Below are 144,179 nucleotides of genomic sequence, written 5' to 3' on the forward strand. Positions count from 1 at the left end.
AATTTTGGAGCCAAAATTTTTTTTGTTAGGGAGCTATGAGGGTTAAAATTTGACCAGCGATTTCTCATTTTTACAACAAAATTTACAAAACCATTTTTTTTAGGGTCAATGTCACATTTGAAGTCACTTTGAGGGGTCTTTATAACAGAAAATACCCAAAAGTGACACCATTCTAAAAACTGCACCCCTCAAGGTGCTCAAACACACATTCAAGAAGTTTATTAACCCTTCATGTGCTTCACAGCAATTAATCGAACGTGAAAGGAAAAAATGAACATTTAACTTTTTTTCACAAAAATTTTACTTTAGACCCCAATTTTTTATTTTCACAAGGGTAATAGGAGAAATTGGACCCCAAAAGTTGTTGTGAAATTTCTCCTGAGTATGCTGATACTCCATATGTGGGGGAAAGCCATTGTTTGGGCGCACGGCAGGGCTCGGAGGGAAGGAGCACCATTTGATGTTTTCAATGCAAAACTCGCTGGAATTGACAGCGGACCCCATGTCGCATTTGGAGAGCCCCTGATGTGCCTAAACAGTGGAAACCCCCCATAAGTGATCCCATTTTGAAAACTAGACCCCTTAAGGAACTTAATTAGATGTGTGGTGAGCACTTTTAACCCCCAAGTGTTTCGCACAAGTTTATGACGTAGAGCAGTGAAAAAAAAAACATTTTTTTTCCACAAAAACGATCTTATATTTTTTATTTTCCTGAGGGTACCAGGAGAAATTGGACCCCAAAAGTTTTTGTCCAATTTCTCCTGAGTACGCTGATACCCCATATGTGGGGGAAAGCCATTGTTTGGGTGCACGGCAGAGCTCGGAAGTAAAGGAGTGACGCTTTGGAATGCAGACTTTGATGGAATGGTCTGCGGGCGTCATGTCACGTTCTCAGAGCCCCTGACGTGCCTAAACAATGGAAATGCCCAACAAGGACCCCCCCTTTTTGGAAACTAGACCCCCAATGAATTTATCTAGATGTGTGGTGAGCACATTGACCCCCAGGTGCTTCACAGAAAATTATAATGTTGACTTGTGAAAATAAAAAAAAAAACATTTTTTCCACAAAAATGTTAAAAAATAATATTTTCACAAGGGTAGCAGGAGAAACTGGACTTCAAAATCTGTTGTCCAATTCCTCCTGAGTACGCTGTTACCCCATGTGTTGGAGAAAACTACTGTTTTGGCGCATGTCAGGGCTCGGAAGGGAAGATGTAACGCCTTGGAATGCAGACTTTGATGGAATAGTCTGCAAGCGTCATTTCACGTTTTCAGAGCCCCTGATGTGCCTAAACAGTGGAAATGTCCAATAAGTGCCCCCTTTTTGGAAGTGATACCTGATTTTTGAATCATATAATGTAGTGTCATACGTCAGTTGTGTAAGACAATCTGATGAACACTACACAACTGACGTAGGACAACTTGACGAACACTACGTCAGTTGTGTAGTGTTCGTCAGGTTGTCATATGTCAGAAATTAATTTAGTAGTCCATGGAAGTATGGTACCTTTTGTAGCAGTTATTGATGCACAGGCCAGGTTTGTCGGTGCAGGTGTCACATTGATAAATGGTGTCATTGCGTTTTCCCCTTCTATAAAACACTCGGCACTTCTTTTGTGACTTACCTTTTTTTCCGCTGTGAGGGATCTGCCCTGGGAAATGCTGGCCTGGTACAATTCGAGGTCCTTCAGTTCCGGAAGTACTGGGGCCTGCTCCGTCACCGCTGCCAAATATCAGGGCCTTGATCACTACCTCCTGGAACTGAAGGTACGACGCAGAAGTTTGGCCTGCACATCGTGACAGAAGGAAAGCGTTGTGCATTGCCATCTGAACGATGTGCACAGCCAGCTTCTTGTACCACACTCTGGCCTTTCTCAAAGCACTATATGGCTGAAAGACTTGATCAGAGAGATCAACTCCCCCCATGTACTTGTTGTACTCCACTACACAGTCTGGTTTGACGACCTGTGTAGTGGAACCTCGTACAGTGCTGAGGGTGCTGCCATCACAATGTATGGTGGTCAAGAAATGGACATCCCTCTTGTCATTGTACTTGATCACTCAAAGTGATGTGGTCGCTACATTGGGCTCTGCTCTCACTCCATCTGAGCAGCTTCCCAATTAGCGTCTTTGGGAGGCCTCTCTGATTTTTGCGGATAATACCGCAGGCTGCGGTACGTCATGCAGAGAGGGACTTGAAGAGAGGGATACTGGTATAAAAGTTATCCACGTACAGGTGATAACCTTTATCCAGGAGTGGGGGCACCAAGTCCCACACAATTTTCCCACTCACTCCCAGAACAGGGGGGCATTCAGGGGGTTCAATCCGGGAGCCCTTCCCTTCATAAACTCTAAACTTGTGAGTGTACTCTGAGGTACTTTCACAAAGTTTATACAGCTTGATTGCGTACCTGGCCCTCTTACTGGGCAGGTACTGCCGGAATCCAAGCCGCCCCTTAAAAGCGATTAAGGACTCATCCACGCAGATGTCCCTTTGCGGCACGTACTCTTCAGCAAACTTGTTGGTGAAGTGGTCGATGACCGTCCGAACTTTGAAAAGACGATCAAAGTTCGGGTCATCGCATGCAGGACACCTTGCATTATCGTTGTAATGCAAGAACTTGTGGATGGCCTGAAAATGTTTCCGGGTCGTGACTATTCGGAACACTGTAGTCTACACTCCAGTATTGCCAAAGTTCTGGCTTCTCCAGGATCCCCATATGAAAAAAGGTTAGTGGAAAAAAAAGTGGCGAGCACGAGTGCTGATCAGTGATTTGCATCACCGATCAATGCTCTGCGGCTGTTGGATGCACACACGGAGGTGGTGCAAAGTGGGGGGGGGGGAGAATTGACAGGGACAAAATAAAGTCCTGAAAAGCAGCGAGCACGTACGTTGATCAGTGACGTAGTCATTGGTCAGCGCTCGACCGCTGCAGGACGCACAGAAAAAAAAAGTGGGAGGAGGGGGATTGGGGTGGGGACAGGGGTAAAAGGAAGGGGGGGGGGGATTGGGTTGGATGAGGGGAGATCAGAGATGGACTTACCAATGTCTTCTCTTTTCTTCTTTCAGCAGCAGCAGGATCAGCAGCAGGAGCAGGCTTTGGAGCAGGATCAGCAGCAGACCTGAGAAGGAGTCTGGAGACCGGAGCAGGAGCCTGGAGACTGGAGCAGGAGCCTGGAGACCAGAGCAGGAGCCTGGAGACCAGAACCTGGAGCCTGGAGACCGGAGCAGGAGCCTGGAGCCTAGAGACCGGAGCAGAAGACTGGAACCTGGAGACCGGAGCAGGAGACTGGAGCCTGGAGACTGGAGCCTGGAGACCGGAGCCTGGAGACTGGAGCCTGGAGACTGGAGACCAGAGCCTGGAGACTGGAGCCTGGAGACCAGAGGCTGGAGACCCGAGCAGGAGCCTGGAGACCAGAGCCTGGAGACCGGAACCTGGAGACCGGAGCAGGAGCCTGGAGACCGGAGCCTGGAGACCGGAGCAGGAGCTTGGAGACCGGAGCAGGAGCCTGGAGACCGGAGCAGGAGCCTGGAAACCGGAGCCTGGAGACCGGAGCAGGAGCCTGGAGCAGGAAGGAGGAGGTACCTGACCGGGAGGTGACCGGGTGGTGACCGGCCTGTGACCTGCCAGTCACCACCCTATCACCCCTCTGTGACCGCCCTGCAGCTCCTCACACTTAGTGAGGATTTCTATGTAAGAGGGTGACCGGGACAGTCATGCGCCTCTTCCTTCTTAATGCACATAATGTCAGGAGACTTAAAACAGCTGACATCAACCCCAAAACCATTACCCCACTTGCCAACGCACCCAGGAAAGTGGGAAAAGCTAAGGCTAAGCGCCAGAATTGGGGCTGATGTTATTAGTCTGGGAGGGGGCCAATGTCCATGACCCCTTCCCAGCCGATTAATATTAGCCTGAAGCTGTCTGTTCATCTTTTGCTGGATATTAAATATAGGGGGGGCCCCTGATCATTTTTTTGAGGTCCCCCCATTTTAATAACCAGTAAAGCCTACGCAAACAGTTGTGAGCTGATATTAATACCCTGGGAACCTTCATAGATATTGACCCCTTCCCAGAATATTAACACTAGCCCCAGCTGTCGGTTTTCCCTCAGCTGCTTAGTAAAATAAGGGAGACCCCAAACCATTTTTTCTTTTATTTATTTATTAGGTAAATACATGTACAGTAAGCTCTACACACGCTGCACTAATTATCTCACTGACATATTTCTTACTATGCACATACGTCGGCTGGTAAATACTCTCATCAGCGAACACCTGCTCTTGCTGCTATCAGTGAGACCAGGAGTACACTGATGAGAGTATTAGTCATCAGCCGACACCTGACCGGTGGTAACGTTTTCACCGCAGTTCACAGCTGCTGGCTGACATGCTGTCATCTGTGTGACAGCATGGGAATTGCAGCGCTGTGACCGGCGGTAACATCAGCAAGGTTGCCGCCCATCAGAGCCGGTGTTTCCCGCACTGTCACTCAGATGACAGCGTGGGAACCGCCGTATGATCAGGCCCCCCATTCATTTGACTGGGGTCCTGGATTGAGTCCGGGTACTGTTCTTGTAACCAAACATTTTTATAAAGTTCGGCCGAACCCGATGGACTTGAACACCCACGGATCCGCCCACCCCTACTCTCAGTAAGAGAAACAAAATAGTTATCTTACAGATATGTAGATGTATCTATGTCTATGCACTAAATATCCTACTGGGGGTCTCTATGTTGGAGAAACAGGTCAGAAACTGAAAGCAAGGATGAGGTCTCATCGCTGCACAATTTTAGTCAAAAAGACCCATCTACTTATGACTAAACATATTTATAGTTCAGGATACTATGTAAACCATCTTAAAGTTATCATATTAAAATGCAACTTCAAATAAGAAAGAGACAGGAGGGTCTGAGAATACAAATTTATGACAGTCTTTGATATCCTCCACATAGAACTAATTCTGTCGTAATGATTAATGTCTTACCAACATTTGAGGAACCTGGTCCAGAGATAGTGAGGGCATCAAGTCTCTGGTTTCACATCAATTTTGGGACAACTAAACTTTTACCCTACTTATTTAAACTAATTAAAGGGGAGTCTGGGACTTTTACATTGAAGGCCTATCCTTAATGTAAGTCATCAATATCTGATCGGTGGGGAAGTGACATCCGGCACTGCCACCCATCAGCTGTTGCCAGTGCTGGCAGAGACCGGATGTGCAGAGTAGCAGAACTGCACAGATCAGATCCGTCAACTGCATATTGGCCATGGCCGGGTACTGCATGTTGGAAGTCTGAAACAATTCCCCTGTAATGGACTGATCCATGTAAGAGCAGGGGGACATCTGAGTCTAGGCTATTCACAATAATGTTCTTTGGTAGACTGAGACACACTTTCATGCAGGTGGATCAGCCAGGAACAAGGAGAGCGTCTCAGACCTCTGGAGCACAGGGTGCACAACAAAGATTGCTGTCAGAAATTTTTCATACACAAAATAAGAACTGAGAATCAGAGGAACTGCACCTGGGAGAATAAAAAGAATGGTATTAGGTACTTCAACTATACAGTGTGCACTTATTGTGAATCAGTATAATAATGTACGTGTAGAATACAGTTGAATATGTTATCAATGGATGTAAATGAATGTAAAAAAATTCACTGTTCTGCCTAAAGCCTTATTAGATCTCCTTGTTAATTTCCCTTTACAATGTGGAAAGATTGGCAAGTTACGTGAACTGTAAGCCCCAGGATAAATGTAAGTGTAGATATTCTCACTTGCTTTGATATATGCAGCATATGTTCACACTTCACACATTTCTGAACACTAAAAGAAATTCTTGTGTATGAAATGACAAGAAGCGTTGACTGCAATATTCAGCTTAAAGATCAACAGCACCACCTAGTGCTGGGCTTTATTATTTGTCAGAAAGCTCACTGCACACGATCACATTGTTTTCCATTCTCTTCTAACCTAAGAAACAAAATGAATTACACAAGAAGAACCATTATTATAAAGGAGCTATGCAAAAAAGGCACTTACTGGGGTGGCCCAAAACCAAAAGTAAATGTCATACTAATGGTCTATTTTATTTAATAATCTAATCACTTTTCTAATATACTTCAATTAAAATGTCTTACCATTCCCTCTCTGCTATAACTACCTGTCTGCTTTTTTATTTTTAAAATTTTACTTCCAATGATATTTTGTTTGAGAATCCCCAGTGCATCCTGGAATACTCAAATGTGCTGTCATCAGGGGCTGTAGTCTTCAGGATGTTGGAAAATCTTCTGTTCATATAGCATCTGCAGCCTCAGTTTAACATAAACAGGTTAAATAGGTTAAAGTGGTTCTCAAGGCTAGAGCAATTTTTCGTCAGGCATTGTAGCATTCCAAATGTCAACAGTTTGTAATATTCTCGCTGTTAGTATTCAGCTCTGCTTGGGGGCTCAATCAGTTGTCACGTGACTACTCATGTGATTTTCATACTCATGGTCACGTGCCAATCCATTTCTCTTCCTTCTTCTCTCAATGAAGCATGGGGTGTAGCTTTTCACTAAATATTAGGCCCCCTTCAAATGTCCTGATTTTCCCTGTACTGGACACACCACTACCGGTGTTATCAAGTTGCGCGTCCGTGTGTCGTCGGTGTGTACGTGTGTGTCATCCATGTGGCATCTGTGTGCCATCCGTATGTGCATGATACATGTGTCGTCCGTGTGCTGTCTGCGTGCTGTCCATGTAACACGTACTGGAATAAATTTCAGGATAGAAATTACAGATGCTTAGGTGTTAAAGATGTGCAAAGATATAGATAGATAAATAGATATGGGGTAAATAGATGATAGATAGATATCCATGAGATATATAATTAATGCCTTGCGTGTGTAGCTTACTGTACATGGACTAACCTAATAAATAAATAATTGAAAAAAACTATGTCGGGTCCCCCCATTTTTGATAACCAGCAAAGGTAAAGCAGACAGTTGTGGGCGGATATTATCAGTCTGGGAAGTTCCATGGTTATTGGGCCCTTCCCAGCCTAAAATACCAGCCCTCAGCCGCCCCAGAAGTGCCGCATCCCATTACATGTGCCGATTTTAGTGCTTTGATTTTTCTCTTCTGGACTGCCATGGCGCAGTGGCAATCGGGGTAATGGGGCTTGGGGTTGATGTCATCTGTGAATTGTCAAAAAAACACAGCTGGTATTAAAGGGGTTTTCCTACAAACAAAAGTTAATTTTATTCACCAGATCTTGAAATAATAATAATTTCCTCAATTGGATGATTAAAACAAATGTTCCTGTGCTGAGATAATCTTATAAATGTGCCTCTGCTGTGTACTGTGTAATGGCTGTGTCTGACCGTACAGGAACATGGTCTGATCATACCACATCTCCTGGGCAGGGGATGAAGCAAAGGAGTATACAGACAGTGGGACAGCACGGGATCACAGCTGATTCTAAAAACAGGTAGAGAAAATGTTTTACCTCATAAAAAGAATCAGCTGTGATCCCGTGCTGTAATGTCTGTATACTCTTTTACTTTCTACTCCCCTGCCCAGGAGATATGTATCATCAGACCATGTTCCTGTACAGTCAGACACAGCCATTACACAGTACACAGCAGGGGCACATTTATAAGATTATCTTAGCACAGGAACATTTTTTTAAATCACTTCCTATTGTGGACCTTATTTTCATTCCAAGATCTAGTGAATAAAATGAACTTTTGCTTGTGGGAAAACCCCTTTAAGCCCTGGTGTTAGTAATAGAGAGGTGTCTATCAGACATCTTCATTAATAACCCAGTAATAAAAAACACACACACGCACAAAAAAATACTTTATTAAAATAAAGACTCCTCCAAACTTTCCCTGGTTCACCAATTTGTTAAAAAAAAAAAATCCCATGCAGACCTAATGTAGTCCAGGGAATTTGACGTAGTCTACAAATGGAAACCTGAAAAACGTAAAAAGAGATAAAGAAACCAAGACACTGTCCCTCGTTCACCAATTTATTATATAAAAAAGTTCCCACACAGGTCCCCGAATCCGGCTCATGCTGCGCTTATCAAGACCCAGCGACTGAATAGCATTAACATTACTGACAACACTGCTCTTAACAGTTGCCGGGTACTAACATCACCGCTCATCAGAATTACCGGCTCATGCTGTGCTCTGATAGACACCTCTCCATTACTAACAGCAGTGTAAGCTACACACACAAGGCACTAATTATATATCTCACGGATATATATCTATCTATCTACAGTGCGGAAAATACGTATTTGATACATTGCTGATTTTTGCAAGTTTTCCCACATACAAAGAATGATGAGGTCTGTAATTTTTATTGTAGGTACACTTCAACTGTGAGAGACAGAATCTAAAAAGAAAAAACAGAAAATTACATTGTATGATTTTAACACAGTTAATTTGCATTTTATTGCATGAATAAGTATTTGATACAATAGAAATAGAGAACTTAATATTAGGAACAGAAACCTTTGTTCGCAATTACAGAGGTCAGACGTTTCCTGTGTTTCTTGACCAAGTTTGCACACACTGCAGCAGGGATTTTGGCCAACTCCTCCATACAGATATTTTCCAGATCTTTCAGGTTTTGAGGCTGTCGCTGGGCAACATTGAGTTTCAACTCCCTCCAAAGATTTTCTATTGGGTTTAGGTCTGGAGACTGGCTAGGCCACTCCAAGACTTTGAAATACTTCTTATGGAGTCACTCCTTAGTTGCCCTGGCTGTGTGTTTTGGGTCATTGTCTTGCTGGACGACCCAGCCACAACCCATCTTCAATGCTCTTACTAAGGGAAGGAGGTTATTGGCCAAAATCTTGTGATACATGACCCCAACCATCCTCCCTTCAATAAGGTGCAGTCATCCTGTCCCCTTTGCAGGAAAGCATCCCCAAATTATGATGTTTCCCCCACCATGCTTCACGGTTAGGATGGTGTTCTTGGGGTTGTACTCATCCTTCTTCTTCCTCCACGTGGCGAGTCAAGTTGATGCCAAAAAGTTCTATTTTGGTCTCATCTGACCACATGACCTTCTCCCATGCCTTTTCCGGATCATCCAGATGGTCACTGGCGAACTTCAAACGGGCCTGGACATGTGTTGGGCTGTTGGCATGAGCAGGGGGACCTTGCATGCCCTGTAGGATTTTAAACCATGAAGGCGTAATGTGTTACTAATGGTAATGTTTGAGGCTGTGGTCCCAGCTCTCTTCAGGTCATTGACCAGGTTCTCCCATGTAGTTCTGGGCTGATTCCTGACATTTCTCAGAATCATCCTTACCCCACGAGTCGAGATCTTGCATGGAGCCCCATGATTGACAGTCATCTTGCGTTTCTTCCATTTTCTAATAATTGCGCCAACAGTTGTTGCATTCTCAACAAGCTGCTTGCCTATTGTCTCGTAGCCCATCCTAGCCTTGTGTAGGTCTACAATTTTGTCCCTGGTGTTCTTAGACAACTTTTTGGTCTTGGCCATATTGAACAGGTTGGAGTGTGTGGACAGGTGTTTTTATACAGAAACGAGTTCAAACAGGTGCAACTAATACAGGTAATAAGTGCAGAGTAGGAGGGCTTCTTAAAGAAAAACTAACAGGTCTGTGAGAGCCAGAATTCTTGCTGGTTGGTAGGTGATCAAATACTTATTTCATGCAATAAAATGCAAATTTAATTACTTAAAAATCATACAATGTGATTATCTGATTTTTATTTTTTAAGTCTGTCTCTCACAGTTGAAGTGTACCTACGATAAAAATTACAGACCTCTCCATTCTTTGTAGGTAGGAAAACTTGCAAAATCTGCAATGTATCAAATACTTCCTCACTGTAGCTATCTATCTAAACATCTGTAATTTCTATTCTGCATTGTATTCCGGTACGGCTCACATGGATGTCACATGGATTTCACACTCATGTCATCTGTGTGCACGTGTGCAGTACGTGTTGTCATCCATGAGGCCGGAAAAAAATAGTGGACATGTCTACGTGTGGGTCACACAGACTCATGGTCCGTGTGAAAACATCTACATGTGAGCAGTCCCATATATAAAAATGTGTGTGTGTGTGTACATATATCCGGTACATGTGAAAAATGACACCCCACATACCAGAAGCACGGACTTGTGAAAGAGGCCTAAAGAGAATCAGGAAAAGAACCTAATTGTCAATGACTGTAAATATACAAATATATGAGTGGTCACATGACGTCCATTCAAACCAGAAAGCAAAGCCAAATCTTGACAGTATGTATATTGCACACTATAAGACTAATTGCAGATGACCAGATGATTTTCTCACCTGAGAAAATCAAGTCGATTATGCAGTTCACACTCTGGTCAAACTCTGAAATCAAAATAAGCTTTACTTACCCTTCCTGGATCCAGTTGTGTGTCTCTGCTGCTGCCCTGGTCTCTGATGTTTATCTGCAGACAATCACTGAGCTTAGGGGCTGTGAGCGGCTTGTGCTATCTACACGGACAGAGCAACTGAGCTCAATGAAATACTGCAGTAAAACTGAGTAAAGCTCAGTTTTTTTTGTTTGTTTTTTACCGTTAACTCAGCCTGCGGGCAGTTTTCTGAATATGGGTAATCCAGGCTAGATAAATAAAAATTCCATCAGATAGAATACTGATGTGCCACTGATTGGCTGTATCCTATCATTATTCCGTCAGAGCGAATGTCTCTGATGGAATAGTGAAGGCTGCAGTCGATCAGTGGCCACTGATTTGATGCAGCAGTCATGTGACATAATGTCACGTGAACACCTGGAATCACAGCGCTAACATTATTGAATCAGTACTGGTGTGGGAAATAAGTATATGTTTTTTTATTTTATGTGGGGCACCTAAGCAATTAAGAAGAGGAAGTTCGCTAATATAACCCCTTAATAGTGATGAACGAGCACTAAAATGCTCGGGTACTCGTTGTTCGAGTCAAGCAAATTGGAATGCTCGAGTGCTCGGTCTGAGTAACGATCCCAATTTAAGTCTATGGGAAACTCTACCATTTTTCCGGCAGCTCCCCCCGGCGGTCTGCAGAGGGCCTAAAAATTGTCCAAATCGATGGGAACAATGCTCAAATGCAATTGGAACAGCATGGGGAAGACCCCTGGAAGCATCTCTGACTCTCAGGTCACTGCTGTCAACAGTGTTGTCAGAGGTATTATGCCTCTCTTTTACGGACTCACAATAAAACATACAAACACTAAACCAAAACGGATTTTCCAGGAAAATATGTTAAGGAACATCCTTTCCAGGGTAATAACTTGTATCTAAGGCAAAATAAATAACCAAAAACAAAGATGCTCCTCCCACATTGGGCTATGTTCACACGTAGCGTTTTTGATGCGTTTTTGCACTTTTGCATTGCTTTCAACCAAGACAAATGCATTCACCACGAAATGTCATTTTAACATTTTACAACCTTATCTGGCCATGTGGTATTTGACACATCATCAGACACATCCTGTTTAATTTATGATGGAGGGACTCTGAAAGTCACAAAGGCTATTGACGCGCCCCCTGGGCCAGTGTTGTTTGGGGGATTACCCGGAGCCGGATCAGATGGGGGGGGGTTGTAGTCTCCGAGTGGCGGTGACCCGGTCCGTGCCCAGGGTGTCAAGCTCAGTGTGTGGCAGTCCTTATAGATGTTACTAGATGTTCTTTTATGTCGACTACGCCACCCGTTGAATTGCGGTCAATACGGCCGCCGCTGCAGCAGGGTCCGCTGAGGCTGGTGATGTGTGTGCAGCTCAGGTAGTATAACCCCCAACGGGAGGGGTATAGCCTCAGGGGGTCAGGTGTAGAGGATGGTGGTTGTGGAGGTGCAGTGAGGATGGTAATGAGACTCAGAGTCGGGCTGTGCAGTTCAGGGTCTTTACTTACTGCTGGTATGCTGGTCACCCCGGCCTTGAGTGACCACCCGAGCCGTGCTGCGTCCACCAGGTCCTGGACTCGGCCAACCCCCAGGTGATTCTGGAGCGTGGTCCTGAGCTCCCTTTCTGACTTGTCCTTCTCTCTGGCCTTCCCCACCAGGGATCCACCTAAGTCCGGCTCCCTCGGGCCTCTTGTTGGTAAACCCTTGTCTCTGGGTTCCCTGACCCTATTCTTGGTTTGCCTTCCGGGTGGATTTAGTGGGTGGTCATGGCAGATCCTGCCCACGACCTCCGGTCTCTGGCTAAGGATTAGTGCCCTCCACCAGCTTGGGATCCGGTACCCTTGTGCCAACTCTTCACCCTCTGATCTAATCTTGGGTTCTTGGAGTTCTCTCTTCTCCCCCTCTGGGTCCTTCTTTCTCCTCTCTATCTCTGGGCCTTGGAGCTGCTCTTCTCCTCTGCTCTCTTCCTCTGACTCACTCTACAAAAGACTGACAGACTGACTGACTGACCAAACCTCTACAAAAGACCCTGTTCTAAGATGGTTCCCACCTTATATACTCCCTCTATGTGTGAGCTCAGGTGACCAGCACCCAATGAGCTCCTAGCACTACCCAGACTGCTCCCCCTATCTGCCCCTACACTACTGGGATGTTCCACCCCCCTCCCACTCCAGCCAGGGACAGACACTGTCGTACCTGCACATTTCTCTAGTGGGAGTACCATTGATCTGTCCCCCGGAAATGGGATGTATGTAGTGCATGCAGCCTACTGAGCTCAGTTCCACACTCCATCCTTACCCGGGAGTGGAATACCACACCTCTGGCTTGAGGTGTAATACCCCTGTAGCAGCCGAATCCTCAGGGTGCTACACTATTTTTATAGGGCCATCAGGCGGCCTTTACTATTCTTAAAGGGCCAGCAGTCTTCCCTCGCTATTGTTAGAGAGCCATCAACCGGCTATTCTTTGTTGTTCCCATTATTATCGAGTGGGTCTCCTATACTGTTATTGCGTGTGCAGTGGCTGCAAGGGCTGCCAAAAATTTGGAATCAACCCAATGCCCTTTTGAAGAGATATAGAGGAAAGTCTCAGTAAAAAAATGTTCCTATTATAAAGGAGCAGGTCTCCTATAGTGGTAATGCCCATGCTGTGACTGCAAGGGCTGCCAAAATTTGGGAAAAACCCCACTAACAATTTAAAGACACATAGAGTGGGCCACATTAACGTCATGTTCCCATTAGAAAGGAGAGGGTCTGCTATCCAGTTATAACTTATGCAGTGAGTCCAACGGCTGTCAAAATTTAGGAAAAATCCCACTAACAATTTATAGACACATAGAGCTGGGCCACAGTAACGACATGTTCCCATTAGAAAGGAGAGGGTCTGCTATACAGTTATAGGGTATGCAGTGAGTGCAACGGCTGCCAAAAAACCCTACTAACAATTTAAAGACACATAGAGGTGGGCCACAGTAACGACATGTTCCCATTAGAAAGGAGAGGATTTGCTATCCAGTTATAGGGTATGCAGTAACTGCAACGGCTGCCAAAATTGAGGAAAAAGCCCACTAACAATTTAACTATACATAGAGCTGGGCCACAGTAACGAGTACAGTACGACATGTTCCCATTAGAAAGGAGAGGATTTGCTATCCAGTTATAGGGTATGCAGTGAGTCCAACGGCTGCCAAAATTTAGGAAAAACCATATTAACAATTTAAAGACACACCGAGCTGGTCCACAGTAACGAGTACAGTAACGACATGTTCCATTAGAAAGGAGAGGATCTGCTATCTAGAAATAGAGTATACAGTGAGTCCAACATCTGCCAAAATTTAAGCAAAACCCCACTAACAATTCAAAGACACATAGAGGTGGGCCTCAGTAACAACATATTCCCATTACAAAGGAGAGGGTCTCCCATACTGTTTGCCTATGCAGTGACTGCAATGGCTGTCAAAAATTTGGAGGCACTCCAATGCTCCTTGCAAGAGCCGTAGAGGTCAAAGGTCCTCCTGAAAACAATGTTCCCATAATTAGAAAGTGGGTCTCCCATACTGTTTGCCTATGCAGTGAAGCAGTGAAGCAATGGCTGCCAAAAATTTGTAGGAACTCCAATGCCCCTTGCAAGAGACGTAGAGGTCGGAGGGCCTCCTGAAAAAATGCTCCCATTTTTAGGAAGTGGGTCTCCCATACTGTTTGCCTATGCAGTGAAGCAACAGCTGCCAAAAAATTGTAGGAACTCCAATGCCTCCTTAAAATGCTGCTATCATTCGGTGATGTTGAGAAGTCTGGCCCAATCCAGCCCTTGTTCATTTTTATAAATGTCAGCCGGTCAGCATTTTCAGTTGATAGGCGGATGCGCCTATCGATTAATTCCACCAGCGGCACTAAAAATCCGCTCTGACAAAACGCTAGCAGCAGGGCAGGACGGGACCTCCAAGGCGTAGAGAGACAGTTCATGTCACGTGTTCAGCTTGGATACCCAATAATTATAAGGCACAGAGGAATCACGGAGGACGTTGGTATGTCGGCAAGGTACTCCCTCAGCATCTTCTGAAACTTGTCCCTCCAAGTGAGAGTACCCTGCGCATCAGGGCTTGTGCAAAGGGAGGGTCTGAGAAAACTGTCCCAGAACTTTGACAGTGTTCCCTTGCCTCTGCTGGTTTTCATTTGTGTCTCTCTCGCCTGTACTCCTTGGCTGTCCAACGAACTGTGACCTCGGCTGTCAGCATTTTCAGATGGGAATTTTTTTAATATTTCCGCAACAAGGGCATTCTGGTACTGTCACATTTTATTAGGCCTGTCCAGTGTGGGAATAAGAGACAGAAACTTTTCCTTGTAGCGTGTGTCTAGAAGTGCCACCAACCAGTAATGACTGTCATCCAAAATTTGGACAACGCAAGGGTCACAGGAAAGGCAGCGTAACATAAACTCAGCCATGTGTGCCAGACTGCAAAGAGGCAAGACTTCCGTGTCCCCACCAAGAGGACAACTGACCATGCTCTCCTCCTCATTAGTGATGAGCGAGCATGCTCGCCAGAGCATCTCAGTACTCTAGATGCTCGGAGCTCGCCAAGTACTTCCGAGATGCTCGGGCGGATGCTCGGGTCCCCTCCCTGCATGTTTGGCGCTCTTTAGAGCGCCAATCAACATGCAGGGATTGTCTGCCACACTCTGTAATGCTGCAGCCATGTTGGTTGTGGCATTACAGTGATTGGCTGGCCGCACAGTGTCATCAGGTCTATATCAGACCTAACAACAATTTAAGGAGGGCACCATCTGGTGATTGGGATCCACCTGCCACACGCAAAAAGTAACAAACTTAATAGGCAGAAAAAGAACGTTCATTTATGCAGTGATCACCAAAATAATAAGCGAAGGGAGATATATAAATAATAATGAATACCCTGGATATAAAGTACATCAATTAATTTTATTTTTATTGAGATATAATCAGACACAAGTAAAGGACATACCAACAAATTTAAAACACCATTAAAAAAGTGGAATGAACCACTATATAAGGAGCCAGCTACTAAAGAAACCTTCCCATGATATTAAAGAATGCAGTGCAAAAAGTGCACATAATCCAGTCAAACCGCACAGGCTGTATAGAATATCTGTAGTGGTCAATAGTTGCACAAGCCCTATATTGCACACACCTAAGGCAAGGAATGGTACATAGCACAATATGTTTGCATGATCAAAAAAAATGAGTAAAGATTTTAGCTCAATCCCTATATGCCTGGGTGCCAGGCCAATGGCATAATGCACATATATAGTTGGAATAATCAGGGTATAGACAATAATTATTCAATAAGCCAACAATATACACAGGCTGTATAGAATATCTGTAATGGTCAATAATTGTTATGTTCTGCTACCAGAGCTAAGGAAAGAGAGGAGATCTGTCCCTACGATAGAACTCAGCTTAATCCCTACGATGTAACAGGGGACCTGATCCTGCGATCAGACCTGCTAAAGTCCTAAGCTAGTCTGTACGGAGACCTATAGATGTGGGGAAGGAATCCCTACAAGTACTAAGGACTGGGAGGAATATGGGACACCTCCTAACAGAAATAGTAGCAGACAGACGAACAAACAAAATATATAGAACATAGAGGTCAGTAGACCAAGCAAACTAACAAAGCAAGACACAGAGCACAGGCTAGCTAGAAAGTAGATATACAATGAAGTCCAGCAAAGCCAGAAGGGCGGAGCAGGATTAAATAGGCCAACAAGGTCATGTGACCAGCAAAGGAAAAAAAACCTAAGAGCAAGGTTCTAACAGTACCCCCCCTTCTAAGAGGATCCTCCGGATCCCCTAGGACCAGGCGTATCAGGAAATCTCCTGTGAAACGCTCTGATAAGTCTGGACGCGGAAACATCATCCGACCTCACCCAAGAGTTATCCTCGGGACCGAAACCTTTCCAGGCCACAAGATACTGCAAACTACCTCTATACCGTCTAGAGTTAAGGATGCGAGAAATTTCATATTCCCCGTCCTCCACCACCGGAGGAACAGAGGCAGAGGCATCACAATCCGATACAACAGCTTTTTTCAACAGAGAGACATGAAATACCGGATTAATTCTCCAGGAAGTAGGAACCTCCAACCTAACAGCAGATTGGTTGACAACCTGAAGCACCTTAAAGGGCCCTACAAACTTGGGACCCAATTTCTTTGAAGGAATCCTCAACCGCAGATTCCTAGAGGACAACCAAACCATGTCACCAACAGCGAACAAAACCTCCTGTCGTTTCCTATCAAAGTAGTCTTTAGATTTTCTGTTGGCCTCCTGAAGATTACCACGCACATCCGTCCAAACTCTCTCCAAATCACCGGAAAAATTCTCCTCCTCAGGCACGGCAGATCCCAACTTGGAGAACGACCCAAACGACGGATGTCTCCCAGAACAACAAAAAAAAAGGCGAACAACCAGCAGAAGAAGATGTATGATTGTTCAGAGCAAATTCAGCAAGTGGCAGAAACTCAGACCACCCCTCTTGATTGTCTGCCACAAAACAACGCAAGAACTGCTCAACATCCTGGTTTTTCCTTTCTGTCTGGCCATTAGATTCAGGATGATATCCGGACGAGAACGACAAATGAACTCCCAACCTATCACAAAAGGCACGCCAAAAACGAGCCACGAACTGAGGACCCCTATCAGAAACAATGTCAGTAGGAACGCCATGAAGTCTGACAATTTCCTTGACAAAGGCCTTAGCGAGAGTTTTAGCGCAGGGCAGTTTGACAAAAGGAACCAAGTGACACATCTTGCTAAAACGGTCCACGACCACCCAGATGACAGTAAAACCCTCAGAGGGGGGAAGGTCAGTTATAAAGTCCATAGCCAAATGTGTCCAAGGAGCACTGGGAACCTCCAAAGGACAAAGCAACCCCGCAGCAGGAGTATGTGAGGACTTAGATCTAGCACATATAGTACATTGACGCACCCACTTAATGACTTCCTTCTGCCATCCAGGCCACCAAAAACTGCGACCCACCAGTCTCTTGGTCTCAGAGATTCCGGGATGACCTGCCAACCGAGATTCGTGACACTCAACAAACAAATCTCTCCTAAAGGTCCCAGGCACAAACAACCTCCCATGAGGAGTGTTAGAAGGGGCATTCTCCTGTGCTTTAAGAATCTCATTTTCCAAAACGGAGTCCAAAGCAGCTATCACAGCACCTTCTTGTAAAATGTTCTCCTCTTTCTCAGCACCGACTATGGGAGAAAAACTGCGAGACAAGGCATCCGCCTTAACATTCTTAGTACCAGGGATGTAAGTAACGGAGAAATTAAACCGCGAGAAAAACAGTGCCCACCTAGCCTGACGGGCATTCAGGCGCTTGGCAGCATCAAGATATATCAGATTTTTATGATCCGTAAGAACCTGAACGGGAAATTCCGCACCTTCCAAGAAGTGGCGCCAGTGTACAAATGCGAGTTTAATAGCCAATAATTCCCGATTACCAATATCGTAATTCAGTTCAGTCTCCGAAAATTTTTTTGAAAAAAAAGGCACAGGGATGTAATCCATCCCCGTTATCCTGAGACAATACTGCGCCAACCCCCACAGAGGAAGCATCAACCTCAACCAAAAACGGCCTAGTCACATCAGGCTGCATAAGGATGGGAGCAGAGGTGAACCTCTCCTTGAGATACACAAAAGCTTCAATGGCCTCAGAAGACCACTGAACCGCATCAGCACCTTTCCTGGTGAGATCAGTCAGAGGTTTGACAATACTAGAAAAATTTTTTATGAATTTTCTGTAGTAATTGGCGAAACCCAAAAACCTCTGTATCGATTTCAAACCAATAGGCCTAGGCCATTCCTGCACAGCCTGAACCTTAACCGGATCCATCTCAAAACCTTTGCTGGAGATAATGTAGCCCAAAAAACTAATTCTCTGTACAGCGAACTCACATTTCTCCAGCTTAGCAAAAAGCGAATTGTCCATTAATAACTGTAATACCTCACACACGCTCCGCCAATGAGACTCCAGATCCGGCGAATAAATCAAAATGTCATCCAAATACACAACCACATTTTTGCCGATCAAAGGTCTAAGGATGTCATTAATCAGATTCTGAAAAAATGCAGGAGCATTAGTAAGACCAAAAGGCATAACCAGATTCTCAAAATGACCCACAGGAGTGTTAAAAGCAGTCTTCCATTCATCACCCTCCTTCATGCGCAACAGATTGTATGCCCCCTTAAGGTCAATTTTAGAGAACCACTTGGCCCCCATTAACTGGTTAAACAGATCAGAAATCAATGGCAGTGGGTAAGGATTGCGTACAGTAATTTTGTTAATCTCACGAAAATCCAGACAAGGACGTAAACCGCCGTCCTTTTTTTTTTACAAAAAAAAAATCCAACCGCCACAGGAGACTTAGAGGGCCTAATGTGACCGGCGGCCAAACTTGTCTGTATGTATTCCTCCAAAGCCTTCCTCTCAGGAATAGTAAGGTTAAATAAACGACTTTTAGGAAGAGTCGCTCCAGGGACAAATTCAATAGAACAATCATAGTCTCTATGGGGAGGCAAAACCTGCGATTCCTTCTCAGAAAAAACTCTCCAAAAATCCTGAATAGGAACAGGCAATTCTCCCCTATCCAAAGCTGCAATACGCCCGTTACAACACTTGTCATAACATTTATGGCTCCAGGATTTAATTTCACTGGTAGACCAATCCAGTACAGGATTGTGAAATTTTAACCAGGGCAATCCCAATATTACTGGAGAAGGCAAGTTATTCAACACTACCAAATCCAATTTCTCATGGTGAACACCATTAATAGTGAGAGGAAATTCACAGACCTTGAGAGTAATATTCTTCAAAGGGGAACCATCCACCGAAACCACAGCAATGGGGGATGATAAAGGTTCGGGTTTTAAATTGAGTCTTTCCACGAATCCCCCATCAATTACATTCAGAGTAGACCCGCAATCAACAAACACCCGAAATTCCATTAATTTTTTCTGAGCAATCGTGGAAGCAGCTAAAAATATACCCTTGGAATTTAAACAGGCAATACGGGCGTGATTGACCATTTTTTTTTCTTTCTTCATACGAAGCTCACAGCCTTTAATCAAATGACCAGATTTTCCGCAATAGAAACACAAGCCTTCAGAAAATCGACGGTCTTTTTCTTGAGTGAGGTGCCACCGATCCATACTCCATCGGTTCACCACTGTTAGTACACACATTCTCATAACCAGAAACTGACATAGCAGAGGATTTGCTCTCATTAACCCTAGCACGCAGTCTCCTATCCACCCGTATAGCTAATTGCATAGCCTGTTGCAAATCTTCAGGTGTAGGATAAGCAATTAGCAGGTCTTTAACCCTTTCACTGAGCCCAGCAAGAAATAGACTTTTCAGAGCAGAATCGTTCCACCCTGTTTGAGTAGACCAACGACGGAAATGAGTACAATATTTTTCCACATTACCTGATCCCTGTTTTAAACGTCTCAACTCAGTCTCAGCTGATGCGACACGGTCAGGATCATCATATAATAGTCCCAAAGCAGAAAAAAAACTATCCACTGATCTGAAGCATGTATCACTAGGTTGCAAAGAAAAGGCCCACTCCTGAGGCTCTTTGCGCAAAAGTGACATTATGAACCCTACGCGCTGGGATTCATCCCCAGAGGACTTAGGTCTCAAACGAAAATACAATAAGCAAGCGTTTTTGAATGAAAAAAATTCTCGGTGTTCACCAAAAAATAAATCCGGCAAACATACCTTAGGCTCCAAGAAATGTGCTCCAGGACAGTTACTCACGTGCTGACAGAGCTCGGCCACCTCCAGAGAGAGTCCCTGCAGGCGATGAACCAAATCCTGAACCGACACCATGATGGAACAGAAAAATCTTTCCTTAGAGAATTTACTGGCTGGACTTACTGTTATGTTCTGCTACCAGAGCTAAGGAAAGAGAGGAGATCTGTCCCTACGATAGAACTCAGCTTAATCCCTACGATGTAACAGGGGACCTGATCCTGCGATCAGACCTGCTAAAGTCCTAAGCTAGTCTGTACGGAGACCTATAGATGTGGGGAAGGAATCCCTACAAGTACTAAGGACTGGGAGGAATATGGGACACCTCCTAACAGAAATAGTAGCAGACAGACGAGCAAACAAAATATATAGAACATAGAGGTCAGTAGACCAAGCAAACTAACAGAGCAAGACACAGAGCACAGGCTAGCTAGAAAGTAGATATACAATGAAGTCCAGCAAAGCCAGAAGGGCGGAGCAGGATTAAATAGGCCAACAAGGTCATGTGACCAGCAAAGGAAAAAAAACCTAAGAGCAAGGTTCTAACAATAATTGCACAAGCCCTATATTGCACATATCCAAGACAAGGAATGATACATAGCACACTGTGTCTGCATGATCAAAAATGAGTAAAGATTTTAACTCAATCCCCATATGCCTGGGTGCCAGGCCAATGGTATAATACACATATATATAGTTGTAGTAATCAGGATATAAACAATAATTATTCAGTAAGCCAACAATATACCAAAAAATGAATATCTGCAAACAGTTAATAAGTCACCATGACTATAAAGGCAGAAAAAGTAGCTCCCCGCACAATATGACAATCTAGACCCACAACATGACCCTAAATAAATATACTTAAATCAAAGCAGCATGTGCTCTGGAAGGTGAAGCTGGGACCTCAGTGCCCAACGCGTGTCGCCACGCAAGATGGCTTCATCAGGGGCATGTATGATCCCATACCATGTGTCGATATATATAAAGCCTAAGTAATCAATAATTTACCTAGGAAACAGCTGTTATCCCAGGAGACGCCGGAGCCCCGAACATCGTGGAGCGGAAGTATGTGTGTGTGAACCGGAAGTGGTCACACCGGCATAAACAGATCAGATGCAGCCAGTGTAGTATGCGTCCTGAGTTGCTAGGGAACCCACGCCCACAAACCATCCAGTCCCCGTACAATAGCGCATGCGCGGCTTCATGAGGAACGTCCACAATGTTGGCCACAGAGAGAATGCTGGCCCAATCAGATGGGAGGTTAAAAAATAAGGACTCTCCACCTAGACCTAATAAGGTGAGCATGGGTACAGAAATAAAGTCCCAGCTTAGTCAGAATAAGGCTATGTCATGACAATAGCAGCATATCAAAAATAATAATAATAATAATAATGATAATAAAACGCATGGGAGTGCGTACAGTAGTCAGACCCCCATGTGTCCTCTAAAAAATAATAATAATAATAAATAATAAATAAAGATTTTGACTTGTGGCAAGAAGGTTATTAAATTAAATTAAATTAATATTAAATTAAATTAAATTAAATCAGGGTCACTCAAGGTCCAATCATGTCCAGTTGATATTGGTCATTCTGTTGCACCACTTTTTTGCTAAGATCTGTAAATAACCCTTCATTAAGAGTATAATATTGCACAGTCGTCGTGACGCCACCACTGGAGCACTCATGGTACCGTCAAAACGCGAGATATTTGCAACTCAATTCGTAACATACATGAGCGCCATTATATATATTAATTATTCCTTTAAAGCACTCCTTATAAAGTGAGAGGATAATTTCCCAGGTTTTCTACCAGAAAAAGACTTCAGCGGGTAGATGTATTCTATTACCCAATAGGGTCAATCAAAAACCATTCTGTATGCATCAGATATAGTATAACTGTTATTGATCACCACAGATGGAGAAGCCTAATGACGGTAGAGAGGGACAAAAAATAGGCAAGGACAAAATGTGCATAAATAGTCAATATACATAGATGACCAAATTGTCCCAATTTCCCAAGTTTTCTACCAGAGATTGACTTCAGCGGGTAGATATTTCCTACTACCCAACAAGGTCAATCAAAGACTACTTTGTGTGCATCAAATACAGTATAACTGTTATTGACCACCACAGATGGAGAAGCCTAATAACGGTAAAGAGGGACAGATAATAGGCAAGGACAACATGTACATAAATAATATGCATAAATGGCCCAATCATCCTCTTGGGTACATGGTAGCTGCGCCCATATTGTAAGTTCCATAAAGTTACGGTGCCACGGTAATCACAAGTAAATCATATGAGTCCTATCCGTCCCTCCATTTCTTCTGAGGCCACAGGAACGACCAGGGCCCAGACATACCAATTATGCTGGCCGAGTCAGGATTCCAATCCACAATCCAATATTGGTGATAGATGAATAGTAAAGAAAAAGTAAAGAAAAAGATAGAGATTGTTGTGAAGTTTGGTTCCCAGATTTCTCCTCACGCTCCTCCTCATTCCCGCTCTCTCAAAAGCTCTGAGGAGGTGGTGAGTACCTCGAGCAGTGAGTATCCTCCCTTCCACCATCCAGAGGCCCAATAAACATGTATCAAAAATATCTTCAAGGGATCCAAGATGCCTGGGCCATTTTCAGTTGGCTTCAGGGGGAAGAAGTGTCGTGAATAAAGCCAGATTTCAGATACAGTAGAGCCAATGTAGTGAACGTCCTGTATGGGGAAGGATAAGAGAAAACGGGGGGTGAGGATAGAGACATGGCAAACTCACAACTGTTTATAAAAACCGGTAAATAGAAGTTCCCCATTTAAACCTCCAGGCATCAAGCTCTGTAAATCAAAAATCCATTTGGATTCGCACCTCAAAAGGGCATTAGTGCAATCACCTCCCCTAATATTGGTTTTTATCTGCTCCAAGCCCAGTACCTGGAGTCCAGACGGTCGGCCATTGTGGACCTCCAAAAAATGTGCCGCCACAGACGTTATTGTTTTGTCTTTGTCGCGGTCCCTCCTGGCCGTGGAAATGTTGGAGATATGTTGTTGGATTCTCTTCCTAAGTTCTTGCGATGTCTGTCCAACATATATCTTTGGGCAGCCACAAATCAAGGAGTATACCAGGTTTCGTGATCGACAGTTGAAGTAAGTTTTTGATCTGATCTGATAAGGAAAGATGGAAAGTGTTATACCATCTTGTGCAACTGTATATTGGCAGATGTTACATCCCCCACATGGGTAGGTTCCAACAATTCTGCCACCTCTATCCAATCTGGTAGAGGGTCGCGTGTAGTGGCTCTGACACAATTTGTCCTTTAGATTCCTTGCTCTACGGGCTATCAAACTAGGGGTCATCGAGATGTGTGTAATCAGTTTTGGCTCACTCAGAAGAATACCCCAATTCTTTGTGAGCACATTCCGTATATCGGACCACTGATTATTAAAGGTGGTAATTAGGCTCAGAGGTCTGACCGGTCTTGCCCCTCGTGTCTGCAGTAAGTCATTATGGTTCCTACCTCTTGCATCTTGGAATGCGCTCGAGATGACTCGTCGTGGGTAACCTCTCTTAAGAAAGCGTTGTGAGAGGTCCTTGGATTGTTCCTGGAAATCCTCCACAGTGGTGCAGTTCCTGCGGACCCGGAGAAACTGTCCCTTCGGGATCCCATTCCGTAAGTGCAGTGGGTGGAAGCTTGAGTAATGCAGCAGATTGTTTGTAGCTGTGGCTTTTCTGAAGAGAGTAGTACAAATCTGATTACCACTCTTAGTCAACTTCAGATCCAGGTAATCTATCTCTACATAAGAGAGGTTTGACGTTAGTCTGATGTTGAGTGCATTATTATTCAAATCATTGATAAAAGCCTCACATTCCATTCCATTTGAGTGCCTGACCACAACAAAAACATTCCACTTTTTTAATGGTGTTTTAAATTTGTTGGTATGTCCTTTACTTGTGTCTGATTATATCTCAATAAAAATAAAATTAATTGATGTACTTTATATCCAGGGTATTCATTATTATTTATATATCTCCCTTCGCTTATTATTTTGGTGATCACTGCATAAATACACGTTCTTTTTCTGCCTATTAAGTCTATATCAGACCTGGCGCCGCCGTGCTCGTCAGTCTACTCCGCAATCAGGCAGTGTAGGGAGAGGTGCTGTTGAGCTAAGGAGAGATTTGGTTGTTTATTAGTTAGTGTAGATATTCCACAAGATTCTCTACACGTATCCATCTCAACTAACAGTCCTTCTGCGAACTAATCCAGCTGCAGAGATATCAGTACTATACAGGCAGGGTATATAGCAGACTGCAGTGCATATAGCAAGAGGGTCCATTCCAGTTCTGTCTGCTGGTTCTTTTACAGATATTATATTTGTAGAAATAGCCCCAGCTATCACTGGCCAGGAATATATTTTTTTTATCTTAATCTTGATTGTTTGCTTAAAAACCAATCCAAAGAACACAGTTTTTCTGCGCCATTTGCTTGTTAGCACTGCAGAATACAGCCAGGTAATTTCCATATTACAGCGCTAAAAATTCAGCTATTTAAAACTATGTTATGTCCGTCACATGGATCACGTATAATTGCACTTAAAATTCTGCCATTTCTGGCCTCCATTGAAATTTTGTTGCAGTGTGTCAGCGAACTTGTTGACACGAAGTCACTGTTAAAAATAGTTACCTAGAGGCCAGCTATTTAAAACTGTGGTTTGTCCATCACAAGGATCACATATAAGTTCGCTCTAAATTCTGCCATTTATGGACTCCATTAAAATATTGTTTCAGTTTGTCAGCGAACTTAATGACACAAGGTCACTGTTAAAAATAGTTACCTACAGGAAAGCTATTTAAAACTGTGGTTTGTCCGTCACATGGATCACATGTAAGTTCGCTACAAATTCAGCCATTTGTAGCGAGCATGAAAGATATTGTCCTTCATTTAAAATGGGCAAGGCGCGTGGCAAGGGACGGGGAACTGGACGTGATGGTGAGGGTGCAGGCAAGCTGAAATTGTGCCACAACAAACACCCACATCTTCTCGCTCGACCTTCCTGTCCCAATTAATAGGGGACCGCAGATCACCACTATTAAACACAGAGCAGTGTGAAAAGGTTATTGGTTGGATAGCAGATAATATTTCCAGTCACTTAGCCACCACCACCACCACCACCCTTTCTTCCACACAGTCAAGTCTCAGTAGCCGTGAATCTGGACCGCATATTCCTCACCCTGATCCTCCTTCCTCCCACCATGCCGAGTGCCCAGAGACAACTGATTTCATGCTTGGACACTCCGAGGAGCTGTTCACTTTTCCATTTGTAGATTCGGGCCTCTCGCCTGGTCCACTTGAAGCGGGGCAGAAGGACATCGCATGTAGCGATGCCCAAATATTTGAGCAGCCACGGTCATACAAAGGCGATGGTGAGAAAGTGTCACAAGAGGTGGACGATGATGAGACACAATTGCCAGGAGTCAGTCAGGAGGAGAACCAGGGTGCAGAAATGGAAGACGAGGTGGTGGATGAGATAGTAACTGACCCAACCTGGCAGGAGGACATGCAGAGCGAGGACAGCAGCACACAGGGGGAGGGAGACAGAGCACCCCAACAGGCAGGAAGAAGCAGTGTGGTGGCTGCTGTAAGGCGGCAGTGTTCACACCGTGCAGTAACTGAGGCAGCGACCCAAGCAAGTCCAACATAAACAGCTTTTATCCAGCACTCACGGGTAAAACAGAAAGTCCTCCGGTTCGCAGCCAGGTTAGCATCAGTCCATAACAACGGTTGCCGTGTGCAAAAGCCGTGCCGGGCCGCTCAGAGCCTAACGGGTGCAGAGCCTTCCCAGGAGAAGGTTCAGCTACACACAGGCCCACCAAGCTTTCCTGCTATGTTCCTAGCAGGTCCCAAAACTGAACAACTCTAATCCTTAATGCAGTGTTTTTAAAGGACCTGTGGTAAGAGCCACTGGAAAACCCAGGTTGAAGGGAGGAGGCCACCCCACTGTCATTCTGTAGCCTCCTCCAAGAAATGAAGGCTCTGCCGGATTTTACTTATCTGCCTTTTCCAGATAGCCTGACCAGGTCAATGCTCACCTTCATTTCTGCATTGCAGCCAGGTGAGTTTGTGACTGCAATATACTCCAATGGATTTAATAGGTCTCTGTACACATTCTAGGGGATATATAATGTCCCTCGTATACGATCCCGGTCACTGCCTCACACTGCAGACAGAAGGCGGGCAACCGCTCCCTGTAACACCAACACAACGGAAGTTGCTAGTACAACTGTTAGGTGTTCTCGAGTCTGGTTGTTTTTTAAAGACTCTGCCGATAACCCCAAAAATGCCATTTGCACCACTTGCCAGGCCAGCATCAGCAGAATTAGCAAAACTACCAGCCTGACCGCCACCAGCATGATCAGGCACATGGCAGCAAAGCACCCGACTTTGTTGGCCGAACCCCAGGGTCCAGGAACAGTGTCTGCGGGTGGCACCACTGCTTCTTCCACTGTTGTGCATGCAAGCCAATCCCCTGTCCATACTGCATGCGAAGATGCCTCCTGCCCTGCACCTGTTGTTGCACACTCTCAACTAGCACAATCAGCAAGCACGTCCTTGTCCCAGCGCAGCGTTTAGTTATCCATACCCCGGTCCTTGGAACACAAGCGCAAATATGCAGCGAACGCCGCACAGGCCACTCTACTAAATTCCCACATTTCGCGACTGCTTGCGCTTGAAATGTTCCTTTTTAGGTTCATGGAGACGGAAGGTTTCCGCAACCTGATGGCGGTGGCCGTCCCTTGGTAATCGGTCCCCAGCCGCCACTATTTCTCCCGGTGTACCGTCCCCGCATTACACAAGCACTTGTCCCAAAACATTAGCCGTGACCTCAACAATGCAGTTACTGGGAAAGTCCACCTAACCACGGACACGTGGACAAGTGTTTGTGGGTAGGGATGGTACATCTCACTGACGGCACACTGGGTTAACATAGTGGAAGTGGGACCCAGTCGGACCTTAGGACGGAACACATCCTCCCGACGCCGAGGATTGCGGGCCCTAGGTCAATCAGGGTTGCCCCCACAGTCTACAGCTCCTGCACCTCATCCTCCTCAGCCTCCTCCTCCTCTTCAGCCTCCATTTCTGAAATGACCACATCAGTCACAAGCTGGAAGCACTGCAGCACTGCCTCAGCAAAGCGGCAACAGGCTGTGCTGAAGCTAATATGCTTAGGTGACAAACTGCACAATGCTGAAGAGTTGTGGATAGCTCTGAAAGAGCAGGCAGATCTGAGGCTGACACCACTGAACCTACAGCCAGGCATGGTCGTGTGTGACAATGGTCAGAACCTGGTGGCAGTTCTGAGGCGAGGCAAGCTCACACATGTACCATGACTGGCCCATATGCTTAACCTCATGGCTCAGCAGTTTCTCAAAACCACCCCGGAGCTGCCGGATCTGCTTGTCAAAGTACGCCGCCTGTGTGTCCATTTTAGAAAGTCAGATACACCTTCTGCCACCCTTGCCGTGCTTCAGCAGCTTTTGCAGCTTCCAGCTCACCGACTGGTGTGTGATGTCCCCACGCATTGGAACTCTACACTGCAGGTGTTGGGAAGGATTTGTGAGCAGAAGAGGGCAGTTTTTTACTACCAGCATCAACAAGGTCGTTGGTATTCAGTTCATACTCCACACATAAGACCTCAGGAGTGGACATGGATGTCAGACATCTGTACCATCCTCCAAAACTTTGAGGACTCCACCAAGATGGTGAGCGGCGATGACGCCATAATTAGCGTCACCATTCCGCTTCTCTGTCTTTTGAAACGCTGTCTGATCACAATCAAAGAGGATGCATTGCAGGCGGAGCACGATGAGATGGAGCAAGGAACCGTATAGGGTGATTACACACAGTCCAGCCTCATCTCATCCCAACGTGGATTGGGTGACAATGAGGAAGAGAATGAGGAGGAGGAGGAGGAAGAACAGGAGCTAGTTTCATGCGCTATAGACAATACTACCTGCACAACTGACATACCATCTTTTCAGCTTGGATAGCCTGAGGACAGGGAGGAGGAGGAGGAGTAGGGGAGCATGGTCAGTCGTCCTCTTGGTGAGGACATGAAAGTCTTGCCTGCTAGCAGTCTGGCACGCATGGTTGAGTTTATGTTACGCTGCCTTTCCCATGACTCTCGTGTTTTCAAAATTTTGGGTGACAGTCATTACTGATTAGTGACACTTCTAGACCCATGCTACAAGGAGAACTTTATATCTCTTATTCCTGAGGCAGACAGGTCTACAAAAATGGGGCAGTACCAGAAGGCTATTCTTGCGGAACTATTAAAAAATTCCCATCTGAAAACGCTGGCGGCAGAGGTCACAGTTCCTTGGACAACCAAGGAGTACGGGCAAGAGAGACACAACTATAATCCAGCAGAGGTAGGGGAACACTGTCAAAGTTCTGGGACAGTTTTCTCAGACCCTCCCATCTTACAGGCCCTGGGGCGCGAGGTACTCTCACAAGGAGTGCAAAGCTTCACGTCCTTTGTGATTCCTCTGTGCCTTATAATTATTGGGTATCCAATCTGGACACGTGGAATGAACTGGCTCTCTACAACCTGGAGGTCCTGGCCTGCCCTGCCTCTAGCGTTTTATCAGAGCGTGTTTTTAGTGCTGCTGGTGGAATTATAACTGAAAAGCGCATCCGCCTGTCAACTGAAAATGCTGACCGGCTGAATCTTATAAAAATGAACAAGGGCAGGATTGGGCCAGACTTCTCAACACCACCGAATGATAGCAGCGTGACATAAACTCAAATCCAGTGTCTTTTTTTGGGAGGTGTATTCCCATGCACCTTTTCACACCCACACATGGGTATACGCTTCCTGATTTTGACTATTTGCTCTTGTCCTCCTCCTTCTCCTCATCCTCATACTCCACCACCATATCACCAGGGTGACCGTGGTCCACGATGCAACACCCACATAATTTTTTTAAAGGGTGTTTATGATGCCAGTAAAAAAAATTTTTATACACTATGTTCATGTATACCCCCCAGGGGTAAATGTTTGTCAGCCCATACACTAAGTGCATGGGCATTACAAGTATAGGAGACCCTCTCCTTTCTAATGGGAACATTATTTTATGAGGCCCTCCTCCACGTCTTTTCCAAGGTGCAGTGGAGTGCCTCCCAATTTTTGGCAGCCCATGCATTCACTGCTTAGGCCAACACTATGGGAGACCCACTTTCTAATAATGGGAACATTTTTTCATGAGGCCCTCTACATCTCTTCCAAGGTGCATTGGAGTGCCTCCCAATTTTTGGCTGCCCTTGCATTCACTACATAGGCCAACTCTATGGGAGACCCACTTCCTAATAATGGGAACATTTTTTCATGAGGCCCTCTATGTCTCTTCCAAGGGGCATTGGAGTGCCTCCCAATTTTTGGCAGCCTTTGCATTCACTGATTAGTCCAACACTATTGGAGACCCACTTCCTAATAATGGGAACATTTTTTCATGAGGTCCTCTACGTCTCTTGCAAGGGGCATTGGAGTGCCTCAAAATTTTTGGCAACCCTTGCATTCACTGCATAGGCAAACACAATGGGAGGCCCACTTCCTAATAATGGGAACATTGTTTTCAGGAGGCCCTCTGACCTCTACGTCTCTTCCAAGGGGCATTGGAGTGCCTCCAAATTTTTGGCAACCCTTGCATTCACTGCATAGGCAATCACAATGGGAGAACCATTTCATAATAATGGGAACATTTTTTTTCAGGAAGCCCTCCTCTATGTCTCTTCCAAGGGGCATTGGAGTAGGTCCAAATTTTTGGCAGCCCTTGCATTCACTGCATAGGCAAACAGTATGGGAGACCTACTTCCTAATAATGGGGACATTGTTTTCAGGAGGCCTTCCTCTAAGTCTCTTCAAAGTCCATCCAAATTTTCAAAGGGGTATTGGCGTGAGTCCAAATTTTGTACAGACCTGCCACTCACTGCATACGCAATAACAGTATAGGAGACCCACTCTTTAATAATGAGAACAACAAAGCATAGCCGGCTGATGGCTCTCTAAGAATAGCGAGGGCCTACTGCTGGCACTGTAAGAATAGTAAAGGCCGCCTGATGGCCCTATAAAAATAGGCTTTGTGACTTTCAGAGTCCCTCCTTCATGAAACAGGATGTGTCTGATCATGTCTCACACATCACATGGCCAGATAAGGTTGTAAAATGTTAAAATGACATTTCCCAGTGAATGCATTTGTCACGGTTGAAAGCAATGCAAAAGTGCAAAAAGGGTACGTGTGAACATAACCCAAGTTTGGAGGAGTATTTTTGTTTCTGGTTATTTATTTTATAAAAGTCATTACCCTGGAAAGGATGTTCCTTAATATATTTCCCAGGAAAATACATTTTGGTTAAGTTTTTGTATGTCTTATTGTGAGTCCGTAAAAGTGGCGTAATACCTCTGACAACGTTGTTCACAGCAGTGACCTAGAAGTCAGAAATGCTTCCAGGGGTATTCCCCATGCTGTTCCCATGTCATTTCATCACTGTTCCGATCTATTTGGGCAATTTTTAGGCCCTCTGCAGACCGCCGGGGGGGAACCGCCTGAAAAATGCGAGCACCCGAGCATTCCAATTTGCTCAACCCGAGCATCGAGCACCCGAGCATTTTAGTGCTCGCCCATCACTACTCCTCATCCTCTTCCTCTTCCTCCTCCTCCCTGTTTTCAGGCCATTCACACTGAACAGACAGTATGACAGTTGTGCAGGTAGTATCGTCAATAGCGCAGGAAACTAGCTCCTGTTCTTCCTCCTCCTCCTCCTTTTCCTCATTGTCACCCAATCCACGTTGGGATGAGATGAGGCTGGGCTGTGTGGAATCACCCTGTGTGGTTCCTTGCTCCATCTCATTGTGCTCCGCCTGCAATGCATCCTCTTTAATTGTGAGCAGAGAGCATTTCAGAAGACAGAGAAGCGGGATGGTGACGCTAATTATGGCGTCATCACCGCTCACCATCTTGGTGGAGTCCTCAAAATTTTGGAGGATGGTGCATATGTCTGACATCCATGTCCACTCCTGAGGTCTTATGTGTGGAGTCTGAACTGAATACCGACAGCCTTGCTGATGCTGGTAGTAAACAACTGCCCTCTTCTGCTCACAAATCCTTCCCAACACCTGCAACGTAGAGTTCCAACGTGTGGGGGCATCGCAGATCAGTCGGTGAGCTGGAAGCTGCAAATGCTGCTGAAGCAGGAGAAGGGCTGCGGAAGCTCTAGCTGACTTTCTAAAATGGGCACACAGGTGGTGTACTTTGACAAGCAAATCTGGCAGATCAGGGTAGGTTTTGATAAACTGCTGAACCACGAGGTTAAGCACATGGGCCAGGTATGGTACATCTGTGAGTTCACCTCACCTCAGAGCCGCCACCAGGTTCCGGCCATTGTCACACACGACCATGCCTGGCTGTAGGGTCAGCAGTGTCAGCCACAGATCTGCCTGCTCTTTCAGAGCTGTCCACAACTCTTCAGCATTATGCGGTTTGTCACCTAAGCATATTATCTTCAGCACAGCCTGTTGCCGATTGGCCGAGGCAGTGCTGTAGTGCTTCCAGCTTGTGACTGATGTGGTCATTTTGGAGATGGAGGCTGAAGAGATAGAGAAGAAGGTGCAGGAGCTGTAGAATGTGGGGGCAACTCTGATTGACCCAGGGTCCGCAATAGCCGACTTCGGGAGGACGTGTTCCGTCCCAAGGTCCGACTGGGTCCTGGCTTCCACTATATTAACCCAGTGTGCCGTCACCAACATGTAAAGTCCCTGCCCACAAGCACTTATCTACATGTCCGTGGTTAGGTGGACTTTTCCAGTAACTGCATTGTTGAGGGTACGTCTAATGTTGTGGGACACGTGCTCGTGTAATGTGGGGACTGCACACCGGGAGAAATAGAAATAGTGGTGGCTGGGGACTGAGTACCGAGGGACGAAAAGCTTCCATCTCCACAAGCCTAAAAGGCAATATTTCAAGAGCAAGCATTCGCGAAATGTGTACATTTAGTAGTGTGGCCTGTGAGATGTTGGCTGCATATTTCCCCTTATGTTTCAAGGACTGGGGTAGGGACAACTGAACGCTGCACTGGGACAAGGACGTGGACGTGCTTACTGATGGTGCTAGTTGAAAGTGTGCAACGACAGGTGCAGGGCAGGAGGCATCTTGGCTTGCGCCATGGACAGAGGATTGGCATTCATGCACAATAGCAGAACAAGCAGTGGTGTCACCCGCAGACACTGTTGCCAGACCCTGGGATTTGGCCCACTTAGTCAGGTGCTTTGCTGCCATGTGCCTGATCATGCTGGTGGTGGTCAGGTTGCTAGTTTTGCTACCCCTGCTGATGCTGGCCTGGCAGGTTGTGCCTTTTTGGGGTTATCAGCAGAGTCTTTAAAAAATAACCAGACTCGGGAAGACCTAACAGTTGTACTGGCAACTTCCATCGTGTTGGCTTTACGAGGAACGCTATCCCGCCTTGTGTTTGCGGCCTCCATGCTGCTTCTTCCTGCCTGTTGTGGTGTTACGCCTCCCTTCCCCTGTGTGCTGCTGTCCTTGCTCTGTATGTCTCCCTGCCAGGTTGTGTCAGTTACTATATAGTCCCCCACCTCGTCTTCCGCTTCTGCACCCTGGTCCTCCTCCTGGCTTTCTGTCAATTGTGTCTCATCATCATTATCATCATCCACCTCTTGTGACAGTAATTGCACTTTCCCACCATCGCCTTCGTGTGACCGTGGCTGCTCCAATATTTGGGCATCGCTACATGCGTTCTCCTCTTGACTCGTTTGAAGCTGGCCGGGCGAGAGGCCCGAATCTAAAAATGGAAAAGTGAACAGCTCTTCTGAGTGACCAAGTTTGGGAATCAGTTGTCTCTGGACACTCGGCATGGTGGGAGAAAGGAGGATCAGGGTGAGGAATATGCGGTCCAGACTCACGCCTACTGAGACTTAACCTTGTGGAAGACAGGGTGGTATGGTGGCAAAGTGACTGGAAGCATTATCTGCTATCCAAGCAACAAGCTTTTGACACTGCTCTGGGTTCAATAGTGCTGTACTGCGGTCCCCTAGTAATTGAGACAGGAAGGTACAGCCACAAGATGTGGATGTTTATTGTGGCACAATGTCAGCTTGCCCACGACCACGTATTTGGCCTCTGCATGCACCATCACCATCACATCCACTTCCCCATCCCTTGCCACGCACCTTGCCCATTTTTAATGGAGGACAATATTTTCCAAGTTCACGAGAAATGGCTGATTTTGGAACGCAGTTATGTGTGATACGTCTGACAGAGAACCACGATTTTAAATAACAGGCCTGTAATTTACTAATATTATTCTACACAGAGATTTAGTGTGAATAACTTGACCGACACACTGCAACAGAATGGAAATGGAAGAAATGTCTGATTTTGGATAAGTCTTATAGGTGATATATCTGACAGAGAACCACGGTTTTAAATAACAGGCCTGTAATTTACTAATACTATTCTTCACAGACACCTAGTGTTAGTAGCTTGACCGACACACTGCAACGGAATGAAAATGGAAGAAATGTCTGATTTTGGATAAGTCTTATAGGTGATATGTCTGACAGAGATCCACGGTTTTAAATAGCAGGCCTGTAATTTACTAATACTATTCTTCACAGACACCTAGTGTGAATCGATTGACCGACATACTGCAACGAAATGAAAATGGAAGAAATGTCTGATTTAGGAAAAGTCTTATAGGTGATATGTCTGACAGTGAACCACGGTTTTAAATAGCAGGCCTGTAATTTACTAATACTATTCTTCACAGACACCTAGTGTGAATAGCTTGACCGACACACTGCAACAAAATGAAAATGGAAGAAATGTCTGATTTTGGAACAGTCTTATAGGTGATATATCTGACAGAGAACCACGGTTTTAAATAACAGGCCTGTAATTTACTAATACTATTCTTCACAGACAACTAGTGTGAATAGCTTGACCGACACACTGCAACAGTATGGAAATGGAAGAAATGTCTGATTTTTGAACAGTCTTATAGGTGATATATCTGACAGAGAACCACGGTTTTAAATAGCAGGCCTGTAATTTACTAATACTATTCTTCACAGACACCTAGTGTGAATAGCTTGACCGACACACTGCAACTGAATAGAAATGGAAGAAATGTCTGATTTTGTAACTGTCTTATAGGTGATATGTCTGACAGAGAACCATGGTTTTAAATAGCAGGCCTGTAATTTACTAATACTATTCTTCACAGAACCCAGCGTGAATAGCTTGACCGACACACTGCAATAGAATGGAAAAGGAGGCCAATATTTTCCATGTTCAATTCAAATTTCTGGATTTTTATCGCTGAAATATGGAACAGATCTGGCTTTATTCTGCAGTGAGAACAAGCAAATGGGGCAGAAAAATTGTGTACTCTGGATTGCTTTTTAAGCAAATAACCAAGATTGAGATAAAAAAAAATTACCCTGGCCCCTGATATCTGGGGCTATGTCTACAAATATCTGTAATTATTACAGCAGCAGCAGACAGGACGTTCAATGGACCCTCTTGTGCTGTATCATACACTGCAGTCTGCCACATACACTGCCTGCCTAGCACTGATCATATGCAACTGGATTAGTCCTCAGAAGGACTGTTAGCCCTCTTGTGCTGTATCATGCACTGCAGTCTGCCACATACCCTGCCTGCCTCCCTAACTCCTGCTATCACCACTGAATATATGCAGCTGGATTAGTCCTCAGAAGGACTGTTAGTTCAGATGAATATATATATATATATATATATATATATATATATATATATAAATATATGTTGTGGAATACCTATACTAACTATCAACAAGCAAATCTCTCCCTGACTGAGCAGCACCTCTCCCTACTCTGCCCGTTTCCGGGGTAGACTGTTACGAGCATAGCGGCGCCAGTTCTTATATAGACCTGATGATGCTGTGTGGCCAGCCAATCACTGTAATGCCCACAACCAACATGGCTACGGCATTACAGTGCATGGCAGGCAATCCCTGCATGTTCATTGGCTCTCTAAAGAGCGTCAAACATGCAGGGAGGGGACCCGAGTTCCCACCTGAGCAACCCGGAAATATTCGCCAAGCGCCGATCTTGTCGAGCACAGTGATGCTCGGGCGAGTACCGAGCAGTGGCGAGCACGTTCGCTCATCACTACCCGTTAATTGACAAGGATATATGTAATAAATAATGATTTTAAGGCTCGAATCACAGTAAACGTATAAAAAATCATTCCATTTCTCAGTGCTGAGAGTCGCATGAGTGTTCTCTATATGATAATCCGTGTGTAATGCGATTGCAATGCAATGATGCAATATTTTCTCTCCTATGTATTCGTATGACATCCGTATAGCCTTACACATTTCCCACATATTTTTCCGAAGTAACGTCTGATTAAATTAACTGGCTCAATGGTCTGAAACTTATAAAAACCTAATCAACAAGGCCATACATTGGTGTTTTTGTTGTCCTTGTTTGATAAAAATATGTGTGACAGGCTTACCTTTAAACACAACTGAGCAAGTTTTTTTACATTGGGTCTTGTCTCAACGTTTTGGGGAGCTTTACCTAGTTATTGTTGATCTGAGGAGACGTATATGGGTCCATCCGTTTTTGAGGAGACGGCTCACTAAAGGAAATTTCCACCATGATACCATTTTTTTTCTATACATCTTTTGAACTGGTCCTCATCTTGTAGTAATGCCCCATCCTGGTCCTCATCTTGTAGTAATGCCCCATCCAGGTCCCCATCTTGTAGTAATGTGCCCATCCTGGTCCTCATCTTGTAGTAATGTGCCCATCCTGGTCCTCATCTTGAAGTATTGCCCCATCCTGGTCGTCATCTTGTATCAATGCCCCATCCTGGTCCTCATCTTGCAGTAATGTGCTCATCCTGGTCCTCATCTTGAAGTATTGCCCCATCCTGGTCCTCATCTTGTAGTAATGCCCCATCCTGGCCCTCATCTTGTAGTAATGCCCCATCCTGGTCCTCATCTTTTAGTAATGCCCCATCCTGGTCCTCATCTTGTCGTAACGTCCCCCATCCAGGTCCCCATATTGTAGGAATGTCCCTATCCAGGTGCCCATATGTTCCCATCCAGGTACCCATATGTTCCCATCCAGGTACCCATATGCTCCCATCCAGGCGGCCATATGTCCCCATCCAGGTGCCCATATGTCCCCATCCAGGTGCCCATAATGCCCATATGTGCTCACCCAAGTCCCCATATGACCCCATCCAGGTGCCCATAGTGCCCATAGTGCCCATATTTGCTCACCCAGGTGCCTATACGTCCCAATCCAGGTGCCCATAGTGCCCATATGTGCTCACCCAGGTGCCCATTCGTCCCCATCCAGATGAACATAGTGCCCATATGTGCTCACCCAGGAGCCCATATGTCCCCATCCAGGTGCTCATAGTGCACATAACAGAGAAAAAAAAAAGATTCTTCTCACCTGTCCTCCGTTCCCTCGGCGTCCTTCTGCACATGCAGCATGCAGGCACCATAGACCCCTTGACAATCGCAGTCCGGTCCAGGAGCCACCGACATCAGAGCTGTAATGCAGTGTATTGCCGCGCAGAAACCAGCTCTTTGCACAGCAATTCCAATGCCAGCCGCCGGCCTATCAGAGGCCAGCAGCTGACATCTGCGCATGTCAGTGACGTCATACGCCGCTGCGCTGGGACGTAGATGTCTGCTGCTGGCCTTTGATAGGCTGGCGGCTGGCATTGGTATTGCTGTGCAGAGAGACGGTCTCTGCGCGGCAATACACTGCACTACAGCTCTGATGTCGGCGGCTCCTAGACCGGGCCGCGATCAGGTCTATGGTGTCTGCGGGCCACATGAAGCAGCCGGAGGGGCCGCGTGTTTGACACCCCTGGTCTATATGGTGCTCTACGCAGCCATCCTGGCAACTTTTATGGCTACTGTTGGATGAGCATCTCGTCTTTTGATATACTTTTGGAGACAATGCAACCTGGGCTAACATTCAAGGACACAGAGATGCAGAAATGTATTTCGCCAGAGGAGTGTCTTTTACTTACATATTTGTTATATATTAAATGTAATGATAATTTTTAAGCGCTTTCTGCACATACGTTGTTAGAAAATCATGTGTTGATGTTTATGCCATCTTTATTTGATGCCATTCAAACTAGTGTTCTTTAGCATGTAATAGTGATGTCTATTGTTGACCAAGTGGTTATCTTTTTATTTTCCTTAAATTTGATTGATGCAAATTATGAATATTAGCTATGTAAATTTCATCATGTTGTGAATGTGTGTTTATTTCATGGCACATAACTTTCCATTATTTTCATGGTACAGACATATTGTTGATTACTTTTATGATAGACTACACTGTTAATGTTATGCGTGTAGATGCTATTAATCTTGATATTTATATTAGGTTCCTATCCACCGTTGTCTCCTATGCGGCACTTCATCTAGAGTTTCTTATTGGGAAATCTACCATCTCAGGCATTGTATGTTCAACTTGTATAGATATCTGGTCCCGAATTCAGTTATGCCCCAGCCCAAACATGAAGACTGGCTGCGGATAGCCCGTGGCTTTGAGCAAACATGCCAGTTCCCCAACTAAATTGGATCCATGGATGGCAAGCACATCTGCATTCGTAAACCGCCAGACTCAGAGTCCCAATATTACAATTATAAAGTTTTTTTTTCTGTTGTGCTCTTGGCCCTGGTTGACAGCACATACAGGTTTATAAGTGTAAATATTGGGGCCTATGGAAGAACTGGAGACTCCAGAGTCTTCAATCCTTCTATAATGCTGCGAAATAATGATTTGTGTATCCCACCCCGACAGGTTCTACCGGGTTCACGTTTGGAAGCAGTTCCTTATATAATGGTTGGTGATGAGGCATTTCAATTAACCCGCAATGTAATGAGGCCATATTCAGGGAGAGTCTTGGACCACCAGTAGCGAATTTTTAATTATCGTCTATCAAGGCAATTAGTGGAATCCTCTGCGCAAAATGGAGAGTCATGATGTCGGCCATCCAATTAAGTGAAGCTAATGTGAATTGTGTGGTTAAGGCCTGGGTCATCCTTCAAAATTTCACTAGGATCCATGAATGTCCACCAAATGATGATGATGATTGGAGAATAATGGAATAATGGCAGACCTACAACACAATTGACAATCCACGTCTTCAGCCTTCTGGTCTTAAAGTTCGGGACATATTTACAAATTATTTTGTTTAACCAGAGGGATCTACTCCTTGGCAGGACTATGCTATGTTTGTTATAATATCCTGTGTTTCCATTATTTTGAAAATAAACTGTTAATGTAACAAGTGTATGATGCCTGTGTCTCGCCCAGGGGAATATAGGGGACTCGGCCCGTACTCTGGGGTCTCTCTTGAAAAGGGGGTGTTTCGTGTATAGTTTGTTTCGTGACACCACCTGTGGTTTCCGGTAATGGTTATCGGCGCTGCTGCAGACCTCCGGGGGTGATGAACTGGCAGCTGGGATGTTTCTGCTCCCCACAGGCGGAGCGGACCCCCGGGGCAGAGTTGATGAAAGGATGCAGGTGAAAGATGGCCAGATCAGGGGGAATGACGGACACTCACACAGGGGATTCGCTTCAGTACCTTTACTTGTATAATGGCAGGTATGGTCCAGGGTACTTGCTAGGAAGGGTGCACTTCAGGACTTCTCCCCAGTGAGCGGGTATAAGGCCTCCTGATCCGTGTCTCCCTCTCTCTAAGCTTCTAGCCAGCCTGGAACTTGGCCTAGCTTCTGTGTTGTGTTGCTCTCTCACCTGACCGCTTGGTAGCAGGACCTTTCTTTGGTAACCACTATGCCTGGACGCCGGGGCCTTCTTGGTTCCTAGTCTGGTTATTGCTGGTAGCTTCAGGATGACCAGGGGGCTGGAAGCCTCCTGGTAAGCCGGTTGTCCCTACTGGGTATAGAGGACCCTGTAGGCGCTGACCCGGAGTCCGGTTTGTGTCTTGGGGTGAGCCTATGATGCTCCTCTGCCCCCTCAACTCCTCTCTCCCCTCTCCTCTTTGCCTCCGGCCACACTCGGGGCCCTCATATCAGCAGCAGACGTGCTGCGTCTTCACTGCTCTCAGTGGCAGCACACTCTCTGAACTACTCTCTGACTAACTGCCTGGCTCCACCCTCCATATATATATCCCTATCAGGGCTCCCTCTTGTCGTATGAGGTGGAAGGGTGGAGGTGTCTGCATGTAATGAGGGCTTCTTGTGGAGAAGTCCATCCATGCACCCTTTTGGGTCCTGTGGTACCTGTGAACAGCAGGGTGCCACACCTGCTTAAGTTAAAAAGTATACCTTCTATATCTGAAGCATAGAGTATATATTAAACATTAAAACACTCACAAATTTAACAAAGGACTTTACTGCAAACAAGGGTAATTTGAAGCAAAACAGGCATATTGTAATCATATGCCAAATTTGTTTATTCAAAAATTTAAACACGAAAAGAACAAAAAAGAATATTAGTCCTAAATAGACTATTTCTTATAAATTTTGGTACGAAGGTGGTGATGATAGCGGAGGTACAGCATGACTTGTTTGTTGAGTTTGGCTTGGTGGATTATTTGGCCCAAGGGAGTGATTATTTGTGGGACATGGTATTGGCCACTTGGGTAAGGGTAGGAAAACTCAACTTGACTTTGGTTTGGTATTTGGCTAAACCCCCCAGAATGGCCATGTCAACCTTACTCATGTTGAGACCACTCTCCTACCTTGGGTATGTTCAAGTGGCCATATTGGGCAGCTGCAGCTGGATTTTGGAAGTAAGGTTGTGGTGGTTGTGGTTGGAGTTGTTGGTAAGGTCTTTGCTGTTGGTGAGGTGATGGGATCCGTGGTGGAGGTGGATCAGGGAGTACTATGGGCTCTTCATCTCCGCTTCCAGGCATGTGTAGGTGATTGTCTGTGGGCATCTGTCATCTCTCAAGGAAGTTGAAAACGAGCCTTGGATTGTTAGGTGCTGTGCAGGAATCTATTACAATCTGCAATGCACATCTGGCACGCAGCCTCACCTCTTGGGGTATTGGGCGCAAATACCGAGCCAGGCCCTGTGCGTAGGCCTTCTCCTCATCATTAACAGTGCAGGTGGAGGTCCAGAATGGGAGCTAGGAAATTCAAGAGGTCAAAATAAATGTACTTCCGCTTTTTTGTGGCTGCTGCACTACTCCAGGCATGCTGCTGCCACTCACGGCGATATTGATCACGGGAGCTGCGGCACCATCTTGTCACTTCAGCCACTGCGAATAAAAAATCCAAAAAAAGTGAGAACACCTTGCTTACGTTTTGATTGATAGGTTACATTGTGAACGTGCATACAGTTTGGCAAGTGTGGATTAGCAAACATACCGGATATTCTCAATAACATCATGTTGAATAATGAATTTACACATTATGTTAATCTACAGACACAAATGAGTATAGAAATTTTTTGCAGTTACTAATTTCCTGCTGCACCTCTTATGTACACATAATTGGGGTTCATCTGGCTGCATATGCGTCTCCAAGCTGCATCCTTTTTATTGCGGTCCGCATAGTTGGCATCGTGAGGTTCCAGATTTCTGGTCTCTCCTGCACCAGGACAATCAGCATTTCGATATTGATATGTCTGGCCATGTTGCTGGTATCCATTGAGGCATGTTCAGGGTTTTTTATAGGTTATAAAAACAAAGAATGCAAAAACCACACTGGCACTTCACTGAAAAAAGGGAGAGGGGGGAGGGAGGGAAAAGCTGCAGTTAGAACGAAGGCCCTGTGTGTATACTAGCCCACAAAAATAGTAGAATGCAAACTTCAAAATAAACTACAGTTTTTAACCATTGGTACAGCGCAGTAGTTTATTTTAAAGTTTTTTATAGGTTGCCAGGACAATCTGCATGACAAGCTTCCTGTTCTTGGCTGATGCAATTTTCTGGCTTCAGGGAGATGTGTGCGTATTTGTCGCACGCTGTACGGATGGTTCGTGTGGCATCCGATTTTTTATCGCACCCATAGGCTTGCATTGGCGAGTCTCACATGATATACGAGTATAATCGCAGCATGCTGTGATTTTGCACACACGCCAAAAACGCCAGAGAAAAATAACGGTGATCTGGATTGCCTCATTGAATAACAATTGTCCGAGTGCAATGCGATTTTAAATCGGATTGCACTCGTCCGATTCATATGCTAGTGTGACTTTGGCCTAAGGCTCTGTTACCCCGATGAATATTTCATGAGTTTTTGATTTGCAGATTTTCTTCACCTATTAGCTAAATTGGGTTACTTGCATTTTTTTCATTGCATTTTTTAATGCTTTTTTTTGCGCTGCGGTTTTGGACTCTTTGTGGTATGTCATGTTTTAAATAAAACTGCTTTGTTTTTGACATTTCCTTGGGTTTGATAAAACTTTTTTGATGTAGTCATGTCTGGATTACTTGTGTTTTTAATGCACTTCTGCTCTAAATGCACTAAAAACACATAATTTTTTTTTTAACTGTGGATTTTCTGCATCTGATGCAAGTCTATGGGAAAAATCTGCACATAAAACTCAGTATACCGGTAAGAGAAATTAAAATATTGAAGATTTCAAAAGTGCACCACAGGTTAGTTTACACAGCTTAATAAAATAGAACAGTGGGCATGAGATTTCTATAAATCTCATCTACCTTGCTGGAATTGTAAGATGCTGCATTTTTTGCACAACGAAAATACACAGCGTCAAAACACACCAAAAACTCATCATGGGAATTCAATACCCCCCTCTTCACCAAAAGTTGTCAAATTTGTAACTAAATAGTTTACTAGCATCTCGATTTTGGAATAACGTGAAACTTCCTATGGATTTTTACCATGGTGCTGAGTAGCATTTTCCATATATGCCAGGTGTCTACTTTCAGGAAATACAGTATAACAACATAGAGGCAGGGGCCCATTTTCTTTTAAAACACCACTCCAGCATTTTTTTTCAGTACTGGAGTGGTGCTTCTACTATAAAGTCCCCTGCCCCTAGTCTTATACTCACCCTCCAGCGTCTTCCCTTTTTTTCACCACTGCTTCAGTCCCATGGCTTCATCTTGCGACTGCAATTTCTGACTGGCCAGAAGTCAGAAGTTACATCACAAGCTCTCAACGCAAGTCTATGAGAGCCAGAACAAGGCTAGAACAAGGCTCTCATAGACTTATATTGAGTTGATTAGAAGCACCACTCCAGAGGTAAAATAAAAACAAACAAACGCTGTAGTGGTGCTTTAAAGCAGCTTTTTGAGACGAAATTGTTGTTTCCTTTATACCCTTATCCTTATGAATCCACTTCTGACTTGCTCAAAAAACTGAATATTTTGTACACAAACATACACTCTGTCACCAAGGTCTTGCTAACAGTATCTGTGTGGACATAACCCCTCTATACAAAGGGGTATGCAGTAACATGTAGGAGAGAAGGAAGATGGAGCTCAGCTCATTACAAGTCTCATCCCTCTGCCTGACTTCATGCAGATATTAAGAAAGTACAACAGGACTGTTCTGATGGATTTTGCAAGGTTAGGAGGTATGTTAAATTATGAAATTACTGTATTATATTACGGGGTACATTGAGAATTGAGGTTCAGCTCTGACAATCTTGAGGCATTGAGCAGGTGCTCATAAGATGAAGTATACAAAGGATATAAGAAGGTGCTAGAGAGTTGTGATATGACATATGGAGTAACAAACCATTATTGAGTACCGGGCAGTGCCACTTGGGTGTTATAGTTTCAGATACTTTGAGAGAAATTAGATCACATGTCTGAGGGCTCAGGTATCTGAGGAGCAAAATATTTGGGGTTTGTTAAAGGGGTTTGTCCGGTCTTAATCGATAAGTCTGTAGTCACTCTTTGTAACTGCAGACTTATGAATCCCCCCAGTGCATACATTGCGCGCTACAGGGATTCTCTTGTTTCAGACCAAGGAGCGGAGGGTATGTATTCGCTATGCATACACCCGATCAGTGAGTCCGGCCTTGCTTCCATACACTTGTATGGTGTGAGGCTGCGCCCTGTAGTCGGCCACGCCCCTAGATGGGGTGCAGCCTCGCTCCATACAAGTGTATGGCGTGAGGCCACGCCCACTGGCCGGGAGTATGTATAACACATCTATACCCTCCGGTCCCGGGTCTGAAACTAGCAAATTCCCACAGAACACAGTGCGCGTTATCTGTGCTGAGTAGTGTTGAGCATTCCGATACTGTAATATCGGGTATCGGCCGATATTCGCGGTATCGGAGTTCCGATACTGAGTTCCGATATTTTTACAATATCGAATACCGGAATCGGAAGTTCCCATAATGCCTGCGCTCTGCAGTGTCTCTGAAGGATGACAAGCTGGATGGCAGCGCTCAGCTGCGATCCAGCCTGTCATCAGAATGCCATCCCAGAATTCTCCTGATTGTTTAAAAGCCGGCAGGCGGTAAAAAGCCGGCGGGCGGTAAAAAGCCGCCGACTTTTAAACAATCACACAGCCCCATATTGCTTCCCCGCAGCCTCCCACCCCGATCCTCCGCTCCCCTCGCCACCTCCCATCCCGATCGTAAGTTAGGACCGGGCGGGGAGCGCAGCACCAGGGAGCGGGGAGCGAAGGACCCGGGCGGGGAAGCCAGCAGTGAAAAGACTTCACCGCCGGCTTTCCCGTTCTGTGCTGCGCTCTCCCGCCGGTTATTTCAAATGAACAGCTGAGGTATCAGGTGATGCCGATCAGCTGTTCATTTGAAGTAGCCGCGGTGCCCTCAGAGGGTTCATGTGAGTTCATGCTTGACTGCATTGCATGAACTCACATGAACTTTCCCACGGCCGCACAGGTCAGCCTCACCTCCCAGACCATCAGACCCGTCATGATTGGTGTGTGCGTGTGTCTGTGCGTGTGTCTGTGCGTAAAGTGTGCGGGATGTGTGCGTGCAGGCAGACATAGGCCGATGTGACACTACTACTCCCATCGGCCTATATCTGTCCCCCGTCCACTCGAGCCAGCAGGATCAGCTTGATGGGAGCAGTAGCTCCCATAAGCCTGATCCTGCTATTTAAATTGCCCTTTAAACTGGCCCATATGTTATTTTGTCCCCCATAGTTTTCTATTTTTGCCCCTATACATGTTTTCATGTTTTATTTAGGCCCCCATATTTTTATTTTTTTTGGGTTGTTGGTCCCCAATACTCACCTAGACACCTAATTCCCCGAAGCCATCGATCTCCTGTAATAAAATATAAAATAATAAACCACAACCTTATCCTTACCCCTTCGTAGTAGTCCACGAGTGTCCCACGATGATCTCCAGTTTAGAGCAGCCACATAAAATGTGACCGCTCTGAACCGCTGCCGTCGCTACAATGACGGGGTTGTAAAGCAGCCCGTCATTGCATAAGCGGGTTCACCGGAGTTCAGGCATCGCTGCTCCGGTCAGCTCCTTTACGGCCCTGCTGTACCGTGAGAAATTCCCACGGTACAGCAGTGCCGTAAAGGAGGTCTCCGGAGCTGCGCTGCCTGAATGCACTCCGGTGACCTCAGTCAGTGTCTCACGCTGCCGGGAGTGGACGTGTTCCCGGCAGTGTGATCTTACAGCAGCCATGCACAGCTGTCACCATCTCCAGATGTGACAGCTGTGCATGGGAGATCAGCACAGGAACGTGGACAGGCAACTATTTTTTTTAGTAGACTTAGAATTAAATAAAATGGTGTGTTTTATTTCAAATAAATTATTTTTTTCTGGGTGTAGTGTGTGTTTTTTCTTTTTAACACTTTGTAGGTTAGTAATGGGGGTGTCTTATAGACGCCCATCATGACTAACCTGGGCTTCATGGCAGCTGGCGCTGACATGAACCCCACCACTATTACCCCACTGCCACCGCACCAGGGCAGCGTGGAAGAGCGAGGCTAAGTGCCAGAATTGGCGCATCCTATGTATGCGCCATTTCTGGGGCGGCTGAGGGCTGGTGTTTCTAGCCTGGGAGGGGGCCAATATTCATGGCACCCTTCCTGGGCTATTAATATCAGCCCCCAGCTGTCTGCCTAGCCTTTGCTAGCTATTAAAATAGGGGGGACCCCACGTCATTTTTTTGGGGGGGTCTCCCATTTTAATAGCTAGTAAAGGCTAGGTATTTAGCTGGGGGCTGATATTAGTAGCCTGGGAAGCTCCGTGGGTATTACCCCCTTCCCAGGCTTCAAACATCTGCCCCAGCCGTCTGCTTAACCTCCGCTAGAGACTAAAATTACGGGGGACCCCACGCCAATTTTTTTTTTTAATAAATCCTTTATTTTAACACTAAATGACAAGTACAGTAAGCAACACTATCACTGTACTTCTTATATATGTGACTGACATGTTTCTATCTATCTAATCTATGTGTGATGCTCTATTCTTTCTGTTATAAATTGTCGAGTACCGCTGCTGAATTGCCGGACGGCTTTTTTAAAGAGACGGTGCATGAAAACACTATTATTTTTTTAAATAAATCCTTTACACTAAATGACAAGTACAGTAACCAACACTGTCACTGTACTTCTTATATATGTGACTGACATGTTTCTATCTATCTAATCTATGTGTGAAGCTCTATTCTTTCTGTTCTAAATTGTCGGGTACCGGTATATGCCGCTGCTGAATTGCCGGCTTTTCATGTTTCACTGTGAGCACTGTTCCCATCGATTTGGGCAACCACCTCCCCCAATACATTCTACATTATTGTTAGTTGTTTTCCTTCATGTAGAATTAACCTACAAGGAAAGAAAGGGTTTATTTTCATTCCAATATTTGTGTCCCATTGACTTGCATTGGTTTCCGGTATCGGAATCGGCGATATCCGATACTTTTTGGGTATCGGCCCGATCCAATCCGTTCCGATATTTCCTGATATTGGAAGGTATCGCTCAACACTAGTGCTGAGATAATCTTATAAATGTGGCCCCGATATGTACCGTTTAATTCCTCTTTTACATGTCAGTGTGTCCAGTACATGTAGTGATAGTTTTCGCACATACTGGAGACACACATGTAGACCCATTCAAATGTATGGGTCTGTGCACAGGTCAGTGTGTTTCCACGGACTGTATGTCCATGGACAAAACACTCTGACATGCCCGTTTTTTGCATCCTGCACAAGCGGCAAAATTTCTCACACACGTGCACTCTGATGACCAGGGTCGGACTGGGGTGCCTAGGGCCCACCAGGGGAACTGACTCTAGGGGCCCACACTACAGCCCACCATAAACGGTTTTATTACTTGTTATGCTTTTCTATGATGCACTATAGTTACATGATTGGCCAACCTGTGGAGCACCAAGTGGCAGGACTTTGTTCGAACACTCATTCCGTACTGCCAGAGTCCCTTTAATGGTAACTTGTCACCTTGAAAAACGCTATTTATCTGCAGATATAGGGGTAATCTGCAGGTAAATAGGGTTTAAAGCCTGGTTAGACGGCTTATTGGAAAAGCGTTGGCTACACGGAGAAAATTACATTTTATTCTCCCTGTCGCCACTTGCTTCCTGCTATTGGGTCGGTGCAAGGAGGGAGACATTACAGTCACCGGCAACTACAAAGTGAGCGTGCTGCAATAACGTCTGGCACCTTGATTGTGACACTTCCATGGAGCCCAACCTCAGGCTGAGCTTCATTGAATGACTAACATGGCAGCAGCACCTGGCAACTACTGCTGAGCGAGAGTGGTCGGATAAGGTGTGATCCCAGCATGCTCGGGTGTTGTCTGAGTATCTTGTAGTGCTCTGCTAATATGCTCGAGTCCCCGGGGTAGCATGTTTTGCGGCGGTAGACAGATGCAACACATGTAGGAATTGCCTGTTTGTTAGGTAATCCCTGCATGTGTTGCTTCTGTCTACCGCCGCAAAACATGCTACCCCGGGGACTCGAGCATATTAGCAAAGCACTACAAGATACTCAGATAACACCCGAGTATGCTGGGATCACACCTTATCCGACCACGCTCGCTCAGCACTAGTTGCCAGGTGCTGCTGCCTTGTTAGTCATTCAATGAAGCTCAGCCTGAGGTTAGGCTCCATGGAAGTGTCACAATCAAGGTGCCGGATGTTATTGCAGCACGCTCACTTTGTAGTTCGCGGTGACTGTAATGTCTCTTATCCGACCGCGCTCACTCAGCACTACTGGCAACCGAACAGCAACCTGCAACTGCGTCACAGGGGGCTGAAGGGAACAGGTGACTGCATGCATCGGCCATTGTGCTATCAAATGCCGCTGTCATTGATTGACAAGGGCACTTAAATACTCAAAACAGCAGCAATCAAGGCGAGCTCTGATCACTGCTGTTACATGCAGACGCTGGCTATGTAACACAGCCGACATCTGCCCGGTATGGAGCAGGCTCAGCTCCTGAACCCGCTTCATACAAGCAATGGGAACAGTTATGACAAGGTTAGCAAATTTCACTTGTCAGTTCCTAAATGTGGAAAGACAAATGGAATTCCCTAACACATGTGAAAGATACCTAATAGATTTAGTAAAGGTGCCTCAAGCATATGAATGTTATTACACACCACAATGCACAGTTACATACACGCATCTTAAAAAAATACATATTATTCCAGATACGCAGACGCGCACAAACACGCAGACGCGCACAAACACGCAGACGCGCACAAACACGCAGAAGCGCACAAACACGCAGAAGCGCACAAACACTCAGACACGCACAAACACATCAGTACATGAATACATCATCTGAACCACCATCAACTGTAATGTTAGGTCAGACCCATATATCTTTGTATCGCATAAACCTACAACTCCCAGTATGTAATTAACAATAGAGATACTGGGAGTTGTTATCCGTCATCATCAGACTGCGGACCATACAGGAACCACAGTACTGATGAGACACAGGCAGGATCACAAATGAACATTTACATCCAGGTATCTTACCTGAGACGTCTTCTCTGATTAGAGTCGTTCGCTTTCTTTTCGTCTCCATCTTGTCCAGACCCCTTGATGACTTTTCTCATCCACAGCTCGTCTCTGCAGACTTCCATCTTCTCCGGTCTTCTGCAGCACATCCCGACACGATGCCCTTAAAGATAGCAGAGTCATTGTAATGCTCCTGAATTAAAATATCTACACTGAACCCCTGAATAAACCTAACTCTTACAATGCTCCCTGCACAAAAAACATGACATACACTCTACCCCTCTTATGGAACCTGCTCTCCACACTGTCCTCTCCTTACCATACTGGGCCCCCTCTTCACATTGTCCTCTCACACTGTGTCCCCCTATACTGCCCAGTCTCTATACTGTGCCCCTTCATCACACTCCCCCTCCTCAGCATACTGTTCCCTCCTTGCTGTGCCCTCACACTGTTCCCACCATACTGCCGCATCTCTATACCTTCCCCCACACTACCTAGTCTCTGTACTGTGTCACCTCACACTTTTCTCCCTCCATACTGTCTCCTCACACTATTCCCCTACTCTCCATACTGTTTCCTCATACATCCTCATTCTGTTCCCGCACCCATTCCCACCCCTCCCCTAGTTCACCATACTGTTTCTTCACACATCTCCCCATTATGTCTCCTAAAATTTCTCTCCCATCTCTCCCCAAATATAATAAATCTTCGGAAGAGCACACAGACATGCAGAAGCACGCTTACACATAAAAAAACAAGCGCACACAGACACATACTAAGGGCTCTTTCACACGTCAGTACGTGCGGTGACAGTTTCCACACGTACCAGAGACATTGGTAAACGCAGAAGCATTCAAATGAAAGTGCACATGTCAGTGTGTGTCCACTTTCCACAGACAGACCATGTGGTGTCCGTGGGGAAAACACGCTGATATGTCTGTTTTTTACCTGCTGCATCTCCTGCAAAACGTCCCGCACACTGATGACAGTTAGCGCTGTTCCCAAGCACCAGGTGCTGAGCGCTGCCCTCATCATAGATCCCTGCTGGCGCTGCAATCAGCAGCAGCAGGGTCAATGATGAGCGTAGTAGTCTACTCCCGCCGTGTCCAACTGTAAAAATAGGAATAAAATAAAAAATTCCTTATACTCACCTCTCCTAAGTGTCACCCGCTGTAATCCGTGCGAGCGCTCATGCCGAGGAGAATAACTCCTGCAGCGAGTGGACCCCGGAGCTGCGCTCAACAAGCGGTGCCCTGTCAAATCACTGAGCGCAGCTCTGGGGCCCGTTCGCTGCAGGAGTCATTCCCCTCGGCGTGAGCACTCGCACAGATTACAGCGGGTGACACTTAGGAGAGGTGAGTATAAGGATTTTTTTATTTTATTCCTATTTTTACAGTTGGACACGGCGGGAGTAGACTACTACTCTCATCATTGAGATGATCGCAGCAGCGGCAGGGATCTATGATGAGGGCAGCGCTCAGCACCCGGCTCTTGGGAACAGCGCTAACTGTACACTGATTCCCAAGCGCCGGTGTGTGTCACACGGATGACACACAGGTGGACACGGATATCTCCAGTGCCGTAAATATCAGGACATGTGAAAGAGCCCTAATATACACACGCAGATACAGATACTCACAGAAATGGGGACACGTACACATACAGGCAAGCACACACAGAAATGCACACGCAGTCATGCACAGACACACTCAGACAATCACACACAAAAATGCAGACACGCAGGGAAGCACGCACACACGTGTGAAGACACATATACACACGTAGACATGCAGGCACTCAAATACATACACACAAACACATGCAGGCATATACACACTACACACACACACGCATGCACGCAGGCATATGCACGCACACACGCATGCAGGCATAAACACACCACACACACACACGCACACACACACATGCAGGCATAAACACACCACACACACACACACACACACACAAACACACACACACACACACACATATGCAGGCATATACACACACACACAGGCATATACATACACACACAGGCATATATATACACACACAGGCATATACACACACAGGCATATACACACACAGGCATATACACACATACACAGGTATATATACACACACACATATGCAGGCAGCATATACACACAGGAATATACACACACACACAGGCATATATATATACACACACACACACAGGCATATATACACACACAGGCATATATACACACACACACAGGCATATATACACACAAGCATATATACACACACACACATATGCAGGCAGCATATACACACAGGCATATACACACACACAGGCATATATATACACACACACACAGGCATATACACACACAGGCATATATACACACACAGGCATATATACACACACACACAGGCATATACACACACACAGGCATATATACACACACGCACACATGCAGGCAGCATATACACACAAATTCATCAAATTCATACAAACACCCACAAATATTACACTACCTGTACAGTACAGACGCGCTCCTAAGGTGGCAGACTGCAGTGCAGGGCACGATGTGACGTCACTTTTAGCAGACGTGCGGCCCTGTCTGCTGAGTGTGACGCTGCAGTGCGGCTCCTGCTCTGCTCTTCGGCTTTCCTGCTCCCAGGCCCCTCCCGCTACTGTCCTGGGCATCGCGGCGGTGAGAGTGCATGCGCGCGCCCTTAAAGGGCCCGCGACCACCTTTTTTAATTCTCCTCTGTCTTCTCTGCAGGGGGCCCGGGGCCCACCTGGAAATCTCCCAGCACCCCGCCAGGCCAGTCCGAGCCTGCTGATGACACCCAGATGGCATCCGTGTGTCATGAGTGTGACACATACCGGCACATGTGGAACAGCAGTACAGTTTGCGCTGTTCCCCGGTGCCGGGTGCTGGAGGCAAGTCTCATCATTGTCTCATCAAGAAATCCAAACCTACAGGGCCCTGTGTGAAAAAGTGATTGCTCCCACTTTAAAACATAAATTAACTGTGGTTTATCACATCTTTGGGAAGCTGAGTTCAATTTCCTTAGCCATACAGGCCTGATTACTGCCACACCTGTTCTCAATCAAGAAATCACTTAAATAGGACCTGCCTGATAAAGTGTAGTAGACCAAAAGATCCTTAAAAGCTAGACATCATGCTGCGATCAAAAGAAATTCAGGAACAAATGAGAAGCAAAGTAATTGAGATCTATCAGTTTGGAAAAGGTTATAAAGCCGTTTCTAAAGCTTTGAGACTCCAGCGTACCACAGTGAAAGCCATTATCCACAAATGGTGAAAACATGGAACAGTGGTGAACCTTTCTAGGAGTGGCTGGCTGACCAAAATTACCCTAAGAGTGCAGGAATGACTCATCCAAAAGGTCACAAAGGACCCCACAACAACATTCAAAGAACTGCATGCCTCACTTGCTTCAGTTAAGGTCAGTGTTCATGATTCCACCATAAGAATGAGACTGGGCAAAAATAGCAGTGTTCCAAGAAGAAAAACATTGCCAAGCAAAAAGAACATAAAGGCTTGTCTCAGTTTTGCCAGAAAACATCTTGATGATCATCAAGACTTTTGGGATAATACTCTGTGGACTGACGAGAAAAAAATTGAACTTTTTGGAAGCTGTATGTTCCATTACATTTGGCGTAGAAAAAACACAGCATTTCAGAAAAAGAACATCATACCAACAGTAAAATATGGGGGTGGTAGTGTCATGGTCTGGGCTGTTTTGCTGCTTCAGGACCTGGAAGATTTGCTGTGGTAAATGGAACCATGAATTCTGCAGTCTATAAAAAGAACCTGAAGGAGAATGTCTGCCCATCTGTTCGTGACTTCAAGCTGAAGTGCACTTGTGTTATGCAGCAGGACAATGATTCAAAACATACCAGCAAGTCCACCTCTGAATTGCTTAGGAAAAACAAAATTAAGACTTTGTCCTGACCTTAATCCGAATGAGATGCAGTGGCATGACCTTAAAAAGGCGGTTCATGCTCGGAAACCCTTCAATGTGGCTGAATTACAACAATTTTGCAAAGATGAGTGGGCCAAAATTCCAGCATTGTAAAAGACTCATTGCCAATTATCGCAAGCGCTTGATTGCACTTGTTGCTGCTAAGGGTGGCCCAACCAGTTATTAGGTTTAGGAAGCAATCACTTTTTTCACGTAGGGTACTGTAGGTTTGGATTTCATTTCCCCTTAATAATAAAGACCTTCATTTCAGAACTGCATTTTGTGTTTACTTGTGTTATCTTTGTGTAATATTTAAATTTGCTTTATGATCTGAAGCATTTAAATGTGACAAACATGCAAAAGAATAAGAAATCAGGAACGGGGCAAACACTTTTTCACACCACTGTATACATATATGTTATATATTACAATTCCTCCTGCAAAAAGCAAGGCTTGTACAACTACAGCAATGCATCAATAATAGATAAAAAGGCTTGATCATTAGTGGCTTGATGACATAAAATTGTATCCACATTTCAGATGAGAGCAGGACAATTTATTCCATTGCAGCAACCCATGAATTTAAACAAGAATGTTCTCATCTACAGATAAGAAACATATCTCTTGAAAATGATAACACTGCATTTACACATTGTTACCGTGTTGCAATTTTTTGCATTTCTTAAACAGACAAGAAAAATATCACAATTCACAAAAGTAAAAGTAATCTGTAAAGACTCTGAAGCTTCAAAAACTGTCACCGGTATAACTTATAGTATAAATTTAGCTTCTCAATAATGTCCCTGACACCTGAGACAATAGCTGTTATTATCGAAATAATTAACTTTTAATGCATTTCTCGGATTACCAAATTAACCTGATTAGTCCCAATGGACGTTTTTTTCAATGAGAGAGGTCCGGCTATACATGTTGAGGCTTCAGGAACTTGATAGGTTTCTTTCAACTCTTAACACAATAAAAACCATTGAACTTGTATAGTAAGGTGTCAAGTAATATTTTTCTATCTTGCTGCATCATAATATCATTGCCATTTAAAAAAATGCTACATCCGTAAATTAAAAATCCTTTTTAAAGTGGATCTATCACCAGGTTTGACAATACATACAAATACATTATTACATAGATCTCTTAGACCTACTGATGCAGGTAAACTTACTTTGAAAATTAATGACAGAATGACTGTATAATACTGATATTAAGATGAGCTACTACTGTACTCTTAATATTGCATAATCCGTAGGTGGATTAGCAAGCCGGGGAGATTATTGAATGGGGAGATTACTGCCATAAGAACTGTTTTAATATTTCCCTTGCTACTGTCTCTACGGAAATATTACCTGGTTTTCTGTCTGGTTTTGAGGACATTTTTTCTGAGAGGTTTATGACTGTCCTATTAACCTGACGCTAAACTACCGAAGTCCAGACTTCATAACCTTTCTGGCCCTGTGAGACAAGCCATGAAGGATTTCATTGCGGAAAGTCTGGAGAAGGGACATATCAGACCTTCATCTTCACCCGTGGTGGCAGGGTTCTTCTTTGTGAAGAAAAAAGATAGGGGTCTGCGTCCCTGTTTAGATTTCCAGGAGGTAAATCAAATTACCATCTGTGATCCATACCCTCTTTCTCTGATTCCTGATTTGTTCACCCAGGTTGTAGGAGCTAAGGTATTCTCCAAGTTGGATTTAAGGGGAGCCTATAATCTGGTTAGAATCAGAGAGGGGGACAAATGGAAAACAGCGCTCAATATCCCAGAAGGACATTTCGAGAGTCTCGTTATGCCTTTTGGTTTGACTAATGCACTTGCGGTATTCCAGCATTTCATAAATGATATTTTCCAACATTTGGTGGGACGGTTTGTAGTGGTCTATCTGGACGATATTTTGGTTTACTCATCTGATTTTAAGACACATTGGCAGCATGTTAAGCAGGTGCTCCAGATGTTAATGTAAACAAACTTTATGACAAACTGGAAAAATGTGTTTTCGCTGTTCAGGAAGTGCAGTTTTTGGGGTACTTGTTGTCAACTTCACATTTTTGGATGGATCCAGAGAAGATCCGTGCAGTCCTTGATTGGGAATGTCCCGAGAACCTGAAGGCTCTACAACGCTTTCTGAGCTTTACTAATTTTTTACTGGAAATTCGTCCAATATTACTCTGTAATTGTGAAACCCCTTACTGATATGACTAAGAAGGGGTCTGATCTTTCCAAATGGTCAGATGCTTCCCTCCAGGTTTTTTCTTCCTTAAAGAATCATTTTGCCACTGCACATATACTCAGTCAACACGATGTTTCCCAACCCTTTATTGTGGAGGTTGATGCGTCGGATGTCGGGGTTGAGGCTGTGTTGTCTCAGGGTCCGTCCCCTGGTAAATGGTGTCTGTGCACCCTCTTTTCTAAAAAATTGTCTTCGGCTGAGAGAAATGATGACGTGGGTAACAGGGAACTTTTGGCGATCAAATTGGCGTTAGAAGAATGGCGACATTGGTTGGAGGGGGCTGTCCATCCTAATACTGACCATAAGAACCTGTCATACCTCCAGTCAGCTAAAAGTCTCAACCCTAGGCAAGCCAGATGGTCCCTGTTTTTTACTAGGTTTAATTTTGTTGTCACTTTTCGTCCAGGGGTCAAAAATGTCACGGCTGATGCTTTGTTCCGGAGCTTTACTGGTGGTGGTGACCATGAGAACCCTGCCCCGATATTACGGAAAGGGGTAGTCATTTCAGCACTGTTTCCTGAACTTAAGGGTGAGGTGTTGGAGGCTCAGGGGGACGCCCCTGCCTCCTGCCCTTCAGGAAGGTTATTTGTACCATCTAATCTGCGCCGCAAAGTAATTAAGAAACATCGTAACTCTGTGCTTGCTGGGCATCCAGGTGGTAAGGGAACCGCAGACCTCCTCTCTCATCGTTTTTGGTGGCCGAGGTTGCATCGGAATGTGATTGAACACGTAGCTGCTTGTAGTATTTGCGCGTGTTCTAAGGTTTTGCATACCCATCCGTCTGGTACTCTTCTTCTGCTACCTATCCCTAGTAGGCCATGGACACACTTGTCCATGGATTTTATTACTGATCTACCTGTTTCTGCAGGCAAAACGGTGGTTTTGGTGCTAGTAGATAGGTTCAGTAAAATGGTTAATTTCATTGTGACGTGCCCCCAGGGCCATGGGGTACTCGGTGCCGGGCCTATAGATGCTGGGGAAGGGATATGTCACTGTGGCGGCGGCGGCCCGGTCCGTGGCCCAGGGCGGTCAACAAAAAGGGGAAGGAAAATATTTATATGGGATTTGTAGTTCTTAGGAAGTGTTTGTGACACCACCTGTGGTTTCTGGTAATAGGTACCAGCGCTGCTTCAGACCTCTGGGGCGGTTGATAGGGCAGCTGGTTGGAACGGCTCCCCACAGGTGGAGCGGGCCCCAGGGCAGTGTAGTATAGATGATGGTGATGCTGGGGCTTGTGGTGCAGGAGAGATGGCGTAGCGGAAATAACTGACGGAGGCAGTGGAGTGCAGTCATCCGAGTTTACTCACAGTTCTGTTCAAGTTCCTCAGGTACACTGCACGGGTGTCAGCCTCCCGCGTCGCACTGCGTCTACCAGATAAGGGGTCCAGCACTTTCTCAAGTATATCAGGGGCACTTGACGGAACCCCGCTTTCTTTATGTTCCTTACTAGACCGACTTCTCGCGCCGGGTCTTCTCCCTCCTGCCCTGCGCTTCCCCACACACAGTCCCGATCGGGTGCTCTGAAGTCCCTCTGGGCAACCTGGAGTTCCTGGACCTACTTGATGCCCTTCATGGTGACTAGGGTGAGACTGTGGCAACTGCACCATGGAAGTGCAGAAGCCTCCGGTTTTCCAGCCGAGACCTGGAGTAACACGGCTGGTCCAGGGACCGGTTCCCTTCTTGCGGCCTGATCCCTCTGACACTTCGCAGACTCGGGCGTACGGGTGCCGTCCTGCACTCACCGTACCCCCTGGGATCCCTTCTGTAAACGGAGCCTCTCTCCTCTGCTCCCCTCCTGGGCCTCTATTACAAGGCCCCTTTCTGGAGCAGAGCTCCTGAAGAGACTCTGCTCCCCTCCTCTCCTTTCACTGAATCACTCTCACTCTCTGTCCTGCCACCCTAAGATGGCTTCCCTTTATATACCTCCTATTATGGTGCTTCCCTACTCTACATCCTCCACCCTCACCCACTACTGGTTCCCCCTCTCTTTGGTTCCCCCCACTCCAGCCAGGGACAGGGCTCAGCAGAAACACAGAGCATCTTGCCCTTCCAGCCGGCCTGGAGTAGTGTAGTGTTGAATGCGGGTGTTGGGGTTCCGGGCAGCAATCCCTCCTTACCTGAGAGAAGGAGACACCACACCTCAGGGTGAGGTGCAGTACCTCTGTAGCGACTGAACCCTCAGGGGCGCCACAGTTGCATTGCCTACACTTCCAAATGCCAAGACACTTGCTCAAATGTTCATAAATGAGCTCGTGAACACGCAGGGTGTGGGAAAGACTTAGTGCAACACAAAGGGAAGAGTGAAAGGGGAGGAAGAGGAGACATCCTAGGTTGATCTAGCGTCACCCTGTTTCCCCTAACCTTGCTGTATTGGCTCTTCACCAATCACTGCACGCGTACCTCGCCCTGTCTTTCCCTGGTGTTTGGCTCAGGTTAGGGAAGGGAGGAGATGAGCACAAGTCGATCTCCACTAAACACTATAGACAACAAGGAAGGACAAACAGGGGGAAATTGCTTATCTTTAGATGACTCCAGACAAATGCGCAAACATCCTCCAGCTCCAGAGAGGACAAAGTAACTGCTCTTGCTAAAGTCTTCACAAGTAGTAATGAATATCGCTGGCACCTCCCTCTAGTACACACCAGTTATTTATACACCCAGGCAAGGGAGTTAATTAGCCAGAGGAAGGTAGCCTTTGGTTCCTAGAGACAGCCTCTAAGAAGATGTCTGTAATGCCAAAGGTAGAGATCTCCTGCAACCAACTGCAAAATGACTGTCTGCTGTCTATAGTGTTTAGTGGAGATCGACTAGTGCTCATCTCCTTCCTTCCCTAGCCTGAACCAAATGCCAGGGAAAGACAGGGCGAGGTACGCGCGGGGCGATTGGTTAAGAGCCAATATAGGGATGTTAGGGGAGACAGGGTGATGCTAGATCAACCTAGGAGGTCTCCACTTCCCCCCTTTCCCTAGAGTCTAGGCTCCCTTTCCCTCTTCCCTTTGTGTTGCACTTTGTCTTTCCCACACCTTGTGTGACATATCGGCACTGGCTCTCCAGGGGCTCATGTAACATTGTTATGTCACGCGATTCCTGCAGCTAATCTGTCGTGGTTTTACTCTCCCTCCTTCTGACAAATCAAAACAGCCAGAGGAAGTGAGAGCTGTTGCTCTCTCACTGATTAGTGAGAGGGACCCTGATTAGCCACAGGGATTGCATGACATACCAATGTCACATGAGACCCGAGAGAGCCAGTGCTGACACCTCTGTAACCACACCGAAGGTAAGTTTAAGGCCAGGGTCACACTAGCATATAACACTGCCTAGGTACGCGGCCCCAGCATCTTCACCATCTGAAGTTACCTGGGGAGTAAAACATAGCATAAAACTCAGCCAATTGTTATACTATGGGGAAGTGCAAATCAGCGATTATTTTCTCATGGGTGCGTGTGAAACATCAGACTGCTCTCGGATGTCATCCCAGTGCAATCCGATATACACCAAGACAGGCAATGGAGGAGAAGGAGAAATTAATTTCTCAGTCTCCTTCATACCTGTGCTGTGATTGTCTCATGCGAGAGGATCAGAGCACAGAGCTCTGACACTCGGCTCACTCTCACAGCAGAACAGAAGCTGAGTGTCATTAGCATATAGCATCCAATGCTCTCATATCATATGCTACTGTGATTCCAGCCTAAGGCTATGTGCCCACGCAGCATTCTTGTAGTGTTTTTTCAGCGTTTTTACGGCCGCGAAAACGCAGCGAAAATGCTTGTAAAACCGTCTGCCATGCAAAGCAATGTGAATTCGGATGTGCTGTGCACATGATGCGCTAATTAGCGTGCCAAATTCACATTGCGTTGCTGACCATGACCATTTCTACCGTGATTACGCCGCAAAGTCGCGGCCATTGAGGAAGATTGAAACACAGCAAACCCACAGGTATATGTGGATTTGCTGCGTTTCAATTAAATTCAATGGCCGCAAATTCACGGCGTAATCGCGGTGCGTGTGGTACTCAGGATGAAGAGGAGACTACAACTGCTCTTCATCCAGGCTACCACACGGTGAAAAATTAAGAAATAAAAAAGTTTAAAATAAAAAAAATCTGTATACTCACCTCTCAAGTCTCCTTCCGGTGGCGGCGATCCTCTCTCCTCGGCGGCTTGCAGTGTATTGGCAGGACCTGCGGTGACGTCATTTAGTCAGCTGAAGGTCACCCAACCGCTGACGTCAGCGGTCAGGAGATGGTCCCGTGACCATCAGCTGACTAAATGATGTCACTGCTGCAGGTCCTGCCAGTGCACCACGGGACACCGAGGAGAGAGGACGCGGCTGGGAGGAGACCGGGGGCTGTCGGAGGGGTGTGTATACACGTTTTTTTTAGTTTTAACTTTTTAATTCTTTTTTTTTTCACTACAGATGCAGCATTTAAAGCATCTATGTGACCAACTTGTCAAGCACTTTTCCAAGTGATACTCAAAATCGCTTGGAAAAGCGCTTGAAAAAACACATGCGAAAATGCATGTAAAAACGCTGAAAAATCGCTTCTCCCTGGCAGAAAAAAATGCATGTAAATCTGTATGCGTTTTTCCTGCCAGGGAGATGCAAAAACGCTCTGCATCAAATATGCATCGTGGGCACTTACACTAAGGCCACTGCCCCACTATCAGTATTTGGTCAGTATTTTTTCTCAGGAGTGGGAGCCAAAACCAGGTGAGGAACAATCAGAGAAAAGGTATAACAGAAACAAATGCACCAATTCTGAATTTATCACCCACTCCTGGTTTTGGCTCCCACTCCTGAGAAAAAAACGAATACTGACCGAATACTGATAGTGGGGCCGTGGCCTAAGTGTTATGATTTTACTGGGGAAAATCATAGGAATTCAGAAGGGGTTGTCTGAGTGGTAGTTTAAATCTGGAATTGTTTTCAATTTTCATTTAACTTTTTCATTTTTCTGTTTATATAACTTTTTTAAGACTTGCTTTTTTGCATAATGAGCTGCAGTTATTACTGGTCCAATTTTGAAATACATATCAATTTTTGGTCACTTTTTATTTAATTGTTTTTTCAGCCAAGACTTAAAAATGGCAATTACGGCATAGTTTTTCATTTATTTATACAGCATTCACCATATAGAATGAAAATTGATACGGTTTTATACTACTGGCTGTTATTAATGTGACGATACAAAATATGGGATGTTTATTGCTGTTTTACAGCCCAGGGCGTACTAATACGTACTTGCGCCCTGGGCTTTAAGAGACAGGTACGTATTAGTACGCCCTGTTGATTTTGCCTGCACACAGGCTGTGCGGGCGCGATCGACGCCGGGAGTCAGCTGATTGTCACAGCTGACATCCGACGCTATGTGCAGGGAGCGGTCCTGCACTGCTCCCGGTACATTAACCCCCGCAACGCTGTGATCAAAATCGATCGCAGCATTGTGGAGGTAAGCGCTGCATACTCACCTCTTCCCCGCTGTCCAGCGCTGTCTGAGGCCGGGTTCCGTGGTTGTCATGGTGACCCGGATGTCATCATGACAACATCCGGGTCATCAGACAGCAGGAAGATAATTTGATCATGCGCAGTGCATGACCAAAGTATCTTCTGCATCAGCAGCGCTGACAGCCTGTATAGAACAGGGATGGTGCTCCATCCCTATGCTATACAGACGATCAGAGTAAAAAAAGTGAAAGTCCCATAGTGGGACAAAGTATAAAAGTAAAAAAAGTGTTAAAAAATAAAAAAAAAATACAAATTTTTTTTGGTAAAAATATTAAAAAAAAAGTAAAAAAAAAATCCACCAAAAATGAAACTATAATGTACCCATCAATAAATATTATTATGAAAAAAAACAACAAAACAATAAAAGTACACATATTTGGTATCGCCGCGTCCAGAACGACCTGACCTATAAAACTGTCCCACTAGTTTACCCCTTTAGTGAACACGGTAAAAAATAAAAATAAAAAACAAAGCAAAAAACGATGCTTTATCATCATACCGCCAAAAAAAAAGGAATAAAATGCAATCAAAAAGAAGAATATAAATAAAAATGGCACAGCTGAAAACGTCATCTTGTCCCACAAAAAACAAGCTGCCATACAGCTCCATCAGCAGAAAAATAAAAAAGTTATAGCTCTCAGAATAAAGCAATGCAAAAAAATATTTTTTTCTATACAATAGCTTTTATTGTGTAAAAGTGCCAAAACATAGAAAAACTATATAAATGTGGTACCGCTGTAAACGTACTGACCGGAAGAATAAAGCTACCTTATCAATTTTACCACACGTGGAACAGCACAAAAAAAACAAGAAAACAAAAAATTTCTGAATTGTTGGTTCTTGTTTATTCTTCCTCCCAAAGATCGGAATAGAAAGCAATCAAAAAATGTCACGTGCCTGAAAATGATAGCAATAAAAACGTCAACTCATCCCGCAAAAAAACAAGCCATCACATGACTGTCGGACAAAATATGGAAAAATTATAGCTCTCAAAATATGGCGATGCAAAAACTAGATTTTGCAAAAAGATGCATCTATTAGTGTGTGACAGCTGTCAATCATAAAAACCCGATATGATTCTGGTATCGCTGTAATCGCACCGACCCAAAGAATAAAGTCGTCTAATCACTTATACCGCACGAGGAACGGCGTAAAAAATAAACTCTAGGGTTAGGGTTAGGGTTGTGCTAGGGTTAGGGTTGTGCTAGGGTTGGGATTTCTTTCAAAAGTAAAAAAAAAAAAGATAACGATATGATGACTGGTATTGAGTGCAAGTGCTCGCTACTTGAGTTTGCATCGGGTGTTCGGGCATGCAGTGAGTATCGCGGATGCTCGAATGACATGCTCGAGTCTCTTTCCCTTCTGAACTCTGCCGTGCGCCCAAATACTGTATTTTCCCCACATATGGGGTACTGGAGTACTCAGGAAAAATTTCACAAATGTTTTTGGGGTCCATTTTCTCCTCTTACCCTTGTGAAAATAAAAAAAATGGGGCTAAAACATCATTTTTGTGGAAAAAGTTAGATTTTTTATTTTTACGGCTCCATGTTATAAACTTCTATAAAGCACTTGGGGGTTCAGGGTGCTCACCACACATCTAGATAAGTTCCCTGAGGGGTCTAGTTTCCAAAATGGTGTCACTTGTTCGGGGTTTCCACTGCTTAGGCACATCAGGGGCTCCCCAAACGCAACATGGCGTCCGCTGATAATTCAAGCAAATTTTACATTCAAAAAGTCAAATGGCGCTCCTTCCCTTCCGAATGCTGCCATGCACCCAAACAGTGGTTTTCCACCACATATGGGGTATCTGCTTACTCAGGAGAAATTGCACAACAAACTGCATGGTGCAATTTCTCCTGTTACTCTTATTAAAATGCAAAATTTGATGCTGAAAAACATTTTTGTGGGAAAAATGTGAACATTTTATTTTTACGGCTCCATGTTATAAACTTCTATAAAGCATTTGGGGGTTCAGGGTGCTCACCACACATCTAGATAAGTTCCCTGAGGGTTCTAGTTTCCAAAATGGTGTCAGTTGTGGGGGATTTCCACTGTTTAGGCACATCAGGGGCTCCCAAACGTAACATGGCGTCCGCTAATTATTCAAGCTAATTTTACGTTCAAAAAGTCAAATGGCACTCCTTCCCTTCCGAACCCTGTCGTGTGCCCAAAAAGTGTTTTTTCCCCACATCTTGGGTATCTACATGCTCAGGGGAATTTGCACAACACATTTTTGGGTCTATTTTTTCCTGTTAACCCTGAAAAAATAAAAAACTTGGGGTCTAAAGTAACATTTTTGTGAAAAAAGTTAAATGTTAATTTTTTTCTTCCACATTCCAAAAATTCCTGTGAAGCACCTGAAGGGTTAATAAAGTTCTTGAGTGTGGTTTTGAGCACCTTGAGGGGTGCAGTTTTTAGAATGGTGTCACTTTTGGGTATTTTCTGTCATAAAGACCCTTCAAAGTGACTTCAAATGTGATGTGGTCCCTAAAAAAATGGTTTTGTAAATTTTGTTGTAAAAATGAGAAATCGCTGGTCAACTTTTAACCCTTATAGCTCCCTAATAAAAAAAAATTTTGGTTCCCAAATTGTGCTGATGTAAAGTAGACATGTGGGCAATGTTATTTATTAACTTATTTGTGTGACATATCTCTCTGATTTAAGGGCATAAAAAATAAAATTTTGAAAACTGCAAAATTTTCAACATTTTTGCCAAATTTCCATTTTTTTCACAAATAAACACAAGTGATATCGAAGAAATTTTACCACAATCATGAAGTATAATATGTCATGAAAAAACGTTCTCAGAATCAGGGGGATCCGTTGAAGTGTTCCAGAGTAATTACCTCATAAAATGACAGTGGTCAAAATTGTAAAAATTGGCCTGGTCATTAACTTGCAAACCACCTTGGGTTGTAAAGGGGTTAAACTGTGATTTTATGATTTTTCCTGTTACATCTTTTTGTAAGAATTTTGACTGACAGTTAGCCAATCAGAGCTCGGCAGCGGTAGGTTCTGATTAGTTGAATGATATAGGACACAGGGAGGCAATTGCCAGTCTTCCTTGTTGCCATAGAGGCCATCAGCACCCCGCGATTGCATTGCAGGGATGGCAGTGGGCTGACAAAGGTAGCAATCTTTCCTTTCAGTTTCCTCACATGCCACTATCACTAGTGACAGTGGCACATGAGGTTTTAAAGTGCTGAGATCGGCACTATGTCCGGTCCCAGCACTTACAGCAGGAGCTTGGCTGTGTGTAACAGCCGACACCTGCTTGTAGGAGTTGTGCCTGTGCCATTCGTCATATGTAACTGTATGCCTGATTGTGGGAAATCACCTGCATTCTGGACACACAGTAAGGCTGTGTGCCCACGATGCGTTTTTTAAGCGTTTCCGCAGCGGCAAAAATGCTGCAGAAACGGTTAAAAAATGCATGGTAGAAGGCCTGCCATGTTCCCTAATGACAATCCGCATGTGCTGTGCACATGCTGCGGAAATTTCCGCTGCGGATTATCATTGCGGAAAAAAACGCAGCACTACCAATTATTTTGCGGAGGTGCTGCGTTTTTGCCGCCATTGACTTGCATTAGAACGCGCCAATTCCGCAAGACTGCATCTGTACTTGCGTAATTGGCGCATTCTAATGTGCGGATGTTACCCGGGTGTGGACGACAGGAGACTCTCCTCCGGACCCAGGTACCATTAAAAGCTGTAAAAAAAAGAATAAAATAAAAAATAAAGATTATATTCACCTTCCGACGGCCCCCAGACTCCTTCCCTGTGCTTGCCGGCAGATCGCGCAGGACTGAAGGACCTGCGGTGACGTCACAGTCATGTGACGGCAGGTCCTTCAGTACAGCGTACCGCGATCTGCAGGTGTGGCGCCCCTGAGGGTTCGGTCGCCACAGGGGTACTGCATCTCTTTATTGAGGTGTGGTATCTCTCCTTCGAGGTAAGGATGGTGCAGCTGTCAGGACCCCACCTCTGCATTCATCACTACATCTCTCCCACCTGTAGGGGGGCTTATATGCACCAAGGTGCTGCCCTAGCCGGGATAAGTGGAGATGGGGGAACCAAAGATGGGGGAACCTAGTAGTGGGTGAGGGTGGAGGATACACTTAGAGGTTACACATACTAAATTCATATTTAATACTCGGCCATCTTAAGTTCAAGGTCTTTCGATTGTGATCTTCATCGCTGAACGTGGCTTTCTGTGTGAACCTGCAGCAGATGGGGACACGGTCCTCGTACTCCGGCCTTGAGTCGAGGAGCGGGCAAGAGTTATCGGCTGTCTCTACCCGGTCAAGGTCCTTACTTAAGAAGGCCTGGAGGGGAGCGGAGGAGTAAAGCTCCACAGGCAAAAGGATCCCGGAGAATACGGACGGAGCGGCATACGCCACCTGTACTCTTTATTCTAGCCTAGTCAGAGGGACTCCTGCTGCAAAAGGGGTACCGGCCCCCGATACCTGACTTTGTTACTTCACGTCCTAGACAGGAAAGCCCGGAAGGCTCAGTGGATCCCACCGGGTAACGGACGGAGCGGAGTCGCCACCCGTACCCTTGTTCTGTGCATAGACCATACTGAGACCCAGCCTTACCACACGTAGTACACCCGGACAGGAGAGGACTTAGTAAGAAGTCTAGGAACACTCTGGTACGGGGTCCTGACCAAAGCACCTGAACTACACCTGAACTACCCGGAGGTTGTCGGACCCACCTGTCCTGGTGGCCGCAGAGCGCCGTGAGGAGCAGGGAGAAGCCTTGCAGCTGCATGCTCTATCGTGAGTAAAACCTGTAAGACTACCCCTATGGCCTCCGGTCCTTTATTCCCGCGCCGCACTGCACTGCACCAGAATTCACTACTACCCCCTCCATCCGCGTCTCTGCCCTGAGGCCCTGCTCCGCCTGTGGGGAGTAGCACCATCCAAAGCTGCCACTACATCCTTCCTCAGAGGACTGCTGCAGCGCTGGTGGCCATCACCTGACACCACAGGTGGCGTAGTCTTTCACACCACTCGAAGCACTGTCACCGTCCCTCCTAGCCCTTAACTTTTTAGTGTGAGAACCCTGGGCACGGACCGGGCCTAGGCCGCTACTACATCCACCTTGCACGGTGGCCCGGCTCCGAGTACTCCAACTCTCAGGGTGGGCTAGCGAGCGGGGGGGGGGGGGGAGAGGCGTCCCTTAGTCCAACCAACGCGGACGTGTTATTATCATGCCATCTCTCTCCTCCACCCGCGCGTCACACACTGGCAGCCAGCACAGGAGCGCAGCAAGACTGCAGGGGCCATCGGAAGGTAAGTATAGGTTTATTTTTTGACATTCTCTCGGGTCACACTATAGAAATCCATGCCGTTTGCATGGATTTATATAGTGTGACTGAGTTGTCAAGCACTTTCCAAGTGATGCTAAAATCGCTTGGAAAGCGCTTGTCAACCCGCATGCGGAAATGCAAGTGAAGAACGCTTCATTTCCTCATGTCCCTGGCAGGAAAACGCATGCATTTTTTTCTGCCAGGGAGATGCAGAAACGCTCAGGAAAAAATCCTGAGCATTTCTGCATCGTGGGCACATAGCCTTACACCCATTTGTGGGAAGGGATTAATATCAGACAGGGAAACTTTCACAGAGGATTATACAAACATTCTAACCTGAATTGTCAAAGTAAGTGTATCTGCCTCATCAGGTCTCATAGATCTGTTTAAGAATGCATGCAGTTTCTATTTTGAAGTATGGTGACATGTCCACGTGAGGCTTCAAATGAATGCACAACATTCCACAACAAAATATGCAACAAATGCGTAAATATCTGTGATTATACCAAAGGCCCTATTCACACCTACGTTTTTGAATTTAGCTGACAATGAATTTTTTACATAATAGGTGGAGCATGGTGCGCTGTTTATTTAAGTAAAATAACGGATGCTATGTCAATAACAAGTCAAACCTCTTTAAAGTCAATGAGGTCCTTCTGTTGCCTATTACATCTGTTAAGTAATAAATCCACCCCCCACATTAAAGGCGCAGTCAGACAGCCATATTACTCGCGAGAGGATTGCATCGCAATCCTCGGACTGGTCGTCCTCTTTCCTGACCTGAGCGTGACAGCATGTATTTCTATGCAGCTGTCACGCTCAGGTCAGGAGAGCCGACAGCCAGTCCGATGATTGCAATGCGATCCTCGTTCGAATAATACCACCATGTGACTTTGCCCTAAGGTCACAGCCCCACTATGTGTATTTGATCAGTATTCAGACAGTATTATTTTCAGGAGCGGGAGCCAAAATCAGGTGAGAAACGATCAGAGAAAAGGTATAATAGAAACAAGTGCACCAATTCTGTGTTACGGGTCCAGCTAGTGGAACCTCTGTGCTTCGGTGCAAGGAGGGACCAAAGGGGCGTAACTAAGTGCCTACTCGGACCGACCCAGGTCACACGGCGGCTTAGTCGACTCTGCAAACCAGGGAGGGAATGGGCAGGTGAACCAGGTGCCACTCTGGGACCGACCTTGTGTGAGAGCAGGTGACTCCCACGGGTCAGATGACAGGAGCTGACCGGTACAGCGGATGAGCACGGCAGGGAGGCTGGCCGGTGATCCGGGTAGATAAGCAGGCAGGTACGGAAGACAGCCAGACAGGTGCTCCGGGTAGGCAAGCAGGCGGGTACGGTGGATAGCCAGACAGGTGCTCCGGGTAGGCAAGCAGGTGGTCACGACTGGTAACCTGGCAGATGCTCCGGGTAGGCAAGCAGGCGGGTACGGCGGATAGCCAGACAGGTGCTCCGGGTAGGCAAGCAGGCGGGTACGGCGGATAGCCAGACAGATGCTTCGGGTAGGCAAGCAGGTGGCCACAGCTGGTAACCTGGCAGATGCTCAGGGTAGGCAGACTGGTGGGCACAGCTGTAAGACAGGCTGGTGGACACGGCTGATAGACTGGCTGGCGGGCACAGCTGACAGGCAGGCTGACAGGCACAGGGACCTGAGGGCTGAGGAAAGTGTTAGCACACAAAACAACAACCTTGCACAGGCACCTCCATTTTGGAGGAGGTGCCTTATATAGGGGAAGTCCTCCGGCCATTGGCCAGGGACTCTTTAGGATGGCGCGCATGGCCCCATTAAGAGGGAGGGAGCACGCGCGCGCCCTAAGCACAGTGCCCCGGAAGCTGCGCGCGGTACGCGCCACAGCAGCAGCAGTGGAGCAGGAAGATGCCGGACCGGGACAGTGGCGGTGAGGGGAATGGCGTCTCTGCCGGGCAGGAGGCAGAGATGCCGATGCTACAGTACCCCCCCCCTTTACGCCCCATCTTCTTTAGGCCCGCGAGAATTTTTTTAAGAAGATGAGGGGCATGAATGTTCTCCCTGGGTTCCCAAGACCTCTCCTCCAGGCCAAACCCCTTCCAATCCACAAGAAAGAAGGTTTTTCCTCTTACCTTCTCGGTGGCCAAAATGTTTTCTACCTCAAAGACGTCCTCAGCGGAGACTGGAGCTGGGGTGGTACCTGGATCATCAGAGAAAGAATTAAGGACAACTGGTTTGAGGAGAGATACATGAAAGGAGTTGGGAATCCGTAAGGTGGCCGGGAGTTTCAGCTTGTAAGCCACGGGATTAATTTGGCTCAGAACCTCGAACGGACTGATGAACCGCGGACCCAACTTATAAGAAGGTATCTTGAGACGGACATATTTGGAGGAAAGCCAGACCTTGTCTCCTGGACGGAATTGAGGCGGATCCAGACGTCTCTTATCAGCAAGTTTCTTCATCCACTTGGAGGACTAAAGAAGCGCAGATCTAGTGTCTTCCCAAATTGCCGAAAATTCGCTGATGAGAGACTCCGCGGCAGGATTGTCCACTGAAGAGTAGACGGGAAACGGAATCCAGGGGTGTCGACCTTAGACCACAAAAAAACGGGGATTTAGTAGAAGACTCACTCTCATGGTTGTTATAGGAAAACTTGGCCCAGGGCAGGAGCTCAACCCAATAGCTATGGTGAGCATTGACAAAGTGTCGAAGAAAGCTGGTAAGGATCTGATTGATACGTTCCACTTGACCATTGGACTGGGGATGATAAGCAGAAGAGAAATCCAAAGAGACATCCAGCAGCTTGCATGTGGCTCTCCAGAAGCGCAAAGTGAATTGAACTCTGCGATCCGAGACAATGTGGAGGGGTAGGCCGTGAAGACGGAAGATGTGATGGATGAAGTCCTTAGCCAGCACCGATGCAGACGGAAGACCAGGCAGACGGATGAAGTGGGCCATCTTAGAAAAGCGGTCGACGACCACCCAAATGACAGTACACCTGGCAGAAACAGGGAGATCTGTGATGAAGTCCATTGCAATGTGTTGCCACGGAGCGGAAGGCATGGGAAGAGGAAGGAGACAGCCGGCTGGAAGGTGCCTGGGAACCTTGTTACGGGCACAAGACATACAAGCCGTGACAAAGTCCACAATATCCTTGCGCAGGGAAGGCCACCAATAATGTTGGGCAATGAGCAGAAAAGTCTTACTCTGGCCAGCATGACCAGCTAGTCTGGATGAATGGCCCCAGAGTAGAACCTTCTTCCTATCCGGAACCGCTACAGAGGTCTTACCGGGTGGAAGATGAGACAGGTCAAATGGAGCAACAGTCATTACTTTGGAGGGGTCAATGATATGTAGAGGCTCCTCCTCTTGGTCGGTAGACAGGATTGAGTGGGATAGAGCGTCGGATTTAATGTTCTTGTCCACCGGGCGGTAGTGCAAAGTGAAGCAGAAACGGGCAAATAATAGAGACCACCTGGCCTGACGTGGATTTAGTCTTTGGGCGTTCTGCAAATAAGCGAGGTTCTTATGGTCAGTGTAGATGACCACCGGATGCAGAGCCCCCTCAAGCAAATAGCGCCACTCCTCCAGCCAGCAGTTCTCGATCTCCTATAGAGTAGATGCGTTTGGACAAGGAGAAGAGCTTGGAGAAGAATCCGCAGGTCACCATTCGCCCCGACGAGGATTTCTGGGTGAGCACTGCTCCGGCCCCGGAGGAGGAGGCATCAACTTCCAGGAAGAACTGCTTGTTACAATCTGGACGGTGTAGAACAGGAGTGGAGGAGAAGGCTTGTTTAAGGGAGACGAAGGCCTTCTCCGCCTCGGAAGTCCATTCCCCGGGAGTTTGCTCCTTTACGGGTGAGCGCAGAGATGGGAGCGATCCGGGAGGAGAAATGAGGAATGAAGAGGGGGTAATAGTTTGCGAAACCCAGGAATCGTTGAATCGCCTTCAACCCCTTCAGTCGGGGCCACTTTAAGACGGCAGACACCTTCTCGGGATCCATCCGCAGACCAGTCTCGGAGATAATATAACCCAGGAACTGCAGAGAGGTCTGCTCAAAGAGGCATTTTTTGTATTTAGCGTACAGGCGATTCTTCCGGAGCCTCAGCAGAACCTGACGAACATCCCTCTGGTGTGAGGTCAGATCCAGAGAGAAAACCAAGATATCGTCCAGGTACACCACCACGCAAGAATACAGGAGATCTCAGAAGATGTCGTCAACCAGCTCCTGGACAACGGCTGGAGCATTACAGAGACCAAAGGGCATCACGCGGTAGTGACCATCCCGGGTGTTGAATGCCGTCTTCCACTCTTCTCCTTGGCGAATCCGGACCAGATTGTATGCCCCACGAAGATCGAGCTTGGTGAAGATCTTAGCGCCTTTAAGGCGGTCAAACAGCTAAGAGATGAGAGGCAGGGGGTACTTATTTTTTATGGTAATCTGGTTTAGTCCCTTGTAGTCGATACAAGGACGTAGAGAGCCATCTTTCTTCTTGACGAAGAAGAATCCTGCTGCAGCCGGGGAGGTGGATTTCTGGATAAATCCTCTAGCAAGATTCTCCTCTATGTACTCAGACATGGCACGTGTTTCAGCCAGCAACAAGGGGTAGATTCGCCCACGGGGAGGTGAAGCGCCAGGTACCAGGTCGATGGGGCAATCATACGGCCTATGAGGTGGTAGTGTCTCCGCTTCCTTTTTGTCAAAGACGTTTGCATAGGACCAGTAGGGTGTCGGCAGGCCAGGTAGATTAGCTGGAATAGACGGGGATCGAGCAGGACGAACCGGAACCAGACAGGACTCATGGCATTCCTGACGCCAACGGAGCACTTCACCAGATCTCCAATTCAGGACGGGCTCATGTCTTTGTAACCAGGGTAGACCAAGTAAGAGGGAGTGAGAGAGACCGGACAACACATGAAAGGAGATCTTCTCCGAGTGCAGAATTCCCACCTGAAGGGTTACAGGCTCAGTGACAAGCAAGATGGTTTCCGGGAGAAGCTTCCCATCCACAGAGGCAATCGCCAATGGTTCAGCCAGACGTATGGTAGGAATCTGATAACACTCCACAACGGCCTGTTGAATGAGGTTCCCAGCGGCTCCGGAATCCAGATGGGCAGTCTTGAAGAAGCGGGTCTCACCACTGGAAATGGAAACAGACAGAGTCAAGGACGGAGAGGATTTACTCTTGCCTAGGACGACCTCTCCGAGTGGTCCTAGACACTGGAGTTTCCCAGCCTCACTGGGCAGGAATGGATCAGATGCTCTATACTGCCACAGTAGAAGCAACTCCCCTTGGCGCGGCGTGTCTCCAGGCGAGACTTGACCATCTTGGTTTGGTCAATTTGCATAGGCTCTGACAAACATGCCCAGGGGATTGCTGGTTGCGAGACTGGCCTTTGGAAGGTTGGAGCGAGATGCGGAAATCTTCTCTCCCGGGTCGTTTCCTTAGCACGTTCCAGAAAACGGACGTCAATCCGGTAGCTAATGACACTTGGTCGTCCAGGGTGGAAGGTATGTCATGACCGGCTAGCTCGTCTTTGATCCATCCGGAAAGGCCCTCTCAAAATGTGGACAACAGTGCCTCATTATTCCAAGCCAGTTCAGATGCAAGAGTGCGGAAACGCATGGCATAGCGTCCCACAGAGAGAGTCCCTTGACGGAGTCGGAGAAGTGAGGAGGCAGTAGAGGATCTTCGTCCAGGTTCATCGAACACCTTCCGGAAAGCCACGAGGAAGAACGGGAGATCAGATACCAGAGGATCCCCTCTCTCCCACAGAGGGTTAAACCACGCCAACGCCTCTCCGGTGAGGTGAAACATGATGAATGCCACCTTGGCCCAGTCGGGGATGAACTGGTGTGCCAAGAGTTCAAAGTGCAGCGTGCACTGATTTATGAAGCCCCGACATAGGACAGGGTCACCATCGAAACGTGAAGGCGCAGAAAGCCGGGGTGTCGCAGCGCCACTTGGTTGAGGTGTAGCCAGAGCAGGTGCCGCTCGGCTAGAGACGGACACAGTTGGGGTGGACAGCGTGTCCAGGCGGGAGTTAACTGTCCGCAGATAGGACAGGATAACTGATGGGATCTCTGATGAGAGATCTCCTGGTACAGGTCAAAGAGCAAAGGAGCTTGGGAGCCACCGGATTCCATGGCCTGTGCAAACTGTTATGGGTCCGGGTGGTGGAACCTCTGTGCTTCGGTGCAAGGAGGGACCAGAGGGGCGTAACTAAGTGCCTACTCGGACCGACCCAGGTTACACGGCGGCTTAGTCGACTCCGTGAACCAGGGAGGGAATGGGCAGGTGAACCAGATACCACTCTGGGACCGACCTTGTGTGAGAGCAGGTGACTCCCACGGGTCAGATGACAGGAGCTGACCGGTACAGAGGATGAGCATGGCAGGAAGGCTGGCGGGTGATCCGGGTAGATAAGCAGGCAGGTACGGCAGACAGCCAGACAGGTGTTCCGGGTAGGCAAACAGGTGGGTACTGAGGATAGCCAGACAGGTGCTCCGGGTAGGCAAGCAGGCGGGTACGGCAGATAGACAGGTGCTCCGGATAGGCAAGCAGGTGGCCACGGCTGGTAACCTGGCAGATGCTCCGGGTAGGCAAGCAGGCGGGTACAGCGGATAGCCAGACAGGTGCTTCGGGTAGGCAAGCAGGTGGCCACGGCTGGTAACCTGAAAGATGCTCCGGGTAGGCAGACTGGTGGGCACAGCTGTAAGACAGGCTGGCGGGCACGACTGATAGACTGGCTGGTGGGCACGGCTGACAGGCAGGCTCGCGGGCATGGTTGACAGGCAGGCTGGCAGGCACAGGGACCTGAGGGCTGAGGAAAGTGTTAGCACACAAAATAACAACCTTGCACAGGCACCTCCATTTTGGAGGAGGTGCCTTATATAGGGGAAGTCCTCCAGCCATGGGCCGGGGACTCTTTAGGATGGTGCAGGCGGCCCCTTTAAGAGGGAGGGAGCGCGAGCGCGCCCTAAGCACAGTGCCCCGGAAGCTGCGCGCGGTGTGCGCCACAGCAGCAGCAGGGGAACAGGAAGACGCCGGACCGGGACCGCGGCGGTGAGGGGAACGGCGTCTCTGCCCCACCGATGCTACATTCTGCATTTATCACCCACTCCTGGTTGTGGCTCCCACTCCTAAGAAAAAATACTGACCGAATACCGACCAAATACTGATAGTGAGGCCGTGGACTAATTCTGATTATCGGTTCCTAGAACAGAATAAAAAAGCACAACTCAAAACAGCTACCTCATCTTCATAAATGAATGTGAACATAATTACATTAGTAAAGGCATGAATGATTCTGCTATAAGTCAAATTAAACACAACCAACAGCTAAAGTAGTTAACTTATTATTATTATTGCTTATTTATATAGCGCCATTGATTCCATGGTGCTGTACATAAGAAAGGGTTACATACCAAATACAGATATCACTTACAGTAAACAAAACTAACAATGATAGACTGGTACAAAGGGAAGAGGACCCTGCCTTTGTGGGCTTACATTCTACAGGAACGGGGAAGGAGAAAGTAGGTTGGGGGAGGATGCAGTAGCTCCGGTGTTGTTGAGGGGGCAGCAAGCAAGCTCATGGCAGGCTGGAAGCTTGTTTGAAGAGATGGATTTTCAGGTTCCGTCTGAAGGATCCAAATGTGGTAATCGGACGTGTTGAGGCACAGAATTCTAGGCGATTGGGTGAGGAACGAATAAGTGTAGAGGAGAGAAGGAGGTCTTGGGAGGACCGGAGATTACGTAAGGGAATATATCAGGAGATTAGTTCAGAGATGTACGGAGGAGAAAGGTTATGGATGGCTTTGTAGGTCAGTGTTAGTAGTTTGAACTGGATACGCTGGGCAATTGGGAGCAAGTGAAGGGATTTGAAAAGGGGGGTAGCAGAGAAGTAGCGAGGCGAGAGATGAACTAGTCGCGCAGCAGAGTTGAGGATGGACTGTAGGGGTGAGAGAGTGTTAGCAGGTAGGCCACAGAGGAGGATGTTGCAGTAGTCGAGGCGGGAGATGATGAGGGTATGCACAAGAAGTTTAGTAGATTGAGGGTTGAGGAAAGGACGGATTCTGGAAATATTTTTGAGCTGGAGGCGACAGGAGGTGGCGAGAGCTTGGATGTGGGGTTTGAAGGACAGGACAGTCAAGGGGTACTCCGAGGCAGTGGACTGGTGGTACAGGGGAAAGTGTGATGCAATTTATTGTGATAGAAAGATCAGGTGGGGAAGATATGCGAGATGTGGGAAAGATGATGAGTTCAGTTTTGTCCACATTGAGCTTGAGAAAGCGAGAGGAGAAGAAGGAGGATATGGCTGGTAGACATGCTGGGATTCTGGACAGCAGAGAGATGGGATGGGGTTGAGTGCACAAGTGGTGAGGTGTGATTTGGAGAGGAGATGAGTGAGGTCTCCTTCCATGATGTTGGAAAGGGAGGTTATGGGGCAAGGGCAATGGTCTGGGAAATAAAGGGATTGTGGTGGTCAAACAGTAAAGACTTGCCATGTTTGGTCAATCTTGTTTTTGAAGTGTGTGGCAAACTCCTCAGCAGAGATAATGGAGGTTGGAGGGGGCAGTGGAGGGTGGATGAGTGAGTTAAAAGTGTTGAATAACTGTTTGGGGTTGTAGGATAAGGAAGATATGAGGGTAGTGAAGTAGGCCTGTTTAACAGAGGTGAGGGCTGATTTGAATGTGAGTGTTGCTGGTTTGAATGCAGTGAAGTCATCTTGCGAATGTGTTTTCTTCCAACACCACTCCACAACCCTGGATGCTTGCCGAAGCTGTTTAGTGAAGCTGTTGTGCCATGGTTGCTTGTTGTCTCGTCGCGCTTTGCCATGCACAAGAGGGGCGACCGAGTCAATAGCTGATGCGAGAGTGGCATTGTAGAAAGCAGTGGCGCTGTCTGTGTCATGGAGTGAGGATATGGATGTCAGTGGTAGAATAGAGTCAGAGAGTGTGTGAATGTCTAGATGTGCAAGAATTCTGCTGGTGTGTGCTAGTTGCTGGACAAGGGTGACAGGTGAGGAAGACAGAGATGAGAACGTGAGTATATTGTGATCAGATAGGGGTAGGGGGGAGGTTGTGAGGTTAGATAGGGAGCAGAGTCGGGTGAAGATGAGGCCTAGTGTGTGTCCGTCTATGTGGGTGGCTGAGGAGGACCACTGAGTAAGTCCAAAGGGTAAAGCAACAGGAATTTGGATGCTGCTGACTGGCGAGTGTCAGTGGGGATGCTGAAATCGCCCATGATGATTGTGGGAATGTCAGCAGAGAGAAAGTAGAGAAGCGAGGGGGAGAATTGGACAATAAAGGCAGTGACTAGGCCCAGAGGTCGGTCTATGACAGCTGGTTGAAGGTTGGAGGGAGAGTAGATACGGACAGAGCGGACTTCAAAAGAAGGGAGAATGAGGGAGGGTAGAGGTGGGATAGGGCTAAAGGTGCAGTTGGTAGAAAATAGAAAACACACTCCTCCACCATGTCTGTTACCAGGGCGAGGAGTGTGGGTGAAGTGGAGGCCACGTAACACAGTGCAGCATGGGAGGCAGTTTCGGAGGGTGTCAGCCATGTCTCTGTGATGCCCAGGAAGGAAAGATGACGAGAGGTAAAGAGGTCGTGGACAAAACGGAGCTTGTTGCAGACAGAGCGGGTGTTCCAGAGTGCTCCAGAGAGAGGGAGCAGAGGGGTGGGAGTCCTGGGCACGGGTTTTATGTAGTAGAGGTTGCGGTACTTTGCAGTTGGTTGGAAGCAATAGGAGGGGGAATTGGAGGGAGGTGCAAGTTGTGGGGGTCCAGGATTGGGAGATATGTCGCCAGCAGTGAGGAGAAATAGAGAGAGGGAGAGCAGGTGGGAGAAGGAGAGTTTCCGGCTTGTTTTATGTTTTGGTAGGATAGAGAGCAGGTCTGCAGATGAGGTCAGGTGGGGAGGTAAGAGGGAAGGATAGATGATTATTTGGTTAGAGGTTGCTGGGGTTTGGGGATAGCGAAGGAGAGTGAGGATTAGTGGTGCAAAGACAGTAAGGGTATATGTAAGCATAGTGAAGGTTTAAGTGTGAATAAGAAAGAGAAACAAAGAACAGTTAGTTGATATAGTACTTATAGCAAAAGTACAACAAATAAATACATAAATAACCTAATATAATAGCATAACATTGTTTTCAGGTAATGACATGCTACCATTGTCATTATTCATACAGAGGCATTCAGACTTCATAACAAATGAATACAGCGCCATTCTTTTCACGTGTGCTAAGCAACAGATGGTGGGTAACACAAAATGTACAGGTCCCCAGGGAAATCTGGAAATGTCACTTATTCATGAGGTTGGCTCTCCATGCATGTGGCAGAAACCCTGCAAGTAAAACTAGCCACACATTTGAATGTAAAACTCAAATATTCCCTTCAAATTGTTGCCACTTTTAGCCACTAAACATGGACAGGCCAGCTGTCACAGTGGTGAATCCCAGCCTAAGAATAGCTGGGGCTATACTTTAATGTACACTTTCTGGCTACGTCCCTCGAGGGGAGGATAACTGCTGGTTCTCAGTGATGGTTTCTTTGCATTTTAGCATTAGTTTGGTTGCTATTTTAAACAACAAAATTGAAACCTAGCAATATAAATGGACAATTGTTGTAATGCTTTTATTGCCACAAGATGGTAGCATTTAACTTTTTGCTAACAGAATAAATTACAGAAATGTATTTTACACAAATAGCAAAGACTGTTAGGACAATATTAGAGTTTTTCATTGAGATTTTATTAACACATATATTTACATTCCTTTTTTACAATGTCACTAGACATGGGGATCCTCAATCACCCTGAAATCAGTGTTTGTTTGGATGTTTTTTTGAGTGGTGGTGGGGGAATACAGTCGGTATAGCTCTATATTGTGTCACTATTCATTTTTGTTTCATCATTACAAACAGGGCCGCCTTCAGGGCATTACTGCCCTTACTGGCGTATGGGGCCCAGACTAAGCCCCCACATTCTGCTCACCGGGCCCCAGAGACAAAATTCTGCGGGTTCAGTTGAAATCCATTGCCGTGCGGGAAGCTTCCCGCATGGCAATAGTTAACAGCTGCCAGTCAATCACAGGCTGGCAGTTGACAGCAGCGCGCATGTCGCCGGAGTATGACGTCACTGTCATGTGCTGGCGACCGTGTCTCAAATGATTGGAGAGCCAGGAGCTGCTGGCCCGCGGCAAGGTAAGGAGAAACTTTTTTTTTTCTTTTTTACTTTTTTTGTAAAGGTGCACTATGGGGGCAGGATGGAGACATTGGGGGCAGAATGGAGACATGGGGGCAGAATGGAGACAATGGGGGCAGAATGGAGACAATGGGGGCAGAATGGAGACAATGGGGCAGAATGGAGACAATGGGGCAGAATGGAGACATGGGGGCAGAATGGAGACATGGGGGCAGGATTGGAGGACATATGGGGGCAGGATAGGGGGACACATGGGGCCAGGATGGAGACAATGGAGGCAAAATTGAGACATTGGGGCAGAATGGAAACAAATGGGGCAAAATTGAGACATGGGGGCAGGATGGAGACATTGGGGGAAGGATGGAGACAGTGGGGGCAGGATGAAGACACTGGGGGTAGGGTGGAGATATGGGGCAAAATCGAGAAATTTGGGGCAGAATAGAATCACATGGGTGCAGAATGGAGACAAATTGGGGCAGAATGGAGACATTTGGGGCAGAATGGAGACATGGGGCAGAATGGAGACATGGGGCAGAATGGAGACATTGGGGGCAGGATGGAGACATTGGGGGCATAATAGAGACATTGGGGGCAGAATGAAGACATGGGAGCATGATGGAGACATTGGGGGCAGAATGGAGACATGGGGACAGGATGGAGACATGGGAGCAGCATGAAGACATTGGGGGCAGGATGGAGACATGGGAGCATGATGGAAACATTAGGAGCAGAAGAGAGACATGGGGCAGAATGGAAACAAATGGGGCAGAATTGAGACATGGGGCAGGATGGAGACACAGGGGGAAGGATGGAGACAGTGGGGGCAGGATGAAGACACTGGGGTCAGGGTGGAGATATGGGGCAAAATTGAGAAATTTGGGGCAGAATAGAATCAAATGAGTGCAGAATGGAGACAAATTGGGGCAGAATGGAGACATTTGGGGCAGGATGGAGACATGGGGCAGAATGGAGACATTGGGGGCAGGATGGAGACATTGGGGGCATAATAGAGACATTGGGGGCATAATAGAGACATGGGAGCATGATGGAGACATTGGGGGCAGAATGGAGACATTGGGGGCAGAATGGAGACATGGGAGCAGCATGGAGACATTGGGGGCAGGATGGAGACATGGGAGCAGCATGGAAACATTGGGAGCAGAATAGAGACATGGGGCAGAATGGAGAAATTGGGGGCAGGGTGGAGACAATGGGGCAGAATGCAGAGGCATGGGGGCAGAATGGAGAGACAAATGAGGCAGAATGGAGACAATGGCAGCAGAATGAAGAGATATGGGGGCAGAATGAATAGATATGGGGGCAGAATGGAGACATTGGTGATAGAATGGAGACATGGGGGGCAGGATGGAGACATGAGGGCAGGATGGAGACATGGGGCAGAATGGAGACATGAGGTAGAATGGAGACATGAGGTAGAATGGAGACATGAGGCAGAATGGAGACATTTGGGGCAGGATGGAGACACGGGGCAGAATGGAGACACGGGGCAGAATGGAGACATTGGGGCAGAATGGAGACAATGGGGGCAGAATGGAGACACTGGGGGCAGAATGGAGACACTGGGGGCAGAATGGAGACACTGGGGGCAGAATGGAGACATTGGGAGCATAATGGAGACATTGGGAGCATAATGAAGACATTGGGAGCATAATGAAGACATTGGGGGCAGAATGGAGATATTGGGGGCAGAATGGAGACATTGGGGGCAGAATGGAGATATGGGGATAGGATGGAGACATGGGGGCAGAAGAAACATGGGAGCAGGATGTAGACATGGGGGCTGAATGGAGACAATGGGGGCTGAATGGAAACATTGGGGGCAGAATGGAGACATGGGGTAGAATGGAGACGTGGCAAAATGGAGACAAATGGGGACAGGATGGAGACATGGGGCAGAATGGAGACATGGGTGTGGGATATTATTACTGTAGGGGCTAATTATGGATATTATTACTCCTGTGATGTATTTTATTTTTGAGGATACTATTTTCAGTGAGGGGGGGTCCTATTACTGTGAAGGGTGGCATTATGTTTTTCTTCATCTAGTGTAGTGTAGAAGTTGGGGAAAAATTGGGGAACGTGCTCTGGAAGTAGTGCTCTAGATGTTATTTTCTAGATATGTTATCTGCTATTTTCTGCAGAGATGAGTCCTGGCTGGAAGAAGTGATGGCAGTCTGTGCTGGATAAAAAAGAAAAGCGAAGATGAAGGACTTCAACTAGAGACTAGAGATGGGCAAACCCAAACAGTAAAGTTCAGGGTCCGTACCGAACACCTACTGTTCTGGCATGGACCTCGAACACGGACTTCCTCAGGAAGTCCATGATACTGTTCGGGCTCGAGTTTAGGTGTTTCCCGCTCTGTCACTTGCGTGACAGCAAAGGAAACACAGGTTCTGATTGGTGGTAATAGCAGTCACCACGGTAAAACGCTTACTGGGGGTCATAGGCGCTGGCTGATGGTACTACTACCACCATCAGTCGGTGCCTCCTACCATAGGAAACAGCGAGCCCAGGCACCTCTGGATGGGAGCAGTAGTCTCCCATCCGTCGGCGCCTGTGCTCTGCTGAAAGTAAAAAAAAAAGTTAAAATTAATAAAAGAATGTTCAAATAAAAATAAAACACATTATACTCACCTACACCTTGTCCCCGATGTTCGCCACTCCTGCAAAAAATAAAAAATAAAAGATCACCATATACTCACCTTATACCTAGTCCCCGAAGCCCATGATCACCTGTAATAAAAGTAAAATAATAAAGCAACATCATCCTCACCTGTCCGCCGCAGTCCAAATAGCAAGGGTCCCACGAAGATCCCTTTAACAGAGCGGGCACATTGTAAAATGTACCCGCTCTGTTCAGCAGCCAACAATACACTGACTCAGTTCAACTCATTGGCAAGCATGGGAAAATATTCACTGCGCATGCACTGACCTCATTTGCCAGCAATACACTGAGCATCATTTTACAATGTGCCCGCTTTGCTCATGGGATCTTCGTGGTACCCTTGCTATTTGGACTGCGGCGGAAAGGTAAGGGTGAGGTTGGTTTATTATTTTATTTTTATTACAGGGGACATTGGCTTCAGCTGGAATGGGCGTGACGGTAAGTATGGTTTATTTTAAAATATTAAAGGGTATCTGTTTTATTTCTAATAAAATATTTTATTCTAGGTGTGGGTGTTTTTATTTTACATTTGTCTTACACTATGGGGTTAGTAATGGGGGTGTCTTATAGACGCCTCTCCATTACTAACCTGGGCTTGATGTCAGCTGGCATTATAAGCTGACATCAACCCCAACCCTATAACCCCACCGCCACCGCTACAGGACAGTGGACAGAGTGAGGCTAAGTGCCAGAATTGGCGCATCCTATGGGGTAGCTGAGGGCTCCTGTTTCTAGCATCGAAGGGGGCCAATATTCATGGCCCCTTCCTAGACTATTAATATCAGCCCCCATCTGTCTGCATAGCCTTTGCTAGCTGTTAAAATAGGGGGACTCCACGTCATTTTTTTGGGGGGTCCCCTATTTTAATAGCCAGTAAAGGCTATGTATACAGCTGGGGGTTGATATTAGTAGCCTGGGAAGCTCCATGGGTATTACCCTCTTTCCAGGCTACAAACTTCCGCTTCAGCTGTCTGCTTTCCTTCTGCTGGTTAATAAAATTACGGGGGACCCCATGCCATTTTTTCCCAGAAATGTACTCATTTATTAATAAATGACATGAACAGTAAGGTACACACGCAAAGCATGGATTATATCTATCACATATTTATATCTATCTGTATATCTATCTATTATCTGTATGTCTAGCTATCCATATATTTATCTTTCTATCAATTATCTATTTATCTAACTACCTATATATATATATATATATATATATATATATATATATATATATATTATCTATCCATATACAGTATCTATCTAAGATAGATAGATAGATAGATAGATATAGCACTAGTAACCATAAAAAATATATAAAGCGGGTCCTTTTTTTTTTTTTGAAAGTCCAGTGATTTATTTGCTCATAAGAGCTAAGTCGACTTTCCGGCTCTGTGTTTGAACCTTTCTCAAACAATGTGACTGTGACAGGGCAAGGCATTTAACAATACATAGGTAGAAATACAATTATACATAGAAAGTGCTTTTAGTGTTGTGCAAAACTTTTAAATCAGACACCTAATATATGATTAAGTAAAACAACCTCTAAGGTTAATAATATTAATAATCAGGTAGATAAACAAAAAAAAAAAAAGCAGCCTCACCGTGTCCTCTTGTATAGCTCAATCCGTTTTGCAATGCTGTGGGTCTCCAACCAATAGCCGTGACTAAAGGCTACACATAAGAAAAATTAATTTGGTGAGTCCCAAAAATTATTAAAATCCTCAATTTATTAGAAAATAATTAAAAGATCATACAGGTTGGGGATACATCTCAACGCGTTTCAGGCAAAAGCCCTTATTCACTGAGATACAGATTCCTTATGATACATGGTATAAAAACAAATGGTGACCAACCATTGATCAATAAACACATATGTTAGCAATCAATCACATTTGAGAATAATCAGCATAATCACAAGGCTAAATCCAAGAAAGCCAGAGAAAAAGAGAGAGAGAGAAAAAAAAAAATGACATTAAATACTCTGAGATCTAATATAGATAAAGGGTATCATTCCTATAGTTTATGCCATTGGGGTATTTTGTATCCAGTTTGATAATCCAAAATAACTCTCTTAGGAGGAGTTTTTTCCTCCAATCCCCTCCTCTAATAGGAATATCCACTTTTTCTAACCCATAGAAAGAAAAATTATTTAATTCCCCTTTATGTCTCTACAAAATGTTTGCAAGCTACTGAATAGGATGCATTTTTATTTTTGATGTTGGTGACATGTTCTGCCATCCTTTTCTTTAATTTGCGTATTGTGCAGCCAATGTATTTAATTTTACATTCTTTGCAAAATATGCAATACACAACATAGTTAGTATTGCAATTAATAAATCTTTTTATATCATTGGCTGCATCAATTTTTTGAGTTTGCAATGAATACTGGCACATCGTACATTTGGAACACGCACATTTAAAAAAACCTTTACAACTAAGCCAGATTTTTTCAGCACTTTTTTGTGGCATGTATAGACTTGGGGAAAGAGTAGCACCTAATGATCACCCTGGCTTAGTTGTAAAGGTTTTTTTAAATGTGCATGTTCCAAATGTACGATGTGCCAGTATTCATTGCAAACTCAAAAAATTGATGCAGCCAATGATATAAAAAGATTTATTAATTGCAATACTAACTATGTTGTGTATTGCATATTTTGCAAAGAATGTAAAATTAAATACATTGGCTGCACAATACGCAAATTAAAGAAAAGGATGGCAGAACATGTCACCAACATCAAAAATAAAAATGCATCCTATTCAGGAGCTTGCAAACATTTTGTAGAGAGACATAAAGGGGAATTAAATAATTTTTCTTTCTATGGGTTAGAAAAAGTGGATATTCCTATTAGAGGAGGGGATTGGAGGAAAAAACTACTCCTAAGAGAGTTATTTTGGATTATCAAACTGGATACAAAATACCCCAATGGCATAAACTATAGGAATGATACCCTTTATCTATATTAGATCTCAGAGTATTTAATGTGTTTTTTTTTTCCTCTCTCTTTTTCTCTGGCTTTCTTGGATTTAGCCTTGTGATTATGCTGATTATTCTCAAATGTGATTGATTGCTAACATATGTGTTTATTGATCAATGGTTGGTCACCATTTGTTTTTATACCATGTATCATAAGGAATCTGTATCTCAGTGAATAAGGGCTTTTGCCAGAAACGCGTTGAGATGTATCCCCAACCTGTATCATCTTTTAATTATTTTCTAATAAATTGAGGATTTTAATTATTTTTGGGACTCACCAAATTTATTTTTCTTATGTGTAGCCTTTAGTCACGGCTATTGGTTGGAGACCCACAGCATTGCAAAACGGATTGAGCTATACAAAGAGGACACGGTGAGGCTGCTTTTTTTTTTTTTGTTTATCTACCTTATGGTTTGACCGATTTTGCCCCGTGTACCTGGCATAGATTATGCAATGGATTGAAGAATTCCGTTTGGATTTATTATATTTCACAAGCAAATCCACTATTTTTCTCATTCTACCATTCTAAACTGCTGAGAAGGATTATCATCTCCTCCTCTATGGAGTCACGGCAGGATAAACTACAAGAAGTATTTGGTGATTCAGAAAGGAACACCGACCCGAGCTTGAAACAGTTATGCATAAGCTGGAAAGAATCTCTCATCAAGAGTTGAGAACATGGTGGGATCGCAATACCTTGAGCACGTATGTGGAGAAATTGATGATACCAAGAGGACTCAGAATCAAAAAGGTACCCACTTATATTTTCTCTGATATGCTTCTTACACAATGGAATGACATTTTATCACAATGCTCAAATGACCTCATGAAGTTGATTATCTCAGAGGAAGAGAAAAAATTACAACAAATTAATTCGGACATTGCACAGATAAAATCCTCACTTATGAGTTTTAATAAAACTCAGGAGTATGAATTGTTACATCATAAAATGAAGGAAAATTTGGACAAAATTGAAAATAACATCATGACAATAAAAAAGAAAAAGGTCCAAAGAGACTGTTTGGATTACAAACATGATAAAGTTTATGATTGGAAAAGGAACATAAGGTCTATTTCCCAATATCCAAAAAAACTGAGGGATAAAACTGACATAAAATCTATCCTGAAGAATAATCCAGATGACAAAACTCCATCCAGAAATGTAACTTTTTCATCTGAGGAATGTTTTTCAGATGTATATGCAGAGAGCTCAGAAGATGGAACAGGAGGAGACTGTAGTAATCCTGCTTCAAAAAACGACAGGAGAAGCGACCGAGGAGGAGGAGGAGGAGGAAATCCAGATCCCCCAAGTTTCAATACGAGGGGCAAGAAAAAGTTGACAGCCTATGGTCTAGTGTCATTGTGCTTACCCCTACAATTCTCTCTGAACATGAGATCAGAATCTTAAGTAAAGGGACAAATTTTGTTCCGAATCAGGATTTTGATTTATTTCAAACGATTCTAGATATAAAAAAACTAGCCAGATTATTGACAGTAAAAAAGCATTTTTTTAATGATCTCAAAGTCCCCGGGGAATTGTATAAGGAGGAGGATAATTGGGAAACCCTTGCACAATTGACGTTTGATGAACAATATGCACGGCTTGCTTTGGAGGATTTAAAAGGTGAATCAGGTGATGTTGATCTTATACATGTTGATACTAAGGATTTTCGTATTTTGAATCCATCTTTCTATCCTAAAGATTCTAAGGCTGAATGCATTTCAACTTTTCAGTCTTTAATTGAAAGAGACTTGATAGAACTTTCTCAAAAAATTAAACAGAGTGTATCAAATAAAAAAAAATAATTTAACCATAGATGAGAAAAAAGCAATCACCAGCTTATCAAAGAGAGATGACCTGGTGATTAAAAAATACGACAAAGCAGGCTGTATTGTTGTTATGGATAAGAAACTCTATGAAAAATGTATTTATGATATCCTGGATGATAATGAGACGTATAAAAGGATACAATTTAATCCTACAGAATCATGCAGGAAAATCTTGAGTAAATTGGTTGAAGATGAAGATAAAATGGGGGTGTTTACTGAAAAAATGAGTTATAATATAATACCTGATAATCCGATGACACCAATTTTTCATGGGCTCCCTAAACCCACAAACTAGAATTTCCTACACCTTTACGCCCCATCATATCGAGTATTTCTTCTTTGAACGAAAATTTAAGTCGGTGGGTAGAATTTTATCTACAGCCATTAATTCCCAGAACACCGGGTTATTTAAAAGACACGTCATCAGTGATTGATTATATGAAAAATGTAAAATGGTCTGAAAAATCTGAATTTCTATCTTGTGATGTGGTAAATCTGTTTTCATCTATTCCACATAATCTGGCATTAACTGCTATGTTCCACCATCTACAAAAATATAGTGGCTATACGGATGAAACAAAAGAAATGATTATCCGGAGTATTGAATATCTTCTGGAGCATAATTTTTTTATGTTCAATGAAGAATATTATTTCCAAACTAAAGGTTGCCCAATGGGCTCATGTTTCTCCCCATCCTTAGCCATACTTTTTGTATCATGGTGGGAAGAAAGTACTATTTTTACAGACACAAATCCTTTCAAAAATGACATTGAACTATATGTTAGATATTTGGACGATGTTTTGTTAATATGGGTAGGAGAAGTGGAAAAAATTCCATACTTTTTATCTTATATCAATGCTAATGATGTAAACCTAAAGTTTACTTATACTGAACCGCAGGATAAAATTAGCTTTTTGGATTTGTATCTCATGGGTGATGTAAAACAACAAAGGGTTAAATATCGCAACTATAGAAAACCTGTCAGTAGGAACACTACACTTAGAGCAGACAGCTGCCACCCCGCCCATACTGTGAATTCAATCCCCTATGGGGAATTAAATAGAATTTATAGAAATAGCTCTGATATCACACTATTTAATGAACAAGCAAAGGTAGCAACATCTAGATTAATGGAAAGGGGGTATAAGAAAAAACATATTGATTCAGCATTAAAAAAAGTTCTTGCAAGAAACACTTATTTAAATAACAGAGGTGATGGTAATAACAAAAAAACCAAACAATATGGACAAAATAACCATCTTCAGTACCCCATATAGCTGCCAATTTCAGGAAATAAAAAATATTGTAAACAGATATGTCCCTATATTATTTCAGGATCGAGATTTAAACAAAATCCTGGAAAATGGATTAGTATGTGTGCCGAGAAAAGGGAGATCATTAGGTGCTACTCTTTCCCCAAGTCTATACATGCCACAAAAAAAGTGATAAAAAAATCTGGCTTAGTTGTAAAGGTTTTTTTAAATGTGCATGTTCCAAATGTACGATGTGCCAGTATACATTGCAAACTCAAAAAATTGATGCAGCCAATGATATAAAAAGATTTATTAATTGCAATACTAACTATGTTGTGTATTGCATATTTTGCAAAGAATGTAAAATTAAATACATTGGGTGCACAATACGCAAATTAAAGAAAAGGATGGCAGAACATGTCACCAACATCAAAAATAAAAATGCATCCTATTCAGGAGCTTGCAAACATTTTGTAGAGAGACATAAAGGGGAATTAAATAATTTTTCTTTCTATGGGTTAGAAAAAGTGGATATTCCTATTAGAGGAGGGGATTGGAGGAAAAAACTCCTCCTAAGAGAGTTATTTTGGATTATCAAACTGGATACAAAATACCCCAATGGCATAAACTATAGGAATGATACCCTTTATCTATATTAGATCTCAGAGTATTTAATGTGTTTTTTTTTTCCTCTCTCTTTTTCTCTGGCTTTCTTGGATTTAGCCTTGTGATTATGCTGATTATTCTAATAAATTGAGGATTTTAATTATTTTTGGGACTCCCCAAATTTATTTTTCTAATATTAATCATCACCATTCATCAAAAACATAAAGCATGATTATACAATAGTGTCAAATAAGTTAATTAATTCATAAATCACAGGTGTCTATAGTTATACAAATGAAACTCACCAAACTCCATCATCAGATAAAAAAAATGCCGAATATCATGGTTGTCTATAGTACATTGCGCATGTCAGTAAGTCCAGTCACAGGAAGCTAGTTCCAGAAACCGGAAATGGCAACAACGCCATCTTGAAAAAGATACAGAGTAAATGTCACTATTGTTCATGCGCGATTGACATCACCAGCGCCATCTTAGTTCCGATATCAAGCGCTTCTCCAGTGCATACAGTACAGACCAAAAGTTTGGACACACCTTCTCATTTAAAGATTTTTCTGTATTTTCATGACTATGAAAATTGTACATTCACACTGAAGGCATCAAAACTATGAATTAACACATGTGGAATTATATACTTAACAAAAAAGTGTGAAACAACTGAAAATATGTCTTATATTCTAGGTTCTTCAAAGTAGCCATCTTTTGCTTTGATGACTGCTTTGCACACTCTTGGCATTCTCTTGATGAGCTTCAAGAGGTAGTCACTGGAAATGGTTTTCACTTCACAGGTGTGCCATGTCAGGTTTAATAAGTGAGATTTCTTACCTTATAAATGGGGTTGGGACCATCAGTTGTGTTGTGCAGAAGTCTGGTGGATACACAGAAAATACAGAAAAATCTTTAAATGAGAAGGTGTGTCCAAACTTTTGGTGTGTACTGTACATCTGAATGATGTCATGTATAGTGACACCATGTTACTTGAGGTATAAGCCCTTATCAGAAATAATGAGTACAGTATTTATATAGCGTTTCAATTAAACAATATATAATGAAATATAGAAACATAAGGTAAGTATCCGAAGCCTCTTACATGGGAAAAATAATTTACAGAGAGAAAATGCAATAAACATAATAAGACATTGCATATGTATAGGTAATAATATGGTACCAGTTGGGTAACACCTACCGGATAGGAGGATAAGGGAAGACATTACTCTCATCAAGGGCAGCGCTCAACCCTAGTTCCTCACAATACTAAAATCCCTTAATGTCAATGTCAGTGGTGCCCAGACCACAATTTTCCCAATATATGGGACTCTCGCTATTTAGACTGCAGCGGACAGGCAGGATGAGGTTGCTTTATTGTTTTACTTTTGTTACAGGTGATCATGGGCTTCGGGGATTAGGTATAAGGTGAGTATATGTTTTTTTTTATGTTTTATTTTTTGCAGGGGTGGCGAACATCGGGGACAAGGTGTAGGTGAGTATAATGTGTTTTATTTTTATTTGAACATTTTTTTTAACTTTTTTTTTTTACTTTCAGCAGAGCACAGGCGCCGGCGAATGGGAGACTACTGCTCCCACCCAGAGGTGCCTGCGCTCGCTATTTCCCAGGAGGCACCGGCTGATGGTGGTAGTAGTACCATCAGTCGGCGCCTATGACCCGCGGTAAGCTTTTTACCGCGGGTCATTGTCACACCTGTCAACATGATGCCACAGAGCTCTGACCGCGGTAATGCTATTACTGCCGATCAGAGCTTGTGTTACCGCAAGTGGCAGCACGGGAAATCAGGGAAATTTGGATCTCCCATTCAGATGAATGGGGTCTTTGTTCGGGGTTCGCGTACTGTTCTGGTACCCGAACCCGAACTTTTAAAAAACTGTTCGGTGTTCGGCTCAATTAGCCGAACCCGAACAGTCACTGGTTCGCCCATCATTACAAGAGACGTCATGCTATTTTTGATCAAAAACAGTATTACTAAGAACCCTATGTTATTTAAATGTACTTTTGCTTTTTTACTTATCTAGTTACAGCAGGGTTTATGCTTATTTTGTAGGTTTTGTCTGTTCTATGGCCAATGTGAACATGCATTTATATGTTGCATGTATACCAACTTAAACTCCAGCTTAATGTGTGTGTTTTCACATAATTATAATGTAGAGATCACAATTCAGCCTCCCAGATTATATACTTATTATATACTTATAATATATTAGCTTAATTAAGGGAATATAAAGGGAAATATTTCCTTGAGTGTCCTGACAGGCAGGTGAAATGGTATTGGCACTATCTGGATATGTGATGCTGCTCTGATTCTTCATGTGATTGATAGCACAGCATAGAGGAAAAAAATGCCGCTTGAGGGCTATGAATTGAAATGAAGGCTGAAAAGATGAGAACAGAAAGCAGAACTGCATATATGTGCAGCAGAGGCGAGAGAGCCTTTAAGAGAACTCTTATATGATGCTTCAAAGATGGAGAGAGACTGCCATCTTCTGGCCAGACACAGTCAAGCGGAACCAAGATATACAAGAGAAGTTGAAGAGAGAGTAGATTTGGATGCTGGACCCGATCAGGTGACTTCCAGGAAGGAGTTCCTGGAGATAAGAGCACGCCAAGCCTGAGGAGTTTTTGGCGCCAAGCAGCAGAGAGGAGGAGACGCGTTCTCTGCATGCTGAGAAGCCCCGTGTGGCAGGCCTAAGCCAGAGGTCTGTGAGGTGCCACAGCCGGGCACTGGTGGAAGAGCTCCAGATCCCTCACAGATGTGACCCGAGTGCTGTGCCTGCTGAGGAGACTCGGAGCCTGCTTGCGGTGCTGAGTGAGTTCGCGGAACCCGACGTCGCCCACTGACAGACGAGGTCTGGACCCCCCTACCCAAGGCTTGAGAGATTGCCTCCAACAGCAAAGAAGAGAGGAGTTGAGAGACTGCTGAGCCAGGAAAATCACGCCAGTGAAAGCAGAGGAGCTGCATACGTGAACAGGGTCGTCACTTTTACTGTTCACTCACGGTACCGGGGCCAATTGGGTTTAGGTACTCAGGTTGGGAGGGGAATGGTTGGGGTTAAAGGAGCTCAACGTGATCTAATTGAATTTGTCCGGAAAAGACTTTCGGCCTAGCGGGAATAACCGGTGACCCCCGCTAGGGCCATATGCAGAGTTAAAGAACTCACGTGGTGTCTCCCATGACTGAGGGCACCGCATTACTTTGAGAGACTTCGTATATATATAAACTGTTTATATTCATCTCTGACTGTTCTCGCCTTGTGTCTCTGTGCGTTGCATTCCAGCACCGGCATTACATTTGGCATAGTCGGCAGAATGCAACATTCAGACGCAGAGATGGCGGAGCAGCCTGTGACTGGGTCCGGCCGGAGCCATATACCCCTGGGGGCTATGCTCAGTCATCTTCCCAAGTTCACGGGGGATGGCATGTCACTGTGGGACTGGGTAGAAAGACTGAGAAGTTTGCTATGTATGTATCCCCTCGATCCCCTAGCCCAGGCAGAACTGGCCCTCCTAACCCTTGATGGAGAGGCCCGGCAGACTGTGATGTACCGCCCACCTGGGGACCGTGACACCGTGGACAAAGTGATAAAAATTCTAGAGGACATGCACGGTGACAACACAGATCTGGGACACTTGTGCCTATGGTTGTTTCAGCGGGTCCAAGGGGAAAATGAGACCATAAATCAGTATGTTAATGCATTGCAGGAAGTGACGGCCCATATCACTAAGAAGGCTCGAGACGGGAACCGAGGACTGGGACCATTATATGAAGTGTTGCGTGACCAACTGATTGCTGGCTTGAAAGACCCTTCCCTGAGGCAGATCTTGAAGGAGCAGCTGCGTTTGAGCCCTGAACTGGGCTTCCTGGAGGTAGGGGCTGAAGCTAGAGTCCTGGAGAAAGAAGTTCCTGTTCTCAAAGCCACAGTTAGAAGTCATGAGGCAATTGCCCCTGGATTCACCAACAAAGAGCCTGATTGGGTACGGGAAATACGTCAGGAAATTCGAGAAATTCGGAGTGAGTTGAACGCTATCAGAAAGACGGAGACCAGAGCGAGAAAGACGTTCCTACTAGGCCCCAGCACGGCATGTACCCGACCTATTGGTAGAACGAGGACCAGAGTGTTGGACCTGCGGCGGTAGGGGGCATATCTCCAAAGACTGTCCAAACCGAGAAAGGAGGAGGAGGGGACAGCCGTTAAACTAAAATGCCCCACGGTTGTGGAGCATACCGTGGGGTCTCGAGCTTCAGAGAGTGGAAGAGGGAGCTATGAAGACATTGTCTCCGAGAGGCCCATTATCTGGGCTGAATTTAATGGGCAGCTGTCTAATGGACACCGGGTCTCAAGTGACCACTATGCCTGAGACGTATTTCCAAAGTCACTTTCCTGAAGTTGCTCATTCCTGGCGGGAACCCACTGTCAAACTGGTGGTGGCTAATCAACTACCTATCCCAGTAGCGGGAGTAGTATGGATGTCTGTACGGGCATGTGGAAAGCACCTCGGTCGGAAAGGGATCGTACTGACCACTGGGCCCGGAGGCGATGGGCCCATTGTAACCCTGGGCATGAATGTGCTGAAGGAGGTCGGACAGTTCCTGGCTGAGGGCTGTGACAAAAACAACTGGACCCACGCCACTCGAGACCCAGCTAACAAGAGAGTATTCCAGCATCTCGTGCGGGTCAGTCAAATTCAAAAATTGCCCACTACCTCTCAGTACCTTGGTAAGGTATCGATACCACCCGAAGCCACAATGACACTGCCGGTGGGACAGACTGCACTCACGTTACCGGTGCTGGCACATGTGTCCTTAGAAGGCATGGACATTCAAATTGAACCAATGGAGGGAGAGAAAGCGCCCTCTGGACTCCTGGTTGCTCAGACCCTGGCCACCGTGCGGCAGGGTCGAGAGCCCATGCGTTGCATCAATCTAAGTGGCACGAGTTTACAGTTGTTGCCCCGACAAGAGGTGGCGTGAGTCTGTATAATGCCAGAGGCCCTTACCAGAGCTGACGCCATAGGGCTGGCACCTGTGGAAGGGGAGCCATGGACCCTGAAGGTGTCCCTCAACAGCCAGGAGAATGGAAGAGAACCCTTGGCTGGGTGCCACCTCTTGGAGAAAATGGAGGTTAATCTTACTGAGTTTTCTGCTGGACAAGTAAGGCAGATCGAACAACTTCTACAGCGATATCAGGGAGTGTTTGCACAACATGAAGACGATTTCGGGTGCACTCGGGACATTCAGCACGAAATACCCACCGGAAATACTGCTCCCATCCGAGAGAGATATTGGCAGATCCCGCCTCAAATGTACCAGGAGGTGAAAGAGCTGTTGGCCCACATGTTGCGGAACGGCATGATCCGAGAAAGTCAGAGTCCTTGGGCGGCTCCTATCGTGCTGGTCCGGAAGAAGGATGGTACCCTGAGATTCTTTGTAGACTATCGGAAGCTGATTGCCTGTACAATACGGGACTCCTATCCACTCCCCAGAATTGAAGAGTCTCTATCTGCGCTAGGAAGCGCCAAGTTCTTCTCTTCTGTTGACCTGGCCAGTGGCTATTGGCAAGTCCAAGTAGCTGAGAAGGATCGTCCGAAGACAGCTTTTGTTCTCCCTATGGGCCTGTTTGAGTTCAATCGGATGCCATTCGGGCTAACAAATTCGCCGGGAACCTTCCAAAGACTGATGGAGAGATGCTTGGGGGACCTCAACTTTGAAGCCACTTTAATATATCTGGACGATATAATTATCTATTCCGCTACGTTTGAAGATCATCTCCGCCGACTGGAACAAGTGTTAGAGCGGCTTCAAAGGCACGGCCTGAAAATTAAGCCTCGTAAGTGTCGTCTCTTCAAGCGACAAATTGAATATCTGGGGCACACTGTGTCCAGTGCAGGAGTGCACCCTACTGCGGAGAAAGTAGCTGCCGTGCAGAAGTTGCCCACACCCGCCAATCTAAAAGAACTGAGGGCATTTCTGGGGCTCGCTGGATACTACCGCAGATTCATTAAAGACTTCGCTAAGATTGCGATCCCGCTCAATGAATTGCTGAGAGGAACGGCTGGGGGAGCCAAGCGGCAGCCCATTCAGTGGGGCCCATGACAAGAAGAGGCATTCCGAGCAATGAAAATGGCGCTAACGGATGCCCCAATTCTGGCCTACGCTGACTTTTCGCAGCCTTTTATGTTGTACACTGATGGAAGCTTGCATGGACTGGGAGCAGTGCTGGCTCAAGTGCAAGCAGGAAAAGAGCGGGTGATCGCGTATGCCAGCAGGTCGCTCCGAGATACGGAGAAGAATCCGGACAACTACAGTTCGTTTAAGCTGGAGCTACTGGCACTGGTGTGGGCCATGACCGAGAAATTTGCTGAGTACTTGTCAGGGTCAGAAGTGCAAGTGCGGACAGATAACAACCCTTTGGCCCACTTGGAGAACGCCAAACTGGGCGCGTTAGAGCAGCGGTGGGTCGCAAGGATGTCCAAATACCAGTATAAAATCGCCTATCGGTCCAAGGCCCTGAACACTCATGCAGATGCCCTGTCCCAGGTCACTCAGATGGGGCCGAAGAGGGACAGAGATGAGGAGCTCGAAGGCGACGAGATTCCGGATTTCAGCCAGTTCGCCGCTGCCGTGGTTGACGCCCAGGAACCAGAGAGGAGCCGAGGCCCACTCAAATTCTGGGCCGCTCAAGAGATGAGTGGATACATCTGCAACAATCCGACCCAGAGCTGGCAAAGCTGAGAGAATGGGTCGCCCTTGGTCAAAGACCCGACCAGGAAGCCAGAGCCGCTTCACTTCCAACTACCCTACAAATCCTAGGCCAGTGGGAGAGACTCTTCCTAAAGGATGGCTTGCTATGCCGAAGAATTCTGCTACCTCAAGAGTTTGATGTTACCTGGCAAGCAGCAGTTCCAGGAGCGCTGGTAACGCAGCTAGCCCAGGAAGCTCATAGAAGAGATGCTCACTTCGGCGTAGAGAAGACCTTTCGGTTGTTGCAACGGCTGGTGTATTGGCCTCAACTGCGGCAAGAAGTCGAGGGGGCCAGTGCGAGTTGAACAAGCCCCCGGAACAAAGAGCTCCCATTCAGACCATCCGAACTTCTGCCCCCTTGGAAGTCCTGATGATTGACTACTTGATGATAGGAACTTCATACAATGGTTATGGACACTGTTTAGTCATGACTGATCACTTCACCAAGTTCGCAGCAGTGACGCCTACCAAAGACCAGACAGCAGAAGCCGCAGCTAAGGCCATCTGTCAGGATTTCATCCGGATTTATGGGTGCCCGAAGCGGATACATTCTGACCAGGGGGCCTGCTTCCAAGGACGAGTGATGGATGAACTATACCGCATCTATGGGATCGACCGATCCCAAACAATGCCCTATCACCCTCAAGGGAATGGCGCATGCGAGCGCTTCAACCGAACCCTGTTGCAAATGTTGCGAACGCTGGAAGCGGACAAAAGGATGAAGTGGCCCGAATTTGTGTCCGAGCTGGTGTGGGTGTATAATAATCGAATTCATGCGACTACTGGCTACACCCCTTACATGTTGCTGTTTGGAAGAAGTGGGCGAGAAATTACTGAACTGGAGCTAGACTCAGAAGACTCCGGCCCCGGCAGTAGAACAAGTACCTGGATTCGAGAACACCAACGCCGGCTCCATACAGTGAGAAGATTGGTTTCTCAGAAGTTTCTGGAAGTCGAGCATGCAGATCGGCCCCCGACCTCAGGTGGATCACTCCAGCCAGGAGACCGTGTACTGGTAAGGGTCAAATGATTTGGGAGTAAACTGGACCATCGTTGGGAGGCGATACCATATCGGGTGGTGAAGAAGGTTCACCCAGACAACCCAGTCTACAAGGTTAGGCCCGAAGGGGATGACGCCGCGACACCCAGGGTGTTGCACCGCAATATGCTGCGACCTTGCTCATCTGAAGCAGAAGCCTGTAACAAGGTTGGGCCCTCAAACGAATTGGCTGGAGTGCCACATACAGGAACCTTGGAGGATGAAGAAGGATGGGCAACAATGCAGTTGGGCCCGTCAGAACCGTCGATGCCAACCCCGAGTGGAACCCAGAATGAGTCGAGAAGTGACTTGCAATCCCCAGTGGTTGATTCATCGGATATCCCGGAGTCACCTCCGCAGGAGGAGCCCCGCAGAACTGAGTGGGCTAATGCCGGAATTCCTCCTAACCGGTATGCTCAAGAAGAGTTTATCTGGTCTCAGATCCAACAGAAAATGCAGGAGTGTGCTCAACTCCTGTCTGAACTTGCACTGCCTGGAAAGAGACATCAATTCTGCAAGAAATCTACTCGCCCGAGGACTGGCGAACAAAAAGGAGGGAGGAATGCAGCAGAGGCGAGAGAGCCTTTAAGAGAACTCTTATATGATGCTTTAAAGATGGAGAGAGACTGCCATCTGTTGGCCAGACACAGTCAAGCGGAACAAAGATATACAAGAGAAGTTGAAGAGAGAGCAGAGTTAGATGCTGGACCCGATCAGGTGACTTCCAGGAAGGAGTTCCTGGAGATAAGAGCACGCCAATCCTGAGGAGTTTTTGGCGCCAAGCAGCAGAGAGGAGGAGACGCGTTCTCTGCATGCTGAGAAGCCCCGTGTGGCAGGCCTAAGCCAGAGGTCTGTGAGGTGCCATAGCCGGGCGCTGGTGGAAGAGCTCCAGATCCCTCACAGATGTGACCCGAGTGCTGTGCCTGCTGAGGAGACTCGGAGCCTGCTTGTGGTGCTGAGTGAGTTCGCGGAACCCGACGTTGCCCGCCGACAGACGAGGTCTGGACCCCTCTACCCAAGGCTTGAGAGATTGCCTCCAACAGCAAAGAAGAGAGGAGTTGAGAGACTGCTGAGCCAGGAAAGTCACGCCAGTGAAAGCAGAGGATCTGCATACGTGAACAGGGCCGTCACTTCTACTGTTCACTCACGGTACCGGGGCCAATTGGGTTTAGGTACTCAGGTTGGGAGGGGAATGGTTGGGGTTAAAGGAGCTCAACGTGATCTAATTGAATTTGTCCGGAAAAGACTTTCGGCCTAGCGGGAATAACCGGTGACCCCCGCTAGGGCCATATGCAGAGTTAAAGAACTCACGTGGTGTCTCCCATGACTGAGGGCACCACATTACTTTGAGAGACTTCGTATCTTGCTAATATTTCAAATTACTGTTCATTACCTCTGTTGCCAATCCCTTGTTCAGAATACCTGTTATATATATATATATATATACAGTGCTGTCCAAAAGTATTGGCACCCCTGCAATTCTGTCAGATAATACTCAGTTTCTTCCTGAAAATGATTGCAATCACAAATTCTTTGGTCTTATTATCTTCATTTAATTTGCTTGCAAGGAAAAAACACAAAAGAGAATGAAGCAAAAATCAAATCATTGATCATTTCACACAAAACTCCAAACATGGGCCAGACAAAAGTATTGGCACCCTCAGCCTAATACTTGGTTGCACAACCTTTAGCCAAAATAACTGCGAATAACCGCTTCCGGTAACCATCAATGAGTTTCTTACAATGCTCTGCTGGAATTGTAGACCATTCTTCTTTGGCAAACGGCTCCAGGTCCCTGATATTTGAAGGGTGCCTTCTCCAAACTGCCATTTTGAGATCTCTCCACAGGTGTTCTATAGGATTCAGGTCTGGACTCATTGCTGGCCACCTTAGAAGTCTCCGGTGCTTTCTCTCAAACCATTTTATAGTGCTTTTGGAAGTGTGTTTTGGGTCATTGTCCTGCTGGAAGACCCATGACCTCTGAGGGAAACCCAGCTTTCTCACACTGGGCCCTACATTATGCTGCAAAATTTGTTGGTAGTCTTCAGACTTCATAATGCCATGCACACGGTCAAGCAGTCCAGTGCCAGAGGCAGCAAAGCAACCCCAAAACATCAGGGAACCTACGCCATGTTTGACTGTAGGGACCGTGTTCTTTTCTTTGAATGCCTCTTTTTTTTCCTGTACACTCTATGTTGATGCTTTTTCCCAAAAAGCTCTACTTTTGTCTCATCTGACCAGAGAACATTCTTCCAAAACGTTTTAGGCTTTCTCAGGTAAGTTTTGGCAAACTCCAGGCTGGCTTTTTTATGTCTCGGGGTAAGAAGTGGGGTCTTCCTGGGTATCCTACCATACAGTCACTTTTCATTCAGACGCCGACGGATAGTACGGGTTGATACTGTTGTACCCTCGGACTGCAGGGCAGCTTGAACTTGTTTGGATGTTAGTCGAGGTTCTTTATCCACCATCCGCACAATCTTGCGTTGAAATCTCTCGTCAATTTTTCTTTTCCGTCCACATCTAGGGAGGTTAGCCACAGTGCCATGGGCTTTACACTTCTTGATGACACTGCGCACGGAAGACACAGGAACATTCAGGTCTTTGGAGATGGACTTGTAGCCTTGAGATTGCTCATGCTTCCTCACAATTTGGTTTCTCAAGTCCTCAGACAGTTCTTTGGTCTTCTTTCTTTTCTCCATGCTCAATGTGGTACACACAAGGACACAGGACAGAGGTTGAGTCAACTTTAATCCATGTTAACTGGCTGCAAGTGTGATTTAGTTATTGACAACACCTGTTAGGTGCCACAGGTAAGTTACAGGTGCTGTTAATTACACGAATTAGAGAAGCATCACATGATTTTTCAAAGGGTGCCAATACTTTTGTCCACCCCCTTTTTTAGGTTTGGTGTGGAATTGTATCCAATTTGGCTTTAGGACAATTCTTTTGTGTTTTTTTCATTGAAGACAAATTAAATGAAAAGAATAAGACCAAAGAATTTGTGATTGCAATCATTTTCAGGAAGAAACTGAGTATTATCTGACAGAATTGCAGGGGTGCCAATACTTTTGGCCAGCACTGTATATATAAACTGTTTATATTCATCTCTGACTGTTCTTGCCTTGTGTCTCTGTGCGTTGCATTCCGGCACCTACATTACATATGCAAATACACTATATACTGTATATGAGATACAGTTCTCTTATTGCCTGACCTGCACAAGGAGTGCTTCCCCTTTCTCTTCTTTTTTCCCATTTACACAGCCTATATACAGAGAGAGAGAGTGGACAGCAGATTATTACACTGCCTGTTTTACCCTTCAAAAACAAACAAAAAAAAGTGTTGGCTATCTCCTCCTACGACTCTTCCACCTACACCCCCACCTCCACCTCTTCCACCTTCTCCACTCCTCCTCCACTTGGACCTCCACCTCCTGGTTCAAGATTAGCATTTTATTTTATTTTTTTTATCCTATGTTCTTTTAAGTCATTTTTATAACCACATTTGCATGCAGGGCAATTGTCCTGATTTTACCCCCATTTAGCTTCCTTCTGCAGCCCCCTAGCCCTTACTATCACCATTTTACAGCCAATTTAAAACACTGAAGTTCGGATTCCCATTGACTCCTGATGGGTTCGTGTTAGGGGTCATGTTCAAATGCCGAACTGAACTTTGAACCACAGTTCGGCCGAACCCGACGAGCCCCAACATCCACGGGTTTGCTCATCCTTACTTACTGGATTTCTCCTATTATTTCAAGCTACTACTCCTGAAGACATTATCTTCTATTTTCTGTGTCCCACCTGTGGTCTTCTGGCTATTCCAGCAGTGCTTCAACAATATCATTATAGCATACTCAAGATTTATCCCTGAATTCCGACAAGGGAACAAATTTGAAGTTTCTTGCAAACAATAGGAAATTAGATTAACAACAAATATGGATCAGCATATAATGGCTGTGCAAACACAAAACTATAATAACCTACAATTAGATTGCACATCGCCAGATAATAGCAAAATTAGAACAACTTTATTTGATAAAATTTAGACATACAAGATCAACAATACAGAATCCAACAGGTGGTATACAGAAGGTGGGGTACTAGAATAATAATAGAATTTCATCATGGGCACATATAAATATTAATATATGATTGGCCATATTATATAGTGTAAAAATGGAGTAGCCATAGACACAAATTTTAGCAATCACAAGGTAGGTAAGAAATAAGACACATAATGTATGTTCATCCATATTGAAAAGGGTGGTGTTAAGGGCTCAGAAGCAATAAATAACAAAATACAACTGATTTAGGAAAGGCACCTCTAAATATATAGTCCACAAAATGGTGGAGTAGTATAACACGGACGAAAGTTATTTCACATGGTAGTGAAGAATTATAATAAAGTGACCATGCATGAAAGTTGCAAGTATGCAAGAATTAATAAATAGGAAATAAGAAATTCATAGGATTTGAGCAGCCACTGTCAAAATTGAGACAAATTCTCACCACATAATAGAGGAAGAGCTGATGTAGATAGATGAACATACTTACCACCGGAGCAGTGGTACCACACACCACGTTTCCCGACGCACGTTTCGCCACTGCGGGCTTTAACGAGGGATAGTGGGGGCATAGGTATGGGGTCAATATATATAGTCCATTGGCCAATGGAGATAGATTAATCAGAGAAAGCACCCGCAGCTGGTAGCTGCGCGGGGCCATCTATGAACGCCGGCGTCACTTCCGTATCACATGACGCGACCAATGAGGTCGCGGCATGGGAGTGGAAGTGACGTCGGGATGCGCTCCACCGTGGAACGCACAAAGGAATATAACATACCGGAAGTTCTAGGGAATTATTATAATTCTTCACTACCATGTGAAATAACTTTCATCCGTGTTATACTACTCCACCATTTTGTGGACTATATATTTAGAGGTGCCTTTCCTAAATCAGTTGTATTTTGTTATTTATTGCTTCTGAGCCCTTAACACCACCCTTTTCAATACGGATGAACATACATTACGTTTCTTATTTCTTACCTACCTTGTGATTACTAAAATTTGTGTCTATGGGTACTCCATTTTTACACTATATAATATGGCCAATCATGTATTAATATTTATATGTACTCATGATGAAATTCTATTATTATTCTAGTACCCTACCTCTTGTATACTGCCTGCTGGATTCTGTATTGTTGATCTTGTATGCCTAAATTTTATCAAATAAAGTTGTTCTAATTTTGCTATTATCTGGCGTTGTGCAATCTAATTGTAGGTTATTAAACAATAGGAAATGTTTGCTTACTAACATCTATTCAGTCATGCAAAATTTGAAGACAAAATATATGCCGTTTGAAACCAAGACATCCATAATGTTCAAATTTTTGTACAAGCTGCACAGGAGTTACAGAAAATTGTAGCTGCAACAAATAATGTGTCTCAGCAATCAAAGGAGATGTTGGAATTACAAAATTGAGGTACAGATTCAATCTACGCGCATTCGATCCCACCCTGCATGTTGAGTGGAGACCATGACAATTACTATGGTATCATCAAAGTTACATATCATTGCACACAGGGCCAGCTCCAGGTTTTCGTGGGACCCAGGTGGAAGAGTCTCAGTGGACCCATTTAACACATAACACAATTCATGATGCACAGATGTTAAAGAGAAATTTAGGTATAGTACAATGTCAAACATTTCACTTATTTCTTACATTACATGAGTAATATCTGTTGTCAATTCTACAATAGCTCAGAAACCGGCGAATCCTCGCAGCGCACATTGCGTGTTCTGGGGGGGTTCAAAAGTTTTCATTTTAGACCGGACAGTATAGTTCTCCATACAGTATGCTCAATATAGAATGATGGGCCTCATATAATGCTCCATACAGAATAATAGGTCCCATATAATGCTCCATACAAAATAATGAGCCTCATATAATGCTCCATACAGAATAATGGATCCAATATAATTCTCCATACAGAATAATGGACCCCATATAAGGCTCCATACAGTATAAGGGGCCCCATATAATGCTCCATACAGAATGGGCCCCATATAATGCTCTATACAGAATAATGGGCCCCATATAATGCTCCATACAGAATAATGGACCCTATATTATGCTCCATGCAGAATAATGGACCGCATATAATGCTCTCTACAGAATAATGGACCCCATATAAGGCTCCATATAGTATAATGGGCCCCATATAATGCTCCATACAGAATGGGCCCCATATAATGATCCATACAGAATAATGGGCCCCATATTATTATTATTATTATTATTAATTTATATAGGGCCATTGATTCCATGGCGCTATACATAAGGGTTTACATACCAAATACAGATATCACTTACAGTAAACAAACTAATAATGATAGAAAGGTACAGAGGGAAGAGGGCCCTGCCCTTGCAGGCTTACATTCTACAGGAATGAGGGAGGAGACAGTAGGTTGAGGGGTTGCAGTAGTTCCGGTGTTGGGGGTGGCAGAAAGCAAGGTCATGGCAGGCTGTAAGCTTGTTTGAAGAGATGGGCTTTCAGGTTCCGTCTGAAGGATCCAGGTGTGGTGGATAATCGGACGTGTTGAGGCACAGAATTCCATAGGACGGGGGATATTCGGGAGAAATCTTGGAGGCGATTGCGTGAGGAACGAATAAGTGTGGAGGAGAGAAGGAGGTCTTGGGATGACAGGAGGTTACGTGAGGGAATGTATCGGGAGATTAGTTCAGAGATGTACGGAGGAGAGAGGCTATGGATGGCTTTATAGGTCAGTGTTAGTAGTTTGAACTGGATATGCTGGGGAAATGGTAGCCAGTGAAGGGATTTGCAAATGGGGGGTAGCAGAGGAGTAGCGAAGCGAGAGATGAACAAGTCGTGCAGCAGAATTGAGGATGGACTGGAGGGGTGCGAGAGTGTTAGCAGGTAGGCCACAGAGGAGGATGTTGCAGTAGTCGAGGCAGGAGATGATGAAGGCATGCACAAGCAGTTTAGTAGATTGAGGGTTGAGGAAAGGACAGATTCTGGAAATATTTTTGAGCTGAAGGCGACAAGAGGTGGCGATAGCTTGGATGTGCGGTTTGAAAGACAGTGCAGAGTCAAAGGTTACTCCAATGCAGTGGATTATCGGTACAGCAGAAAGAGTGATGTCATTTATTGTGATAGAAAGATCAGGTGGGAAAGATATGCGAGATGGGAGAAAGATAATGAGTTCAGTTTTGTCCACATTGAGCTTGAGGTAGCGGGAGAAGAAGGAGGATATGGCTGCTAGACATGCTGGGATTCTGGACAGCAGAGAGGTGACATCTGGGCCAGAGAGGTAGATCTGGGTGTCATCAGCGTACAGATGGTACTGGAAGCCATGGGATTTTATGAACTGTCCCAGGCCAAGGGTATAGATTGAGAAGAGTAGGGGTCCTAGGATAGAGCCTTGAGGGACTCCAACAGAGAGGGGGTGGGGTGAGGAGGTAGTGTGGGAGTGGGAGACGCTAAATGTACGGTTAGAAAGGTATGAGGAGATCCAAGATAGGGCAAGGTCTTTGACGCCAAAGTAAGAGAGGATCTGTAGTAGCAGGCAGTGTTCAACTGTATCGAAAGCAGAGGACAGGTCAAGAAGAAGGAGTACAGAGAATTGTCTGTTAGCTTTGGCTGTAAGTAAGTCATTGGTGATTATGGTAAGGGCAGTTTCGGTGGAATGGTGGGGGCGGAAGCCGGATTGTCGGTTGTCGAAGAGAGAGTTAGATGAAAAGTGGGAGGAAAGTTCAGCGTGAACGTGTTGCTCAAGGAGTTTGGAGGTAAATGGGAGCAGCGATATGGGGCGATAGCTGGACAAGGCGGTTGAGTCGAGGGATGGCTTTTTGAGGATGGGCGTGATTGTGGCATGTTTCAAGGCAGCGGGAAAAGTACCAGAAAATAGTGATAGGTTGAAGAGATGGGTTAGGGATGGGATGAGTATGTGGGTGAGGTTGGGGAGGAGGTGGGATGGGATGGGGTCGAGTGCACATGTGGTGAGGTGTGATTTGGAGAGGAGACGAGTAAGGTCTCTTTCCGTGATGTTGGGAAGGGAGGTTATGGGGGTAGGGAAATGGTGTGGAAAACAAAGGGGTTGTGGTGGTCGGACAGTAAAAACTTTCCGTGTTTGGTCAATCTTGTTTTTGAAGTGTGTGGCAAACTCCTCAGCAGAGATGACGGAGGTCGGAGGGGGCAGTGGAGGGCGGAGGAGAGAGTTAAAAGTGTTGAATAGCTGTTTGGGGTTGTAGGATAGGGAGGATATGAGGGTTGTGAAGTAGGCCTGTTTAAGGCCATGTAAGGTCTCATACAGAATAATGGGCCCCATATATAGCTCCATACAGTATGGGTCCCATATAATGCTTCGTACAGTATGGGCCCCATATATTGCTCCATACAGTATGGGCCCCATATAATGCTCCATACAGAATGGGCCCCATATAATGCTGCATACAGAATGGGCCCCATATAATGCTCCATACAGAATGGGCTCCATATATTGCTCCATACATAAAAAAAACATCAAACTACTCACCTCTCCTCGCTGTTCACAGTTCCTGTATCTTCACGATCTTCCTCCTCTTTGCACTATAACTGATCAGCACAGAGGGCATGCTGTAGTGATGTCATCGTGCCCTCTGCCCTGTGCCTTGAGACGTCACAGAATCAGAAGACACGGAAGACACTGGAGCTGTGGAGGAACAGGGAGAGGTAAGTATTGAGAGTGCTGTAGTCCTAAGCAAGTGGGGGGGCCCACTCACAGGCGCTGGCACTGGGATCCTTGACTCACGAGCCCCATAGCGTGCTGGTGTTCTCGACGACGAGTGGGCCCCCCACTTACTCAGGGCCCCAGCACTTACCCCGGCGCACCAGGTGGTGATGCTGCCTCTGATTGCACACCATGCTCTCTTCTCCACTGACAGATCGAGAGTTCTGTGCATCATTGTGCTACTGAAACATAAAGCTGTAGCCTGGGCTAGCCTTTTCATTGAAACTCGGCATGTTGATTCAGGCTTCCTAGCAATTATGAGCCAAGTTTTTGATGATCCTTCCTAATCATTGTACAGCAGAAGAGGCTATAAAATGCTACTGCAACATTTTAGCTTTTTATTAATCACATTTTCAAAGACTTTGGTTAGTTATATGGATGACATATTAATATTTTTTAATTCTACAGCGGAACAGCAGTATCATGTGAAAACTTATCCAATTTACAAGGAAACAGATACAGTTTGTTTTGTCTCCTCAGAAACAAGATGCTTCTTCTTGCCTAAAGACAAAGTTCACAACAGCCCCTACACTTATTCATCTTAATCATCAATACGCAATTTTTTTTGTAGAAATAGATACTTCAGACAGGGAAATCAAAAGACACTATACTTCTTTATTGACATTCACAATAGTGTACACCATTAAATTAAACACTTACTATGTTATGGAGGAGAGGAAAAAGAAGTGGGGAAAGAAAGGATGAGAGTGTTCCTCCCACTCTCAGGTATGGATTAGGTAGCGTTCAGACAGGCAATGTGGTGTGGTCCAAACATGTTCAGTTTTATTGCTTTCATAAAACTCTGTGGGATTCAAAACCAAAAACAAACTCTTCTGGACACAAAGGTATAAGAGCAAATAATAGTTCATTCAGCAGGCACATACTGTATGTCAGTTCTGTATCACCCAAACAGATTACAGTCCTTTCTACTGGAGCAAACTTCATGCACAGAAGAGTTACGTTCTTACCAGTCTCGCTAACGCCTTCAGCCTGAGCTCCAGCAGCTTCCAGCATCAAACAAAAGTGTTCAACTCCATGCACAGTACACACTGTTCAAGCTGCAGTTCCACATGTTACTCTGCAGCTCCAAGACACATACTGCTTAGCTATCCTCGCTGACCTGTGCAGTCTCCATTCAGAGAGAGACCCTGGCTTGTCTCTCCCCCACCTACAGCTCACATATTGGCTGGTCACTCACCAGCTTTAACACACTCCACTCTGTTCAACATTCAGCAGAATGACACAAGGTGAACCCATTTCCTGGTTATTAGTTAAAGCTAGCCAGGTGCATATAATTAAGACCTGCAGGGCTAGGATTTAACCCAGTCCTACTTAGCTTTGCTATAGGATAACAGGATAAAAATGAGATATAGCGTTTATTATTATTAAAATGATAATAAATAGTTGTTATGCACACAGGTGGCACACTTGGTTCGTGGACCCACTGTGCCATGGGGCCGGGCTTGCTTAGGAAGGGCATAGCTAAACAGCTTCCTGGTGTTCACTGGAGCTCCTGATGGTGGAGTCAGGCTTGGCTGCAGGTAGCAGTCAGGTACTACTCCTAGGCAGTCCGTGGTACCGCAGCTACTGACCCCAATAGTCAGGTATGCAGACACGTATAGGATTTTGGCTCTGTTTTGACCTTTAGGCTCAGGATCCACTGCAGAATCATTACTGACATGGAGTCTCAAACAGGACTGATTCGGAGACTGATTGTAGCAATCCAGATATACAGGATACTCGAATAGGCACCTGTTCAGATGGGACTTTGGGTTCAGTACTGGCTGCACAAGGACCAGGAACTAAGGGTTCAGGACTGGCCGCACAAGTATCAGGGACTTCGGATTTAGGACTGGCTGCACAAGGACCAGGGACTTCAGGTTTAGGACACTGGCCACACCGGCACCTGGGCACCTCACAACTCATTAGCAGACTACCACACTACCTAATGATTTACTGTGTTACTTGGCACCTCTCTTTTGGGGGCAGAAAAAGAAAGGAAAAAATCAGCTCACCCACCTAGAAAATCAACAGCGCGGAGTCAGGAGTGCTACCAGACGAACAATGAGGAACCAGGAAGATCCAGCTGAACAAATCTTCTAAAATCCATATTTTATTGGGTCATGCAAAAAATATTTAAAAGTGCACCCTGGTTCCTCTCTTTTGTGGGGGTGTCTTTTAAAGAAGATGCCTCCCAGCTATTGGCTGGGAGCCATCTTCCAGGTTTACTCCTATACTAAATGCCTCCCTGCTATTGGCTGGGGGCTTTTTACTATGTGCGTGCACTGCCCTTTTAAGAGCAGGAGAGCGCGAGCACTAGACGTGCCACTGGGACTCAGAACCAGCCAGGAAGCAGGAAGCATGCCGGGAACCACGCCACATGGCTGAAGTGATGAGTATGCTGGCGTCCCTACATGGAAAGGGAGGCGAACCATACAGGGGTAGAGGCAAAAGCGTTACAATAGTAAAAATTACCATTCCTGACTATTAGCATTATATAATTAGAGGGTAGGGAAGACCCCTAGACTTGGGTCCCCAATATATTATATTACCCAATCAATGGTCTAAGACAGGCTCATATAACTTTTGCCTCAATGAGATGTGCAATGAGAGAATGGGGGTCCTATTGGGCAAAATTAATGTTACATAAAGAGTGACAGTAAGATGTAGCTGTAGCTGCACCAATATTTATTTATCCATTGATGGTGAATTAGTTTTAGAAATATATTTAATTTTTTTTAAATTAACTGATATAATTAAGAGGATAAATAAAAATGTGTTATAGAACTGGAAATTACACTGATAATATGTGCAATTAGAAAACTGTGGGCCTGATTTATCAAAGCTTTCACGCCATAATTCTGACATAAAAGCTTTGAAAATTCATAAAATTAATGCACAACTCAGAGATTATTCAAAATTTTGCAACTTTTGGCATTTGATGCCAGTTTCTCCCAGCTTTGTCAAATGAGTGGAGTTAAGGCAGGATGGGGGCATGGCAGGAGTGGGATACCATAGCTTGCATAATTCTTGATGATCTGTGGCATTCCCTGTTCCAGAAATCTCACTCCACTACCTCACTGGAGTTAGATTTGTGGTGTGGTCAGATGCTCTAGATTCATATAACGGCGTGTATCTCATGAATCAGGAGCGTATGACTCCTGCCTGTCAGCCTGCCATGAACAACATCAGTTTTCATGAATTAGGCCCTGTATCTTTCTGGGAAGGAAAAGAGATTCTTATAAACAATTAGCTAAAAGCATATTGCATTGGTCCTATATTAGGGCGTTTCTTACATACATAAATGTGCAATTTAAGCAAAACTGTCCTTGTTTCGGGTACTATTCAGTGTTTGACTTTTATAATAGAAGTCAGTTTCCAGCACAATGTATTTGCCCTGTGAATATTGTACATACAGCGCTCAGTATAAATAAGTGCACCTCAAGAGATTTCTAAGACTATCTTTAGTTTCTTTTCAAAATCAACATTTTCTATGGGACACCATGGTACAAAATACTCAAACAAATGTTGGCCATTGATTGCAAACAAAATTTGTTATTTTGCACACGCAAAAAAGTATTTTTCCTAACAAATTCACCGAAGACTATGTTGCAAAAATGAGTATACCCCAATAAAAAAAAACAATTAAAGCCTTTGGGGAGCAAAGCAAAAATTTAGACTACAAAATTCTAATTAACAAGAATTCAGCAACAGGTAATTCTAATTATTAATTAAACAGGTGTCCAGCAGACAGTTGACTACAAAAAGATATTAGAAAACCCCTTCTAATGTCATGCTGTCAGTGTGTCATTCACAAAGAAAGTCTCTCCTAAAGCCCATGCACAAAAAAACCTGCCTACAATTTGCCTATGGGGAATTCTGAATAGACAAGCTGAGCATCACTCTTTGGCTGGAGTCACACTAGCATATACAAAATTGGTCCAATGATGATCCAGAAAAGTAGGACGAGTGTCATGCGAGTACAATGCGATTTTTCTCACCTAGAATCCTTATGACATCCGTATGACATGCGTATGCAATCCGTATGCAATGTGTTTTTAACATTATCTTACATACTGTAATTCTCTATTTAATTTAAAGCTAGTTTACTAACTAATAAAGCAACATTATAGATATAGATATAGATATAATACAGATATAGATATAATAGATGGCTAGATACATAGAATACTGTATATAGATATCCTGTAGACATATAATTTCACAAGCCCCTACATATTATAAGCTTTCACCCTTTAGTGTCATTCATGTGGCACCAAAGAGCCAAAGATTGTTTAACCTTATTTAACTTATTAAATAAATATTAATAAAAAAAAGTACGTCGGGTCTCCCTTATTGTTCATAACCAGGCAATGTAAAGCAGACAGCTGCAGGCTTATATTATCAGGCTGGGAAGGTCCCTGGCTATTGGGCCCTTCCCAGCCTAAAAATTCAAACTGACAGCTGCCCCAGAATTGGCGCATCACATGAGATGCACCAATTCTGGTACTTCGCCCGGCTCTTCCCGATTGCTTTAGTGTGATGCAGACTCGATAACTCTGATGAGTAGTATAGTTACTGAAGTCACCCTACTCTGAGCTGCCGGATCTGGAGGGAACCAGCAACTTTGAATCTCTACTGCAACCTATGTAGCGTTGTTTTGAGAATGACTCTTTATAGGTTACTCCCAGTCATGTCTCATGAGCAATGACGCTACTGAGTTACTGATGTTATCGGCTGTGAGACATAATAATAATAATAATTTTTATTTATATAGCGCCAACATATTCCGCAGCACTTTACAATTAAGCGGGGACATGTACAAACAATAAATTCAATACAAGGTGAGACAGTTTAACAGTTACATCAGGAGTGAGGTCCCTGCTCGCAAGCTTACAATCTACATGGAAATGGGGGGACACAATAGGTGGAAAGTGCTTGTTATTTCAGGTCTGGCAATTATAATAAGTCGGGATTATCATATAAAGCTGTATGATCCGGTCATCAGCCTGTATGTTAAAGTGCAATACTCAATTACCGAGTGCAGTTATCGAGTGCATGGAGGGTGTAGAAACAGATGAACAGTAGGGTGCAGATTCTGAATAGTATTTAGGAGGGAACAGGGGAAAGTTAGTTTACTGAGTAGTTGAGGTGGTAGGCTTGTATAAAGAGATGGGTTTTTAAAGCGCGCTTGAAGACATCGGGGCTAGGCATCAATCGGATCGTCTGGGGTAGAGCATTCCAGAGAACTGGTGCAGCACGAGAGAAGTCTTGGAGACGGAGGTGTGAGGTTCGGATTATGGGGGATGTTAGCCTTAGGTCATTTGTGGAACGGAGGGCACGTATAGGACGATAGACTGAGATGAGAGAGGAGATATAAGGTGGTGCAGAACTGTAGAGAGCTTTGTGGGTGAGAGCAATGAGTTTATATTGGACCCTGTAGTGAATGGGTAACCAGTGTAATGACTGGCACAAGGTGGAGGCATCGGTGAAGCGGCTGGACATAAATACGACCCTGGCTGCCGCATTCAGGACAGATTGGAGAGGGGAAATTTTGGTAAGAGGGAGACCGATCAGAAGAGAGTTGCAGTAGTCCAGACTAGAGTGATTAAGAGCGACAGTAAGAGTTTTAGCAGTTTCCAAAGTGAGAAAAGGTCGGATTCTGGAGATGTTTTTAAGATGCAGGTGACAAGAGCGAGTGAGTGATCGGATATAGGGAGTAAAGGAAAGGTTAGTGTTGAATATGACCCCAAGGCAGCGGGCGTGCTGCTTGGGAGTTATGGTTGACCCCTCCAAGGTAATTTCGATATTAGGTAGAGTTAGGTTACTAGAGGGGGGAAACACAAGAAATTCAGTTTTGGAGAGATTCAATTTGAGATAGAGGGAGGACATGATGCTAGACACAGCAGATAAACAATCCTTGGTGTTTTGTATTAGGGTAGGGGTGATGTCAGGGGAAGAAGTGTATAGTTGGGTGTCGTCAGCATAGAGATGATACTGGAACCCAAATCTGCTGATTGTTTGTCCAATAGGGGCAGTGTATAGAGAGAAGAGGAGGGGGCCTAGGACTGAGCCCTGAGGAACCCCGATAGTAAGGGGATGAGGAGGGGAAGAGGAGCCGGCAAAAGATACAGTGAAGGAGCGGTCAGAGAGGTAGGAGGAGAACCAGGAGAGAACGGTTTCCTTGAGGCCTATAGAGCGGAGCATAGTGAGGAGGAGCTGGTGATCCACAGTGTCAAATGCTGCAGAGAGATCCAGGAGAATCAGCAGGGAGCAGTGACCTTTGGATTTGGCTGTTAGTAGATCGTTAGAGACTTTAGTGAGGGCAGTTTCAGTGGAGTGTAAGGAGCGGAAACCAGATTGTAGAGGGTCGAGGAGAGAGTTATCTGAGAGATAGCGGATTAGACGGGAGTGGACCAAGCGTTCCAGGAGTTTAGAGATGAAGGGAAGATTAGAGACAGGTCTATAGTTAGCAGTGCAGTTCTGGTCCAGGGATGGCTTTTTAAGTAAAGGGGTTATGATGGCATGTTTAAATGATGAGGGAAAGATACCTGACGAAAGAGAGAGGTTAAATATTTTAGTCAGGTGAGTGGTGACCACCGGTGAGAGGGACTGCAGGAGATGTGAAGGAATGGGGTCACTGTTGCAGGTTGTAGGCCGAGAAGAAGCGAGGAGCTGGGTAACCTCTTCTTCTGTGACAGGCTCAAAGATGGCTAGTGAGCTTGAAGTGCGGTAGGGAAGGGGATCCAGGCACTGAGGAGATTGGGCTGAGATGTCCTGATGGATGTGGTTGATTTTTTCCAAGAAATAAGTGGCCAGATCCTCACTGCTGAGGTTGGTGGTGGGGGCCTGTGCTTTAGGTTTCAGGAGGGAGTTTAAGGTTTCGAAAAGTCGTTTTGGGTTGTTGGACATTGAAGTGATGAGGGTGGTGAAGTAGGATTGTTTGGCCAGATGAAGGGCAGAGTTATAGGTTTTGAGCATGAATTTATAGTGGATGAAGTCCTCTGCTAAAAGAGATTTTCTCCACTGACGCTCAGCACACCTCGAGCAACGTTGAAGAAAGCGTGTTTGCATCGTGTGCCAGGGCTGCCGTTGTCTGTGTTGGATCTTTCTGCGAGTAGAAGGAGCTGCTTCATCTAGGATGCTCTTCAGTGTATTGTTGTAGTGTGACAATGCCAAGTCTGGACAGGAGAAGGAGGAGATGGGGGCTAAAGATGTGTGGAGATTGTCCATAAGCTGCTGGGTATTAATGGTACGTGTATTCCTATAAGTGTGGTAAGTGGGGGTGTCCCGGGTGAGGAGACAATTCTTAACAGAGAAGGAGAGAAGGTTGTGGTCAGAGAGCGGGAGAGGGAAGTTGGTAAAGTCATCCAGCAAGCAGAGACTGGAAAAAACCAGGTCCAGAGTGTTCCCGTCTTCATGGGTAGGAGAATTCGTAAACTGTGAGAGACGGAATGAAGAAGTTAGAGAAAGTAGATGAGAGGCAGATTGGGAGAGGGGGTCATCGATGGGGATGTTAAAGTCGCCCATGATGAGGGTGGGGATGTCACAGGATAGAAAGTGAGGAAGCCAGGTGGCAAAGTGATCCAAGAACTGGCGGGCGGAGCCTGGAGGGCGATACACGACTGCCACTCGCAGGGAGAAGGGTTTAAAGAGTCTGATGGTGTGGACTTCAAAGGAAGGAAACATAAGTGAGGGAACCGGGGGGATGACCTGGAAAGCACATTGTGAGGAAAGGAGCAGACCAACACCTCCACCCTGTCTGTTGCCATGTCTGGCGGTATGTGAAAATTTCAGCCCACCAAACGAGAGAGCAGCAGCAGCGGTGGTGTCTAGCTGCTGAATCCAGGTTTCTGTGATAGCCAGAAGGTTAATAGAATTAGAGAGGAAAAAATCATGGATGTAAGTTAGTTTGTTACACACAGACCGTGCGTTCCAGAGAGCGCAATGGAAATCAATAGGAGAGGGCATGCACTGAACGTTAATAAGATTAGCAGGGTTTCTATATGCAGCTGGAGGAGAGTGGTGTACGCTAGTGGAGGGGGGCCCAGGGTTGGGGGAGATGTCGCCTGCGACTAGTAAAAGGAGAAAGAAGAGAAAGATCAGGTGGTCTAATGATTTGTATGAACGTTTTGAATGCTGTATGGAGGTAGAGGATGGTTTGCAGTGGGTGAGGAATGTCAGTAGAGCCTCAGAGTTATACATGGGAGAGGGGAGAAGGGAGGGGCTGATATAGAGAGAGTGCACAGAATGTTTTGAAGGGCGGGTGAGTTGAGAGAAAGCAGAAGTGAAAACAAATAAAAAGCAGATTGATAAGACTAATGCATAATGCACTATGACTGACCAAGAAGCATGTTTGTATGAAAATTTTATGCACCTTACCTGTCTCCTGCCCTGTCCAACTGCCATGGTCTAACTGCACTTGTAATTATTGCACTTAAAATCTATTGCACGCGTGACCCAGCACGCGTGCTATTCCCAGCCAGAGCTGAATATATATTGACTGGGAGTGACCTATGAAGCGTCATTTTCAAGAATAGGTAGCTTTACAGAATTGTTGGACGTCGTAGGAACGCCATGGATTACGTCAGACCTGCAGGGGTTTTATTGTAATAATAAATTGGTGAATGAGGGACTGTGTCTTGTCTTTATTTAATTCTCTCTTTTTATGTCTTTCAGGTTTCCATTTGTGGACTACTTTGGATTCCCAGGACTACATCAGATCTTCATTTTAAAAAAATAAATAAATTGGTGAAATAGGGCTAGAGTTGGGGGGGGTTTAAATAAAATATTTGAGTGTGTTTTTTTTTTTCTTTTAACTTAGTGGGTTAATAATGTGGGGGTCTAATAGATGCCTCTCTATTAGTAAACCCAGGGGTTGATGCCAGCGGACACTACGCAGCTGATAGCAACCCCATAAACCATTACCCTCCACCTGACACTGCACCAAGACAATCGGGTAGAGCCGGGCAAAACGACAGAATTGGAATATTTAATTTTATGCGCCAATTATGGGGCGGATGTGGGCATGTATTTTTAGGCTGGAAAGGGCAAAATAACCATATAACTTCCCAGCCTGAAAATATTAGCCCCCATTTTTATGCTGTACCGTGGCTGGTTATCAAAAATAATTTGTTTAATAGGTAAAATAAGCTTAAAAACACATCCATTAGTGCCACATGAAAGGCACTAAAGGGCGCTAGTTTATTATATGTAGGGGACTTGTGACATTAAAAGTCTACAGGACATCTATCCTATCTATTCTACATATCTATTCTATATATCTATTCTATCAATTCTATTCTGACAGTTCGGGCTGTGAATTTTACTGTACTTAGCTGATGAAATGTCGGGTTTCCTTTTGAGATGCGCGTGTAAAAATCGGACGACATGCGCATAGTCTGTGTGCTGTCCTTTTTTTTTTTTCTCGCACCCATTGACTTGAATTGGCGAGTGCAATCCGATTTTCGCATCCACCCGCAGCATGCTGTAATTTTTTCCTCAGTTTTTCCTCACTCCAATTAGAGCTGAGGAAATATGTGCAGATGATCTTTGACTCAGAAATGTTTTTTTGCATTTGGACTCCTCCGATTGATACGCTTGTATGAGAGAGCCCTTCATCCACCTTCCAGGCTTCAAAAGAGGTCGTTCTTGAAGAATAGAAAAAGAAAAATGTTACAATATGTTGCCAACTTGTTTATTCCATGCCTAGAAGACCTGTTGCTGTTCTTAAAAATTTATGATGCCGTAGAAAATACTAGACGTTGTAGTTTTTGATTTTTTCATTTTTGCATCAACTAATTTGAGTAAAACTGAAGATTTTGTAATGAAAGTTATATTATTAACCATACTTTCATGTTATGGGTTAAAAACTCAGTTTTGTCAAAATTTGGGAAATTGTTCTTATGCTCAGTTAGATATTGATTCAAATCTTACTTTTCAAAGGAGATGTACTAACTTATGCTGAGCACTGTATGTGCATGCTAGTTAAATAAGGCTGTGCATATATTAAGCAGTAGTAAGTTTCTGCTTTTTTCATAGGAGGAAAAATGGATAAGTCTGGAAGTTATTGCAAGTAATTGTAACCATTTAAGTTAGCTTGGATATGTGCATGCAGCGTTTTTTTCAGGCGTGCTGCTGTCAACGCTAACGTGTAGCGCCTCAGCAAGCAGAGTACATATCTATCCCTCACTCGTACCGCACACGGCTGTCATATATATTCGGTGCAGTTTTGGGCAAGTGTCGAGACTCTGCCAATGCCAATGTCAGGGCTGACATCCCAACACACGTTTAGTCGGTTTCCTGGCTTCTTCCCTATGCCAATAGTCAGGAATAGTACTCTTAACCATTTAAATAATTTTAAAATTAATAAAACCTATATCTCATTATTTATAAATTCACATCCTTTCTTTCCCCCTTATTTTTTCCCTTTTGTATAACATGCTTCAGACAGTGCAACTAAGACCAACCTATAGCAAAGAACAGGAGAGAAAAATTTGTTACATCCTTGTGCATATCTTTCTCGAAGTTTGAACTTGTCATAAATACATCTGCTTGTATTCAGTCTGATATCAGGGAGCGTGGCCTTATCCTCGCTGATAGCAGCAGCTTGACCTGTGATATTAGCTCCTTCCCTGCAGTCCTAGATCATGTAGAAGGCCGCACCCCCCTGATCTAGAACTGAATACAAGTAGATATTTTCGGGGAACTAGCAGTTGCTAGGAAGAAGGCCATGCCCCTGCCACGCCCCCTGATATCTGACTGAATAAAAGGAGATCATCAGGGGGCTGGCAGCAACTAGTAGGGAGCAGGCCACGTTTTCACCATGCCCCCTGATATCGGACGGAAAACAAGCAGATGGTATTGGGGCAGGCCATGCCCCCTGATGTGTGATGTAACGTCCCATAAGGGAGGAGCACCAAGGAGCAGCTCCAGCATCACAGAATTACAGCTACTGTGAGGATGAAAAACAGCACTATTCATGTTATCCTAATAGACTATGAAGGTATGAGCATTAGGATAATTTTTTTATTTCCCCAGAGTACCCCTTTAAAAATACATAAAGAATGATCAAAAGCAAATTCATGTAGAGAAAGAAAGGTTTGATTTTCAGAGGAGCATACTCTACCCCAAGAGCTTGGTACAGTGGGAACCATTGATAGTTTGAAAAAAAAAAACTTGGTTGCTTTTTTTTTTTTTAGAAAAAAAAAAAATGCTTATGTAAATGTGTAAAGTTATTTTTCTGAATGTTTGGTCCAGTGAATCGACAATTGATACTATAAAGTAAAGATTAGCTCTTTTGAGGCAGATTGGCTCATGCAATGTGGTTGCATATGTACCCCTTCCTTTTGTCCTTTTTCATCCCTCGGTTGAACTTCATGGAAATATTTTGTAGTATGTAACTTTGTACTGTATAAAACTCCCTGTACATCACCAATGAGACTATTGTAGCCGTTGCCAATTCCATTTCATTCTTTGTTTGTCTGTATCTGTGGACTTTGTTGCTGATTTATCAATTTCCAAGGGGAAGAGTTGCATCTTAGTAGTGGTTTATTGCTAAACAGAGCATTTTGTTCCTTGCACTGAATAACCTTCTTTTAAAGAGACTGCTCATCTTATAATTCAGAATGTGTTTTGTCTCCTGGAGTGCCAGATATCGTCACTGTGGAGTACAGCTTACTTTGAGATTCTGGAACAATTTTTGTGCACCATTGGACACTGATGTCAGCTTATCATCTGCATTTTATACCCAGTCTAGTGGTCAGACTGAACGTAGAAACCAAACCTTGGAGCAATATTACCAATGCTTCATTGGCCAACTTCTGGATGACAGGGTTGATTTGCTTCCTATGACAGAGCTTTCATGCAATAATTCTTATAATGCTTCAACTAAACAGACACAAATTTGCTTCGCAAATTTGCTTCAAGTTCTTTCAAATTCAATTAAACTTTAATCTTTTCCCAACATATGACGTACAGTTATGTCGTATATCTGGTCCCTGACTTTGAAGCGGGCTCACATGCCAAGCCCGCATCTTTCCCAGAAGATGATGCTGATTTATATATCTGCTGTTTCAAACCCTTGACCAGGACACCATCTACCTCCCCCTTATCCTACTTAAGTGGATGGAAAAAAACATTATACTATTGAAAGATTATGGACTCCAGGATATTCAGAAACTGGTTGCAATATTTAATAAAATGGCAAGGCTATGGCTCTGAGGATAAATCCTGGGAACCTGTAGTCAATATGAATGTGTGGCGCCCGGGTCTGTAGTGCCACAAAACGCCTGCATGTGTTATATAATTATCTGTATTGCCAGCAATGGTGAGGGCTAAATTCTCTGCTGTTATCATTACATATACACATTGTTATCCGATCCCTTACTGGAGGACTGTGCACTTTTGCCAAACCAGGAAGTTGTGCACGATCCCTCAGAGAGGGGAGGAAGTGCTTGAGAAGTTGTAGTTTTTGAGGAAGATGTTGCATCATGGAGAGTCCTGGTGCAAGGGAGACAAGCATGCTCTCTCTCCAAGGAAAAGCTGCACAAGGCCGGGTCTCAGTCCGCACAGAGACTTCCAGGGTCCGTGGAGATGATGCGCCCGCCGGGCCGTGGGGTACTCGGTGCCAGGCCTATAGATGCCGGGGAAAGGATATGTCACAGTGGCGGCAGCCCGGTCCGTGGTCCAGGGCGGTCAACAAAAAGGGGAAGGAAAATATTTATATGGGATTTGTAGTTCTTAGGAAGTGTTCGTGACGCCACCTGTGGTTTCTGGTAATAGGTACCAGCGCTGCTTCAGACCTCTGGGGCGGTTGATAGGGCAGCTGGGTTGGAACGGCTCCCTACAGGTGGAGCGGGCCCCAGGGCAGTGTAGTAGAGATGGTGGTGGTGCTGGGGCTTGTGGTGCAGGAGAGATGGCGCAGCGGAAATAACTGACAGAGGCAGTGGAGTGCAGTCATCCGAGTTTTACTCACAGTTCTGTTCAAGTTCCTCAGGTACACTGTACGGGTGTCAGCCTCCCGCGTCGCACTGCGTCTACCAGATAAGGGGACCAGCACTTTCTCAACTATATCAGGAGCGCCTGACGGAACCCCACTTTCTTTATGTTCCTTACTAGACCGACTTCACGCGCTGGGTCTTCTCCCTCCTGCCCTGCGCTTCCCCACACACAGTCCCGATCGGGTGCTCTGAAGTACCTCTGGGCAACCTGGAGTTCCCGGACCTACTTGATGCCCTTCACGGTGACTAGGGTGAGACTGTGGCAACTGCACCATGGAAGTGCAGAAGCCTCCGGTTTTCCAGCCGAGACCTGGAGTAACACGGATGGTCCAGGGACCGGTTCCCTTCTTGCGGCCTGATCCCTCTGACACTTGGCAGATTCGGGCGTACGGGTGCCGTCCTGCACTCACTGTACCCCCTGGGATCCCTTCTGTTAACGGAGTCTTTCTCCTCTGCTCCCCTCCTGGGCCTCTATTACTAGGCCCCTTTCTGGAGCAGAGCTCCTGAAGAGACTCTGCTCCCCTCCTCTCCTTTCACTGAATCCACTCTCACTCTCTGTCCTACCACCCTAAGATGGCTTCCCTTTATATACCTCCTATTATGGTGCTCCCCTAATCAAGAGAATGCCAAGAGTGTGCAGAGCAGTCATCAAAGCAAAAGGTGGCTACTTTGAAGAACCTAGAATATAAGACATATTTTCAGTTGTTTCACACTTTTTTGTTAAGTATATAATTCCACATGTGTTAATTCATAGTTTTGATGCCTTCAGTGTGAATGTACAATTTTCATAGTCATGAAAATACAGAAAAATCTTTAAATGAGAAGGTGTGTCCAAACTTTTGGTCTGTACTGTATGTGACTGACATGTTTCTATCTATCTAATCTATGTGTGAAGCTCTATTCTTTCTGTTGTAAATTGTCGGGTACCGGTGTATGCCGCTGATGAATTGCCGGCTTTTCGCGTAATACATTCTACATTATTCTTAGTTGTTTTACTTCATGTAGAATTAACCTACAAGGAAAGAAAGGGTTTATTTTCATTCCGATATTTGTGTCCCATTGACTTGCATTGGTTTCCGGTATCGGAATAGGCGATATCCGATACTTTTTGGGTATCGGTCCGATCCAATCCGATACGATATTTCCTAATATCGGAAGGTATCGCTCAACACTATTCGTGACGCCAGAGATGACGCGTCCCCAGGGCAGTGGGGTTCTCGGTGCCGGGCCTATAGGTGCCGGGGAATGGATATGTCACAGTGGCGGCGGCCCGGTCCGTGGCACAGGGCGGTCAACAAAAAGGGGAAGGAAAATATTTATATGGGATTTGTAGTTTTTAGGAAGTGTTCGCGACGCCACCTGTGGTTTCTGGTAATAGATACCAGCGCTGCTTCAGACCTCTGGGGCAGTTGATAGGGCAGCTGGGTTGGAACGGCTCCCCACAGGTAGAGCGGGCCCCAGGGCAGTGTAGTAGAGATGGTGGTGGTGCTGGGCCTTGTGGTGCAGGAGAGATGGCGCAGCGGAAATAACTGACGGAGGCAGCGGAGTGCATTCATCCGAGTTTTACTCACAGTTCTGTTCAAGTTCCTCAGGTACACTGTATGGGTGTCAGCCTCCCGCGTCACACTGCGTCTACCAGATAAGGGGTCCAGCACTTTCTCAAGTATATCAGGAGCGCTTGATGGAACCCCACTTTCTTTATGTTCCTTACTAGACCGACTTCTCGCGCTGGGTCTTCTCCCTCCTGCCCTGCGCTTCCCCACACACAGTCCCGATCGGGTGCTCTGAAGTACCTCTGGGCAACCTGGAGTTCCCAGACCTATTTGATGCCCTTCACGGTGACTAGGGTGAGGCTGTGGCAACTGCACCATGGAAGTGCAGAAGCCTCCGGTTTTCCAGCCAAGACCTGGAGTAACACGGCTGGTCCAGGTACCGGTTCCCTTCTTGCGGCCTGATCCCTCTGACACTTGGCAGATTCGGACGTACGGGTGCCGTCCTGCACTCACCGTACCCCTTGGGATCCCTTCTGTTAACGGAGCCTTTCTCCTCTGCTCCCCTCCTGGGCCTCTATTACTAGGCCCTTTTCTGGAGCAGAGCTCCTGAAGAGACTCTGCTCCCCTCCTCTGCTTTCACTGAATCCACTCTCACTCTCTGTCCTACCACCCTAAGATGGCTTCCCTTTATATACCTCCTATTATGGTGCTCCCCTACTCTACATCCTCCACCCTCACCCACTACTGGTTCCCCCCACTCCAGCCAGGAACAGGGCTCAGCAGAAACACAGTGCATCTTGCCCTTCCAGCCGGCCTGGAGCAGTGTAGTGTTGAATGTGGCTTCCGGGCAGCACTCCCTCCTTACCTGAGAGAAGGAGACACCACACCTCTGGGTGAGGTGCAGTACCTCTGTGGCGACTGAACCCTCAGGGGCGCCACACTAATCTGAAAGACTGCTCAGTCTTTATAACTGGCAGAAGAGTGTTTTTTCCTAGGGGCTCAGCAGTGCTTAGAGTCGGGAACACTACTACAGGAGAAAGTAGGTGTTTTCCACAGGATTCAAGCTGTCTGCTCGCTTGAAGGGATCATAGATCCAGTAACTGTACACAACCTCACAGCAAAGAAACTGAGCCCTGACCATGCAGGTCTGACCAAAACCCTGTATGTGAATTGTATAGAAGCTTCTGGAACTGTTTGCAAAACTCCAGTAAATGGCACAAACTGGTTATTACCCTGTCTCAAGCTGATTATTCTCTGCTGCGCCATTCCTGCTCCAACTCTCCTGGGAGCCAGCCCTGGTTGGGAAGGGTTAATCATCTGGCACTGCTCATCACCACCTAACTCCCAGGGATTTTCATCAGTTCCTGGCCATACCAGGCCGAACATCCCAACTAGCATCACAAACCTTTTTATTATTTTATTATTAACCCCCACAATTGAAGCTCCATAGTTTTTAAGATTGAAGGTAGACTTAAGTCCATCAAGTTCAATCTATAGCCTAAAATGTTTATCCAGAGGAAGGCAAAAACCCATGGGGCAGAGACTAAAAGCTCCAAATTAGGGGGAAAATTCCTTGCCGACTCAATATACGGCAACCAGACTAGTTTGCTGGATCAACGCCCCATCACAGAATCTTGTGCTCATAGCCTGTAATATTATATTGTTCAGGAAAAGCATCCAGTCCCTTCTTGAATTCTGGCAGTGAATCAACCATTACAACATCATGTGGCAAAGAGCTCCATAGTGTCACTGCTCTTACAATAAAGAATCGTATCAAACATTGGAGATTTGGCCAGGAGTAATGGTGTCCTCAGTTCTGAGAAATACAGGCAGATACTTATACATCATGTAATACCATCAGAGAGACATATGATTGGATCCAAATTTATTCTGCACCAGGACAACAACCCCATATACACAGCCTATGTAATTAAGAATTATCTTCAGTGTAAAGGACAAGGAGTACTGGACGTTATGACATGGGCCCCAAAGAGACCTGATCTCAACATCATCAAGTCTGTCTGGGATTACATGAAGAGACAGAAGGATTTTTGCAAGCCTACATCTACAGAAGATCTATGGTTAGTTCTCCAGGATGTTTGGAACAATCTTCATGCTAGATTCCTTCAAAAACTGTGCAAGTGTACCTAGAAGTTGCTGTTTTGAAGGCAAAAGTGTGGTCACGCCAATAATTGATTTGTTAGATTTCTCTTTTGTTCATTCACTTCACATTTTGTTAATTAATAAAAATAAGCTAACACTTCTAATTTTGAAAGCATTCTTATTTTGCACCATTTTTTCCACACCAGCCTAAAACTGTACTGTATTTAAATAGTTTTTACCAAAATAACAAGTTTTGCACATGATGGGGCATAACTTAATGATTGCTGGTGTTTCTACCATTGGAACACACCCAGTGATCCCCAGGACAGGGCCCTGGAAACATCAAAAGTGGCTCTGCAAAGCCAGAGCCCTGTTTTAAAAGGAGCAGCGGTCCATATGCATGACCTCCTCTTCATTCAGTGCCTATGGGACTGCTGGAGAAAGCAAAGTACAGTGCACAAATATCTCTAGAAGTCCCATAGACAATGATTGGAGCGGAGGTCGGGTATACGCATCTCTGCTCTATTCAAGATGATACTGCAGAGCTCCATTCTCAGGACTGCTGGGAGCCCCAGCAGAAGGACACCCAGTAATCAGCAAGTTATCAAGATATTTTGGGAATTACCCTTTTAATAACATATGCAGTTTGTATTGTGATATCCAGTGACAGTTTATTTTAGAAATAAACAGACTTACAAGTTTGGGAGACAATAATATACAATAGCAACTCAGGCACAATATTTTTTTATGGAAACCAAGGCCAAAACATTGAAAGGCTGATACACTTCCTTTGGCTGAATGTAACATTTAGTTTCTTGTTCTGCTCAGTTCCATTTGAAAAAAAAACAACTGAAAAACAAATGTCATGTCATGTTAGATTTGTTCCATCAGAATTCACAAGCTGATAAAATGGTGCTAGCTCGGTCACTGAACAGTCTATACAGTAAGGGGCAGACAAACCATTTGGTATCTTTGCATGGGTCAGGACACCATAACCCATCAGTAGTTGAAAGATAACACAGCGGTTTAATATAGAATGACAAAAAGCAAGTCTCTAAACTGAAACAAGACAGTCAGTGATTAATGATGTACTACAGTGGTTTGATTACTATTTGATATCTAGCAAGTCCTTGAGTAAGATGGATTTTAGCAATAAGTCTGGCGAGAATTAAATACACATAAAGACACTTGTGTGATAGATTATAATTAGCTGAGTGCATTGCCTTGATTACAACTGGCATGTATATTTCTAAATACAAATGTAACAGTATTATATTGCAGCATGCAAATTACTTATTTAATTTGCTTGTTGCTATGGTAAGAAACTTTGACATCTCCCTAACATAAAATGAAAATTAATCCAAAGCAACAATACTGTATTTTTATGAGAAGCCCCGGCCATCAAAAAAATATTCACATTGTACTGTATATACACAGCTATTAAAACGTTATCACTAATTTTTATAAGTTATCACCTATCTATAAAATAGGTGATATCTTTCTGATCAGTGGGGGTCTGACCAATAGGTCCACCACCACTGATAATAGGGCTCTCAGAGCCCCTTCTGAATGGAGCAGTGGTTTGGCATGGTCACCACTGTTCCATTCATTCTCAATGGGACTGCAAGAAATAGTCAAGTACAGTTCTTGGCTTCTTTCAGGCAGTTCTATGGAGAATAAATGGAGTTGTGGTGCACATGCCTGGCTACCGCTCCATCATTACTGTGCTCTGTACATCCCCATTCTTGGGGGTCACACTGGTCAGACCCCCATCCATCAAGTTATCATATCTCCTATGTAAAAGTAATAACTAGTGATGAGCGAACACTAAAATGCTCGGATGCTCGTTACTTGAACTGAGCAATTCCTAAAGCTCGGTTGCTTGTTTTGAGTAATAACAAAATCGAGCATTTTTCCAGCAGACCCTACAAGGAAGTCTGGGGGCAGTGAAAATGTTGAAATGGATAGAAAAAGTGTTGAATGGAAAGGGAACAGCATGGGGAAGACCCCTGGAAGCATCTCTGACTCCCAGATCGCTGTTGAGAACAATGATGTAACACTTTTACTTCACTTTAAGGACTAACAATAAAACAAGCAAAATCGACAAGAAATTGGAGTTTACTGGAAAAAAAATCTTAGGAAACATTCTTTCCTGTCACTGTGTAATGACTTGTATATCAGGCAAAATTTAAAAAGGATTTTAAAAAAATAATAATAATTTAAGCAAACCAAAATTGAAATTTTTATTAAAACATTGGAAATGTTAGTGTACTTTAAGAAGGTAGCAAGAACTGCCAAAAATTAGATGGAAGAGGGACTCAGATACACTCTGTATAAGACATAAAGGGGGGCCTCATACACATTCTGTTCAAATTGTCAAATAGTGGTACTCCTAGACTCATGAAACCTATGCACTAAGTGCAAATTCTGCCAAAAATTACAAGCAGGATCATCCACACACCCTTGAAGGCACCAACTGTAATACCTCATTCAAATATTGTGAGCAAAGATATTGTGGTACTTCTACACTCATAAAAGCTCTGCACACAGTGCAAAGACTGACAAAAATTACAAGCAGGGTCATCCATACACCATTGAAGGCACCAACTGTAGTGCCTCATTCAAATACTGAGAAGAAAGTGTAGATGTGGTACTCCTACACTCATAAAGGTTCTGCACACGGTGCAAAACCAGACAACAATTATAAGCAGTGTCATCAATATACCCTTGAAGGCAACAACTGGAGGGCCCCATTCAAATATTGAAGATTAAAAACACTTTGTGCTGCTGTCATCTGGTGGACATCTGGTGGTGTGGAAAAGTAAGGCTAATCCAGGCTTTGTTCATTTTTATCAGAGTGACCCTGTTAGCATTTTCTGGTATGACCCCCCCGACGGCACTAAAAACCCGCTAAGAAAAGACGCTAACGGCAGGGCAGCACAAAACCTCCAAGGCATAGAGGGACAGCTTAGGTGTCCGGCTTTGAGACTGCATGTAACGTGAGTCTAGCAGGGTGAACAGCCAGTACTATTTTTTGGCCAAGATGAATATAATGTGACGGTCATGGGAAAGGCAGCGGTACATAAAGTTGACCACATGTGCCTAGCTTCCTACAGCAAACACTTTCCTGTCTCCACCATGATGACTCTCCATCTCCTCCTCCCTCCCTTCCTCCTCATTTTCCCCCTCAGCACATCCAGGACATAGCTTGTGTGGGTACTAGCCTCAGTTGCACTAGCAACCAGTCTTGTTCCTCCTACTCCTCCTCAGGCTCCTCCTCCTCATTGTTAACCAAGCCACACTGAGCAGATGAGATGAGGCTGGGCTGGGAGGTATCTCCCTGTCTCATGTCTTCCTCCATCTTCACCTGGTCCACATGCAAATCTTCATCTTTAATTGTGAGCAGCGACTGTTTAAACAGGCACAGAAGTGGAATCTTTGTGCCGATTATGGCATCATTGCTGCTCAACATCTTTGTGGAGTCCTCAAAGTCTTGGAGAACCGCACGAATGTCAGACATCCACGTCCAATCTTCAACAACTCTGCGGCAGTGTGCAGTTTGTCTCCAAGACAACTTCAGTAGAGCCTGTTGCCGCTTCACTGAAGCAGTGCTGCAAAGCTTCCAGCTTCTGGCTGATGTGGATGACGTGCTCTGAGATAAATTGAAGATGGAGGATGAGGAGGAGCAGGAGGGGTGGGGTGCAGGAACTGGTGTAGGAGATGGAGGAAACCCTGATCGAAGTAGAGCCAGCAATCCTCAGTGTCGGTAGCACATGTGCCGTGTCAGGGTGGGACGTCGGCCCCGGCCTCCACAAGGTTCACCCAGTGTGCCGTCAGGGAAATGTAGCATCTCTGGCCACAAGGGCTTGTCCACATTTTGGTTGATAAGTGGACAATCCCAGTAAGTGCATTGGTAAAGGCATGGGTGATGTTCTTGAACACATGCTGGTACAAGTCGGGAATGCCACACCAGGAGAAATAGTACCGAGGGACAGCTGTCGATATGAGTCAGTGGAAATCCTCTTGTCCACAAGCCTAAACAGCTACATTTCCACTGCAAGCAGTCTGGAAATGTACCCATTTAGCATTTGGGCCTGTAGGTGGGTGGTTGGAAACGTTCTTTTTCTTTTGAAGGCCTGGGTTAGGGACAGCTGAATGCTGTGCTAGGACAAGGATTTGGAAGTGCCCGATGATGGTGCCTCAGAACTCAGAATGTGCAAAGACAGGTGCAGATCTGCGCCATTGTCATGGACAAGGAATTGGTGAGTGCCTAGCACAGGGGAAGAGACAGTGATGTCACTCACTGGCATCAATTTTGGACCCAGGCCTTTGGCTCACCAAGTCGGGTGCTTAGATGACAGGTGCCTGATTATGCTGTTGGTGGTTAGGCTCTTAGTGGTCAGATTCCTGCTGATCTTGGCATGGCACAGGTTGCCAATGACCATTTTTTTTGTCTCAGAACTCTCTTTAAAAAAGTCCTAGACTGGGGAACACTTAACTCTTTGAGAAATTCACGAGAGTCAGTGCTCTGCAGAACAGTTGCCCGCCTTCTCCCTCTGGTCACCCCACTGCCTCTTTATGCCTGTTTAGGTGCTGCAGAAACCTCCCCCTCAGCGCTGCTGTCCTTGCTCTGCATGCCAGCTTCCAAGGTTGGGTCAATGACTTCGTCATCCACCACCTCATCTTCCACCTCTGCACCCTGGTCTTCCTGACTTGGTGACGTAACAACAACATGACTTATCGGCAATTGTATCTCATCATCATCTACCTCCTTAGACAAACATTGCCATTCCCCACAATCATCTTCTTGTGACTACTGCACACATGACTTAATGGATGTAATTTAATAAACCATATAGCCTCCAACCTACAAATAATCCATGAATAGGTTTTACAGTAAACATGTTATTGTTAACCTAGACACCAAATATGTGTTCATTTCTGGGTGATGGAAAGTCACAAAAATGATTCTGTCTGATCATACTATAGTGTCAAAATATATATATATATAATATCACCTTTTCTGGAGCAAAGCACATGAGGATTTCTGCATCAAGTGGGCACCCAGCCGAGGTAAGGCTCCCCTAGGTGGATATTCCTGTGGTTAAGTGATAAATTCTGATTATGGGACAACCCTTTTAACTAGCTGGGCTATATGCTATAACCTAAATCCTTAGTGGCAGGAACTCCGTGTCTGATGTTCCTGTCAGCTTAGTCACCAATACTGACTAGAAATGTACCTTTGGTTGGAAAGGCTGTTATCTTATGAAAAATCAACTAGCCTTCTCCTTTTGAGAGGTTTTGGTATAGCTCCTGTTGCTTGCTTGTTGTGCTTGTTCTCTTTTGTCTTTAAGGTGTTGAATACACTGTTTTCCAAATTATTATGCAAATAATATTTTCTCAGATTTTCCCAAATTACCTATATGAATTTCAGTCATTGTAATTTTCCAGTCAAATAACTATTAGAGTACAATTGAAAGGTTTTTGTACAAACTGCCTATGATAACAGTATATTTTTAAAAAAATAAAACACTCAAACTGCACTCAAAATGCATGTTCCAAATTATTATGCACAGCAGAGTTTTCAACCTTTTCATTTTAATAAAGAACAAAAAAATCGTCTTTTTTGAAATTATAAGCATTAGCAGGTTATTACAAACTGAAATCAAATAGTTTTCAACTCAAAACTTTATTCTAGGTGATGCATGAAAATGATCTTGCTGCGGAATGCACGGTTCTTCTTCTTGAACCATGGCAGGAAGTGCTGTTTGAGAAACTCAACATACATAATGGAGTTCATCTTTACCCCTTCAGGGATCCTAAAAGGGCCGACAATCTCTCTCCCCATGATTCCAGCCCAAAACATTACTCCACCTCCTCCTTGTTGGCGCCGTAGCCGTGTTTGCATGGGGTGTCCATCAACCAGCCATCCTCCACTCCATCCATCTGGACCATCGAGATCATTTCATGCATGATAATGCCCCGTCTCATGCTGCACATAACACATCTGCATCTCTGGCTGCTTTGGGCATAAAAGGGGACAAACTTATTGTGTGACCCCCATGCTCCCCTGACCTCAACCCCATTGAGAACCTCTGGAACATCAACAAAAGGAGTTTCTATGATGGCGGGAGGCAGTTCACATCTAAGCAACAGCTCTGGGAGGGTATTCTGTCCTCATGCAAAACAATTGAAGCAGAAACCATCCAAAACCTGACAAATTCAATGAATGAGAGAGTTCAGAAGCTCCTTTCGAACAAGGGGTCCTATGTGCAAATGTTACATCACCTAGAATAAAGTTTTGTGTTGAAAACTGTTTGATTTCAGTTTGTAATAACCTGCTAATGCTTATAATTTCAAAAATGACGATTTTTTTGTTCTTTATTAAAATGAAAAGGTTGAAAACTCTGCTGTGCATAATAATTTGGAACATGCATTTTGAGTGCAGTTTGAGTGTTTTATTTTTTTAAAAATATACTGTTATCATAGGCAGTTTGTACAAAAACCTTTCAATTGTACTCTAATAGTTATTTGACTGGAAAATTACAATGACTGCAATTCATATAGGTAATTTGGGAAAATATGAGAAAATATTATTTGCATAATAATTTGGAACTCAGTGTAGTTAGGATTGTTTTTCACCTAGAGAAGACGGAAGGTTGTAATTTGCAAGCCACAGGCCCACTGCTTGAGCACAAATTCAAACATTTGGTCATCAATTTATGGTTTTCAGGACAAATTTTTTATCTTATTGGATAAAAGACTTATGATAATGAGGCTGTGTGAATGTCCTTTATTATTCTCTAGGATATCTTCAGACCAAACATAAACGTGAGATGTAAAAAAAAATACTTATACTCACCGCTCACATCTTTAGACCCTCAGCTCTTCACCTTGCCTATGTTGCATCTTCTGATGAGCACTGAATTCCCCCCTCACACTAGGCCAGGGCTTGTGGCTCTGACTAGGCTCGGGACAGTGATGCATAAGGTCATGACATAATGAAATCAAGACGTGTGCTGTGATGTTGCGTGCTTATGCACAGAACCATGCCGGGGTTCTTCAAAGCCGGAAAGCCCGGCCTAGTGTGAGAGACCCTGAGATTTCAGCTCTCACATCAGTGATCAGAAGATGTGCTGAGAACCAGATGGGGAACAGTGTAGAGTTGAGGTACCATAGAGGTGAGCGGTGAGTTGAGTATTTTTTTATTAATGTTTTGATGGCCCTTTACGGCTCAGAAAAATGGAGGCAAGTTGGCACCATGTTGCTGAATCTGAGGAAGTGAATTACAAAAAATCCACATTTTATCAAATGCGTGTTTTTTTGTAATAGTGGAATTCATTCTACTTGGATAAATTTGCTCATCTTAACTGATAAGTGAAATAATCATGGTTCTTATTTTTTCTGCCCTCCATTAATGATTTGAATTAAAGTATACTTCCTTAGACATGTTTTATGTCTAGTTGTGTCCACCATCAGTAGATACAAAAATACATTTGTTTCAGACCATTTTATAACAGTGCTGTCAATTTGTAATTGAGAATACTTTACTGCAATTGATATGCTATTTTATCCATCTTCAGTAGTGTTGAGCGAGCACTAAAATGCTCGGGTGCTCGAAGCTCGGGCTGAGCTCACCGTGATACTCAGGTGCTCGACCCGAGCAACGAGCCCAATGTTAGTCTATGGGTGACCCGAGCATTTTTGCGGCGGCACCCCCGGCAGTCTGTAGAAAGCCTAAAAAGTGCCCAAAACGATAGTGACAGTGCTCAAATGACATGGGGACAGCATGGGGATCGCCCCAGGAAGCATTTCTGACCCCCAGGTCACTTCTGTCAACAACGTGGTCAGAGGTATTAAGCCACTTTTACGGGCTCACAATAAAAAGTTCAAAAACGAAACTGAAACTGCTTTCCTGTGAAATATGTTAAGGGACATCCTTTCCAGGGTAAAGACTTGTGTATAAGGTAAAATAAATAACCAAAAACAAACACTTTTGTATTGCTTTCAACCGTGACAAATGTATTCACCAGGAAATGTCATTTTAACTTTTTACAACCTTATCTGGCCATGTGCTGTGTGACACATGCATACAGTGCTGAAAAGACATGGAAACAGCATGGGGAAGACCCCTGGAAGCATCTGTGACACCCAGGTCACTGCCTAAAAGTGTGCCCATCAGAAGTGATCCTTGCCGCATCAGAAGATGCAGACTTGCAACTATCCCCATGCAAGTCCTTGTCCCAGGGCAGTGGTCAATTGTACCTCCCCATTCCTTTCAATGCAAGCGCAAGTATGCAGCCTGCCACCAACCCACCCCCAGGCTGCAATACCATACTGCTTCCTTGCTTGCACTTGAAATTGGGCCTTTTATGCATGTGGAGGTGGAATCTGGTCACCACGTCATGGCTGCATCGGCGGCCTGGTATCCATACTCGGTCCCCAGCCGCCCAGCGCCCGGGTGCCCACACATGGTCCCCAGCTGCGTGGGGGCGGCCGGGTGTCCATAAACGGTCCCCAGCAGCCCCTATTTGTCCCGGTGCACAATATACACAAGCGCGCATACCAAAACATTACCTGTGCCCTCCCCAGTGCATTTAGTGGGAAGGACAGCCTAACCACAAACACTTGGACAAGTGAATGTGGCCAGGGATGGTCCATCTCACTGACGCCTTCACACTGGGTTAATATTGTGGGAGCCGGGACACAGTTGGACACTGGGATGCAACACGTCCTCCAGACATAGAAGATTGCGGGTCCTGGGTCAATCAGGCTTCTACACAAAGTTCAGAAGGTAGACAGCAGCAGTTGTCGGCCTCCTACACAACGAGTAAATTATTCATGATCATGAAGCCATCCATCTCCTTAGCTTTCTGTTCCTTGGAATGCAAGCGCATGTATGTAGTAGCGGCTAGACCTGAGGTGGTCAGCATTTTGGCGCATATCCTACCGCCTCCGAGGATTGCTGGATGTTTTCCTGCTACTATCCCAGTTCTATGACTCCCGTTAAAACAAAGCTTCAGGTGATGAATGATGGATGAGGTGGTGGCAAAGGAGAAAGAGCAGGAGGAACAGGGACCATTCACATCAATATCAGGCCAGTCAACCACACATGTCTTGTAGGATATGTTTCTGTACCAAAAGGAGCGTTTCGGCTACACAGTTATAGGGCATACAGTGAGTGCAATGCCTACCAAAAATTTCGAGGCACTCCAATGCCCCTTGGAAGTGACATGGAGGTCAGAGGGCCTTAACTAAACTGTTTTTTCCATTTATAGCAACTGGGTCTCCTGTACACTGTTGGCCTAAGCAGTGAATGGAAAGCTTTCCAAAAATTATGAGCAACTGCAATGCCCCTTGAAACAGACGTAGATTACAGCGTACTAAAAACCTTCTACCCATTATTGGGGAGTGGGTCTCCCTTAGTGTTCGCCTATGCATTGAAAAGCAAAAGCTGACTAAAATTAGGAGGAAATGCAATGCCCGTTGGAAGAGTCGTGGAGGTTAGAGGTAATTAAAAACATCATTTCAATGTTCCTTGGAAGAGCTGTCGAGTTCAGAGTGGTTTAACAAGACGGTTTTAATGCCCCTTGGAAGAGACGTGAAGGTCAGAGTGGTTTAACAAGACGGTTTTAATGCCCCTTGGAAGAGACGTGGAGGTCAGACTGGTTTAACAAGATGGTTTTAATGCCCCTTGGAAGAGACGTGGAGGTCAGAATGGTTTAACAAGATGGTTTTAATGCCCCTTCGAAGAGACGTGGAGGTCACAGTAGCTTAACAAGACGGTTTTAATGCCCCTTGGAAGAGACGTGGAAGTCACAGTAGCTTAACAAGATGGTTTTAATGCCCCTTGGAAGAGACGTGGAGGTCACAGTAGCTTAACAAGATGGTTTTAATGCCCCTTGGAAGAGACGTGGAGATCACAGTAGCTTAACAAGACAGTTTTAATGCCCCTTGGAAGAGACGTGGCGGTCACAGTAGCTTAACAAGATGGCTATAATGCCCCTTACAAGAGCCATGCAGTACAGCATATTAAAAACATTATTCCCATAATTGGGGAGTGGGTCTCCCATAGTCTTTGCCTATGGCTTCCAAGCAAAAGCTGCCAAAAATTAGGAAGGAGGAACTTGCAATGCTGGCAACACGGACCACGGTCACCCTGGTGGTAAAGTGGTGGTGGAGGCTGGAGGCTGAGGATAAGGAGAAGAGCAAAAAACAGCCGAAATGAGGAAGTGTATACCCATGTGTGGGTGTGAAGCGGTGCATGGGAATACACCTCCCGAAATAACACAGTGGATTTGACTTTATGTTACTCTGCTATCATTTGGTGGTGATGAGAAGTCTGGCCCAATCCAGCCCTTGTTCATTTTGATAAGGTCACTCTTGTCAGCATTGTCAGTTGACAGGCGAGTGCGCTTATCAGTTATAATTCCCCCAGCGGCACTAAAAACACGCTCCGATAACACGCTAGTGGCAGGGCTGGCCTGGACCTCCAAGGTGTACAGAGCGATTTCATTCCAAGTGTCCAGCTTGGATACCCTATAATTAAAAGGCACAGAGGAATCACGGAGGACGCGGGTACGGTCGGCAAGGTACTCCCTCACCATCTTTTGAAACTTTCCACTCCTTGTGAGAGTACCCCAGCGCCTCAGGGCCTGTAAGCTGGGTGGGTCTCAGAAAACTGTCCCAGAACGTTGACAGTGTTCCCCTGCCTCTGCTGGATTGGAGTTGCGTCTCTCTCGCCTGTACGCCTTGGTTGGGCAACGAACTGTGACCTCTGCCGCTAGCGTGTTCAGATGGGAATTTTTTTAACAGTTCTGCAGCAAGAGACTTCTGGTACTGCCCCATATTGGTAGACATCTCCACCTCAGGAATAAGAGAGTGAAAGTTCTCCTTGTAGTTGGGGTCTAAAAGTGTCACCAACCAATAATGACTGTCACCCAACATTTTGACAATGCGAGGGTCACGGTTAAGGCAGCGTAACATAAAGTCAGCCATGCGTGCCAGACTGGTATCGGGCAAGACTTCCGTGTCCTCACCAAGATGACGACTGACCATGCTCTCCTCCTCCTCCTCCCCCTGTCCTCAGGCCACCCATGCTGAACCGACGGTATGACAGTTGTACAGGTACTACCGTCTACAGCGCATGATACCAGCTCCTGTTCTTCCTCCTCCTCCTCTCCCTCATTGTCCCCCAATGCACGTTGGGATGAGATGAGGCTGGGCTGTGTGTAATCGCCCGCTACGGCTTCTTGATCCATCTCATCATACTCTGGCTGCAATGCCTCCTCTTTAGTTCTCTGCAGAGAGCGTTGCAAAAGACAGACAAGTGGGATGCTGACGCTAATGATGGCATCATCGCCACTCACCATCTTGGTGGACTCCTCAAAGTTTGTCAGGATGGTACATATGTCAGACATCCAGGTCCATTCCTGAGGTCTTATGTGTGGAGTCTGACCTGAATATCGACGGCCTTGTTGCAGCTGGTACTCCACAACTGCTCTCTTCTGCTCACAAATCCTTTGCAATATGTGGAGGGTAGAATTCCAACGTGTGGGGACATCACACACCATTCGGCGTGCCGGAAGCTGCAAATGCTGCTGCAACACAGCAAGGGCGGCGGAAGCTGTAGCCGACTTCCGAAAATGAGCTGACAGGCGGCGTACTTTGACGAGCATATCTGGCAACTCGGGGTACGATTTAATAAACCGCTGAACCACGAGGTTAAGTACATGAGCCAGGCATGGTACGTGTATGATGTCACCTCGCCTCAGAGCCGCCACCAGGTTACGGCCATTGTCACAACCATGCTTGGATGTAGGTTCAGCGGTCTCAGCCACAGATCTGCCTGCTCTTTCACAGCTGTCCACAACTCACAAGCAGTGTGAGGTTTATCACCTAAGCTTATGAGTTTCAGCACAGCCTGTTGCCGCTTGGCTGAGGCAGTACTGCAGTGCTTCCAGCTTGTAACTAATGTGGTGATCTCTGAGATGGAGACTGAACATGAGGAGGAGGAGGATGATGCGCAGGAGCTGTACACTGTGGGGGCAACTCTGACTGACATAGGGCCCGCAATCCTCGGTGTGGGGAGGATGTGTTCCGTCCCAAGGTCTGACTGGGTCCCAGATTCCACTATGTTTACCCAGTGTGCCGTCAGGGAGATGTACCGTCCCTGGCCACAAGCACTTGTCCACGTGTCCGTTGTCAGGTGGACTCTCCCAGTAACTGCGTTGTTGAGGGCACGGCATTTGTTTTGGGACACATGCTTGTGTAGTGCGGGGATGGCACACCGGGCAAAATATTGTCGGCTGGGGACCGAGTACCGAGGGACGGCCAACGCCATAAGGTTGCGGAAGGATTCCGTCTCCACCAGCCTAAAAGGCAGCATTTCCAACGCAAGCAGTCGTGAAATGTGCGAATTTAGGACTGTGGCCTGTGGGACGTTGGCTGCGAATTTGTGCTTTCGTTCAAAGGTCTGGGATATGCACAATTGAACGCTGTGGTGGGATGTGGATGTGGACGTTGATGCTGTTTCTTGAGAAACTGCCATAACAAGTGAAGACTGAGAGGAGGGGGCATCTTTGCATGCAGTATGGACAGGGGATTGCCTTGCACGCACAACAGGGGGTTCTCTTACATGCACAACAGCGGAAGAAGCAGTGGTGACACCCGCTGACACTGGTCGTGGACCCTGGGGTTCGCCCCACAAAGTCGGGTGCTTTGCTGACATGTGCCTGTTCATGCTGGTGGTGGTCAGGCTGGTAGTTTTGTCACGCCTGCTGATACTGGCCTGGCAGGTTGTACAAATGGCCTTTTTGGGGTTATCAGCAGAGTCTTTAAAAAAATTCCAGACTCTGGAAGACCTACCAGATGTACTGGCAACATCCCTCGTGTTGGTGTTACGGGGAACGGTTGCCCGACTTCTGTGTGCGGCCACCACACTGCTTCTTCCTGCCTGTTGGGGTACTCTGCCTTCCTCCCCCTGTGTGCTGCTAGCCTCGCTCTGCGTGTCCTCCTGCCACATTGGGTCAGTTACTAGATCATCCACCACCTCCTCTTCTTCCACTTCCGCACCACGGTCCTCCTCCTCACTTCGTGGCAATTATGTCTCGTCTTCGTCCACCTCTTGTGACAAATTGCCAGCGTCGCCTTCCTGTGGCCGTGGCTGTTCAAATATTTGGCCATCGCTACATGGGATCTCCTCTTTCACCACTTCAAGCGGAGCAGGCGAGGGGCCAAATATGGAAATGGACCAGTGAACAGCTCTTCAGAGTGTCCACTTGTGGGTTCAGTTGCTGTCTGACGACACTCGGCATGGTGGGAGGAAGGAGCATCAGGGTGAGGAGGAGTATGCAGTCGAGAATCACGGCTACTAACACTTGACCGTGTGGAAGACAGACCGGAGGTGGTGGCGCCCAGGTGACTGAAAGTATTATTTGCTATCCAATTAACCTGTTCACACTGATCAGTTCGCAATAGTGGTGCTGTTGTGTGCTTCCCTAGTAATTCGGTCAAGAACTGGGAGCAAGAAGATGTGGCTGTTGGTTGGGGCAAATATTCACTTTGGCCACGGCCCCAACCTCTGCACGCACTATCACCAGAACGTCCAGTTCCACGTCCCTTGCCACGCGCCTTGCCCATTGTAAATGAAGTAAAATAGCTTACACTTGCATTATCAATGGCAAAAGGGTAATAAAAAGGAGATTTGAACCGTGGAAGAGGAAATCCACAGTTCCAGTTATCTGGCCTACACCAGACTCTTTTAAACAGATATATTTGTGTCTGAACAGTCAGCGAGACACTCAAAATGTTTTCTTTTATTGAAAAAAGGCAAAAAAGTGGATAATACAGAGATTTGAACCGTGTAACTGCAAAACCACAGTTATAGTTAACTGGCCTACACCAGACTCTTTTAAACAGATATATTTGTGTCTGAACAGTCAGCGAGACACTCAAAATGTTTTTTTTTATTGAAAAAATGCAAAAAAGTGGCTAATACAGAGATTTGAACCGTGGAACTGCAAAACCACAGTTCTAGTTATCTGGCCTACACCAGACTCTTTTAAACAGATATATTTGTGTCTGAACAGTCAGCGAGACACTCAAAATGTTTTTTTTTATTGAAAAAAGGCAAAAAAGTGGATAATACAGAGATTTGAACAGTGGAAGAGGAAAATCACAGTTCTAGTTATCTGGCCTACACCAGAATCTTTTAAACTGATACATTTGTGTCTGAACAGTTAGAGAGACACTCAAAATGTTTTTTTTATGCAAAAAGGTGGATTACTCTCAGATTTGAACCGTGGGAGAGGAAAACCACACTTCTAGTTATCTGGCCTAAACCAGAATCTTTTAAACAGATATATTTGTGTCTGAACAGTCAGCGAGACACTCAAAATGTTTTTCTTTATTGAAAAAGGCAAAAAAGTTGATAATACAGAGATTTGAACCGTGGAACTGCAAAACCACAGTTCTAGTTATCTGGCTCACACCAGAATCTTTTAAACAGATATATTTGTGTCTGAACAGTCAGCGAGACACTCAAAATGTATCTTTATATTGAAAAAAGGCAAAAAAGTGGATATTACAGATATTTGAACCGTGGAACTGCAAAACCACAGTTCTAGTTATCTGGCCTACACCAGACTCTTTTGAAAACAGATATATTTGTGTCTGAACAGTCAGCGAGACACTCAAAATGTTTTTTTTTATGAAAAGGTGGTTTACACCCAGATTTGAACAGTGGGAGAGGAAAACAACAGTTCTAGTTATCTGGCCTATACCAGAATCTTTTAAACAGATATATTTGTGTCTGAACAGTCAGCGAGACGCTCATTTTTTTTTTTTTTTATTGATAAAAGGCAAAAAAGTGGATAATACAGAGATTTGAACCGTGGAATTGCAAAACCACAGTTCTAGTTAACTGGCTCACACCAGAATCTTTTAAACAGATATATTTGTGTCTGAACAGTCAGCGAAACACTCAAAATGTATCTTTTTATTGAAAAAAGGCAAAAAAGTGGATATTACAGATATTTGAACCGTGGAACTGCAAAACCACAGTTCTAGTTATCTGGCCTACACCAGACTCTTTTCAAAACAGATATATTTGTGTCTGAACAGTCAGCGAGACACTCAAAATGTTTTTTTTTTATGAAAAGGTGGTTTACACCCAGATTTGAACAGTGGGAGAGGAAAACAACAGTTCTAGTTATCTGGCCTATACCAGAATCTTAAAAACAGATATATTTGTGTCTAAACAGTCAGCGAGACACTCATTTTTTTTTTTTATTATTGATAAAAGGCAAAAAAGTGGATAATACAGAGATTTGAACCGTGGAATTGCAAAACCACAGTTCTATTTAACTGGCTCACACCAGAATCTTTTAAACAGATATATTTGTGTCTGAACAGTCAGCGAGACACTCAAAATAATTTTTTTATTGAAAAAAGGCAAAAAAGTGGATAATACAGAGATTTGAACCGTGGAACTGCAAAACCACAGTTCTAGTTATCTGGCTCACACCAGAATCTTTTAAACAGATATATTTGTGTCTGAACAGTCAGCGAGATACTCAAAATGTTTGTTTTTTTAAAGAAAAAAGGCAAAAAGTAGATATTATAGAGATTTGAACCGTGGAAGAGGAAAACCACAGTTCTAGCTATCTGGCCTACACCAGACTCTTTTAAACAGATATATTTGTGTCTGAACAGTCAGCGAGACACTCAAAATGTTTTTTTTTATGCAGAAAAGGTGGATTACACCCTGATTTGAACCATGGAAGAGGAAAACCACAGTTCTAGTTATCTGGCCTACACTAGAATCTTTTAAACAGATATATTTGTGTCTGAACAGTCAGCAAGACACTCAAAATGTATTTTTTTTATTGAAAAAAGCAAAAAAGTGGATAACACAGAAATTTGAACCGTGGAAGAGGAAAACCACAGTTCTAGTTATCTGGCCTACACCAGAATCTTTTAAACAGATATATTTGTGTCTGAACAGTCAGCGAGGCACTCAAAATGTTTTTTTTTATTGAAAAAAGGCAAAAACTGGATAATACAGAGATTTGAACCGTGGAACTGCAAAACCACAGTTCTAGTTATCTGGCCTACACCAGAATCTTTTAAACAGATATATTTGTGTCTGAACAGTCAGCGAGACACTCAAAATATTTTGTTTTATTGAAAAAAGGCAAAAAAGTGGATAATACAGAGATTTGAACCGTGGAAGAGGAAAACCACAGTTCTAGTAATCTGGCCTACACCAGACTCTTTTAAACAGATATATTTGTGTCTGAACAGTCAGTGAGACACTCAAAATGTTTTGTTTTTTTTGAAAAAGGCAAAAAATTGGATAATACAGAGATTTGAACCGTGGAACTGCAAAACCACAGTTCTAGTTATCTGGCCTACACCAGACTCTTTTAAACAGATATATTTGTGTCTGAACAGTCAACGAGACACTGGAATAGATTTTTTTTAGGCAAAAAGGTGGATTACACCCAGATTTGAACCGTGGAAGAGGAAAACCACAGTTCTAGTTATCTGGCCTACACCAGAATCTTTTAAACAGATATATTTGTGTCTGAACAGTCAGCGAGACACTGAAACTGTTCTTTTATGCAAAAAAGGTGGATTACACCCTGATTTGATCCGTGGAAGAGGAAAACCACAGTTCTAGTTATCTAGCCTACACCAGACTCTTTTAAACAGATATATTTGTGCCTGAACAGTCAGCCAGACACTCAAAATGTTTTTTTTATGCAAAAAGGTGGATTACACCCAGATTGGAACCGTGGGAAAGGAAAACCACAGTTCTAGTTATCTGGCCTATACCAGAATCTTTTAAACAGATATATTTGTGTCTGAACAGTCAGCAAGACACTCAAAATGTTTTTTTTTATTGAAAAAAGGCAAAAAAGTGGATAATACAGAGATTTGAACCGTGGAACTGCAAAACCACAATTCTAGTTATCTGGCCTACACTAGAATCTTTTAAACAGATATATTTGTGTCTGAACAGTCAGCGAGACACTCAAAATAATTTTTTTATTGAAAAAAGGCAAAAAAGTGGATAATACAGAGATTTGAACCGTGGAACTGCAAAACCACAGTTCTAGTTATCTGGCTCACACCAGAATCTTTTAAACAGATATATTTGTGTCTGAACAGTCAGCGAGATACTCAAAATGTTTGTTTTTTTAAAGAAAAAAGGCAAAAAGTAGATATTACAGAGATTTGAACCGTGGAAGAGGAAAACCACAGTTCTAGCTATCTGGCCTACACCAGACTCTTTTAAACAGATATATTTGTGTCTGAACAGTCAGCGAGACACTCAAAATGTTTTTTTTTATGCAGAAAAGGTGGATTACACCCTGATTTGAACCATGGAAGAGGAAAACCACAGTTCTAGTTATCTGGCCTACACTAGAATCTTTTAAACAGATATATTTGTGTCTGAACAGTCAGCAAGACACTCAAAATGTATTTTTTTTATTGAAAAAAGCAAAAAAGTGGATAACACAGAAATTTGAACCGTGGAAGAGGAAAACCACAGTTCTAGTTATCTGGCCTACACCAGAATCTTTTAAACAGATATATTTGTGTCTGAACAGTCAGCGAGGCACTCAAAATGTTTTTTTTTATTGAAAAAAGGCAAAAACTGGATAATACAGAGATTTGAACCGTGGAACTGCAAAACCACAGTTCTAGTTATCTGGCCTACACCAGAATCTTTTAAACAGATATATTTGTGTCTGAACAGTCAGCGAGACACTCAAAATATTTTGTTTTATTGAAAAAAGGCAAAAAAGTGGATAATACAGAGATTTGAACCGTGGAAGAGGAAAACCACAGTTCTAGTAATCTGGCCTACACCAGACTCTTTTAAACAGATATATTTGTGTCTGAACAGTCAGCGAGACACTCAAAATGTTTTGTTTTTTTTGAAAAAGGCAAAAAATTGGATAATACAGAGATTTGAACCGTGGAACTGCAAAACCACAGTTCTAGTTATCTGGCCTACACCAGACTCTTTTAAACAGATATATTTGTGTCTGAACAGTCAACGAGACACTGAAATAGATTTTTTTTAGGCAAAAAGGTGGATTACACCCAGATTTGAACCGTGGAAGAGGAAAACCACAGTTCTAGTTATCTGGCCTACACCAGAATCTTTTAAACAGATATATTTGTGTCTGAACAGTCAGCGAGACACTGAAACTGTTTTTTTATGCAAAAAAGGTGGATTACACCCTGATTTGATCCGTGGAAGAGGAAAACCACAGTTCTAGTTATCTGGCCTACACCAGACTCTTTTAAACAGATATATTTGTGCCTGAACAGTCAGCCAGACACTCAAAATGTTTTTTTTATACAAAAAGGTGGATTACACCCAGATTGGAACCGTGGGAAAGGAAAACCACAGTTCTAGTTATCTGGCCTATACCAGAATCTTTTAAACAGATATATTTGTGTCTGAACAGTCAGCAAGACACTCAAAATGTTTTTTTTATTGAAAAAAGGCAAAAAAGTGGATAATACAGAGATTTGAACCGTGGAACTGCAAAACCACACTTCTAGTTATCTGGCCTACACTAGAATCTTTTAAACAGATATATTTGTGTCTGAACAGTCAGCAAGACACTCAAAATATTTTTTTTTTATTGAAAAAAGGCAAAAAAGTGGATAATACAGAGATTTCAACCGTGGAAGAGGAAAACCACAGTTCCAGTTATCTTGCGTACACCAGACTCTTTTAAACAGATATATTTGTGCCTGAACAGTCAGCGAGACACTCAAAATGTTTTTTTTTATGCAAAAAGTTGGATTACACCCAGATTTGAACCATGGAAGAGGAAAACCACAGTTCTAGTTATCTGGCCTACACCAGAATCTTTTAAACAGATATATTTGTGTCTGAACAGTCAGCGAGACACTGAAACTGTTTTTTTTCATGCAAAAAGGTGGATTACACCCTGATTTGTACCGGGGAAGGGGAAAACCACAGTTCTAGTTATCTGGCCTACACCAGAATCTTTTAAACAGATATATTTGTGTCTGAACAGTCAGCAAGTCACTCAAAATTTATTTTTTTATTGAAAAAAGGCAAAAAAGTGGATAGTACAGAGATTTGAACTGTGGAGCTGCAAAACCACAGTTCTAGTTATCGGGCCTACACCAGACTCTTTTAAACAGATATATTTGTGTCTGAACAGTCAACGAGACACTCAAAATGTTGTTTTTTTATGCAAAAAGTTGGATTTCACCCAGATTTGAACCGTGGAAGAGGAAAGCCACAGTTCTAGTTATCTGGCCTACACCAGAATCTTTTAAACAGATACATTTGTGTCTGAACAGTCAGTGAGACACTCAAAATGTTTTTTTTTATTGAAAAAAGGCAAAAAAGTGGATAATGCAGAGATTTGAAACGTTGAACTACAAAACCACAGTTCTAGTTATCTGGCCTACACCAGACTCTTTTAAACAGATATATTTGTGTCTGAACTCTCATAGACACACTCAATTTTTTTTTTTTTGGGGGGGGGGGGAACCAAAAGGTTAATAAGACGGGTATTTGTACAGTCTAACTGAGGAAAAAAAAAAAAAGAGCATTTAGATGAAAAAAAAAGGATTTTTCCTGGCCCCTGAGACCTGGGGCTAAGTCTAGCAATTTGTAAAGCAGCACACAGGACTGTAATGCAGTGTTTGTTGGTATAACCACTGTGTCTCCTATACAGCCTGCCAGCCTGATATCTGGGATGGATAGTAGTCCTGAGAAGGACTGTTTGTTTGATTTTGCTGGCTTTAGAGATCCTACACTACCTATTTCGCAGTATAAATCTCTCCCTAACTCAGTAGCACTCTCCCTACACCGTCTGATCAGGAACGACTGTGTCCAAGATGACGGCGCCCGCTTTAAAATACTCGAGGTGACGCTGTGCGGCCAGCCAATCACTGTAATGCCCACAACCAACATGGCTGCGGCATTACAGTGACTGGCTGGCAATCCCTGCATGTTCATTGGCTCTGTAAAGAGCGCCAAACATGCAGGGCGGAGACCCGAGCTCCCGCCTGAGTAACCCGGAAATGCTCGCTGCTCGCCTAACATCCTGAGTAGTGAGATGCTCGGGCGAGTACCGAGCAGTGTCGAGCATGCTCGCTCAACACTAATCTTCAGCATTTTTTCCTTTCACCCTGTGATTTTTTTTCCTTACATGAACATGGGCTTGTTTCATTATTAGATTTGCAGGACACGATTTCTTCTGGTGGTATCTTATGGCATAGTCAAACCTATGATGCTACTTATAATATTAGATTTTTATTATAAGGGTAGATAAGATAAATATGACATGAAAATAGTTGACATTTTTTATACTTAGCGGGAAACTCAGATAACATTCTATTTTGTCTATAATTAAGATGTATACAGTAAAAAAGTACAATCCAGAACAAAAAAATGTTTCCTCTTTATAACTTCATCACAACTACAGGGAGACAATAAAGAGGAAAATATTTTTTACTCTGGATACCGATGTTACTTTTTTACGATATGAATATTGACTGAGGACTGGGGATCGTCTTCCTTTGCATACTTGCATTCTGCTAGGCTGATGCTTTCCCAATTGTCTGTTATAATTAAGATGTCTGATGACAGCGCTGTCTTTTGAAGGTTTTCAAGAAATAAAATATCAGATGATAAAGCTTACCATGACAATTTTTAATACATTCCTACAAACTTTCCAATAGAACTTTATTCAGTGTCGTTAAAACATTACACTATTGCAGTTGCAATTTTACTGCTCCTGAAAAAGAGACTATCATAGTGGCTTCTGTTTAATAGTTTAATGTAAAAATGGATGAATTTACAATGAGATTCCATATGGATTCCATAGGGTTCCGTCGGAATTCTGATGTATGTTTACATCAATTTTGGTACTGAAGACAACTCTGTTCTTGCTATCAAAACTACCAGACTCTACTGTATTATTACATTGGTGTGAACAAAGCTTTCTACAAATTAGCAATAAATATTTAGTTCCTCCTTTTCAAAGACTATTTTTTTGCTCTCCCCATCAAAAGGAATTGAAGAGTGTTCAAAAATGCTGAAAATTAAGGAAAGCTGTTAATAGAACTATCCCAATCTGGGGTGAATTATGGTATGGTCTTAATACTCTATATTGTTGTACCAATTGATTATTCAGTTCACTATTGAAAAGAGTATGAAGGTAATGTCTATAAACTCCACATTAGAGTAACATTCAATCAAGATTCCTTAGGAGTGGGGCTCATCGTGGACGGGCTATCAAAGTAACAACTTCTGTATTAAGTGTATTCAGTAGATTTACATAAATACCGGTAAAATACACTCTGTGCTGTGTATTAGCGTTTGTGCTTTTAAAATGGGTTCACACTCTGTATGAACTGGAAAAACAGAATGATAATAATCTCTGCACACATTAAGCCTCATCTTATAGAGTAACATAAAGAGAAATTATTCATGCTTACTGCATCTTGTCTGGATCTTTAATGCATGCTTAACGATTCCAGATACTGTTAAAAGCACAAATTCTCAGAGATTTTTGCAAATGGTTTTCAACTAGCTTTATTCTCAGATACCTCGCGAAAAATACAGTGTGTTTGAGGACTAAATCCAACTAGAATGCATCTGACTGCTGATTTTACTTCTTCTCAGCACAGCCTTATCAACAGCATTAACCATTTCTCAGCCAGACTTGTCTGAAATGATAAAACACAAGGGGATGAATGCACATTTTGGGCATCTCTGTATCTGCCAGCATGGAGAAAATGTTAATTGCTGTCTGTATATGCTGGGTTTTCTCTACAGCTTGCGGCTCAACTATGCAGATCGGTATACAGCTCAGTGGAAGTGCTCATTTAGTCTGGCAGGGCATCAAGTGCACTGTTTCTTCAGTTGACCACCAGGCTCAGAGTGTCCTGTTCTATATTGTATCCTTCAAGGTTTGGGAAGAGCTTGCATGTAGCTCAGTATTCATTAGGATTTGCTGGGTGCCTTGGGGCTATATCTTCACTTCATTGGCAGATGGGCAAAAAAAGAATCTGAAATCCCTCTGGGTATGAAGTGGTGACACAACTTCAAAGCACAAATGGATTTACAAATTGCAGGCTATGAAGGAACAGCTTTTTTACCCATGTATATTTTGCATGAGCTGATTTTTCCTAGAGGGCTCAGTGAACACAGATAAGGTTATGTGAATTAACATTTCATTTATGCATGGGCAGATGACTTTTCGTTTCTTCACCATGTCCTTTGTTTAGTGGAAGAAAATAAACATGGTCACATGGCCTTGCCATTTTTTTGCATCTCAGTATCCATAATACTTTAATTATTATAATCAAGATGTTGTCAGGTGAAATGAGGCATTGATTGGAAAAAATACTAGAAACCTTCAAGGGTTTTCCAAATCTTTTAAATATTGTGTAAATTGTTTAAATGCCGTAAGATTAGTCACTTACGAATGTATTGTCTATTAGCGATGAGCGAACGTGCTCGTCATTGCTCGGTACTCGCCCGAGCATCACTGTGCTCGACGAGGTCGGAACTCGACGAGTATTTCCTGGTTGCTCGGGTGGGAACTCGGGTCCCCTCTCTGCATGTTTTGCGCTCTTTAGAGAGCCAATGAACATGCAGGGATTGCCTGCCATGCACTGTAATGCCGTAGCCATGTTGGTTGTGGGCATTACAGTGATTGGCTGGCCGCACAGAGTCATCAGGTATATATATAAGAACGGGCGCTGCCATGCTCGTCAAAGTCTACCCCGGAATCATGCAGAGTAGAGAGAGCTGCTGCTGAGTCAAGGAGAGATTTGCTTCTTCATAGTTAGTATAGGTATTCCACAATATATCTATATCCATCTGAACCAACAGTCCTTCTGAGGACAAATCCAGCTGCATATATTCAGTGCTAGGCAGGCAGTGTATGTGGCAGACAGCAGTGTATAATACAGCACAAGAGGGTCCATTGAACGTCCTGTTAGTCTAGATATTCCACAACATATATATATATATATATATATATAAATATATATATATATATATATATACAGTACAGACCAAAAGTTTGGACACACCTTCTCATTTAAAGATTTTTCTGTATTTTCATGACTTTGAAAATTGTACATTCACACTAAAGGCATCAAAACTATGAATTAACACATGTGGAATTATATACTTAACAAAAAAGTGTGAAACAACTGAAAATATGTCTTATATTCTAGGTTCTTCAAAGTAGCCACCTTTTGCTTTGATGACTGCTTTGCACACTCTTGGCATTCTCTTGATGAGCTTCAAGAGGTAGGAACCGGAAATGGTTTTCACTTCACAGGTGTGCCCTGTCAGGTTTAATAAGTGGGATTTCTTGCCTTAAAAATGGGGTTGGGACCATCAGTTGTGTTGTGCAGAAGTCAGGTGGATACACAGCTGATAGTCCTACTGAATAGACTGTTAGAATTTGTATTATGGCAAGAAAAAAGCAGCTAAGTAAAGAAAAACGAGTGGCCATCATTACTTTAAGAAATGAAAGTCAGTCAGTCTGAAAAATTGGGCAAACTTTGAATGTGTCCCCAAGTGCAGTTGCAAAAACCATCATCGCTACAAAGAAACTGGCTCACATGAGGACCGCCCCAGGAAAGGAAGACCAAGAGTCACCTCTGCTTCTGAGGAAAAGTTTATCCGAGTCACCAGCCTCAGAAATCGCAGGATAACAGCAGCTCAGATTAGAGACCAGGTCAATGCCACACAGAGTTCTAGCAGCAGACACATCTCTACAACAACTGTTAAGAGGAGACTTTGTGCAGCAGGCCTTCATGGTAAAATAGCTGTTAGAAAACCACTGCTAATGACAGGCAACAAGCAGAAGAGACTTGTTGAGCTAAAGAACACAAGGAATGGACATTAGACCAGTGTAAATCTGTGCTTTGGTCTGATGAGTCCAAATTTGAGATATTTGGTTCCAACCACCGTGTCTTTGAGCGACGCAGAAAAGGTGAACGGATGTAACACGGGTACTTTAGATGCAGCGACACAGAAACTCAGAGCAGCCAATACGGGATTAATAAACAGGGGAAATATGGGGGAAAAACAAGGGAAGTAGCAGGTAAAAGTCTTTAACTGACAGTTCACAGTTTAACTAGATATAGCAGAGTCGAACCGGTTGTAAACGACCGTTTTATCACTTAGCTGACTCTTTTCCTCCACAAGGCAGTTGCCAGCTGAGGCCGGTGTTGATTTCTTCAGGCTTCCCCACCCAAACAATGCTCCGTCTTCTGGCAGCAGCGGGCGGTCTCCGGTTTTACCCGCTGAGCCCCTAGTCCATAACACGGCAACTCACGTGCTCGGCTCCACAGACCCTGCATCTCTTCTCTAGTCGGCTTGACTCCTCCGGTCCACTGCACTCGGTTCTTGCTCCCAATACTGGAGCCAGGAGCCTGGACCCTCTCACACTGCTCTGCTGAGCAGGACCCAGCTCACCTTTCCCGCGCAAACGTCCTCGCCTCTTCCTCTCTCTACCCGCGTCACCAGTTTTCCGGTCACCTGACCTCCCAGCTCTCACTCTGGACATGCCCCCAGCTTCCCAGTCACCTGACTCCTGTGCTTGCAGTCTGTCTTTCCCCTGCAACCAGAGACACGGCCCCGGCAGTTCTGGATCCCTTGCCCTGAAAGTACTTACACCCCGGTCTCCCCCCTTACATCTACATGCCTGGTTCCCACCGTGAAGAGGAGGTGTGATGGTGTGGGGGTGCTTTGCTGGTGACACTGTTGGGGATTTATTCAAAATTTAAGGCACACTGAACCAGCATGGCTACCACAGCATCTTGCAATGGCATGCTATTCCATCCAGTTTGCATTTAGTTGGACCATCATTTATTTTTCAACAGGACAATGACCCCAAACACACCTACAGGCTGTGTAAGGGCTATTTGACCAAGAAGGAGAGTGATGGGGTGCTACGCCAGATGACCTGGCCTCCACAGTCACCAGACCTGAACCCAATCGAGATGGTTTGGGGTAAGCTGGACCGCAGAGTGAAGGCAAAAGGGCAAACAAGTGCTAAGCATCTCTGGGAACTCCTTCAAGATTGTTGGAAGACCATTTCCGGTGACTACCTCTTGAAGCTCATCAAGAGAATGCCAAGAGTGTGCAAAGCAGTCATCAAAGCAAAAGGTGGCTACTTTGAAGAACCTAGAATATAAGACATATTTTCAGTTGTT

The sequence above is a fragment of the Phyllobates terribilis genome, unplaced genomic scaffold (genome assembly GCF_046119375.1).
Source record: "Phyllobates terribilis strain yellow unplaced genomic scaffold, ASM4611937v1 Scaffold_1__5_contigs__length_1240528914, whole genome shotgun sequence".
NCBI classification, from domain to species: domain Eukaryota; kingdom Metazoa; phylum Chordata; class Amphibia; order Anura; family Dendrobatidae; genus Phyllobates; species Phyllobates terribilis.